We start from the raw sequence: 144,179 nt of genomic DNA, 5'->3' as shown, positions 1-144,179 counted from the left end.
TACAACCCCACCTGGCATTTCCTGCTTTATTTTTTTATTTTTTTTTTTTTTATAATTTTTTTAACCTTTTAATTTTTTAGCATTTTTATTTTTTAATTTTTAATATTTAAAATATTTTATATTTTTTTTTTTATTTTTTTTTTTTTTTTTTTTTTTTTTTTTTCTTTATTGTATTTATTTTATTCATTTATTTCTATTTTATTTTTTTATTTTTCATTTATTATTTTTTTTTTTTTTTTTACATTCTGTACCTTAGCTGCTTATCGACAATTCATTCACCTCTACATAAGGGGCATAATTTCCTTATCGCTTCGGGAACAATTCTAAAAATTAATAGGCTATTTATTTATGCGGCATTTCCTTATATCGTTTTTGTTATTACACATCAATAAAGTTATTAGTTGACACATCCATTGGCTCATTCGTCGATTGAATGGGTACACCGTTTGAATGGGTACATCGTTTGAATGATATAACAACTTACTGATTCATCCATTAAATGATTTCACTTTTTTTTTCCCTTTTCTACGACCACATAAGAGAAAGACCGTTCCTCAAGAAAGAATAGGCAATTTTTTATTGAAAATTTACTCCCAATTTTCATTCTATCATTTTTTAACCCTTTAAACCAATCTATCATTAAAAATGCAATAACTGACAATTCCCCTTACCTCCTTGTCTTCATGGTTTCGTGTTTTTGTTAATTTTACAAAAGCATATTATACCAGCTCTGTATGCAAAGGAAAAAAAATAAAATAATAAACAAAAGTTACACAAAATGGATGAAGAGGACAAAATTAAAAATATTTATTTGAGCCTGAAAAATAAAAACAGGAGAGAGTGGGCTGAAATGATGCAACAATTGACAAAGGACCAGAAAAGAAGATTAATCTTTTACATAAAGAAGAAAAATAAAAATTCTCGTAAGTTGCAAACCAGGCGACATGTATGCATATACACATTTGTCTTTTATTTTATACCATTCGTTTTGTGTTATATATCCTTTGTTTTCTATTATATATCATTTGTTTTTTATTCTTTTGTCTAACTGTAACTCAGATGATACATCTCCATCCTGGAGCAAGCACAGCTCCCGTCTGTTGTTATTACATTATTATTAAATTCCTCACCCCATGCTACTTCTTTTTTTTTTTTTTTTTTTTTTTTTTTTTTCCTTCATCACAGTCAACAAGATCAATAATATTAAAGCTGAAAAAAATATCGAAAAGACCAAAACCAAAAATAGTATCCAACATCGCCAACAAATTCTAATTGATTACTCGAACGTAAGAAAAATTTCTCATGTGCTATATTGCAAATATGAGGAAATTAAAAAAAAAAAAAATAAAATAATAATAATAATAATAATAATAATAATAATAATAATAATAATAATAAAACTTCTATGTGTGGGACCCCAAAAGATATATTTCACAAAATTTCACACGAAAATTACATTGTTAGATACGAACTCATAAATCTGATAAACGCTAGCTAGACATGACGCTCCCTTTTCTCTCAACCTCATAACCAATTCAGGTAAATTACGACTTAAATTTAAAAAATTATATAGCCAGAATTTTGCGTATTTATAAATTGAAAGATAATTTCGATTTTGTGAAGGGACTCCATTTATACATGAACATCCTGTGCCATGTTATATTTAAAAAATTTTCATTCGAATATAAAAAGAAAGAGGCGATAAATAAAAACCTTCTAATATTTCTAAAGAATCTCTTCCCCTTTGAATTTCAAAAATTTCAAGAAATATATAATATGAGATGGAACAAAGACTTTAGCACATGTAAAAATGTTCCTCATCAAAATGAGATTACCACAAATGCGACCCCTATGAATGTTACCATGGATGAAGAGGAACCACAAAAGGGGAAACAAATACAACCTCATTCAATGAGTAATTCCCAATATAGGACCAACAAAAAGGATGAACAGCATCTGCAGGATCAACCGCATCTACATGATCAACCGCATCTACAGGATCAACATCCAGCTAACAGCAACCCTTTGGATATAGCGAACCACAGTTATGCCAGTATGGATGAAGATACACACAATAATTGTACATCTTCCCCAGGTTTTCCAACAATTTCCTCAACGATTAAGGATGGAGTGTCGGTACAGAGTATTACGAAAGAAAACACAACTAATGATAAAAGAATCATGTCAAGCAATAATCTGAACGTATTAGTAAAAAAGGAGCTGGAGGATCCAGATTATAACAAATGCAATACGAAGAAAGAAGAAAAGACAGGAGGAGGAAATATAGAAGAGTACATTAATAAAAATGTTAAGAAAGAATTTTCATTTTATGAACTTTGCAAAAATAGAGACATGAACAAAATTTTAAAAAATTTATACGATGAAAAAAGATTTGATTATAGAATACGATTTAGAAGTATTTTATCAACAAGTTTAAATAATCTTGAATATAAAAAATATTGTGATCAAAGAGAAAAATTATTTAAATATAAAAAAAAAAATTTTATTAAATGGCTAGCTCAGTTTACTAATATCAATTCATTAGATCTTTACATTGTCAATTTTTTTATTTTTTTATTTCTAGATAGATTATATTTAATTGTTGAGACATACATACGACTTAACTATTACAACGTGGTTAAATCTCCTATATCGTCCAACGAATATTTGTTCGATACCGTTGATGATTTTCAGAATTTTACACACTTGTTAAATTGTCTTACCAGCATATCCTCATGCAAGAGTGAGAATGGTGGAGGAACAGTTTCTTATGACTCTAATAAAGCAATCGGAACAGCTGCAATTACCAGGACATGTACTGATAACGAGAAGAAGACGACACCCCCAGTGGGAAAACAAGAATCAGAAATATTCAATGAGGAATACGATAACATTGTGAAGGAAAATTTACAGAATTTTTTCCTTTCCTTAGATTTAATATACAGCATAGATATACATAACTTTAAAATAATAAACAAAATAATCTTCGAAAAATTAATAAAAGTAGATCTTTCCTCACATGTAAACGAAACGAACATTTATAGCCTCATTCAGTTTGATGAAAAGAAAAACATTAGCCCATGGAAGACCTTCACTCATTTCACCTTGATGCAGAACAGGTACCCCACAGCACGAGAAAGAGGAAATGTCGAAAAAGTGTGCGTATGTATGTAGTGCATATGTATGTAGTGCGTATGTATGTAGAGCGTATGTATGTAGAGCGTATGTATGTAGTTCATATCTATGTAATGCATGTGTATGCATGTATATATACTCCCTCCTGGATAATGAAAACGTAAAATGCATTTCGTACGACGAGGGGTAACTTTTGAGAACAGACCATGCATACTAATTTTTCAATGAAACACACTCCTTTTTCTTTTTTACACAATGTAGGAATTTAAAACTGCCAAAATTTGATTGCTTTTCCATTTTTTTAATTGTTCGTTTCAAATATTATTTGGACGAGTTCAAACAATATGCCAATATTGACTATATTTACAAAACGGTAGAAGAGGAATACTATCAAATTGAAAAATATTTGAAATCTAAAAATAGTAATGAAGAAGGACAGTATATCGAAATGACTAACGAAAATTTTGCGAATGATGAAAACAATGCAACTGCTACTGAACATGGTCATAACAACGAAAACGAATTTGAATATAATCATTTAATTCCACTTTATCAGGGACTTCACAAAGAACTGAAAAAGGTACGTATTCATCATTTTGAATGTAGAGGGTCTTATTCGCTGTTTTAAGAAGTGTATACATGCAGTGCGTGTTCTTATACTATAATCGTGATGTCTATTTTGTTTCGTTGGATGTTGTTAAACCAAGGTGATGTCTCTTTTGCTTCGCCTAAGTTTGAGTTATATAAGCATGTTCCTCTCGGCAAGCACGCATCATCTGAATGGATTTAAAAAAGCATCACAAATTATACAAAAATTTTAAATAATTTCACAACAGTTTTGTAATAACATTATATATATATATATATATATATATGTATGTATGTATGTATGTATGTATGTATGTATGTATGTATGTATGTATGTATGTATGTATGTATGTATGTATGTATGTATGTTTTTTCCCCTGTTTCAGGTAAATGAGTACATACGATTCTACGGGAACCTACTATCATTTGTAAGCTTCATTGAGAAGTATTCCAATAGTAGCCCATCCAAAAATATTGTGAAGTTAGAACAAGAGGAAGAGAAGGTAGATTATTTTGATCACTCCTTTTTTGTAGCTTCGGATTTAAAGGATAATGTAAAGAAGGAGTAGTGAGTAGAATATTTTTCCTCTCTTCGATATCATTCCCTCGTTGTATTTAGCTTTTTACGAATTTCTATTTCTTGTTCTATTTTTTTCCACATCCCTATCCGATATGTGCCCCAACTGAATGTATTTTATTACTTCATATTTATAAAAAATATTACTTAATTTAAATTCGTTATGCGTATCTAACCAGAAAAATCTATTTTTCTATTTCCCCCAATTTTTTTTAGTTTTCCAATTGCTTACTCAGACATATTTTTTTTTTTTTTTACGTTTTTCTCACGTCTATTCTTCTTTGCATTTCGCATATTTTGCTCCCCAGTATTTTCAATTATGCGTGCCGAATTTTTCTGATGCATTTTTCATCTCCTTTTATTTATTTATTTTATTTTATTTTTTTTTTTTTGTGTGTGGAAAACTGGGGTATGCAAATCAGGTGTATGATTAGTGAACCAAGAACGAGCAACGCTACTTGCAATATTATGCACGGGTCACTCGGATTTTATATTCATACATATACATGCATATACATATATATACATATATATATATATATATACATGCATATACATATATATATACATACGAAAGAGCATTTGTAAAGGTGAAAATATATGCAAACCTTCAATCATTTCAATCATATCAATTAAAAACGAGTTTGCTAGAAAGAGCTTTAAAAAAGAGTTTAAAAAAAAAAAAAAAAAAAAAGTTTCAAAAGATTCACTTCCCTCTTTGGAAGCATTGTTTAAAAAAAGTGCCATTTGCATAAGAAGATTACAAACACACAATTACAAAAAAAAAATGAGGATCCATATTAACCACTTCTACAAAACTAGACAGAAAAAATAGCAGAATCAAGTATACCTCTAATCAGTATTATACACTTCATATGCTACCATATGGCATGATATCTCTTTATCCATATCTGTGTGCCGACTTTATTTTTCGTTCAAGTTATCTCCTAAAAGTGAGGAAAGAAATTTTTAAATTTCAAACAAGACAGGTAGAAAACAAAACAAAATACAAACGTGATGCAGGTATATGGAGAAGCGAATAAACAAAGGAATGCTAAAGGTAGCATCTTACTATGAACTTTGAAATACTTCTCTCGGTAATAATGAATTTTTCTCTTTTTTATTTTGGATTTTTTCAGTAAGGACCAGAATTTATCCTCCTGCAAGTAAAAACAAAAAAAAAAAAAAAAAAAATTAAATCATTTAAATCATTTATATTACGGGGAATAAATACTGTAATGCAGGGTTGCGCCTTTTTTTTTTTTTCTATCATTATTGTTCTTTTCTTTTCAATTATGTTATGTTATGTTATGTTATGTTCTTTTTTTTTTTTTTTTTTTTTTTTTTTTTTTTTTTTTTTTTTTTTTTTTTTTTTTTTTTTTTTTTTTTTTTTTGTGTGTGTGTGTGTGCATGTCCTGCACCATGTTCATCACCTGGATGTGCGTGTTAAATGAAAACGCAGATAAATTCTTTATGACAATGTCTACATTTTCCACGTGATGGAATTTGTTAAAATATGAGAAGATGCATAAAATGGTCTGCGAGAAACAAATGAGGGAAATGGAAATTGGGTACACATCAAAATGGGGTAAGAGGCACAGGGGTAATGAGCCAAATGAGGAAAAAGTGAGGCAAAGACTTTCACACGGATAATTAAACCACATAACATAAAATAAAGTAAAAACTTTGTTATGTGACAAAATCGAATAATCAACAAACTGTCCCAACAAGCCTTGAATCTCCAAAAGGGAAAAACACCCATTCAACTATTCAAGGGATGTGCAAAATGTTGGGAATGCAAGAAATGCACTTCATATGCATAAGAACATAAAGATGAAATTACCTCGTAGATTATTTTTTCATTAAAAAGGTAAATGTCAAATAAGCGAATGAAAATGTGGAAGGGGAGGCACCTGTGAGAGGGAAAGATGGCATGATTGCAAACTCATTTTAAAAAATGGACATCAGTTAATGACTAAGTGGTGAAATGTGGGAACTAGCTCGAGGGGCTTTCAATAGAGATGCCTCGATAAATGTTCTCATGAAAGATGTATATTATATATACATACACGTACTCAGCATATGTGCACAGCGTAATATACATTTTTCTTACGTTAGGAAAATGGTGTAGATCCATTGAATGAAGATATTATCTATGTTGTATTGCTTAACAATCTCTTTGTATATTTCAATGTTCTGTTTTGTTAATATTTCCTTGATAATATACGTGTAAACTTTTATTTCGCTGTTGTTGAAGCTGTACAAATTATAAATGTCTTTTCGCTCCTATGAAAAAAGATAAAAAAAAGGGAGGGGAAGGAACAAAACAGTGTCAAATATTATTACATAAAAAATAAAACAGAAGAAAACCATGTCAAATATTATTACACAAAAAATAAAACAGAAGAAAACCGTGTCAAATATTATTACACAATAAATAAAAGAGCAAAAATAACATTAAGCATAGATGTAATGTGGATGACGTCCCATTTACCATAAAATTTGCAAAATGCACAAAAGCCTTTTCCAGGTTGCAGTACAGAAGAAACACAAGGGCAATGTAGGACATTCCTTGCACATAACTGAAATGGGGGAAAGGAAGATGAAGAAGGTGTGTTGTTGTGAGTGTATCTACATTTGTATGCATCAATATTCGCATCTGTACATATTAATATGCGCACATGCATGTACATATTGTACTTATCTCTACTTTTTAGTGCCCCGGTTTGTATACACGTTCATCTTGTATTTTTTTTTTTTTTTTTTTTTCTTTCTTTTTTGGCCCGTGTCTGAAGGCCCTCCTCCCCTCTGGCATTACCCTAACTCCGGTTTAAATACGACATACATCTGCAGCAATGTGTTCAGCTTTGTCTTCGTCTCTGCCATGTCAAGATTCAGCAGAAAGGTGTCTGTGCTTATGTTGTATTTTTTAAAATACTCTTGATTCTTTTTTATTATATACAAGGTTCTGTCTAAATCTATCAATATCTGATAAAAAAATTTCTGAAAAGAGAATCGTTGAAATAGGTTCAGTCCAGCATTGGAACTATCCTCATCATTACGTTGTATGTTATTCTGTACCTCTCTCTGCGTATTTTTTTCTTCCTCTTTTATGTTCTCTTTTATGTCCTCTTTTATGTCCCCTTCTTCTTCATCCTTATTTTCGTTTTTTCCCTTCAACTGTTCCATCATATACTTCTCCTTCTGCTGTTTGTCCTCTTTCCCCACTTCTTGATTCATCCCAGCAGATTCATTCTTAGTATTACTAAAACTATCATTGTCATGTGTGATAATTTCCTTCTTTTCATTTATTTCATTATTTCCTTTCACTCTAGAACAACTAGGATCACCGTTCTTCATGGTTTCATCATAAGGAGTTGCACGAACTGATTCTATTACACCAAGATTACCATTTCGTAAGGTAATTAAAGACTTAAAATATCTGGAAACATGGTTATGATACTGTTTATTATTAGTATAAACATAGGACTGTATAAAGTTCGTATTTTTAATCAATATTTGAACAAAATAATCTGTTATATTCAATTTATTAATAATGTTCATTTCCCAAAAATAAGTTTTTATCACATATGGCATATAGTTACTAATCATAAGATCGATTAGTGTTTTTTTTTTTTTTTCGTTGTTGATTAGGGGTATTATATCTTCATACCACAATGTGATTGCCGTTATTTCTTCAAAGTTTACTGATTTTTCATTACACTCTTTTTCGTTCTCCACTTTTCCACCTTTTTCATAAATCACATTATCTCCCCTTGACATGTTTGAAAACAAATTCCTCTCGTTACTACCACTGTCTATATCTGAGTTTTCTCTCTTCATATAATGACTTCCCTCCGTGGCACAAACTGCCTCGGTACTATTATTATGATTATTACAATTATGTCTATCATTATGTCTATCATTATGTCTACCATTATGTCTACCATTATGTCTATCATTATGTCTACCATTATGTCTATCATTATGTCTACCATTATGTCTATCATTATGTCTACCATTATGTCTATCATTATGTTTACCGTTATGTCTATCATTATTGCTACTAGCATTACGGCCGCTATTATCCACATTATTGTCAATACTATACGTATTGTCCTCCCTTTCGGACAAATCTGAGTCCTCATTATCACTTAGAGGCAGTTTCACATATTCATTTTTACTTTCATACATACGCTCATTATTGCAGATAGTGTTCATTTCCACCTCTGAATGTCCAACACCATCGCTGTTGTTCATCACCTCCCATTTGAGGTATGGATTTTTTTTATTTTTATATGTGTAATTACTGTTCTTCGTACAGATATATCCTTCCATGCCTTTTGTACTACTTACAACTCTTTTCTCGTTGTTTTCTATTTCTTCATCCTTCGTAACAGTAGCATAGGACGAAGTTTCTGTAGATGCTCTCCCTATTCTTTCCCCAGTTGGTATATCCAGAAAATCCTCCTGGCTTTTTTTTTTTTTTTTTTTATTGAAAAAATTTAAAAAATAATTATTGTTAACAAACTTTTTACCACTAATTTTGTTTTTGTCATTCATGTGACTACTGCCAAATAAATCTTCTCTACTTTTTATTAAAAGTTTTTGCATCTCAATTATCTTTTTCAAATTTTTAATTTCATTCTGCAAACCTTTATTCACTTGTAGCAATTCGACATACAATTCATGGTATATCACATTATGGCTATATTCATATGCATTTTCTGGAATTTTCTTTTCATTTTCCCTCCAATTTGTTTTGTTCACCTTAATTGAAAAGGGAAATATTTCTTTTTCATTTCTCTCTCCAGTTATGTTAGTACATTTTGATAATTCCTTTTCACCATCCACTCTTTCTTCATCCAAGACTTCACGTTTTCTTCTCGTTGGACTGTGCAATGAAGTTTCTCCTTCGATGGAGTTTTCCATTTTAGGAGAAATTTCCCACTTTCGTAACGCACCCCACTTTGATGGTCTCTTCTCTCCCCATGTGGCTAGTTCGGGGTGCCATGTTTCATGGTTCTCCTTAGTACTATGAGACATTATTTCTTTCCTAGATTCAGCTAATCCATTGTCACTGCCGAATTCATCCCCAGACGACACGACTTTTTTCCCTTGTACATTAACAGAAGAAGAATCACTACGAATTCGTCCACTTGTAGTATGAAAATCTATCTTCTTTATATCCTGGATTTCTTCATGTGATGTACACAGTCCTTCTCTTAACTGCGAATCTGTAAAAATATTCTTATGATCAAATATATTGTCATTTAAATTTGCCATTATACTTTCTGAAAAATTTATATTTTTTTCAATTGTGTCATCATATACACTACTACTACTACTACTACTTGGACTACGACTATGACTACTACTACCTAAGTCATCCTTACTTTTAACCATTACTTCATTTTTGGGACTCAAGGATATCTCTTTCTTCTGTTTTATAGTTTCTTCTCTTTTGACAACAACATATGCTTTGCTTCCTCCTTCTTCCTTTAAATGCATGATTTTATATGGGATATAATTTATGTCACATGCATGTTTCCTCTTAGAGCTCCTATTCGTACTCGCTCTTCTTCTTAACTGTATTCTCTTTCGTATTTTATTTCGTTTTTCTCGTTACCTTTTTTTTTTTTTTTTTTTTTTACTTTTTTTATTTTTTTTTTTTTTTTTTTTTTTTTTTTTTTGGCACATTTTTTCAAAATAACATATCATTCGCAAGGTAACAATTAACCCGTGGCAAGAGAGAAAAAAAATAAAAAAAAAAAAAAAAAAAAAAAAGCATTCAAGTTTAGCAAAAAAAAAAAAAAAAACTAGTCACATTTTTAAACCTACATAAAGGGTGCTGGGGTGATATCCTCAGACATATTGTTGTAAAATGGGATAAATGTCGTAGCACTTATACTGCTGGCTTATTCGTCATATTGTTTGATGTCGGTAATTGTGTCCATATCCAGCCTGTGCACAATCTGTTAATCTCGTTTTGTATGTAACAAACAATCAAATTCTAGTTCCTCCTCATATCCCCGCGTTCATTTTTACTTATTTGTTTCATCTTACCTTAAAGACCATCCATCTTTTCACTACATACAATCATAGAAGTGTAAATATAAATATATATATTTCTTTTCTATCTCCTTGTGTGCTATTCTTATGCAAATATATGCATCACAAGTGTGTTCACACATTATTGATTCACTTCAAAATATAACAGTTACCTAACCATTTAACAGTTCTTTTCATTGAACTGTGTTTTTTTTTTTTTTTTTTTTTTTTTTTGCAAATTTCTAAAAAAAAAAATAAAGTTGAAACACTGTTAATTGCATACACTTGGACGTTAAAATAAATTAGGCTCTTTTCCCTAATCAAATAGGAAAAGTGTGTAAAAAAAAAAAGAAAAAAATTCTTATTGGGGTATAGCACAAAATGCTACATATGCAAAATATATTTTTTTTTTTCATCTGACTCCTTGTCAGGAAATAGATAATTAAAAATTCCGTGAGATAAATTTATTCGAATAAGAATCCTCACGAATGCAAGCAGAAAAGAGAAATCAGAAAAAAAAAAAAAAAAAAATTAACAGACTTATGAGAACAAATCCAATCATTTCAACTCGGTACAAGGGGAAAAACAAAAACACAAATAATCTGAACGCAAGGAACAGCAAATCGGAAGGTTATACAACTGAAGGATAAAAAAACACCAGGCCACAAACCATGTCGCATAATAAAAGCACGGAAAACCTTGGAGCTTCATGTGAATATTACTACTTTTATATATTCTTCAAAAACCAATGCATTTATAGCATCGACCTGAAAAATGATGAAAGAGAAAAAACCAATTCAACAAGCAAAAGTGAAAAGGAAAAACTTTTGTTGGGATCTATATATGCCCTTAATTATCTTTGCTTTAATATACAGCCAAACAAAAAATTTAAAAATTTGTACAAATCTCATCATGATGTTAATAAAAATATGAATCAAAATTTTAAAACACACAATCATAACATTATCAACACACAGAATAATCTCCATGTTGGGAATTTTAATTCATTCAACACTCCATTCTACAAATTGCATTACTTCGAAACCCTAACTGGTTATACTTAACGGAGTGTGAGCTACCAGTCTTCAGTACTAAGTTCTTAGTGCCAGACGTCAGCTAAAACATTTACCCAGAGACTTTACCGACGATCCTGTCGCATATGTCTCCACTCCTATCCTAATTTACATCCCTCATAACAGTTCATTTCTTTCCATATCTCCCCCCCCCATTTTGTAGCCTACAAGTTCATTATAATTACGCATAAGAATACGCCCAATTTGTCCAGTCTTTTAAGAGATATTTACAAGACAATTTTCCTCGATTTAATTATACTGAACCCGGTTTACAATGTATGTAAGACGTACACACATGCACAGGCACATACACATGCACAGGCACATACACATGCACAGGCACATACACACGCACAGGCACATACACACGCACAGGCACATACACACGCACAGGCACATACACACGCACAGGCACATACACACGCACATATACAATCATATGTACTCATTCACACACACACACACGTACATGTTTTTATTTGTTCGCATGAATACACTTGCCCATTTACTGAATAATTTTATTATTTTTTTTTTTTTTTTATCCAGATCGGAGATGAAATACAGGACAAATTATTTGACGAGAAAATAATTAACCGAATTAGGAGCCTCACATCAACATAGGTATGTTTCCCCTCCTCTACACCCATTTGGTGACAGCAAACTGGTGGTATATTTGTTTTGTTTGCCTTCGACGCACATGCATATATATATATATATATATATATTCTTGTACACATATACACGTGTACTCATGTACGCATGCACGAATAACCCAGCAAGGAATTTATCTCCACCTGACACATCAACATGCTTGATAAACCCAGGCTGGAAAAAAAAAAAAAAAAAAAAAAAAAATGTATACAATGTCTCCTCTGAATCGAGAGTCCCCACGTGTACATTTGTCCAATTCGACACCACTATACTTATATACGCCTCTCCATCTTTACTATGATACAATTGCAAGGGAACTGAACCATGGTAGTGGATACAGATACATTTTATGGGAAAAGAAAAGAAAACACGAAATCTATACTTGAAATAAATGTAGAAAAATACAACATATTAAAAAGGTTAAAAAAATTCGAGAAATTTAATTCTCTGGGGGTAAGAAAAAGATTCTTTTATAAGCAACATGAGGCACTTTCATATTACACGGATTTGATGGAAGCAGAAGTGGGAAAAGGTAAAAATGAATGCACACAAATTGAAAAAAAGGAAGAGATAGAAACGTATCGAAGTCAAGGAGCACATTCTCATCATAGAAATGGAATAATTATTTATACTGAAGAGATGGAAAACGGCAAGAGGTGCTTCATCTTGGACACCTTTTACAACTTTATGAAATTTTATTCCTTTTATGCCTTGTCATTGCAAGATATATACTTTTATAATGGTGAGAAAATTAGCAAAAAGGGAAATTTTAAAGGAGAAGAAGGAGAAGAAGGAGAAGAAGAAGAAACATACAAATCTCATACAAATGAACAAGAAATGCATCTTTACGAACTCATAATGACAAATGAAAAACGATGGCTCTTTTTTGATTTAGAATATGATGTATTAAAGAATGACGAAAATAAGGATTGCATACTGTTCATATTTCTTATCGAATTATGCTTATTTGTATACTCCAATTTTGACATAAAAATTTGCCTGAACGATGTCATAATTTTAGATAGTTCCACATGTGAAAAAATATCATTTCATGTAATTGTAAAAAATATCCATTCACTTGATTATAATTATGATTATTATGAATATTTAGTAGACTATTGTCATTTTTTTTTAAATTGTAAAAACACGTCAGATTATTATTTTTATGAAAAGTACAAACAAAAACAAATTAGACTCAATTCGAAAACATATAAAAAAATTCTACTACTTTTTGATAATGAAAATTGCATAAAATATTTTGTTGATATGTTCATAAATCACATAGTGCAAGCTGTACAAGAAACGGAAAATGCATACCTAATCAATTTGACAACTGTTTATATAGAATGTGAAAAAGGTCAAAATTTTCATAATAATGATATTTCCAATTCGTGTTCTTCTTATCATACAGAAATGGGAAACCGGACATGTGTAAGCAATTATAACAAGCACATTGGATCCCTAATTTTGTCTCCCACAAACAGGAATCAACAAATAAATACTTTTCTCGATCCCATGAAACAGAATAAACAAAATGAATGTTCTCTCGAGAGAAATAATCTTCTAGACATGATAAACGATTTCACTGAGATAGAAGATTTTGTAAAAGCCATTGGAGGAGGAGAAGAAGAAGTTGGAGGTGGAGGACATACATTTACCAATGAAGAAAACAAACGTTTTAACAACCAAGATACATCTTATGTAGAAGAAAGAAAAAAATCAAGAGGTTTAAAAAGAGAGAGAAAAAAAGAAAGTGCATATTTTACCCTTTACAATAAAACCCTGAAAGATGTAGTATCCAATTATATTAACATGTTGAAGAACAAAAAAGAAGGCGACAATTGTGAGATCACAAAATATGATAATTATCTTATTCTGCTATATGCAAAGAAAAGAGATGCAAATGGAGAACATTCAACCCAGTTGTGTAACCTTCACATGGACATGCAGAACAACGAAGTAAATTCAAAATATAACATTCCACTTGCGGATGATATAAGGGATTGCACACCTTTACGCAATGAAGACAATGTTTCTAATATTTTCCGAAATTATGATGAGTTTTTTCTAATGAATAAAGAAAAAAATTCTCATGAAGAAAAAAATCCTTACGAAGAAAAAACTCATGAAAAAGAAATGGTTTTGTTAAAATGCATTGTTGACAATTCTGTATATAGCAGAAATAGGAATTTTCGAATGATATTTTCAAGCAAAAAAAAAAAAAATAATAAGTTATTACTTAGCAAGTATAATGTGAAGAAACATTACAAAAGTGATGTAGACAATTTGATATTAAAAAGTTTAGTTACCTTTTATCTAAATGAAGATACAAATTGTCAAATAGAAGAAGATTTAATTTTTAAAAATGAAAAAATTAAAAAAAAATATGGAGAAAATTTTTCTATTTCCCATGCTGCACTTTCACACACACGAAATGTTATTTCAAAAAGGCAGCGTAATGGAGCAACTACAACTATTATACAACAACATGCACATACAAATATTAATCTAGATAATATAAATTATGATCATATTCATAATATTTTGAAAATTATTATTTTTTGGAATTTTGAATTATACAAAAATTTTAAAAAAAATAAAATATACGTAACCAAATTTCAAAATGAAATAAGCAAAGAATATTTTTATAGAATTGTTTCTATCCATAATAAGCTCCATTACCACCACCTCTACACTCATAGGAATAATGAATATAAAAGTATCATTTCAGATGAAAGCCCTGAATTTAAAAATTCTAACACCACGCAGAAGGAAAAATTTGTAACAGTAAATGAAAAAAATAATACAAACACTGATCAGAATAATAATGACATCCAAAAAATAAGTCCACAGAATGGTATAATCTCGTTTCAGACATATGATAATTTAGACATTTATGATAATTTGTTTTTAAAAAATGAGGAATTTTACTTATACGTCTTGGATGAATATAAAAAGCACATAAAAATAAAAAAAGAAGAAAATCATCTCCTTTTTCTAATAAAATATTTTATATATTCCATAACACAGAATTCTGAGGAATATATAATTTATTTCAGAGATAATAAATACTGTAAAAATAAAAACCTATCACACAAATCGAATCATATATATATAGTTTTTAATTATCAAAAAAATTTGTTCGTTCAAAAATGTCATGACAATGAATGTTCTCACTTTGTATCCGAAATTTATTACCTTTAGTGTAACATTCTACATTGGGGATGGAGGAAATTCCGACTTGGTTTTTTTTTTTTTTTTTTTCCCCTCCATATGTATGTACAACTGTATCTTAAGTTGTAATACATCATCCATACATACATTTCAACATTGCTCTTAACTATATTCTCAGTAGAATTTCCATTTATCTAATCATGGTGTGTGGACTTATATAAACGTTAATATAACATCAAAATGAGAAAGCATAATGATATTATCTTAGCAAAAAAAAAAAAAAAAAAAAAAAAAAAAAATTTTGCACAGTTTTGAAGGACTACTTGGACAATATGTCATAAGAAGTTTTCATAAAATCCGATAACTCCCGCTCATATTTGGATGCAAGCAATTTGTTTTCTACAGGAAATAAAAGTGTGTAAAAAGCATTCATATCAAATTTATAATTTAGTATATTGTTCTTCTTTTCCTTTTTTAAAAGATTTTTATTGTTTAGTAAATTCCTTGTGTGACATTTTATTCTTTCGGATATGTTATCACTTATACCTATGTAAAAATATGGCTTTTCTCTTTTTTTTGCAAATATGCAAAGAATATAAACTACACTTTTATTTTTAAAAAAAATGGGGACATCTTCATTCATCCCAATTTTAAACAATTTTTTTTTAACTACATCTTCGATTTGTTCTATTGTTCTATTTAACTCTTTTTCATAAATTTCAAAAATCTTTTTGGCCTCCAAAATTTCATTTCCCAAGTTTTGCATATCATTACAATTAGGTATGCTTTCCTCATATGTCCTTTCATATATCTGATTCAATTTTTCACTACTTTTAACCATCACATCATCAGGATCATCTCTTCCCTCTAAAAATGTAAAGTAATTATTCTTACTCTTTAAATTTTCCAACTCTAGTATATCGTCCAACATTTTCGCATCAATGGAATGGTCACGTCTGTGTGCCTCCTCTCCATATCCCGCCTCATTCTTCTCCACATTGTTACTTATAAATTGTTCAAAAAAATCGTTCGTGCTTTTTTTACCATTTTTATCACGTTTACTTTTTATATAATCCAAAAAATTGTAATATAGACTGTTACTTAAATTATGAATTACTTTATACTTTTTTTCATAAAAAAATAAAAGTTCCATCACCTTGTCATCTACTTTTGTATGTTTGTAAGTGTCTAATGCTTCACTGTTCTTACAAATTCCGTTTTCTAATTTAGCCCTTTGTTCACATTTTGGAATCCTCAAATAGTTGATGTTTTCATTTATCTTCTTAAAAATTATATTTTCATTTAAGCAACTTTTCTTCAGCAAATCGTAATTGTGTGTAATTATTATTCCACAGTAATTCTTCAGATAATCCGAAAGGGCACTTATTATTACTGCAAAATGGGGAAAATTCAGGTGGAAAAAAGAAAATATTCACACATGTTTATGCAGCATCCCGATGATTCAATCTAAGAAGGAATTTTACATGCGTTCTGTTCTCCCTGTCTTATGAGTACAAAATAGGAATAATCTCAAACGAAAAAAAAAAAAAAAAAAAAAAAAATATTATCCCTGATAAGTAAACTCATTCAATTATGCGATTACACAATTATGCAATTAAACAATTATGCAATTACACAATTAAGCAACCATGCAATCACGCAAAACCATTCGGTTGAGAAAAGCACTCCTTCGTATTACTCGCATTGTCAACGGGCGTGGTGGCTATGCAGGGCTCATCGAAGAGAATGAAAATCTCCCCATCCCTTGCAGATTTCTTGGAGAAGGGATAATTTTCTCTTATCTCCTCAATTATCGAATTTATATAATATGTTTGTTCCCTGAATAGAGACATATTTTCTATCTGTTCTTGATAATTTACATTTTTTAAACTGTAAAATTCGCGAAATTTCGAAATGATACTTTTTTCCTCACAGGGAGCGAACATGCCTGCAAAGTTCATGATGAGCAATAGTTGTAACAGTATAGGTGTGCATATTTCTATGTTTTTTTCCCCTCTTCTTACATGGAACATTGTCCACAAGAAACAATTCAAACGTATTGCACACCTAATGAATACGACAAATGTAATATGCACAGGACACATGTAATGCATGTGACGCAAGATGGATGGACTTACCAAGATTAGCTAAAAAAAGGATACACAGCAGAGTAAAGGACAATGTCGTCTTGCCGCTCATATTTTTTCCTGTTAATAAAATAAACTTTTTTTTTTTTAAAAAAATATCATATTTTACCAAATTGTCTTTATTCATATTATACGGTTTTGCCCCTATAATGTACGTAAGAGAATCGTTCATGTAATTTTTGTTTTTATAAATTTTCTTTATTTCTCCTACAGAATCTTGATCTACATTTTCTGAAATTCTGTTCTCTTCTTCTTCACTCAAATAAACAAAATTTTCATGGCCCTTATTATCACCAGATTGATTACACTCTCTTTTATCTTTTTCAACTTGGGTTTCTATTCTCAAATCTGATTTATTATTTCCTCCTGTACTTTCTTCATCTTTGTATAGACATTTCTGAATCCACTGTAATTTCTCATCCATGTTTCTGAATGTCTCTTTTTCGTACGTCACCATTAGGTGCTTACAAATTGGTAAACTCCATCTCCGTTTTATGCTGTTTATCGTGTGGTTGTAAAGGGCCTGCAATGGATGGGAGGTGCCATATACCATGTCTGAGTGTGTTCAGGATGTGCGTATGTGAGTACAGAATATGTTAGGGGTTCATATGTTAGCCGCTCAAACATTAGAAGCTCACCTGAACGATCTGGAGAAAGTTAGACACAAAGGAAAGGATGTGCACACAGGAAGACAACTGCACATTTACCCTTCGAATGATGTCGTTAATTCGACGCTTCTTCCTGTCAATGGCAGAGAGGTAGGCTTTGATTTTTTTCTGAACATGTTCAGTTACATAGATATTTTTCATAGTTTCAGATTTCTTATTTAAAGGGTGAAACAGATGTACCGATTTGGAATTTATTATTTTTTTTTTAATTCCTATAATGTCGTTTGTATTGTCCACTTTTATGAGCTTGTTAAGAAAATCATGGTCGTATTTTTGACCCCCCTCCTTATTATCAAATTCGGCATAATCTAACAAAATACGTTCAAGTAACTCTTTTCTAGCATATTCAACTTCCTTATTTTGTTCATTCAGTAATTTATGATTAATTAAATTATGCACCTCATTTTCGTGATAAAAAACGAATTCGTTAAATGCTGGAATTTGAGATTGATAAGAAAAATTACTTGGAGATAATTCCAAATTGGATGCTAGTATATTTTGTATATTTATTAACAGTTGATAAAATTTCACAATATTTAATTTAAAACAGTTCTGATGATTTAGTACATGAAAAATGGATGTCAAAAAGGAGTAATCAAATCGGTTCATACATTTCTGTACAGATTCTACATTTGTAAATATCTTCTTCAAAATATGATGATCAGCTTTTAGATTTGATAAAAGAGTTATAATAATATTATTTCTAAACGGTCTTACATTAGGTATGATTAAATTCTGTTGGTTCTTGTATATATACTCATTTATGTACCTTATATGTTTCGTAACTTCAAAGGGCGGGTAAAATAAAAAAATATTTTTAAAAAATTCCATAGATTCATTAATGTTAATACTGTTAGAATCGCTGTTGTTCACATCTATTATGTTATAAAATAGATAGTTATTCCTGTTATCGTAGTAATTGTTCTGTTTGTATATTCCCATGTTATAGCTTGTGAATATGTTTAATGGGGTGCAGTATGAATAGTAAGAGTACTCATTATTCTCGATTTGCAACTCAGGTGGAGTGCTATTCATCATTTTATTTCTTTCTTCTATATCGTGTACTTCCTCTTGGGAATTTTTTCTTAGCTTTTCGTGTCTTCCTTTATAATTTTCGTTTTGAGATTCTTCCAAAGTGTTGAATTTTCCATCTACCATGTCTTTATCATCTATTTTTATTACACCGCTTTTATTATGAACATTGAAAACGTTTTTGTTCTTTATGAGCCTGAACAAGCCTCCCACATTTATCTGCTGTTTGAGCTTGTCCAAAATGAACAAATGAAAATGTAAACTAGAATTGAAGTTACTAAAGAGATAGTAATTCTCCACCTTGAATAACTGTGTAATTTTGTTAGTGAAGGATGAGTTGTGATGCTGATGTATGTAAACTTTTAAAAAATTTGTGTTTTTCAAATAAACATTCAAGACATCAAATGTGATGTTGTCAAAAACGGAAATAATTTTTAAGCTTAAATTAATTTTACTTAATGAGAAAATATTCTTGCTTTCAATATATATACACACAATTTCCTTTGCAACAAAATAATCCTCTAAATCGTAGGAATTGTAAAATGAATTTATTAATCTACCACTTGAATCATTCATATTATTACTACTGCTTGAATCCTCTTCTGTGTGGCAATATTGTATGTTGTTTAAATAGATTGGGAATTCAGGGGTTACAATTTGAGAAAGGTACCTTTTCTTCATTTTTAACGATTTTTCATTCATTTCTTCATATACACATATATTTAAATTATTACTTGTTAGTATATGCAACGCTTTGTTAATACTAGTTTTAATAAATCCACATGATAATTTATTATTCATCTTTTTTATATTTAAAAATTCAATTAAAAATATGGAATCTAATCCATATGTCTCGTAAAAATCCCCTACTCGTAATAATATTATACAATTACTATATTTTTTTTTTTCATCATTTAAAAATTTTAACAAACCTTTATTTTTATAATTATCAAAATATAATAAATTATCATCTCGTAAATATTCTATACAATTTATTGCATTCATATTTTTTAATTTCTCTAATTTCTTTATCCAATAAACTGGAATTTTCCATTTGTTCTTGTACAGCCTCAGTTCATAGTCAGACGGTTCGAATTTTTTCCTTATCTTCTCCTTACTCTTCAGCAATTTTTCCTCTATCCCTTCTACACCTTCCAACACTGTATTTTTCCTTTCTCGGTAATTTAACAGTTTATCTTTATCTCCTCCATTTGGTTTATTTTCCCCTCTCTCTTGTTCATAATTCATAGAAAACCTAGAAGAAAACTCTTCATTGTCCAAATTACTATTCGATATTATGTTATTACCACGCCCCTCAGCTGACCTTTGTCCCTCCTGTCCGAATGTCTCAACTGTCTCGACCGTCTCTTTTCCCGTTTGTTTAACAGCAGCTCCAACATAAGAATTCTCAAGATTAGTTATTCTATATATATCATCTTCTTTTGTGTACACCAAATTGCTCAAGTAACTCTTCTTCAAATGTATTACACTTTTTTTTTTTATATTCAATAGAACTAACACTTTCTTACTTCCGAAGTAGTTAAATAAAAGTTTCTTTTTTATACTCATTATATTCTTTGCTGCAATTGTGTAAACGATAACAAAAAGGCAGATCCACTTTGCAGTGCTCTTTCTCATTTACACAAATAGCTTCTCCTTTGTTTCCATTCAGTTTCACCTTCATTCTTCAGCAGATTCCCTAGCTTTTTCACACAGTTATAGAGAACTTAACCGAGAACATAAACTCTAAACAATTTTGAAATGCAAAATGCTCGTCGTGATGGGCGAAACTATCCTACCATTTCTTCAAACTATCGTATTCACATAAAAATTCTCTTTTCTCCTGATCGATACTCGAAAAGTTTGAATAAAAGAAAATTCCCTTCCACATTTTGAACCGTAAAAGGTGGAACTGTTGGCTATCTTTCTAGATTTATAAAAGCAGCTACAAAGAGCGGAGTAATGTCGTTTCTTATTGTCATTTCAATGAGCACAAAAAAAAAAAAAAAAAAATAAATAAATAAATAAAAATTAAAGCAAATATAAAGGCAAAAATGAAAGCAAGTATAAGGGCATAATGAAAGCAAAGGAAAAAATAAATAATCCCTCCACTTTGCCCAGTGAATAAATGACAAAATGAAGAACATTATCTTCACTCGTCACACTTCACAATATGCCACATGCCAAATCGCTGATTAAGACGGAAAAACTGGGGAAAGGATGCAACACGAAAATGAGCGAACATTTACAACGAATACGCAATACATACACACACACATAGAAACATTAACAAAATGGACTTGGTAGAACATGGGGAAAAGCTCTGCCAAAATGATGATATAAAAAAAAGATGAGAATGTACATATGAAGGCGATAAAGTAAAAGCGAACACTTTTTTCGCCCGTTTTTCTTTTTTATCTGTTTTTTTTTTTTTCTTACCTTTTTGTTCTCTTTTTTTTTTTTCTTCTTCTTCTTTGTTGACTCGTGCGCCATCCCTTTCGTCAAAAAATGATCGGGATTACCATCATCACGGGTTTCCTCGGTTCGGGGAAAACTACGCTGCTGAAAAACCTGCTAAAGGAAAGTCTGAAGAAAGAAAAAAAAATCGCAATAATCCACAATGAATTTACAGAAAATAACAACAACATTGATAAAATAGTGTTCAAAGATATAAATGATATTTACAATTTTCCCAAAGCTAACAAAGCAGAAAGGGGCAGTAAGGATGAAGCAAAAAGAGACTCTACAAATGTCCAAAAAGTTGATGACACAACAGAAGAAAATGACTTAACCATTGTGAACCGAATCGAAAATGATGAAGGATACATCTACGAACTGAACAATGGATGCTTGTGCTGTTCCAATAAGAGCAACTTTGTCAAATTAATTGAAAATATTTTAAGCATGAAAAGTTCTTATGATTATATCTTTGTAGAAGTTGCGGGGGTCTACGACAATATTCAACTTAACAATTTGTTATGGCTAGACGAATTGAACAAGTCCAAAATTTACCTTGATAGCATTGTATACGTTTTAGATGCATACAATTTTTTAAAGTCATTCCAAAGGGATGACTTTTTTCCATACCAATATGGTACATTAGCAAGAGATAAAGCTGAATTCAATTTCACAGAGGTAAAACAAAACTTACACTGTGAAGAATCAGAAAGTAGAATAGAGAAAGAAAGAAGTGAAATTAATTCAAAAGACAAGCATAATGAAGATATCCAAAGGGTAGGAGAAAACCCCACAAATGAACAATTAATTGTTTGCGATATTGTAATTATAAACAAAATAGACAAAATAACCGATCAGGATAAAGAAAAGTTAAAATGTTTTGTTAAAAATATGAATCCATTAAGTTATATATATCCGACTAGTTATGCTAAAATTCCAATTGAAAATTTAACCAATCTAAAGTGCTATGAAAAAAAAAATATAAAAAATATGCTCACAAAACAAATGAATTATCAAAATGAGAGTCACAAAAATGTTTTCCATTATAGCGATTTTGTTAATTTTTCACTTCATTTCAATCACAGCATTCCAGACTTAATCAATTTAAGTAAACAATTGAACAAAATGAAGAAGGAGTTTATCCAATCAAAAAACAAAGATGTCATAAAAAATATTTTCTCTTTCAAAAAAAAAAATATCTTTTCTTTTAAAAAAATTAACAATACTTTAGTTACACTTCTATGGAGTAAAAATTTAGAAATATATAGAGGCAAAGGTGTTTTTGTTGCCTTCAATGATGACATTTATAGTTATAAAAACAAATTAAAATTAAATATATATTACTACCAAAGTGTTGGAGATCTATACGAAATTAACTTAGTTAAGAGTGACATTCATGAATTTTTTCAAACCGATACAAATTATCAGAAACCAAAAGTCCATAATTATGAATGTTCAGATCTTGAAAAGGATACACATATTATACAAGATGCCCAAAGAACAGATCATAAAGATTGGGAAGATGAAATATCAGATGTTGAGTATTACCTTTCCGATTCTTCCTCCTGTAGCGACAAATCTAGTAGCAGCGGTGGTAGTGACGATTACAACTTAAACAACATTTTGAACGGATCTGATGTCTTTACATCCCGTTTTTTATTCATAGGAAAACATATAGACGTGGAGAATATCAGGAGTAAATTGAATGATTGCTTATGTGACTAAAGTAGTCTTAATGTCTGTCTGTCTCTCTAGCGTGTTTTCACAAGGAGAGGCACCTGTGATGTTCACACCTCGAGGGGAATGCTCCATCACAGGGACGGAAAATACGAAGCGTGTACATATATACATGCAAATATATATATATATATATATTTGCATGTATATATATATTTTTCTGTTTTTTTGGCTGCAAACAAAAAAAAAAAAAAGAGCGACTTGATGGAGAATCGGCAAAAGAAATCGCCATCCCCGCATGTGCACAATTTTGTGTAGCGCATGTTTACAATAATAAAAGAATGATTTTCGAATTTGTGTATAGGGATGAGGATGCGAATATTTCAGAATGTCATATGAATATATGTATGCACATATGTACACATAATTTGCTCATACTTTGTGTATACTTTATCCACACACTTCTTTTCACACTTTCCACTTCTTCCCATGCATGGAGGAAGAAACGCTCGGCTATGCACTTCCCTCTTAGAAGTCACTGTTGAGGCAGAAGACCTGATCCTTTCTCTGTGCCATGACTCCCGATTTCTGATAATCTGCAACTCGCTTTTCAAAAAAATTTGTTTTTCCTTGTAGGGATATGAGATCCATCCAGTTGAATGGATTCTTTGAATGGAAAATTTTGGAAGACCCCAAACATTCCAGTAATCGATCAGCGACAAATTCGATATACTGAGACATTAATCTAGAATTCATCCCAATTAAATCACAAGGCAAAGATTCGCATATAAATGATCTTTCTACTTCTACTGCCTCTTTAACGATATTCTGCACAACTTCTTCTGGTAATTTATTTTCTAATAAACTATAAATTAAACAGTTAAAATCTGTGTGTAGTCCTTCATCTCGACTAATCAATTCATTACTGAATGTCAATCCATGTAACTTATTTTGCTTTTTAAACCAAAATATTGCACAGAAACTTCCACTAAATAAAATTCCTTCTACGCATGCATTTGCCACTATCCTTTCTGCAAAGGAATTAGTATCATTTATCCATTTGGCTGCCCATAATGCTTTATTTTTTACAGCTGGTATATTTTCTATAGCATGAAATAAATTCAATCTTTCTTTTTCATCCTTTATGTAATTATCAATTAATAAACTGTATGTTTCGGAATGTATATTTTCAACAGCTATTTGAAAAGAATAAAATTTTTTTGCCTCTGTAATTTGAACTTGTCGTAAAAACTTACTAGCTAAATTTTCCAAAACAATTCCATCACTTGCTGCAAAAAATGCTAAAACATGTTTTATAAAATGCTTTTCATTATCATTTAATTTTTCGAAATCTTTTAAATCACTCGATAAATCTATTTCCTCCGCTGTCCAAAATGATGCTTCTGCTTTTTTATAAAAATCCCACACATCTGGATACAAAATGGGGTAGAGTGTAAATCTGTCCGTTTCTCTGCTTAAAATCTTTTCATTTTCTTCTTTACTTTTTTGTAAATCACTAAATTCTTTTTCCTTTTTTGAAAAAATGGGGATTTTCGAAATGTTCAGTACTTCCGCCATTCGCTTTAGTTATTTGTTTCAAAAATGGGGGAATATAATTTGTTGAAATGATGCGAGAGAGCAAAAAAGCACAAAAAAAAAAAAAAGAAAAAGAGAAGCAATGAATCAGTGAAGAAAAGATAACGAAGAGAACAGAAAAAAAGTAATCTTAGGAAATGAAATGATCTTCCATGGGGTGAAATCGAATGGAAATAGAAACACACCAATATGTGTAACTACAAGAAGAGAATAAATCATCAAATTGCGAAGCGTGAAAAAGAGGCTGTATAATATTGCATAAACAAGGGCAAGCAGTGGGGTGAAAAGGGGGTACAAAAAAAAAAAAAAAAAAAAAAAAAAAAGCGTAAGAAAAAAGTAGAAAAACATAAAAGCGTAAAAGAAAAAAACAGAAAAGGGAGTAAAAAAAAAAAAGCAGAAAAAGTGTAAGAAAAAAAAGTGTATGAAAAAAAAGTGATATACACTCACTAATGTGCCTACAATTCGAAAAAAAAAATTTGGATGCTTTTTTTCACAAAATTTTGTGGCACGTATTCCATACTGAGAAGTGGAAAGGTAGTTTTTTATAATAACAAAATGTTCATGCTGTGCACATGAGGTGAAACGTGAAAATGTGAAAATGTGAAAATATGAAAATAAGGCGGAAAAAAAATAAAAATATAAATCGTAAAATAGTGCTTATCTTGCAAGGGTGCAAAAAAAATAAAATAAAATAAAATAAAATAACACGAATGAACGCCTGAACAAATTAATGAAATGCCTATGAACGATTAAACAAACAAAAGAATGTATTCGAAGTAGAGAACTGTGAGGTATATATATACATATATATACATATGTATATGTACTTATGCTAACATATAGCACAGCTGAGTACTAAAACGAAATAAATGAGGACATGCACGAATTTATTTTTTCTGCACAATGCGCTCCTTGTAAAAAAATAAAAAATAAATGTGCTTGTAGAGATTCTCCTATATGTTTCATCTGCACATTTTAAAGAACATCCCACGTATATATTTTTATCACATGGAATAAAGCGCATGTTCGTTGATTAACATAACATCAGAATGTGTGAAATAATAATTTAGTACGTTTTTATATCTATACTTATTTTCAATTTTGAAAAAAAAAAAAAAAATGCCTTCATTAAATATTTAAATATATATATCACTCTTCTTTCAAAAAAGGAGAGCATACGTCCTCACTTGTCTCACAATATGAGCAGAGGGTCTTTTTTTTTTTTTTTTTTTTTTTTTTTTTTTTTTTTGTAATTTTAAAAAAAAAAAAAAATTTCTTTATTAAAATTTTTAAATTTATTATATCCCTTTTTTTTCAAAAAATGAAAGACATACTTCTCTCCTTTTTCACCAAATATGAGCAGAGGTTTTTTTTTTTTTTTTTTTTTTTTTTTTTTTTTGTTTTGTGATATGATACAGAACGCTAAATCGATAATGAAAATACAATATTCATGCAGGATGTGATTTAAAAACACAATTAGACAGTGCACTTTTCTCAGGTTTCATAAATCATTGTTGCGTAACAAAATTTTTTTTTTTTTTTATATGATATATAGAAGGTGAATATATATTCCTTAGTAAACCTACTTGTCACGAATGCAATTCCTGTTATTTTTTCTTAAAAAATATATATAATGTGTTCCTCGTCTCTACTATGTTTCGTACATGTGTAAGTGTTTCACTTCACCATAACTTCATAACAATAAATTCAACTTTCATATATTATCTTCATTTGGTTTGTTAAATTCTTCCTGATCCCAATTTAAATAAAAAGGTGTTATACCCACAGAGAATATTTTTATGTCCACACTTTATCAAATTTTCTCTAAATTTTTTTTTTTTAACATTGTTTAAGATCCTCTTACCTAAAAGTTCTCAACCAGTGTAAGATAACAAAAAAAAAAAAAAAAAAAAAAAAAAAAAAAAATACAGAAAAGGAAATGAATTCTCCTTAGCAACAAAACTTACCACGTGTTATAAAAACAAGTGTGTACATCTTCACAGTGAAAAAAATTGTTACAAGGGATATATTTATGATACATGGGTTATGCACAAAAATGGAAGGTTTTTTCTTTGGCATTTAGTACTCAATTTCCTTTTCTAATTAAGCCAATTAGGTACAGGGGTAGAGGGGGGACAGGGCAATAGGGGTAAGAAAAAAAAAAAAAATATATATTCACACACAAGCGAAAAAACACACACCTACATGCATGAATAGCAATGTGGTTTTTATTGTAAGGTTTTACTTTCCTATGCAATAATTTCATTTTTAACGTCAACCTAAGTATATATATATATATATATATATATATATATATATATAGCTTGTAATCATCCCCTCCTCTCCTTTTCGCCCTATCTCTATTTTTACTTTATTTTTCCTTTATGTTCATGCAAAAAGAAAATTTATGTTGCCGGAGATTTGGCAGAATAAATAAATGTAATATGAAATCTACAGCTAAACTGTGAAAAAAATTATGGATTAATTGTCATATAACAGTAGTTTTTACCATTGACCTGCGAATCATTTATGCGTGGCTTTATTGTGATATAATGGTGATTTAACCCAAATTGTAATTGAAATAAAATAAAACCGAACTGAAGCGAACTCAATGGAGCAAACTTAAATTAAAAAACATAAAATTTTCATGGCTCTACACTTTGCTAAAAAAAAATGAGCAACATGCACATTATGTAAATGGTAATGCTAACTAAAAAAAAAAATAATAAAATAAAAAATACTAGGATGTGTATGCATAAGCATAAACAAAAACATTCCCATAGGCGTGCCCACGAGTATTAACACACACATATATACATACACATATATACATATACATATATATGTGCATGTATATGTACGTATATGCACATGTATATATGCATACACTCCTGGGACACTACGGCACTATGGGGCTGCAATTTTATTGAATGTAACAAATCAAATGAGCACTATTACTTGTAGGACAAGTGTATCTTTGGTGCTAGTAACAAACTGATCCATGAAATATTCACACGAGTGCTGTGTCTAAACTGTGCATGTGTATATAGGTGTATCTCAGGTCGAGAATTTGGCAAATTACGATTTATTAACAAAATGAAAAACGATATTAAACGAATGAAGCGAAATGAAAAGAAATGGAACGAAATGAAGCGAAATGAAGCAAAATGAAGCAAAATGAAGCAAAATGAACCAAAATGAAGCAAAATGAAGCAAAATGAACCAAATTGTGCAAATGAAATGTTTTTGTAAATTTAAGAATTCGACAAAAAAAAGAAAAAGAAAAAAGGGAATTCGAATGTAGTGCAGTGTGCAACGGAACTCATTTGAGTATGATGCATATCACTAGGGGGAGTAAATAAGCGACGAGTGCAATATTCCGAAAGTGAGTAAAAACCAAATAGTGCTTACTGTCCTGTAGCTAAGTGTCACGCATACGTACACATATGCAATATATACGTATACATATCTTATCTGTCCTTCCTTTTTTTCCCTGTCCTCTCACCCATTTCACATCTTCCCAATGCACTTCCTACACAAGGGGCAGTCGTTGTTTCTCTTCAACCATGTAAATATACACTCTTTGTGGAAATAGTGAAGATAATTGCAAGGTAATATACAAATATCATCATCTTCTAAGTATTCCGTACAACAAATTGAACATGCATAATCTGAACTCTCGATATTAATATGAAACGAATTTTCTTCAATTTTATTTTCAGGCACTTCAATTTTATCATTCTCAAGTGAACCTTTTTTTTTTTTTAAAACTTTCTGAAAATACTCAAATAAACCTGATTCTTTCCCATCCTTATTTAATTCATTAGTACATTCTCTAATATTTGAAACGGCCTTATCATTTTCACAGCTGTGAACATTGTTTATCTCCCTTACATTGGAACTTCTGCTTGTTCGGTCATCGTTTTTCCTATCGTTCGCTTGTGTACCGGGATTATTTGTAGTTTCTCTTCCCCCATTTACTCCTATAGCATTCCTATAGAAAGAATGTCGTTCTATATTATTCCTCGTTTTATTGTTACCATTGAGACTTAGAGTAACATTGGTCTTGGTCCTGTATTCATCATGACCTTCTCTTTTTTCATCTATGTTGCTATTTCCGTGCTGAACACAGGAAGCCACTGTCGAGATCGTGTTCCCATCCACGTTATAATTTGGTGCAGTAATCTCAATTGAGATTCTATCACTTCCCTTGTTATCACCAATAGGTATTGAGGTGCTCATAGGGATATCCAAATGAGTTGTCATCGTCGTCGTCGTCGTATCTTGTCTTGTTGTAGCGGCCACCTCTACAGGCATCGTGTTCATGATTTCAGAAACCTCTGCTGCAGGAATTTCGTTCAATGGATCCTTTTCCCCATTGAGTTCCCTCCAATTTTTAAAATAATCACTGTGCATGCAATCTTCATCTTCGCAATATTTCCTATATTCTGCATACTTCATTATTTTTAATTTTTTTAAAATTTTCTTAGGGGTTGGACTTTTTCTTTTCACAAAAAGTAAAATAAAAATAACAATAACAAAAAGTATTCTTAATACTATATATAAAAATATGGGCATAAAATAGTATATGATTACTAAAATTAAGCTAAAGTAAAAAGTAGAATTAATTGGGTAATTTTTCCATTCAAAAAAATAAGTATATGCACATATAAAAAAATACACTAAAATAATTACGTGCATCTTTGATTCAACAGATTTCAAAAATTTTGAAATTTCTGCTTGCCTTAATAATCTTATAGACATGTATAAATTTAAAAATATATGTAAACCTAATAAAGTCAGTAATAACCCACAGAAATATATCATTATTTTCTCTTTATTTGAAACAGATGGTACTTTTATAAAATCATAGCACAGAATTCCCATCAATAATAATACCATTAATAACAATGTCCCATGTATAAAAATTGAACATATATAAAAATTTCTGAATACTCTTCTTGATAAATTCAAATCTTCTTCTAACACAAAACTTCCTGCACTTTCTGCGTTCTCATCGGCTCTTTCGTCCATTGATATACTGCCTTCATCCAGAGGGGAGTCATCCCCATTTTCCCTGGGCTCACCATTTTCCGTAACCTCAACATTCGGAATAATTACACTATTTTGCATGGCATCCATATTACCATTACTTTTATCCTCCTTATTTTCATTAATATTATAATCTTTTTGTTCACATTTGTCATTGCTTATTCCCGCTGTATTTGTGATTTTTTGCACCCTTATTTCACTTCTATCATTTTTCATCTCATTCGAGCTGTTTACATCTTGAACCATTATATCATTATCTTTCACTTGGTTCAAATTTTCTTCATGTAGATTACTGGATGCTCCTTCTACACAATCATATGTCTGTCGTATATCTTCACTAATAATGATGCAACCTTCTGGGTCATTATCATTATTACAATTGAATGCAACTTTATCTCTTATCATCTTTCCCTCCACTAATGTGTGCTTTTCTTCTACCTCCACATATACATCATTTTCCACATCCTTCCCTTTCATTATTCGATCGATTCTATTTTGGTAAACTGTAGTTAATGCATTTTTGTCATTTTGGATAACAGCACTGATTTCTTCATTTTTTTCTCTTTCTACTATACTTACCTCATTTCCTGTGTGTTTGCTAATGCTCATTATATGTATAATGTATTTTATATTCTCTGGCAAAAGAAGCAAAAATGCTATTTTCAATTTTGACCTTTCTTTATGCCTTTTAAAAATTTGTTTCCTCTCCTCCCCCACAGTTCTTGTTCTTCAATAATATGTATATATGTATATATGCATATAATGTATTTTTGTTTAGCCGACTGATGGATTTAATCTTTAAATAGGGTAATGGGGAATTATTCATAGAAAATAAAAGGCACTTTCGAATTACCCAAATTTCTGAAGATTCTGAAAATTTTAAATATTCTTAAAAAATAACAAAAAATAAAATAAAATAAAAAATAATAATAATAATAAATTACAATTATCGCAGATTCATTGTACTTTTGTAAAGAAGTATGCAAAAAAAAAAAATGTATCATTCAAAAGGACTTGTTTATTTTGGGGAAATAAATGTTGACGTATTTTTTCATTAACTAGATGGATCCCTTTTTTTTTTTTTTTCTTTTTTATTTCCCTCTACTTAAGCTTCTGCTAATGCTTTTGTATTACTGTTTCTTTTGTCATTTTTACATTTACAACATTATGTTCGCGTTATTACCACGTTGAAATATTATGCCGAATCTGTTGGGATTGTTATTACTACTTCAACTGTGTTATGCTAATTTTGTTAATTTTGTCATCCTATTTTTTTCTTGCAACTACTGTGTATCCTAAAATCGTTTTGGCTATCTCCCTTTATTATATTTCTTCTCAATCCTAATAGCACTATTTGTAATAAGCTAAAGAGGAACTAGTCGATTTTGAGCTAACGAAAAAATAATACTTGTCGTGTTTGCGTCATGTGTTATATTATATAAAAATAAAATATACAAAAACCGGGGAGGGGGAAATAATATGCTGGATATGTGTATGAAATTTTTTTAATTTTTTTGTTATATTGTCATTGATAAAAAGTGAAATTTAAAAAAAGGAAAAAGTAATACATATATATATATACATACATAGTGGTAATCTTTTTTTTTAAAAAAAATATCTAGTCATCATCAACTTCTTCCTGCGAATTTTTGGACGAATTGAAAAATGATTTAAGAAGCCAATGAGCAAAAAATATTTTACTGTTATGTCGAAGGTGAAAGTAATAAAGAAAAAAAAGAAATATGAAAAAAAAAATAAAGGGAAATATAAATAATGGAAAAGTATAATGAAAGAAAAAAAAAATAAGGCAAAAAAATGAAAATGGAATTATTTCACATGTGTAGCATTCGCACATCGCAAATCAAAACTTTTGCGTACCCATGTGATGATAATTTTTTCATGACACATGTGAGAAAAAAATATACAAAAGGGACTTTAAAAAAGGGCCTTTGATAAAAAAAGGCGAAAATGTGATGTTATCATTTCTCAATTTTACAAACTTAAAAAAAGGTGTGTACTCCTTTTATAGCTTTAAAAATGTGCATACATATTATAATACAATGACAAATTAGTAAGACTCATATATAAAAAAAAAAAAAAGTATTTTTAGACCAGTACCCTAATGCTATGTTCTCCTTCATTTGTGAAAGACTTTATTTTGTCTGCACATCGTTTGTTTGTTTTTTTTTTTTTTTTTTTTTCTGTTATGTATGTCCTTATTTATTTCCTCATTTGGTCTCCCTTTTATGTATTCTTTTTTTGTTGTTTTTTTTTTTTTTTTTTTCATTTTGGACGTCTTTGTAAAACACTCCGTATTGACATTATTCTTAAGAAGAACTATGATGAAAATTGTGTACGCACAGTGAAAAGGACACAGGAATTGTCCAAAAGAGTAAAGTAAAAAAATAAATTGAAAAGCAACGGTTGGGTTTCTTTTACCTATATTTAAAATATCACCAGAGTAGACGTTACTACCCACACGTTTCCATTTGTACATTTGTACATTTTGCAAAATTTGCAGGTTTTATTATTTTCTCAATCTTCATAACATTTAAATGGGAAGAAAAGTGGTAGTTGAATAAGTCCTCTACCCTACTTTGGAGATGAGGAAGGGGAAATTTAATTTTTGATTTTAAAAATAATGATCGTGGTGGAGAGAAATAAAATTCATCAAAATTTTGTACGTACAACATTATGTTTAGACATATAAAAATATTTTCTACATTCCAAATTTAAGAAAGTTTAAAATATTTACCAGACAAAGACAGGTAAAAAAGCTTAGTTTTTTTTTTTTTTTTTTTTTTTTTAAATAATGCTCAGGTAAAAAAAAAAAATAAAAATAAATGATAATACATTTAAATAAATATCATTTCTACATTGGAACATTAAGCACTTTAGGGAATATTCGTAGTAATACTCCTTTCAAATATCATTAATTTGCTATGAAAAGTAGCGATTTTTGCATTTATGTTGCTTATAAATCCATTTTCGAGTTATAAGTTTTCTTCCCTTTTCACACATATTTATACTGTTTCCCAGTTATATTTAACAATAGGATTAAATTCGAAAATTAGATAACCAATGGAACAATTTCTCCTCTCGTTACGCATACACATTTACATTCACTTAACATTGTGCAAAAATGTTTTTTCATATAATAGTTGTAAAAGCTTCCAAGTTTTTGGTAATTATAAAAAAAAAAAAAAAATTCAAATGTACACGTAAGAAAAATTAAAAAAATAGCTATACAAAATATGCATTTTGTTTACAAACAAATACATTATGTGTATAAAACAGAGAAATTTCCTTCCGTGTGTGCAAAAAGCCATGGATTTTTACCTGACCATGTAACATCACTAATCTTTGACCCATTCGATAATTGCTTAATTGGTAACAAAACAGGATTGGTTACATAGTCTTGAAAAAATTTGGAATAAAATAAATTCACTGCTCCATTTGAACTTAACGTGTAAAACAAATTGTACTTTTTATGAAATTCCACCTTCTTCATAGAACACGACTGGAGATGAAATTTCTTGTACGGGTTACAAGAAAGGTCTAAATCAAAAATGAACACATTCCCCTTCTCGTCCGAGACTAATATGTAGCTTTCGTTTATATGTACATCTACACATGTTATATTTTGTACTCCTCTCAGTTTTTTTACAATTCTCCCTTTTTTGGATTTGGCTTTTAAATTGTATATTCTGCGAAGGGAATGGAGTTGACAAAACAAATGTGAAGTTCACAAGTCCCAATTCGGGGAAAAATAAGAAAAATGTAAATCGAATGTAGGGATATAAGCAAAGTGGATAAAATTCACATGGGATAGTATACACATATGGGATAGAAGACTCATGTAAAAACTCTCGACATTCATTCTTTTCTACTCTTTTCTTACGTTATGCTATTCTGATAAGCAACCATGAAATACGGGCTAGAAGGAAAAAACAAGGACTGAACAATATCCCCTCTCTTCTGCTTGTACTTTTTTATCAGTTTTATCGACTTCATTGATTTTAAATGGTGCAAATAGCAGTAGTGGTATTGTCCAACTTTTCTTAAGCATGTTACTGACAGGTAATTTCCTAAAGATGGGAAGAGATGTAATTATATGAAAATGTTTCAATGCGCACATTAGGGATGTAATACTCTTTTGAAGAAGTACTCTTTTGAAGCAGCACTCTTTTGAAGTAGTACTCTTTTGAAGTAGTACTCTTTTGAAGCAGTACTCTTTTTTTTTTTTTTTTTTTTAATTTTTTTTATTCATATATATCTTATCATTGTCTTTGTTAATATTCATCCCTCAAAAAGTACCATTTTTATTCCACGAGAAATATTTTATTTTTCCTTCATGCTGAATTGCGACGCAGTACTTTATCTTCTACAGTTAGGTAAAGAAGAAAAATCATAAAAAAATGGAGTAGCAATACATATGGATATATATTTAGAAAACCATAGCAACTTTTCGACACACTTCCACTGCACGTTGAAAAAATAAGAAAAATGAAATGACTGTGATTCTACTTACCCGATCATTCGATTTGATGTGTTTCCATTTCACTTCCACTCCTTGGGCGTATACATATTCATCAGAATTTTTAAAATTTTTGTGAAATGCACCAATTAGTCCTTTAGTTTTATAATAAACCATATTTCTGCTTAAAAATTCGCCTTTCTTTCTTGACAGCATCTCTTCTGTATCTTTTTCATTTTTTCCTAATTCGTCCTTATGGTTTTCGTGATCACTGTCCTCATCGATGCTTTCATCATCTTCACTGAATTCGTTCTCCTGGATTCCGTCGAAATCTTCATCATCCGATAAATCCTCCATTCCTTCATCACTGTCAGGTTCTTCTGATAGAGATTCGTGGCTTTTGTTGTCCTTTTTGTCCTCTTTTTTATAGTTTTCCTCAAAAGAATTTTTACTCCTTTTCGAATCCTTTCGGTATATTTCTTCGATATTATCTGTACTTGATGATTTGATTGGTGGCACAAAGCTTTCATAATGAAAGAGGAAAATAATATTTGCACAAGATACAGCCACAATGTCATAGGCCTTATTTACCTTTATTCGAATATTATCAAAAAAATGTTCCAAATTTTTTTTCTTTGGAATTGCTGCATTGTAGTAGTGCACAAGGTCAATCGTTGCAATATTGTAGGATGTTAATATGTCAAAAATGTACAACTTGTTGTATTGAATTGTATACACAATATGGTTATCTTCACTTATATCTATCTGACTGAGGTATTTGTTTTTATCAGAATTGTGTGAACTCAAATCATCATTCATGATATACTTTACAATTGGATGCTCAGGATATGGTCTTAGAGATTTAGTTGATGGTAATTTTGGTAATAGGTCTTCTTTTTTTATATGTAACACATTTTTTAATGATCTCGAACATAAGTATATATCTAAACATCTCTGATATAATTCGAAATATGTTTTTTTGTAAAATTCTATATTTCTTATTTTTTCAAAATTGTGAGGAATAAATGTATTATTATTATGTTTCATAATTTTCTTTTTTTCTGCCTCGCTATACATTAATTCTGGTGGGGGGTTATAGCTATATTTATGACCTGGTAATATGTTTGGTAAATTAATTTCATTCACATTATTAAATTCATCAAAAATTTTATTATTCCATAAATCGTATAATAATTTGCTTTTATCTTCTTCATTTTTATATTTTTCTGGATATTTTTCTTTATTAATTAGATAATTCATTATTTTCTGAATTCTTTTTTTCTCTTCTTTTGATTGTTTATACTTTAAATTAGGTGTTTCCTTCGTACCTAATTTGTACTCATCCTTTTCATTTTCATACACATAATTTGTTTCCTTCAAACGGGTTGCCACTCTGTTTTCTCTAATGCTTCTTATAATTTCCAGGTCTTGATCTGTCAGTTCTATAATTCGATTGTTTTTTTTATCTTTAATTTTCCTCCAAGCGTTCTTGTCCGTTTGTGATTCTATAAAGTCGTCAATGGTGTTCTCATCCTTCTTATGAATTTTGTTTCCCATGATGTCATATCCTGAAATAGCACATGGACAGGTGTATGTGTAGATATGAAAGCTCATGCACTTACGTATGCGTATTCTCATGACAGAGAAAGTAGCTCAATAAACATATTTAAAAATAAGGACGGAACAAAAGTAGGGAGCAAAAAGTAGGGAGCAAAAAGTAGGGAGCAAAAGGAGGGAGTAAAAGGAAGGAACAAAAGGAGGGAACAAACGGACGGGGGAAAGGTCAATCATAAAATCGCATAAACCCAATGGGGGAGAGGTAGATAAGGGTATGATCTACCGGCATTCACATGTGACGTTTATTCACATCTTACCTATAATATCCAAGTCATCGTAATACTTTAGGTCGAAATTCCCAAGCGTGTTTAGATTGTATTCATCATCACTCTCTTCAATTTCTTCGTTGGCAAAAATGTTACTACCCCTTTTGGTGTTGACACTGGTAATGTTGGAACCGTTAATTTCACTTCCCGTGCTGTCCTCATATTCTGTTTCCTTTCTGGTCATTTTTTCCCCTCTTCGTTTTATTCCGTTAAATTTTAGGACTTCCACATCCTTTTTTAGATCACCTTTATTTGATCTTCTCGTTACTGCAGCTTGTAGTTCCGACATTTCGGACCCCTGCTGTCGCATCTTCTTCTTTTCCAATTTTCTTTGCTGTTTTTTCTTCTTTTTCCCTTGACTTATTTGAGCTCTCACGTTTTCATTATCATGCTCTTTCATTTGCAATTTTTTCTTCTTTTTCCTTTTCATCGTTACTTTTTCTTTTTCTCTCTCCTCCTTCTCTTTTTCTATTTTCTTTCTCTCTCTCTTTTTTTTTTTTTTTTTTTTTTTTTTTTTTTCTTCCTCCTCCTCCTCTCCGAAGTCTGCTTCTTTCTCTTTCTTTTTCGTTTCCTTTTTTTTTTTTTCCTTCGCCCATTTTTCTATTCTCCTTTTTGCATTATCTTCATTTCCGCTGGTAGAACGGGAACCCTGCAATGTTTCTTCAATCTCTTCTTCTATAAATTCTTCGCTCTTGGTTACATCATTGCCTATTTCTGTATCTTCTTTTTCTGCATTTTTCTCCATATCTCCACCTTTTCGGTCGTCCTCACACAATCCTTCATGTTTGTTATCAATCTTGATATTACAACTACTGTTTGGACTCCTACATGTGCTACTGTTCGGGTTTCTAATTGTTTCACTTTGTTGATTTACCCCTTCATCATTATGACTCTCTGTGCAAGTACTGCTCGTAATGTTATCCTTCTCTTGATTCATTTTCTTCGCTGAGGGTTTTAATAATGAAACTTTTTCCGATGTATCAATAAACATATACAATGTCTTTATGGGGTTTAAAATGGGGGGTTAGGAAAAGCTAGGACATGAAAACAGCAATATGACAAAAAGGAGTATCTATAGTTTTTTTTTTTTTTTTTTTTTTTTTTTTTTCTGCTCGCTTTTGATAATCCCACCCCCCCCGGAAATCCTAATTTCCCCAAATTGCAATGAGAAGATGATAATATTGGTTAAAAAAAATTTATTAAATAGGATTTGAACAAATATTTCCAACAAAGCAACATCTTTCGTACAACTTGGATCAACGGGATAAAAGAAATTTAACTGAAAGATTGCAAAACGTGCCTCTCTAAATTTGGAAAAAGGAAAACTTGCAAAGTAGAAATATATTTTCAAAAAAAAGATATTAACACGGAGAATAAAAAAAAAAAAAAAAAAAAAAAAAAAAACGAACTCGTATTCATATGCACAAATATACAATCCCAAAATTATGCCTTACAAATCTGCATAAAAAACAGTTTGGATATTTTTTTTTTTTTTTCAAGAAAAAATTGGCAGCTTTTTTTGTACAAAATAAAAGTTGTGGCACCCAGTATCTCCTGCAAAAGTGAAACAATGTAACAATATGGAAACGTAGTAACAGAATTGAAAAGAAGCAACAACGTGACTTTTTTTTATTTTTTTATTCCACTTTTACGAGCTGGAGCTAATAAGAAAAAAAAAAAAAAAAAAAAAAAATCGGAATTTTTTCTTTTTTTTTTTTTTTTTCATTTTGCTTGCAATATTTCTTCAATTTTTCGTTTTCTATTGGCATGTGGAAAATTCTTAAAAAAAATTCTCAATTATAGGAATTCTACGAGCAACAAAATTGTACATCTCCCAATGTATTATTTATGTATCCACATATATGAATATGCGCATATACAATTTGCACAAGTGAGAATAACGTTTGTATAATGTGCTAGGAGAACAAAAAACAAGTCCACAGTTATGCTAAACAACAAAAAAAGTGGGGACATATATCTTTCTGTCACCTTGTGTAGGCAAGGGTTTACTTCTAAATTTTTTGTACGTATTTATCACATCCCTTTCGTTTCAACTTGACGTATATCTCTATTTTTGTGTTAATTTATTTTTATTTTATTTTCCCCCCACCTAAGAGTTCAGTTATTCCTTATCCGTTATGCATAATTTTATGTTTATGCAGATTCGTAGATTTACAGTTTCGTAGTTTTCCAGTAGTGCAGATTTTCAGTTTTGTAATTGTCCATATTTTCAGTTTTTCTGTTTTTCTGCCCACATTGAAAGTGAAAAAAAAGGAAAAAGTTGAAGCAAAGGCAGGATTAAAACGAAAGGAAGGTTTAAAGGAGACAAAAAAATGCAGTGACAGAACATGGCGAAGAGAGGCAAAAATGAGAACAGTGCAGTTGACAAACACAAAGTATTCGTTCGAAACATCAGAGAAAATGATGTGGGCACACTGGATGAAGAATTTAAGAAACTTTGTATAAAATATTTCTTTTTTAAAAATAAAAACAACTCAACAAAAAGTGCAATCTGCTGCTTTAGAAGTGATCAAGAAGCAGAAAACTTTATTGAAAAGTACAATGATAAGAAAATACATAGCAGTAATATAAAATGTGAATTTGCCTTCAAAAAAAAGTATAATGAAAAGAAGTTAATGTCCATTATCTACCGACGACATAAAATCAACCATTTAAACGCAATAAAAATTTACACAAATTATGACATCGACAACATTGTTGTACTTAGCTTTTTGAAAAATATCTTCCTCTTGAATAGACAACATTTGGTTAATATTTTAGATGAGCATGTTAAAGAAGAAAAAAAATTGTCCAAAAGAAAAGTAGCAGAATCAGGTAATAAAGATGGAAAAAACGTTCTTGAAAACATTCAAAATATCGAAAATATAAATAATGGTATTGAGAGTGTCCAAAACGAGGACTATAACATTAAGAGTGCGAAAAATAGTGACTACAGTAATGCCGGTTACATTAAACATAACAACCAAAATGAAGAGGATGGTATCGAAATTGTTGTAGAAAAGAAACACAAAGAATTCGAAGAAATCGTTGTAAATATTGAGAAAGGATATAAAAGGATCGATAATAAAATAAAAGAAAAATTAATTACAGAAATGAATAGCATGTCTAATAGGTATAAACTAGAAAATGAAAAATTCTTTATCTACACTGTGGAATTTCTAAATTTAAATTTGGCAGCCCGTTTCTATTCGTACATTAACAAGAACAATTTCGAAAATTATTTGAAAGAAAATATTCAAAATGTTAAAAAGGACATTCAGTTCCATCATCAGTTATGCTACCTAAATAAAGATAATAGAAGAGTTATTATAAAAAATATAAAGAGAACATGTCATATAGAAAATATTCAAAAATTATTTAAACATATAGAAACAAATCCATTAATTTATATACCCAAGAAAAATAATAAAAAAATGGGATATGCATTAGTTACCTTTTCAACTTACGAAAATCTTAAGAAAGCACTCCTACTTAACAAGTCGAAATTATGTGGTAGTATAATTACCATTGATGAAGACAGAAATATAAGGTTAATGAACAAATTGGGTATACAAGTAGAAGAAGCTGAGGAAGCACGGTGGGCAGAGGAAACAGGGGAAATGAGGGATGCACACATGGGAAACCTCGACAATGATGATGATGATGAAGAGACGCACGCAGGAACAGACAGCGAACGAGAGAACAAACGAGAGAACAAACGAGAGAACGAACGAGATAACGTAAGAGACCTCGAATCGGAGGGAGAAGCAGATGAGGATCACGAGAAAGGATCCGATTGCAATGAAACTGCGCTTACGAAAAAGAGAAACCACAACGATCATCCAAATGATATTGATGAAGGAAAAACACTGTTCATTACAAATGTACCTTTGGGAAGTACCGAGGAAGAAATAGAAAATTATGTGGTAACAAATATAAGCAAAAATTTTATCTACATAAAAACATGCCAAAATAACAGCAAAAAAATTTCAGTATTTGTGAAACTAAAGGTTAAAAAAGATGCAGACAATTTTTTAAAAAAAATTGGAGAATATGATGGTGGAGAGGAGGAAGAGGACGAAAATGGCGAAGAAGAAAATGTAATTGATAAATTTTACAATTTGAAGAAGAAAAAAAAGAGAGAAAGAATGAAACAAATCTTACTTAAAGATCATAATAAGGGACAGAATTCAGAACTTTTATTTTTCAAAAATAATTATTTAATGATTAAAAGGGCAGTTAGTAAGGAGACCATAAAAAATAAAAAAAAATTCCTTATAGAAGAAGAAAAAAAAAAAATAAAATCGAAAAATAAAATGCACAATAATATTCATTTGATACAAGATAATGATATTAATAATGACCACTTAAGTGAAAATATAATTAAAAGAAACAATAATTTAATGGAAAAAAAAAAAAAACTTTTAAAAAATAAAAATTTCTTAATAAACCCTTGTAGAATATACGTTCGAAATTATCCAGCCGCGTTAGAACAGAATACATTTCGTCAACTTATAACGAAACATTTCACTCCTATATTTATGAAAAAAGAAAATTTAAAAAAAAAAGAAGCTTTCAAAAAAGCCAATGAAATTATTAAAAAAATGAAAATAATGAAAGATCACACAGATCAAAAAGAACCAACACAAAATGAGGCAAAAAATAAAAAAGAAAAAGACAAGAAAAATAACAATACAAATGGAAAAAATATTATATGCTTTATTGACATTAACAAACATGAACATGCCAAACAAATAATTTGCTTGTTGCAAAATAGAAATATCTACGAACTAATTAATGAAATCATTTACAAAAAAAAATTTCAAACCATTCGAAAAAATAAAAATATAATGTATGTCGATTATTGTATTGAAGACATACGAATGATACATATCAAAAAATTAAAAGAAGAAAAATTTTTAAATCACATAAAAGAAAAAAATATAGCAACAACGACTATTACGAAGAAAACTATTAAAAAAAAAAAAAAAGAAAGTAGAGGAAAAAGACAACGTGAAAAAAGGAGACTCCTAAAAATGCAAAATGAAAATACAAACATCGCACATGTAATTAAAACTATATCGGCAAGCCATTCGACATGTACAAATATATCAGTTGGGAATAACAAAGGCTCCAATGCAAATGGGACATATGAACCGGATAAAAACATCAGAACAAAGGAAAAATCAAAATTGATAAAAAAGAATGGAAAGCAAAATGCCAATTCTAAAAAAAAATCGCGCAACAAACAGAAGGAAATGGCAGAAACAGAGGAAAAAAGGAAAAATATAAAAAACACAACTAGCAAGAAGTTAATCAAAAAGGCAGAAAAGAAATGCGGATCCAAAAAGAAAACCGAAATTGTAATAGAATAACAAAAAAAAGAAAGAAAAAAAAATATATACATGCATACATACGTACATATACAAATATACATACGCATATATACATATATACGTATATACATACACACACACATGTAATTCCGCTCGCGTGGAGACAGAGAGGCACATTGCAGTACAATTTCCCCGTACGATAGCATGGCTGCTAACATTAAGTTTCAATATATTCTTACTTTTTTCTTCCCTGCAGGAATCTATACAAAAGGATGTTTTGAATTTTCTCAAAAAAAACAACAATATTTGACTAGAATTCTAACCCCTGTTTTTCTATAGCAGGTATAGTCTATTCGATGAAAGTTTGTTTCCCCCCTTTTTAGGAAATTCATTAATTTTTTTACGTAATTAAATTTCTCCTTACCTGTCAATATTGATCAGGAAATTAACATGTTCCAAGCGCACATTTAGAAATATTTCTTTTTTTTTTTCTTTTTTTTTTTTTTTTTTTTTGCAATTTGTTTTATTACATTTTTAAAAACATTATTTTTTTTATTTCATCAGAATTTTATTTAAATTCGTCTTTTTTTTTCTTTTTTAATTTTTTTCTCACTTTCGCCTTAAACTGATTTATGTACAACTTTAAAATCTGAATTGCACATAAATAAAAAAAAAAAAAAAAAAAAAACTTGGATGTGCATTATTTTTGAATAGGTTCTACACAAATGTGAGCATCAATATACAATCGAAATGAAACATTACCTTTTCTTAAAACAGGAAAAGATGTCTTACACTTAATGAGAAACTAGCTCCAATATTCCCTCATTTTCAACGAAGGGTAATCAAGCAAGAAATACCCAGAAAAGAGAGTGGGGATGGGAGTGTTCCTTATTTATTTATTTATTTTTTTTTTCTGTTCCTTGATATATATTTTCATTATATAAATAAGAAAAGTGTAACCTTCACTTAAAATATTCTCAAATTTTCTACAAGAGTGGATACGCTGAATATTTCCCATTTTTTACAATCCCCTTTTGATGATATACACTTTTCGAAAAAAAAAAAAAAAAAAAACATATAATTCGTCCAAATAATTTTAATGCAAATAAGAGCATACAGAAATTAATAACAACATCCATAGCAAATATTCGCATCAAGCTAGTTTTGATAGACCAAGAATTCCCTCTCCCTCTGGCACAATGATATAATGCTGCACACAATGGTTGGAAAAAATGACGAAATAGCCACATTTTTTTCTATTTTTTATTTATATATACACATGTGATAAATGCCCTTCGATGAATACACTAAAAAATTCGTATTTCTTCCCTATCTATCATATCGCTAACTCATACCTTTCCTCTTATTATCATATTTGAACATTTCACTTGATGAATCCCTCCTTTTTTTATTCCTTCACCCCCTATACTTTTGTTAATTTTCATTATGGTCTCATTTACGTCAATGTTTTTGTAGGTGACCATTCAATCTGGTATTTTTTTTTTTTTTTTTTTTTCATAAAAAGGTAAAACTTTCCAATATGAACACCTATTATTCTAAACAAATAGAAAAATGTAAGATACTATTTCCTGTTAAGTACAACCATAACATGTGTTTATTATATATTTTCACTTTTGAAACTCCTGAAAAAAAATAAAGTATAAAGGCCTTTTTTTTTTTTTTTTTTTTTTTTTTTTTCTTCTGCCAATTCGTTATTTTAATAATGAAAAGAAAAAAAAAATCCAAAATTTAACTGATTGATTGTACCATTTTGTAATAATAAGTTTTAGTCATATAAATGTACTTTTAGGGCATTTATATATATATATATATATATATAGAAATATTTCACTAATAGAGCAACATTTCCTGGTATATTATTAAATTAAGAAAAGAATTAACGGCACCTCACCCAAAGGAATGTTCTTCCAATGAAAAAGGATCTCATGCATAAGGAATACTTACTATATTAGTTTAGAGTTTAAAAAAAAAAAAAAAAAAAAAAACACAATTACAATTGATAAAAAAATTACGATATACCTGGTGTATAAACCTGCAAAAAGGTAACAGCAATAATACTACATAAATGAAACTATAAATTACGAATGCTGTGCACTTGTTTGTCCTTCTCATTTTATCATCAAGCAAAAGTGTGAACGTAACAATTTACAAAGCCCCTTCTACAAGTTTGTGGCTTTTATGGATAGGACGTTCCTTGTATGAGTTCATGTGTCTAACTTTTGCTTGCCTTTTAACTATTCCAAACTTCCCAATAATATTATTCATATCCTCTTAAGCACACACACTGAGCTTACAATTTACTTTACTTCCACAAATGTAAACACCTTTTCCACTTGACTCTTTATAATTAGCAGATTAAATTGATAAAACGTTCAATCAAAAGGCACTTCACATTAGAAAGAAATAGAAATACATAACTGAATGATTCATTCCTATTTTTCTTTTACCTAACTTTTTTTTTTTTTTTTTTTTTTTTTTTCAGAACATTTTCAATTAATAGAAAAGCACATGAACAGGGCAGGAAAAAAAAAATGGAAGAAAGCGATTTAAATGTTTTTAAAAAGGACGAAATTCCTGCAAAGTGTAAGAAAGAGGAAACAGCCACATAAACGTTTATAAATTCCTAAACCAATGTCAAATTCATATGAGTTCAAAAATTTTGAATGAGTGTATTATTTAGAATTTTTTGTGCCCATATGATGGGAAAATTAAGACTACATTTAATACAGAACATGAAATGAGAGTATTAATTTTTTTTTTTTTTTTTTTTTCTTTTCAAGCCATTGAAGGGTGGATTATTATAATTACAAACATTCACGGAGAAGCAAGGGATGACTACATAAAGGACGTTTTTGAAAAATATGGACAAGTAAAAAATTTACATTTAAATTTAGACAGACGAACAGGTTTTTTAAAAGGATATGCATTTCTTGAATTTGAAAATTTTGTTGATGCAAAAAGGGCCATTGATGGTAAGAAGTGTGTTTTCTTTATTCATCTTTTTTCACGTTCATAAGGAGCATTGTCATTCATGTGGATATATACATACACACATATATAACAATGTAACAAAGGAATTTATTTTTCATGTTGAACGGAACTAACTATATCTTATTTCCTAATTTTTCATGAACGTTTTTCTTCCACAATTGATATTCTCCAATTCGCTCTGGAGTCTGGTTAGAGAATAAAAAATTACTTCTTTTTTTTTTTTTTTTTTTTTTTCAAGAAATGGACGGAGCAACATTACTAAATCAGGAAATTCACGTAGATTGGGCATTTGTTCAAGAAAAAAATAAAAATTGATTTTTCCTCTTCAATCATCCTTCAAGGATCTTAATCTGCCAAGTGATTTACTCTACATTTGCATTTCATACACATGCACACATATTTGCAAACCATCACTTTCGTCTTTTCAATTTGTGTATAATTCGAATGATGAGTTTTTTAAAATTTTCAAATTGGCAAAACGTTGTTAATCAGATCTCTACTTCCCATAAAATATACTCTCATCTAAAAATTGGCCTCTTCACAATTTTTCTTTTTCTGAATTGCTTTGCCATTTTAATTTTTTCCATTCGCAAAAATGGTGTGACGGTAGTGCTGTGGGGCATGGGAACAAAACGAGCATCAGCCAGTGCAGTAACAGGAGACTGTGTTTGTCATGATACTACGGAAATCGTATCATTACAAGCGAGACAGCTTAATTAATTCTTGTGTAAAATTCAAATACTTACATGCCTTAAGATATGTGTATTCGTCAGCATGTATATATTAAGGGAGCGGGGAAAAAACAAAAAAAAAAAAAAAAAAAAAAAACAGGGAGCACAAATTGATGTATATATTGTAATGCATAATGTGAAATACAAAGTAATATACAACCACCTGCATAAAGAGAAAAACACTGTGGGAGACACACAAATCAAACAGAATCACCCGTTTGCACAAAAAAAAAAAAAAAAAAAAAAAAAAAAGGAACAAAATTCAAGCACGGACCAAATTGGAATGATATGGAGTTTGAATCTATGAAACGGCCTTCTTTTTCAGAAGAGACGAAATGGCTATAGAAAAAGCCTCGAAGGAGGATAAGGGGTGACGGAAGTCGAGCGTAAAGTAATCTTTTGAGTTTTTCCCAAAAATTAAAAATATTTCTTCTTCATCATTGTTCACAATTTCGAATTTTCCTTCTTTTTTTTTTTTAAAATTATTTGTAATAATATCAAATGGAAAATTTTTTTTAATCACCTTTTTTTTAGGTCTTTCTTCATCGCTGCAGTTATCTTCATAGGTGGAAGCATGTGGGTGAAGATCCCATGAATGATTATCTGTGGCACACTCTGCATACGCATTACAAGATAGGGAATTTAGTTTACAATGGTCATTACTGACATACTCAATTACATCATTTATGCTTTTACCTATAAAGGAAGCCTTTTTCAATTCAGCAATTACACATTTTTTTAAAATTAATTGCAGATTTTTTGCGCTTGCCAGCTTAACTCTTCCATAAAATGGTAACTCATATATTTCCTTTTCATCATTCCAAACAGGACATTTATTTTCATAAATAATTTTTATGTTTTTATTTTCCTTATATATATTACATATAAAATGTCTGGGTAACTCACTTATTATATTTGATTCAAATCTAATAGATATTACATTTTTTCTTTCAAAAGCTGGAAAAAAATGAGCATATTTTTCTGATATCCCATTGTCATATATTTTAATTTTCATGCCTGTGAAATTACATATTAAGACACCTAAAAAACCGGATATATTATTAAAAAAAGATTTTATTTTTTTTTTTGGACCTGTTTTGTAAATTTTTTTAACATTTTTATTGTATTTATACACAAATACTTTATTTTCTCCTCTTTTTTTAAAACCCATCAATATTTTTTCTTTCTTATTATTTTTTAAAATATAACAACAAGAATAATCGTCATTAAAATTCCGTAACCTCTGTATTTCATTTATTATATATCCTTTGGGAACATCATTATAATGATGAAATTCCTTTTTTGTTTTTTCAATCAATGGTAAAAATATCCTTTTGTCAATTAAATTTTTATTAAAATATAAATTTCCTTTATTCATATCTACCTCTGTTATGTTGTTAATTATACTATTATAATTACTTGGTTGAAAAATATTTAATGCTTCATAAAATATTCCATCCTTATAGCAGCAATAGTAATAATAATAATGTTCTTGTGAATTCTTTTGTTTTTTTTTATTCTTTTCCATCTCTATTTCTTCCTTCTTTTGTTTCATATCTCTTAAATTATTTTTCATTTCATTATATTTTTTTCTTAGTTGATTATCTGATTTATTATCTAATATCACCCAACAGTCTGGCAAATCTTCATTCTCAAAAACACTTATTAACTTCCAAAAACAATGATCGATTATTTCTTTGTTCTCAATTTTATATCCACAGTATGTTAGCATCACAAGGAATTCATTTTCTATTTCTTTTCCTAATATCAACTTTTTTAACACATTAAACATATAACTTAGTTCAAAGGCGTGCAGCGTGAACAACAGCTCTATATTCAAATAAGTATCACATTCATTCATAATGAAAGAAAACATGTAATTTATGTAATCGATAATCTCTTCTACTTCCTTTTCTTCAATATAACTAGGCTCCTCCTTTAACTCCGATACAGGGATGGAGTCACACACAACTTTCTTATCAGTACGGTTGACATGACGAATATCAGACAGTTTATTATAATCTGAATCCTGATAAGTGTAACTCTTACATTTGCCAACTGAATCAGCAATAAGACTACCACAATCGCTTATCCGATTTGTGTAATCTGCATCACGACCTGCACCATGTGCATCACTTATAAAAACATTGTTGTCCAGATCTGTGTACTTACTTCTCCACTGTGTAGGTTCAGCCTGATGTGTATATTCCTTATCCTGCTGTGTGCGATCGATGATACGCTTGGTGTAAACATTATCCCCGTCAGAGAAAAATCTAATTGGAGCTCTTTTTTCAATTGGAGCACACTCCGCACCATTTGAATCTTCCTCGTTATCGTAATCAAAACTTGTGGTATTGTCAGAGGTGGACGACTTCTTACCATAGTTACGACAATTTTGAGGCCCATTTGAATATATCTGTTTGCATTTCTGAGAATCGTTTTTTTCTTCTTCTTCTTCATCTTCTTCATCTTCTTCATCTTCTTCTTCTTCAGCTTCTTCTTTTTCTTCTTCTGTTTTTTTTTTATCTTTTACTTTTCCCAAAATTATATCATAAAAGAGGAGGTAACCCGATTCGTCACAAGACAAATCTTCCTCCTTCTTTCTAAACTCATCAAGTTGCACAAAATTAATTTTTTCATTTTTTCTCTTTTCCATCATGTATTTCATGAGGTATGTATGAAACAAACTAACCATTTCAATCAGCAGAAGAATACTCCTTAGGCTTATTAAGTTTCTATTCGTTGTTATTGTTATTTCGTAAAATTTCATTGGAACCTCTTTTCTTAATCGGGCTGAATTGCCTCCACAAATTATATTTGTACATTCTGGTAACTCTGGGGACCTTTTCATTATGGTTCTTGTTTCCGCGAAAGGATTATCCTTGTGCATTTCATGACGATCATCGATGGAAAAAATGGGAATCTTGTTACAAAAGCTGTCTCGGATGTCATCATTATTGTAACTTCCTCTATGGATGAGGTGTTCGAACTGATTGATCTCGTCGGATTCATGGTAAATGATTCCTTCTCCATGTTTGTAATCGGGAGTGAGATCGTACATTCTCATCGATGTCTCATCCATGTGAATGTTCTCATAAACTTGTGTTTTATTCGTTCTCTCCCTTCTCACATTGTTCGTTTCATACTTATGATCTTTTTTTCTACCTACGATATAGTTATAAATTTTATTTTTTATCTGTTCTATTATTCCTATTCTGCTACTCACATAATAATCATTATGCTCATCCTGAGACAAATTTTTTAAGGCTTCTTTTAACATAGGAAGGGAATTCAATATTTTTGTCCTTATGGTTAATATAACTGATATGGTATATGTCTCCATCTCGATGTCTTTACAATCTCCTGTTGTGAATTTTTTATTTAAATGTTTTAAATGACTCATATCATTTTTTAATAAAAAATACTTATTAGCAATATAGTCAATGTCCGATTTGTTCCTAATTTTATGAATATACAAATCTATATTTTCATACAACTTTTTATAGGCCATTACATATCGATCTAAGACACATTCCTTTTTCATATACTCTGTTATTACGAGTATGATATATTCACAATTACAACATTTGCATGGTTCTACCATGTTATATTTTTTTCTCGATATAAATCCTCCTGTTTTACTTTTTTCACATTTTTTTATATCATTTTGTTTATAATAGAATTCCTTTTTTATTATTTTTTCCAAACGGAATTGTCTATCTTCCCAATCGCTTTTATGTAAATCCATTCGTCCTCTTCTCTTCTTCCCCTTGTAAGTTGCACGCTTAACTTTTTTTTTTTTTTTTTTTTTTTTCTTTTCTGATGGGTACTTATACCAAAAGATAAAATTCAAAGTATGCACATATATGTATATATATCTACTGCTCAAATCACCAATTTTGTGGCAATCCCTTTGATGACAAATTCCGTATCACTTGTCAAGAAATGACGGTACCAGGTAGGAGAGGTGAAGGAAGAGGGAAATTTTGTCAAAAATTTATAACATATATGTACATTCATAACACCTAATCAGATGGTATATAAAAAAACGACTTTAATATGGGAAGGAACTAAAAAGAGAAAGACAAATAACAGGGCTATTACCATCTTAACATTATATCGATAAAAAGAAGATACATACAGGGTGGGTATATACCTTATCGCTTTAACTGTTCATTTTTTGTTAACGATTTTTTATAACTTGCCTATGGCTTTGGATGTAGGGGTTAAAATAAAAAAAAAAAAAAAAAAAAACACACACACACACACAAACATACATACATACATACACACATATATAAGTTTGTATACATATTTACACACAAACAAATAGGACGTTCATCAAAAATAGGCCCAAAATTGTTTAGTACGCACACAAATGTGAATACATTCAAACTCGGTAAGAATAATACTGGTGATCCATGTTTTTTAAAACAATACCACTTAATATAATATTTTCAAAAACACTAGTTGTGTTATGTGGTTCACGTGCTGATTATGCCTTCCTATTCTTTGTGTTTATCTTACTCTGTATATATGCAAAAAAGGAAAAAAAAAAAAAAAAAAAAAAAAAAAAAAGCGAAAAGTGGACATTTTTACAGCATTTTCATCTTATAAAAATTTGTACTTCTCTAAAATGCCACTTCCTACAATTTTTTTTTTTTTGTTCTTTTTGCAACTGTGTCTCTAAACTACTTGGGAACATGTTCATATGGGCATTTTCTTTTGAAAAAAAAAAAAAAAAAACAAACAAGTAAATACTTTTTATAACAAAAAAAATAAAAAAATAACAAGTTAAAATGTGGGTAATGACATATTACACGGCAAAAAAAAAGAGAGTACATACATATATATATAAAAATATAGCCTATTTTCGGGCTCAGTTAAGTGTCGATCATGTGCTCTAAGGTTGTGGGAATTCCTTCAGCATATTTTCAAGGAAGAAAATTGTCGTATTTTTCCATATATAAAACATGTGCATTTTCTTTTTTCTTTTTATGCTGTTATGTATTATTCCATGTGTCCAAGCACTCGCCACTTGGTAAACATCGCCCCAGTAGCAAAACAGAAAAAAAAAAAAAAAAAAAAAAAAAAAAAAAAAAGATTATGATTAGCCGAAAAATATATCTGAAAAATGTGAAAACTATGAAAATTATGAAGATTGTGAAAATTATGAAGATTGTGAAAATTATGAAGATTGTGAAAATTATGAAGACTGTGAAAATTATGAAGACTGTGAAAATTATGAAAATTATGAAAATTGTGAAAATTATAAAAATAGCTGAAAATTTGCTGAAACAATAATGTGGAAAAAAAATAAAAAAATTCAGCAAACAAAACTCTTTTGCGTCAACCCATTTCAAAACTTGGAAATACAATATTAATGTGTTTGAAATCATTCTTTTTTTGGAGTTTTAACAATAAGATCTCTTAATGGCAAAACATGTGTGGGGAGGGAAGAATATGGCCAGTGCTAGTGAATTACATATAATATGTTAAATATATATATACACATGCATTATATATACAGTTATGCATCACATTCATTTTCTCAAGCACATATATGGCACTTAGCTTATGCTAGTGCTGAAAGGCCACAGTGCTTAATCTAAGTTTTCTCCCCCTTCACCCACAACTACTTGTACATAGCACACTTTTCTGAAAATGAATAATTATATATCTTCTAAAATATCGCATAAACGAGTTTTCTTTTTTTTCCATTTTTCGTAATTTCACATTTTTGCCTTCTGCTTATTAAGGCAAAATTGTGCCATTTCTCCTTGTTTGCTGTTTAAATAAAGCACTCACTTTAAAAACTATGTGAATGTTATTACTGTTCTAAAATGTATATATATATATATATGTATATGTATATACCAGTTGTAGAGGCAGTAATAAGTGCACAATTAACTTATTATTTTGATAACACAAATCTTATATATATATAAGATTATTTTCTTCCTACACGTAAAAGCGTTTGAAGAAAAGGTGATTCGTTCATTTGTTTGTTTTTATTTTTTTTTAGGTGATTACTTCTTTTTTTTTTTTTTTTCTGATGCGTCCTGCCTTATGCATTGTGATGGCCTCCACGAAAATAATTAATTTTTTGACCTCATGTATAAGAAATCCAGATGTTTATATATCAGCTGAAGGATCTCTTAGCAGATGCAAACATGTATTTCAAGTACACTACATATATATATCAACACAAATAAATAACTAAAAAAGTAAAACAAAACGAAATAGAAGGGAGAGAGAGAGAGAGAAAAAAAAAAAAAAAAAAAAAAAAAGGAACTATGGATACAGAAGAAGCATCAATAAATAAAAAGGATCATGCACAAACCGACGGTGTAGATTCATCAAACTTAAAGAGGAAAAGTGATAGGTTCCTTGTAAGGAGTTTTAAGAGACTTAAACAAAAGTTACAAAGGAAGGAAGATGAGGAGGAAGAGAAGGAAACACAAAATGGAGAACACGAAAACGAACAGCCTGACATGCAAACCAATCTATACGACCATGTTCATATTTCGAACAATTTCAAACATAACAAAAAGAGTAAAAAAATTATAGACGAAGATTATGAAAGTGATGAGGAGAAAGTTGACAAAAAAGAATCCAGAAAAAAAAGTGATAAAGAAGAATCAGAAGCAGTGGGAATAAAAATGAATGATGAAGAGCCTGATAATAACATCTGGAAGAAATCCAAAATTGAAAATGATCAACATAACAAAAGTGCATTGAAAAAGTCATCCACCAAATATGATAATGCAATAAATAAACCAGACTTGAAAAGTTCAAGTGATAATTCAAATGTTATAGAAAAAGGAAAGAATAAGGAAAAGGAGGCGAATAATATTACAAAAGGGAAAGAAATTAAAAGATCCAAAAAGGGTGATAAGCAGAAAGCAGATGATGATGTTGGTGATGACGAGCAAGATGATGAAGAAGATGACATTGTAAATAAGGACAAAAATGAGGACAAAAACGAGGACAAAAACGAGGACAAAAACGAGGACAAAAACGAGGACAAAAACGAGGACAAAAATGAGGACGAAAATGATGAGGAAGATGACGGGGAAGATGACGAAGAAGATGATGGGGAAGATGAAGAGGAAGATGAAGAGGAAGATGAGGAGGAAGATGAAGAAGAAGATGAAATGAAAGGATTTATCGTAGATAGCGAAGAAGAAGAGGAAGAAAATGACGAAGAAGGGAAAAAAAAAAAAAAAAAAAAAAAAAAAAAAAAAAATTATGACTATTTTGAAAATAAAAGTTTAGATGAAGAAGATTTAGAATTAATAGCAGAAAATACAGGAATGCAAGTAATAAGAAATGAAAAAGATACAAAACATCGAAGATTAAAAAAAATTAAAGATACACTAGATGATGACGATTTTTATGAGAGCACTTCAAAAAATGAAGACAAAGATGAAAATAAGATGGATCGATTAAAAGACAAGGATTACTTTATTGATGATAGTGAAACGACACTAAAAAGACAGAAGGGAGAACAGAAAAGCAATTTGTTCAATTATGAAGAAAACCAATCAAATGATAAAGAAAATGAAAATGGTGAAGAAGAGGAAGAAGAAGAGGGATATCCTGTCACATCTGATAATATATACAAAACAGATTCATATATCCACGAAATTATTAGCCAAACGTTTGGAGATGTAAACGCTGTTTTAGATATTATTAACGTCTCTCCAATTAAAAAAAAAAAAAAAGAATATGATTACGAAAATGATGAAGATGAGGAATACTATGATGATGACCACGAAGATGATAATGAGGAGGATGATCCAGAAGATGATGATCAAGAACAACGAGATCGAGAAAGGAATCGTGATGGTCATCTGTTCTCAAGGGATATCTTACTAGATGATGAGGACGAAGAACACAGTAGAATTAAGAAAAAGAAGAAAAAGAAATCTGTCAGTTTTTTCGATCAAATTAATGAGGCAATGAAAAAGAAGGGAATGGAAGAAGATTCTGATTATGAGATAGATATAGATGAGGAAGAAAACGATAGGTATGCCCATGCGGATGAAGACGAAGATGGAGAAGACGGAGAAGATGAAGACGATGATGATGAGGAGGAGGAAGATGGAGAAGATGAAGACGAAGACGAAGATGAAGACGAAGATGAAGATGAGGACGAAGAGGAGGACGAAGAGGAGGACGGAGATGATGACGACGATGAAATTTATGAAAAAGAGTTTAAGCAAATATGCGATGAAGAATATGATAAATTTGAAGAATACGAAGAGTATGACGATTTTGACGAATTCGATGAACTTCCATACTATGAAGATGCTATAAGCAAAAGTGATAAACACACTGAAGGGAAAAATGAAAAGACGAAAAAGAAAAAGAAAATTTTAAGTATAATGGATGAAGATATAGAAGGGAAGGAAGAAGAAGAAGAAGAAGAAAATGGAAAAAATGAAGAAAATGAAGAAAATGAAGGAGAATCAATAAACTTATTTGGAGAAGAAGAAACAAAAAAGATTGAAAAGAGTAGAAAAAAATTGAAGAAGAAAAAAAAAAAAAAAAAAAAAAAAGGAAGAAGAAAAAAAAGACTAGATATAATATCCAATAAATGGAAAAAATTTGCAGAACCTGATGAAACATTAAACCAACTCTTAACAAGAAAAGATGAACAAATTAGATATTCAGATATCCCAGAAAGATTTTATTTTACATATAAAAAGAGAAAATCTAAATTGACAAAAAAATTACTACTAATAGAATCCAAATGGATAATACACAAATTGAAAGAAAAATACACAAATTATTTTACCCCAAGAAATATGGAAAAAATGATGGAAGAAAATTATGATAATACATATAATCATATCAAAGTAAATGATTTCTTAAGTGAAAATTTCTTATTAAAAAAATGTATACTAACATTGTGTTTGTTAATAAAATATAAAAATGAAATTCCATTTATTTTCTTTCATAAATTTTACTTAATATGTCCTCCATTTAATTTAAACATTTTATGGGATATATATGAATTGGACAAAATATGGTATAAAAATTTTATCAAAATAAATAAATTAAAAAATAAACTCAAAATATTAAGTGCCTCCTATAAAATCCACTCAAGCGTTTTTGACATTCTCGATAAATACAATGATATTTATTATGAAGATGTTAATATTTACTACTATTATGTTAAAAATGATCTAGTTAGTGGCACAAAAGGGGTAGAAGAAGTTACAGGAAATAGCAACCTCCAAGTTCTTTGCATTAAAGATGATCAGGGAGATGACCAAGAACAAATTGAAGATGTTGACACAGGAAAAATAATTCAAAACCGATTTTTAGGTACCAATTGTTCTAATAGAATAGATGTGACAAATTCAAATAACGAAAATAAATATAAAAATACTGTTAATGATAACGAAGATGCTGTAGATGTAGACGAGAAGGATGATCTCTTTGGAGATAAAATGCTTGATGAGAACAACAAAAAGAAAAAATTTGTAAAAAAAAATAAAATGGAAAAGAAAAACATTGAATCTAAAGGTTATTATAATGAAAATAGCATACCAGGAGTACAATTCCTAGAATATGTAAAAAAAAACAAGTTCAACATATGGGATGAATATCTACTCACAACAGAAGAATTTTATGAAAATATTGCTTATGTATATGATCTCATAAAGGATGAAAATGTTTGGACTGTAGATGACATAGAGGAGGAAGATAACAAAAATAATCATCACCATTTTCAGGATGATTATAACAAACATGGGGATAGCAGAAGTAAGAGATATTCAAAACATGACCAAAATGTTCTTGATAACAAATTGAAGGATAAAAAAGAAAAGTTAACTTGCTTTAAATATAAGTGCACAGAAATTAAACACATGGTTACAAATGTACCCGAAATTTATGGAAATGATGTAAATGTCCAAAATCAGGTAGAAGATTGGTGTAAATCATTCTTTCCCAGAGAAATATCAAATAATAAAGAAATTTTTAAAACTCTCATTTGTTATTACGCCAAATTGTTAGCTTCTCACCCATGTATAAAATATATTTTTAGATTTTTCTTCTTCAAATATGCATCTCTCACAACTGTAAGTACTAGTCAAGGTGAACTTCAAATAGATATGAGTAACCCTGATTACTTCACATATCGCTTGTTCAGATTTCCTGTGTATCATTTGTTAACTATTGAAGATAGAAAGGGGTTTCTTCAAGGAAAAAGTGGTGGTGGAAATATGAAAGGAGGGGAAATTACAAAAGGAAAATCGATTCAGGTAACGCACGATCCATGCTACGTACACAATTATAACGTTGACTTTTTTAACAATCAAATGGATGAAAGTGATGTAAGCATTGAAATGAAAAAAAGAGAGCTAGAGAACTATTATGCTAAACATAAGTACAAACATATATATTTGGAAATATTAAAAAATAGGGATAACAAATTATTACATATGATTATCCATCCCATTTTGCCACATGAAAATATACCCTGGAAAAATGAAGATTTTATTGAAAGAGAAAAATGTAAAAAAAAAAAAAAAAAAAAAAATGATAGAGAATTAAAAACTTTTTTTGAAAAAGAAAAAAATAAATTATCCAAAACTGAAGAGTTAGATAATGAATGGATAAACAATATATTGCAACAATTGTCATATGCTTATTGTTACAATGACTTAGAAGATAGTAATCTTTTTGTATATGTACAGAAAAAAATTCTAAATAATTTCCTATGTGTCGAATTATTACCTCTCTTTAAAAAAAATCTAGAAAATATGCTTCTAGCATCTGCACAAAATTGGCTCATGGTGTACATACATCAGTCCTTTTACTTAACATTGAATGTTAGGCCAATTCAAATTTATAAACATTCAGAGGAAGAAGAAGAAGAAGAAGGGGCAGCAGGATCAGCAGCAGGAGGAGGAGGAAAGACAAAGGACAAGGCAAAATTGAAAAACAGAAAGAGGAGCCGAGATATAGCCATCTACGATCTCAATAACAAGGATGAAGACAACTACTCTTCTGACAATAAGAGCAAAGATGATTCCTATTCGAAATATGGTGATAATAGAGATAAGCATCTTCGGTATGGTGGGAAAAAGAAATACTACAGTGATGAGTCGTACAGCAGTAGTGATCCTGGAAAGAAGGTTAATCAGATGAAAAAAGATCAGAAGGAAAAAAAAGAAGAGAAAAAAAGTAAAAAGAAAGAAAACAAATGGTCTGAAACGGACAACCAAATGAGTATAGAAACAAAAGAAGATCAAAAGGAGAATCTAAAAGGAGATAAAAAAGGAAACACAAATTGGGATATAATGGAAGACCAAAATGGGAAACATAAATTGATGAAACGATCGAATAAATCAGATCTGTTTGATTCCTCTCATTCAACTGATAGCAATGAAGCATACAAATTGGAAGAAGAATTGAAAGAAAAAGAAAGTGGTTATATGAAAAATTTAACTTATGATGATAATTTTTCCGATAAATCTGGAAAGAGTTACATTTCGAACAAACAAGATGAAGAAAAAAAAAAACAACAAATTTTAAAAAATATTAAAAAAAATCATAACGTATATGAAGTGGCATCTATAGTTTGTGAACCCATAAACTATGGAATCAGACTGCACATAATGGCATGTGATATCTATGGTGATATAATTGAATACATCTACCTAGATAACATCTATTTAGATATTGCAAAAAAAGAAAAAATACCTGTGGAACAGGAAAAAATAACAAAAGATCTTAACATATTTGCCACTTTTTTAAATAAAATTAAACCTGACGTTATAGTTATAGGTCTTAGAGATGTTTATTCTTACATGGTCTACACATACATATTGAATTTCATAAACAATAACATGCAAGCAGGAAATAATTCAATTGTTAATCCTCATCATTTTAGTATTGATAATAAGAACAATGCAAACGAAATTAATCCTAGAAACATCAGCAGCTGTAGCGGTAAGTTCATTGTCATTCTTGAAAATCTATACATTCCTAGTATAGTAACAAACAGTCTGAAGTATAGTTCTGATTTAACCAGTAAATATTCAAGGGAGGCTCTCCTATGTTTATCCTTGTGCCGTTTTGTACAGAACCCGTTATGCGTTGTTATATCACTATTTGAAGAAGAAAACAAAAACATGTTCAATATTTGCCTGCACGATTTGCAAAAATATATATGTAGCTATAAATTAGAATCTCTTTTCCATAGAATCATAATAGATGTAGTAAATAAAACAGGATGTGACATCAATTTTTTAAAAAAAAAAAAAAAACATTTGGGAGTTATGCTAAGTTATGTGGCAGGATTGGGATTAAGAAAAAGAGAAGAATTAATGAAACTTTTACATAATAAAAACTTAAATACAAGAGAAGATTTATTGACTCTATCTTCGAATAAAAATTTTATAGGAAAATGTGTTTATCGAAATTGTTCTTCATTTATTAGAATTATAAGCAATGGAGATGAATATGTAGAAGCGTTAGATAATACCAGGATACACCCCTTAAATTGTTATGATATTATTCACGAGTTGTTTAAAAACTCTGTTGATAAAAAGAATAACTTTTTAAAAAATACAAATACTTACGATATTGTGAATTATATTATTAACAAGAAGAAATTAATTAGAAATATAGAAATAAAAGAATATTCTAGAAGATTTTATGAAGAAAAGAAAATTTATATATATCCTTATCTCAAATTTATCAAAAAAGAATTACTGTACCCGTATAAGGATTATCGATACAGTTATGAAAAAAAAAAGGAAGAAGAATTGTTTTACCTAATAATTAATGAAAAAAAAGAAAATTTAACTATAGGATCAGAAGTGGTGTGTAAAATGGATTACATAAACAAGAATAATAACTACATAAAAATAACCATATTGCCATACAACATTAGAGGTATCATAAGTGACTCGAAAGAGTTTTTAAGACAGTTAAGGAAATATTACAACGAAAGGATGAATCTGATTAATGCAAATTTGGAAAATATAAATGCATTAAACAAAAATCATCATTACAATCATAACAGTAATTTAAAAGATGCAGAATATATTAACAATTCTGTATTGGGAGAACTTATCAAAGGTCGAATCACATCCATTAGTTACAATTTACACCACAAATTTGAAACAAATTTTCACGTAGTCGTAACAGATGATAACATTAAAAAAATAAAAAAACAAATATTTTTAGATAACTTAAAACCGCCACTTAATTATGATAATCTTTCACCACTTGTAGAGTTAGATATGTATTATCACGATACTAACAATTTCATTAAAAACCATTTTAAAAAACTGAATGATAATGAAGATTTTGAAGATTTCGATGAAGACGATGGTGAGGAGGAAGAAGAAGAAGAGCAACAGGAGCAAGGACATTTGGGAAGCACCAACAATAGCAATCGTCAACAAAAAATGAAAATGAAAATTAAGAATAAAAATAAATATTATCAAAGTAAAAAATTTATAAATCATCCCCATTTCAAATTATGGAATTATCATGAAGTACATGCATATCTGAAACAAACGAATGTTGCTATTGGAGAGTCTATTATATACCCATCAAATGAAATTAACAAATTATATTTACACATAAAAACATCCGATGATCCATTTATTGTTGCAAAATTTACCATCTTTGAAAAAAATATTCAACATAGTAGTAGTAGTGCAACCACCATCTTAAATAAACATATGCAACAAATTCAACAAATATACCTAATAAATAATGAACAGTTCAAATCCATGGATCATATTATATCCATTTTTTGTGATAATTTAAAAAAAAATCTAGTAGAATTGTATAACCATCCTAAATGTAAAAGAAGAAAAACTGTTGAAGAAGTAAGGAAAGAATTGTCACAAGAAAGTTTATTAAAGCCAGAACATATTGTATGGGCACTTATACCACCAATTCCCTTGCCTCAGAACAAAAATAAAAATGAAAATGAAAAAAATTTACTTGCAGATTTTAACCCTCTAAGATTTACCCTTATGGTTATACCTCCACATAATCATCATCAACAGTTATATTCAAATCACAAAAATGACTATAGACCCAAGGATCTAATCGTGCTTCAGGATTCTATTTACGTGGATCATAAATCTTTTAAGCTATGGACGAGAGTAGAACGTAATTTTAAAAATCTTATTAACTGGTGGAAGGAAAAAGGATATTGGAATCGTCAAAATGAACGCCAGGAATATATGAATGAGAAGAAGAGGAAAATGGAGGAATACAGACGCCTCAGAGGAACAAGAGTTTAAGAAAAGGTGGAAAATCCAAAATTTTTACAACTAAAACGGAGCGAAAAATATACATATAGTGGATACAGTGAGATATTTGAAAAATAAACAGACACATTATTTAACATAAACATATGGAATATTAGGAAAAGGGGTAACCAATCCGTATGATAAAAAAAAAAAAAAAAAAAAAAAAATAGCTCAAAGAGTATGATGAAAGGTATATATAATTGCAACCATTTGGACCAGATTTATGAGGAATTAAAAAAATTTGAAGCTAAAATCAAATTGAAAAAGAAACACAAAAGTGTAATTCACACGCCTTGTCCTATAACCGTATAAATGTACATACATTGTGAACTTTTCAGAGGGATATATACATCCTTCGTGTATCATAATTTTGTTGATTCACATTGTTTAATAATACACCTTCATTTGCGTAAGTAAAAATATATAGCTGCCTTTTTTTTTTTTTTTTTTATATCAACGTAATTTTATTTTTTTATTTTTTTTTTTTTATACATGAACCCGGAAGAAAATATGTATCACGAAAGAATTAGCACAACCATTACGATTGTCCTTCATCCCTAGAAAATCATATTACATTACACATGCACGCAAGGAAGAGATAAATGAGGAGTACACCAAGAAAAGAATATATCTTATGAATCAATTCGAAAAACTATTTTTTATCCTGTGCACTACGTTTCATGAACGAACATGAGAAAAAAAAAAAAAAAAAAATTCATCTGATTTATTTAAATAGTGATTAAATAGAGATTAAATAATTATGCTATGTTTCGAATGTGGAATATTAACATTGGCATTGGCCTTAATATGGCATTAATATGAAATAATTATAAAAAACATTACCTAGCTCAAATTGCGTAAATTTATACATAAGCATTTTTGTTTACGTATTTCTAGAAGAGACTAAAATAGATTTTCCTTTTTTTTTTTTTTTTTTTATCATTTCCTGTTATGCGAGAATTTATATCTCACGGTAGGACACACGAAAACCTCTCCATTAGATGATATAAAGAGACATAATATTTCTCCCTATCATTTGGGGTGAACATTCTTGAAGGATTAGATATACACTGTTAATTCGAGCAGTCTTCATCCATTTAAAAGAAAAAAAAAAAAAAAGAAAAATGATTATGTTAAATAAAAAAGAAAAGCACACATGTACTTTATTCTGTATAAGAACACATACCTTAATTACATATGTGCTTATATGTATTGGTTGCCTAAGCATATATTTATGTGCATTAATTGATATCCTGTTTTATATGCGTGTTGTTTATTTTATTTCCATAAAAAAAACGTTATAATACTGAACAGTTATATCCATTGGTGCTTTTAAAATGGTGCCTTTTTTTTTTTTTTTTTTCTCAGTGCAGAGAAATATGTGAATTCGTCAAATTGTGAGAAACAGCATGTTCATCGAACATGTATATACGTAGTTATATAATTTTATGTACGTAGTTATAAATTTGTATGTATTAGTTATATATTTTTTTATATACATAGTTATAAATTTGTATGTAGTTATATATTTGTATATATGTGGATATATTATTGCTAGAATAAGGATTTTCCCAAGCGGGTAACAAACACCAGATAGAGAAGACAAAAGGTGGGATATAACGTAACTATAATTACTTTTTAATATTTTTATCGTTCAATCGATGTGCCTTTATCATAGGCACATAATATATATATATATATATATATATACATATATGTGTGTATATATACACACATCTTTCCGTAACTATCATAGCGAGCAGGATGAAGTGAAAAAAAAGGAAATTATATTTAATGATTTTTCTTTCTCTCTCTTGCTCATTAAATTTTCCTCAATTAAGTGTGGTTAAATGTTCATGTTGAAATTACATCGTTGTATATATTCAGATATATTTTCTTTATCTTTACTTATACTACGACACGTTTTTGTTCTGTATGTCAGCTTTCCCAATTCTTAACTTGTTACATATCTAATGATCTAATTAATTCATACATGTTTTCCAACACAATTTTTAACCACGAATTTACTTTCCGAATTACACACACAAATATGCAATTCTGTTTAAACGAAAGGTACTTAGAAGTATATAATCATAAATTCTTTTTTACACTTTTTTTTTTTTTTTTTTTTTTTTTTTTTTAATGAACTAAAATAAAAAACCCATACGTACGAATAAAATAGAAACCATAATATAACTGCGGTAGAGCAGAAAATACTCCTTTTCTTCATCATATATAAAAAATAAAAATTCTGAAAACTCTAACCAGCATCTATCAAGCAAACATTTTTGATTCTGCATGCAGAAAAGTATAAGTAATATGTTGTCACTGTTTCCGTTTTGTTGTACTATCTCTCCTCCCCTCATCCTATTTTTTTTTTTTTTTTTTTTTTTTAGAATCTTCTTATCCCCTCAATAAATTTTTCATAATCTGACTAACGTTTTCCCCTTTTTTCGTTGCCACGAAACATATATGTATATATATGTGCCTCGTACCCACCTTTATATACATAGATAGAACAATGTCATTTTTTTCTCCTTCCCTCAAGGAATTGCTTTTTTTTTGCATTTTGAGAACTATTTTTTTTTTTTTTTTTTTTTTTTTTTACTCCCCATTTCGCCTTCGTTGTTTGTTGCCTCGTCAGAAATTTACTAACTCCTTCGTTTGATTCGTTTTAGTGTTTTTGTTTTCTTTTCTGCTGCTTTCTTTTGAAGAATTGCTTTTTTACACAATTTTGTTTTTCTTTTATTCTTCCGTAGTTTAACTTAGCTTAGTTTAGATTAGCTTAGTTTAGATTAGCTTAGTTTAGATTAGTTTTGTTTAGTTTAGCATAGGTTTTTTTTTTTTTTTTTTTTTTTTTTTTCTAACCAGTTTGGTCTATTTCGACCCAGTTTTTGACTCACCATTCCATTTATTCAGCAACGCCCACATGTATGCAGTCGCAAATACGCGGATACATTACGTGCATTTTTGCGCATGCGTGTGTAAGCCTGCATTTTTAAGATTCTAACTTTACGAAAAATTCTACAAAATAAAAAAGTTTAATGACCATAAGTAACACTAAATTTTATTATTATTTTTTTTCTTCCTTTTTCTCCTTCACGTTTTTGCACCTTGGATACTGTGCTAGCCAAATGACTACCATAGTTGGCCATAGAGGGTGTGGAACGAGTGAAGCCGGGGGAAGTTCCCAATACCCGGAAAATTCTCTTTACTCATTTAAAAAAGCTATAGATTATGGAATTGATGGAATTGAATTAGATGTATGGTTAACAAAGGACAATGAAGTTATAGTGATACATGGAACGGAGGATGGGTTACTTGGTCATACTTTACTCTATGATGAAAATTTGAAAGAGAAACACATTGAAGAATTAACTGCTAAAGAAATTAAGCGTTATCACTTTAAGGAGCCCTGGATTTTAACAAAAGGGAAAAGTTTTTATGACCAAGAGTGGGGGGCCACTTCCATAAACCCAGATGTAGTGCAAACCTCAAGCAGAACTAGTAATAATAATGAAAATACACATAATTGTAATATCTATATCCAGGGTCATACGAATCAATTGGCTGATTCCATCCAGATGGATCATACTCATGAGAACCATCATATGAGAAAAAACTGCTTGATCACAAAAGATGGAGTTGTTAAATTTAGTGATCTCAGCAAAACAGAAAAGCTCGAAAAAGCAAACGAATACGCAGAATATAATAGGCCATACATAAATATGGAGGAAAATGAGGAGTTAGAAAAAATGCTTATTCAAAGTGGATGGCGACATGATATGTTTTTTCCTGAAATAGTAGAAAATGTTGAACATATTCAAGAAGTAACAAATGTAGAAGAACCAATAGATGAACCGAATGGACAACATCATATGTGCAAAAAGAACGGAATGCCATCAAAAGATGAAAACATGAATGAGGAAGAATTCGTAAAGAACATTGAATGCAAAATTTGCAAAGAGATTTATACTAACTATGTAAGCAAAAAAAATTATGATTTAAAAAAAAAAAAAATTTTGTTTAAATTTATTTCTATGTTCTATCATGTACCTTTATTAAAAGATATACTAAATGTGTATGAAAACAAATTAACATATGATATTGAACTAAAAGGAACAAAAGAAAATTTAGGACTGTACTTATTAGACATATTAAAGAATTATAAAAATTATAAATTTAAATTTAGTTCATTCAGTTGGGTGTTACAAGATAAGGATAGCAAACAAAAAAATGATGAAAATAAAAATAGGAATCAGTTTACGTATGATTCCTATCCAGTGGATAATTATCAACAAACTGATTTATTGAAAGTGCTTCGAAATAATAACTTAAATATACCTGTGGCTTTATTATTTTCAGATGATGAAATTATGCCAAATTTTAATTCCATACCTTACACAATGGACTATTACAATGCCGAATGGGCACATTTTTCTTATCGAACATTTAAAAAACCAATTGTTATGAAATGTAATAAAGATAATAAAACTATTCCTGCAATTGATTTTATCAAAATGCTACGTGAAAATAATAAAAAAATTATGATTTACTGGGGTACTGAAGATAAAGATAAATATGAGGATATTTTACACTACATAAAACTTAATGTCGATTCCATATGTCCAAATAATATAGACATTGCCAAAGAAGCAATGCTGGAAATGTCCTGATCCATCATTTCTGTTCTCTCCATCCAACATGACTACCCCTGCAAGAATCTGCGTCTGATGCTGCGTCTGATGCTGCGTCTGATGCTGCGTTTGATGCTGCGTTTGATGCTGTGTTTGATGCTGTGTTTGATGCTGCTCTTTTGCCTCCCATTTTGCCTCCCATTTTGCCTTCCATTTTGCGTGTCACCTGTTCTTTGCATATATATTACACGCTCGGGGTCCCCGGGAAAGCCTCACACAGTTATAGAAAATATTCATAGATAAAAGAGGCCTACGTGCAGAGATTGCATTAATTTTTCATAACTCCCGTAAAAAATGTACACATTTAAGTTTCAATTTTTTTTTATGCTATTTTTTTTTTTTTTTTCAATCCCGAAAATTTTGTGAAGAAATAAATGGAGGAATTATAAATTTAAAGTTGTACTCCATCGTTTTGCATTTCATTTAAAAAAATAGATATATAAAAATAATATAAAATAAAATTGAATAAAATAAAGATAAAATAATAGCAAAACAAAGTAAAGCAAAATAAAAAAACTTCACCACAAGTTCACGTCCTTTTGACAAAACAGTTGATATTATTATATGAACAAGTAAGATTGATATAAGCCCACTCAAATTTGGTACACTCTTTTTAATTTTTTTTTTTTTTTTTTTTTTTTTTTTCTCCCATCCCAATTATTTACAAAACGCTGATAATGTTTGTCCCCCAAATCGGTAACTCTATGCTTACATCACTCAATCTTTTTTTTCACATAAAGATGAGAAGGCACATTTATTATGACAAATGTAAATATTAAATCTTTTAAATACACGTGAAAAAGAGAAAATATACACTTCGCGTTAAAAAAAACACAGTCCTAGGCTTCATCCACAAGGTTTAAAATTCGCAGAGAAAGGTAATGTGTAGTTATATACACATATAAAAAGAAAAGAAATGAATTATTTCGTTTATATAGATATATACCCATGTATAAAATAAAACATTTCGTTGTCATCTCATCACTATTAATTGCCACGTTACGATATCATTACTACTGACAACTGTGCTTGGAGCTCCACCTCAAAATGAATTAAAAAAAAAAAAAAAAAAAAAAAAGCACAAATCATAAGGTATAAGTTATGATGCATAAGGTATAAGTTATGATGCATAAGGTATAAGGTATGCTGCATAAGGTATAAGTTATGATGCATAAGGTATAAGGTATGCTGCATAAACCATAAAATGTAAACCATAAATCACAAAGAGCAAAAGGACATCCCCCATTTGATAAACCTGGTGGAAGAATAAATAACTATTGCTTCTTGTGGACTTATCCATATGAACATACAAAATACACACAACATCATACAAATTCACCGCCCCCTCCCTAGCACCTCTCCTTGCTTACTCTTCTCACACGTGACCAACTAAATGAAATTGAAATACTGCTATTATGCAGGCTACATAATCTCAAATGTGTTATGCATCAAAGTGAAAAATAACATTAATCACATTTCTTTTGTGAATCATGCTGATAACCACTTAGTTGTGACAAGGGGATGGGAGAAGAAAAGGAAATGTATCTCACAGGGGTCATATGAAAATAATAAAAAAAAAAAAAGCAAAGCAACAATTTTAACTAATGCTTGCAGAAAAACACTAAACCAATTATACAACAAGATGCAGGATGGGGAAGCAGAGAAGCAGGAGGAGCAAGATAGAAAGGATGATATTAACACAAGTGAAGATATTTTGAAAAAAAAGAGAAAAGAGAAAGAAGTAGAACAAAGTATTGTTCCTCTAAATATGGATTGGGTAAAAGTAATGAATTTAATATATTCTACCAAAGATGTTGATCCAACAACCCTATCGTTTAATGCTGCTATATCAGCAGTAGAAAAAAAAGGATGTTTAATAAGTATGCTAGAATTATTTGAAATTATGAAAAAAAAAAACATAAAACCAGATGTCGTATCATATAAACTAATTCTAAGTTTGTGTGACAAGTACCATCTAAGCGAACATGCCGAAGTTCTATTTGACGAAATGGTCGAGACAGATAAATTGACTCCGACATATGAAATATATTCCCTTATGATAAGCTGTTTTGCAAAAGTTGGGAATGGATATAAGGCCATCGAGTTTTTAGAGAAGTTGAGAAATGATCCCTTCGTTGTCGAAATGAAAAGTATGGACACAGTTAATGATGATTGTAATGATTATGACAAACAAGGAACCCCCCATAGGCAGGGCAAAAAGAACAAATGGGAGGATGATTTTTTAGAAAATGACGTGGCAAAAAAGGTAGCAGCAGGAGGGGAAGCAGCAGGAGGGGAAGCGGCAGATAAGGAAGCGGCAGAAAATTCAAATGAGGAAAAAACCAAGTACAGCAACCAATTTAAAGAAATAACAGAGAAAATAAAAAATGTTGAAAAAGGTAGTAGCAAAATACAGTACGGCGAATATGCTAATGTTATTTTTGCTTGTAATATGTCAAATTTACCTGAACATGGAATAAAATATTTTGAAGAATTATTAAATACTGGAAAGTACATGCCATCTACTTTCGTTCTAGAAAATATATTTGATTTGTTAGGGAAAAATGGAAATTATGAAAAATGTCTTGAATATTATAGCAAACTGAAGGACGACCCAAATTTTAAAAAATATATCAATGTGAATATTTTAAATAATATTTTAAAGGCTCTAAGTATATATAATAAAATTAACATCATCGAAGATATATGGAAAAATGAATTTGATGAATTGTCCTTAACTCCAAATGTTATCTCCTATCAGTACATGTTAAAAGTCTACAGTATTGTCGATGATTATGAAAATGCATTCAAATTATTTAAAGAGATGCAAATGAAAAAGTTATTAAACAAAAAAAATATCTTCCCATTTTTATATACCATTAATGCTTTCAAAAATTGTGGAATATATAACTATGCCATTTATGTCTTGAGAATAGCAAAAATTTTGGCCATCTCATCAGACGATTTACTAATGCTCTATAATAACACTATGATAACATGCATAAATTCAAAAAAATATGATGTTATAATTTCACTTTATGCTGAACTTATAACCATGCAAGAAAAGGCTTCTTCGTCTCTCGAAATTAGCATCAACACTCTCGGTTTTGTCCTCCTAGCTTTTAAAGAATTGAAAATGCACGAAGACTTTACAAATTTGAAGAATTTAATAATTCAAAAAAATTACAAGCTAACTCCCCTCTGTTCCAAATTGGTTAGTGACACACTCGAATAACAAAACATCACTCTCACGTGCGGTAGGTGATTGCCATAGTTAGACGATTGCATTGGTTAGACAATAGCCTTAATTAGACAATTGCATTGGTTAGACGATTGCGCTTTTCTCTCTATATTTATGTCCCCTCATGACCCGTTTTCGCTCCCTGCACCTTCTTCCCCTTGTTGTACTTGCTCAAAAACTGAGCTTTTCTGTTGAGCAGTTGAGCGTCGTGACATTCTGCCTTCAAAAAATTCAAGTCCACCTTCAAGTCGTTTATTTCCTTGAGGAGGAGGGAATTTTCATTCATCATTTTTATTTTTTCAGTGCGGAATGCTTCCGATTCTTTTTCCAATTTGTCCTTTAACACTTCTATCATATTTTCGAGATGTTCCTTTTGTCTGATATATTCAGAAAAAACATTTTTGGTGTCGTAATTCTTTACGTCGTTGACTTTATGGAATTTGTTGTATAAATTCAAAAAAGAAGAATTGAAGATTTTCTTATCATGCAGATGCAAATAGCACTCCCTAATGTGTTCTTGTATATTTTTCAGTATCTTTTCATAATTCCCAATCGTTTTATTATTATTTAGTAAATCGTCGTGCAATGCTTTTATTTTCATTTTATATTCATTAATTTCAATGTGCAAACTAACAGTTTTCTTATGATTATTTTCAAAACATTTTGACATTTCATTAATCTTTTCTCTCATGATTTTTATTTCCGAATCTTTCGGGGATAAATTGGATTCCAAATCTTTTATCTTTTGAGTTAATACAATTTTCAATTTTTCTAATTCTTCATTTTTTTTATTTAATTTATTAATATCATTGTTTTTTAATTCTATTTCTTTTTCCATCTCTGAAATGTTGTCTTTTAGATTCGTTACTTCTCCCTTTAAATGGTCAATATTCTGCACAGATATATAAAAAATGAACGCTTGTATTTTCAAGGGTAAGTTACATTTATAATGAACACTTTTTTTTTTATGGTGGCTTATGTCCTCCACCTTTGTAGGAACTTAAATAAGCAACACAATAGACAGACACACTAGTCAAATATCCCAACTCTTTGGATATGAAAAATAGAATCATCTCAATATTCTCACATCTTACCTCCTGTAGCCTCTTGGCAGTGATATTATTTTTGACAAATTTTTCCTTCTGAACCTGAATATTTTCCTTCAGTTCCCCTTCTATATGTTCATACAATTTAAATTTACCCATTAAATCGTATTTATCCTGTTTCAACTCCTCAATTTGTTGTTCATATCTTTTGGTTATTATTAAAATTTCTTCATCGACATCTTCTTCCATTTGTTTTATGTACTCTTCCTTTTCTTTTTGCAAGTTTTCATATAGATGCTTAAAATTTTCTATAACATCATTTTTTTTTTTTATTTCCTTATTTTTATCCATAATCAGTTGTGTTATATTCATTTCATGTTCATTTTTTAAGTCTAAAATTTCTTTTGTCGCATTTTTTTTGTACAAATTAAACTCTTCTTCTATTTTTAGAAACTTCTCTTCACATATTTTATTAGTTAAATAAAATTGTGAATTTAACTGATTTACAAAATAGGTATGTTTTTCCTCCAACTCGTATAGAGCCTCTTTACATGTTTTCTCTACTTTGTCTTTTTCTTTTATTATGTTTTTATTTATTTTTATCAATTTTTTTATTTCTACATTTTTTTCCTTATCCAATTTGTTCATTTCGGATTTATGAATCGATTCTTTATTTTTCATTTCTAGTTGCATTTGGTTTTTCAAATTTGTAATTTTTTTCTGTAATTCTAAATATTCATTATTCTTTTTCTGTACATAATAAAAGTCGATTAAAATATCATCGCTTTCTTTTTCATCTTCATGTAGAATGTAATTCGTTTTGTTGTCTAAATCATACAGTAGAAAGTTATTTTTCATTTTCTTATTTGTATTCAACCCTAATAAACTCTTATTATTATTTTTCTTTTCTGGCTTTTCTAAACTCAAATCGGACAAGCTTAATTTTTTTTCTCCTTTTTTTTGTTCATCTGAAAAATACACATTCTGTGAATTTTTTTCTTTTCTGCTTAAACCAGCATTACCACACAGTAACGCCCCTTTCTCCATCAAATTTTCTCTGTATACATTAGTCGTGTCATTTTCACTGCTTCTAATTGATCCTTTTTCTAAATTCACTCCATTGTGATCTTCCTCACTTTTCCTTGTGTGTACCGTTGTTCCTCCTGTAACATATTCATTACCACTCTGAGAAGAACATTCAGTTGCATTCAAGGTTACACAATTATTGGACGAAAAAAAACTAGTATCCATTTTTTCTATCGAGAAAATGTATATAGAACCATCTCTAGAACAACTAAACAGCAACTCCCTATTTATATCCAATTTCAAATTAACACAATTCATTATATGACAAGGGATTTCTAAGTATAACCCAGAGAGAGGTAACATATAAAATCGAATTCTACAAAAATAACCATTGTAAAATGTAGCAATTAAGAATTTATTTTTATATAGTAATATTTTATCAATATTATATTCTGATTCTAAAATACATTCAATCTTAGAATTACAAAATTGTTTCACAGTTTTATCATCACAAGAAACGTACACATTTTTCATTTCATTTGTTTGGAAATTATTGAAACTTTTATATTCATTTCCATATTTTCCTTGAGTGGAAAGACTAGCATTATTTTCTTTATCACTTTCATTTTTTCTATTTTTCTCATTTAAAAATTCTAAATCGATACTTAAAAATTTCTTTTCTTTTTGCATAATCTCCATACTTTTATTTCCATTATTGTATAGAGAGTACTCAAATAAATACCCATCTTTCCCAATTGATAATATAGAAAAGTCGTTACAACTCCATACTAAATCGGTGATATAATTCACATGAGATTTCAACACATAGAAAAGTTCGTATGTATACGTTTTGTATATATATAAAGTTGAAATTTTAGACACAGCCATGAAACTTCCACCATTTGAAAATTTACAACATGAACAATTTTTTAAAAAAAATTCTTTTCTTATTTTTAATTTGTTATACAATATGTGAAATAATCTCAACTTATCTGTAAAGGCTACCAGAAGTAAGTGACCTGAACAATGAACTGATAAGTGCAAAGGTTCATTATTAAATGAATTCCTCATTACTACTTCCTTCTTCTTATAATTAATAATTTTTATCATATTATCATCATAACATATTATTATTAAAGGGTGTTTTAAGCACACATCAAAGTCGTTTATCTTGGCAGGACTCATATCCTCTAGCACCATTTCGGCATGCTTCTCATTATTTTTAAAAACGTTTGGATTATCAACTTCCAATAAGGCACTTTTTCCTTCTTCCAATAAGGCACTTTTTCCTTCTTCCAATAAGGCACTTTTTCCTTCTTCCAATAAGGCACTTTTTCCATCTTCCAATTCGACACCTTTTTCATCTTCCAATTCGACACCTTTTCCATCTTCCAATTGCGCCTCCATAAGTTCTTCATTGGAATCACCTGTATTGCTGCATCTCCCTTTAGACATATCGAGCTTTTTCAAATTTCCATCTTGAGACAAAAAATACAAAAATCTTTCACAAGAAGAAACCAAACAATAACTATTCAACAAAGTACAATAGTTAAATCGTATGGAATATTTTACTGAATAACATAAATTATTGCTCAAGTCGGATGATTTCTCATAAATATATATAAACTCGTTGTCGAATAGGAGAAATCCCCTTGTCAGAGAAATAATCTTCATAATGTTTTTGTTACTTACATGCTTGTTAAATATCTTCAGTTTTTCTTTCTTAATATCATAAAAAATTAAGTTATTATTTTTATTCGTTAGCAATAAAACACCATCTCGTAACCAACAACAATTAGTAAAATTTTGGTCAATTTTTTCTAGTTTTTTATTTTTTATTTTTATTTCTACTAAGTTTCTCTCGACATTATGATACAGAAATACATGTCTCTCTTTGGATAATCCACTTTGGAATGTTTCTCTCTTCTTCTTTTCTTCCATTCTCTTATCCTCATTAGGAGTTTTATTGCCCTCTTGATTTCTTATGGTAGATTCTTCCCCCATGTCTAGTTGCAACCCATTATAATGAGTTGTACCCGTGTTCACATCTGGGTCCTTGTTCACATATGGGTTCTTGTTCACATCTGGGTTCTTGTTCACATCTGGGTTCTTGTTCACATCTGGGTTCTTGTTCACATCTGGGTCCTTGTTCACATCTGGGTCCTTGTTCACATCTGGGTTCTTGTTCACATCTGGGTCCTTATTGACATTTGCTTCAAACATTGCAATTGCGCTTTCATTCGACTCACAGCCCCCATTTTGATCTTTCGTATTTTTGACGTTACATATTGACAGCAAAGCAATGTATGATGAATTCTGGACATTCAAAAAAATTTCACAAATATCACAAAAAATAGTTGGAGGAAAAATTTTACTAAAAATTAACTTTTCCTGGAACCAATCATAACACAAAAATAAGCTTTTGGTACTTCCATTAGTTATACAATATAGGTATTTATTTTTTGAAGAAAATGATATGTTCACAATTTTACTTTCATTATCTACAATTTCTAATGTTAATCTTTTAATAAGCTTACAATTATTTGTATATATTGAAACGAAAGGTTTTCCTATCGATTTTTCTCCTAATGCTAGTAACTTCTTATCATTGCTTATGCCCAGACAGATAATACCATAACTCTTTTCATCACTAAGTAAAAATCTTTGCTTTTTTTCTCTAACAGAATGTATAACTCCATTAGATCCTATACAGTAAAAAATGCAATTTTCATCTACTAAATGAAACGGGTTGTATATGTTCTTACATATTCCATACGCATAAATAGCTTTTGTGAAGTATGTTTCTCTTTTTTTTTCGAACGTATACATTTTGCCAAGTAATTTTTCCTCTCCTTTAAAATTGCTTAGCCTGTTCCAAGTGTGGGAACAAGCCCATAAACAGAAAAAAAAAAAAAAATAAAAAAATACACACAGCTATGCATATGTATGTTCCTATGTACCTAGGTATGCGTATTTATTTTATTACTTTATTATTGTTTATTATTATTCTTATGATTATTCTTCTTATTATATTTTATCATTATATTTTATTATTATTTTTTATTATTATTTCCTCCGTCCTATACCCCTTCCCCCTGCTCTGCTCTTTTTTTTTTTTTTTTTTTTTTTTTTTTTTCTCCCTCCCTTTTGTCTACCGTCAAGAAAGAAGTTTTCTTCCTTTTCCACTTCCACAAACGACAGCAATTGGAACGCACTAAAAATAATCAAATAGTAGCTCTGACAAGTGTAAATATAAACTACTCCATTCTAACATTTTCATTTTTATTTCTTTAAATTTGTCCATTATTCCTTCACTATGAATATTTTGTATCGATATCGAGGAGTACAAACTAAAAAGTCTACTTAATGCTTAGATAGGAAAATTTGAGATCCATGCACACGATCACGATCACGCACACGCGTATACATTTGTTAGCTATACATTTTTTTTTTTTTTTTTTTTTTTATACTCTGATTGTGAGGTTCAATTCGGTTCATCACTTTTATTTTCATATAAAACTGCATTTTCATTTAGATTCCAATTCAGATTCATATATCTATCTCCACTTCTACCTGTGCTCCTCCTCATTTACAGATCCCCAATTTTTTTTTCTTCTATTCAACAGTTTGGACAAACTTGTAGCGCTTAAGAGTTCATCCTTCATGGGGACAGTTTTGGCATGATTATCAGTTTTAATATGTGTCATACCTGTACATTACTACTTCCACATTTTTCTCACCCACACCTTTAGAGGGAGTGGAAAAAATGAAGATTCTCATACTAACAGACGAATAATAGAATTTCCACCTACACATTATAACTTTCTCCCCCTTGAATTTTCTACATTTCGATTTTTATGGCCAGTACTAGGGGTCCTACTTCTATGCATGTATGTATGTATGTGTTTTTTTTTTTTTTTTTTTTTTTTTTTTTTTTTTTTCTCTTTTTCTTCACCCGCGTCAATAATTTCCCACTTGTGCAAAAAAAAAAAAAATTGATTTCATCAAGTTAACCATTATGCAAAAATGTTGAGTACACCCCAATGGATACGAATATTTAGATGAGTTTCTCCTGCACTCACAGGAACACTACCAAATATATAATGTAGGAACAAATTTTTTTTTTTTTTTTTTTTTTTTTTTTTTTTGTTTATGGGCTTGTTTTAACCTTGGCTTTTGAAACGTAGGACCTTTTCTTTGTGACGTAATATCATGGAAACAAAACATAAGAAAAAAGTTTAAGAGAGAAGAGCAAAGAGAAGTTTTTATTAACGAAAATGAAACGATAAAATAAAGTAAAAAAAAAAAAAAAAAAAAATGCAATGGTAATAACATAGAGCAGTGTATAAAAAATAACCCATGACAACATAAAGTAATACGGAACAATGCAAAATAAGATAATGCCTTTGTCAGAGTAACGTAACACAAAAACAATCTAAGGCTTCACATTTGTAAAATATGCATATCTTTACAAATTCTTGAGCTTCTTACAATTCCAAACACTTGCACGACAACTTTATGAACCAAACAGTACAAGCTCCCATCTAATAGAGAGATTGTTGCGTACAACTGAAATGTTATAATCTATTTGTGGAAAAAAAAAAAAAAAAAACAATCATTCAGAATTTCCAAGCAAGCACAAAACCGGATGAATAAGAATACATGCAAAAGTGCATATGGCTAATCGCAGGAAACTCAAAGTGGGTGGCACATTTGCATAAAGAAAAGCCAAACCACTGACAGAAAGGACCAAACCACTAATAGATAGTAGGAAACCTGACAGGAAATGAACGCAGTATATCTCCTAATCTCCATACTGACGATCAAACTTGTTGAAAATATACACACGAGAGTAGTAAGAAACTTTTTAAACTGTCCCATCCAGATAAACAAACACAAAACCATAAAAGTGCAAAGATATTGTAGAAGAATAAAGCAAAGGAGTAACAAACTCTTCTTGTCTTTGTTTGATGAGTACGATGAAAAGTGCATAAAGGCACTAATTATGGCCAGGGAAGTTGCAAAAAATGATCATGAGAAAGAGATTTTATTGAAACATTTGCTAATCTCTATTATCAGAATAGACTGTAATTTAATAGAACACATTTTAAAATTTTTTAATGTCTCGCTAACGACATTTTTAGATAAATTTAATATGGAAATAAATAAAACAGAAGAAGATAATGCTGGAAGTAGTGGCAATGATGATGATGAAAATACCTCGGAGAATCAAGACAACAAAAATAGTTTAACAAGAAAAACATCTCATCAATGTAGTGGACATGATCAAGTGATATCAAAAAATCTTTTTCTTCCTTCTAACGATACGAATGAAGCAAACTTGAGAAAAGGAGAAACAGGACATTTAGCTTATGATCAAGATGATGATCAGAAAGTAGTGGAAAATTTTATCGATAAACATATACAAGATATAGAGGATAAAATTAATCAATTGAAAAATTTGGAGAATGAAAGTAGTGACATTTCAACAACTGATGATGTTAAAACTGATAAGTCTCTTGATCAATTTAACGAAAGTGATAACACAACAACTGATAACATCATTCTTCAAGCAGCAAATCGAGTTATAGGTAGCCATGGGAATGATCAAGATTCCATCGATGAAAAAATAATCAAGTTGGAAAAGACAGATTCAGATGAATTATCTAGCGAAAATTCAGAAATAAGGTTTTCGCAGAACTGCAAACGGGTTCTTCAAAATGCAGTGCTAGAAGCAAGGAGGAAAAAAAAAATGTTCGTTAATGTTACGGATATACTTATCGCTCTTATAAACATGGCTGAAGAAAATAATAATTGTGCATTTTTAAAATACCTAAATGAGCTAAACATAAGTGTAAATAACTTGAAAAGCCAGATAATGAGCTACGATGAGAGGAATTCTTCCATATCATCTATAAATATGAAAAGAGATACCACAGATTGTAGCAATGCACATCTCAATGTTCATGATACTTACAACGAAAGAAACAATTACCAAAGTGAACAAAATCACAACATGATGGAGAAAAACGGAGAAGATCAAAGAATGAGGAATTCAGGCAATGAACATTCAAATCGACACCTCATGAATAATCTCAGTAATGATTACCTGAATCAAACAAGAGAATTCAAAAATTATGAAGAAAATAATATTGTTCCAAACAGCAAAATAATAAACTCTTCTTTTATCAAAGATTGTCTCATTGATATGGTACAAGCAGCATATGAAAAAGGGGATGAGCATTTTTTTGGGAGAAAAAAAGAAATAAAAAGAATAATTGAAATATTAGGGAGAAAAAAAAAATCGAATCCATTGTTAATTGGAGAAAGTGGGGTCGGAAAAACAGCCATTATTGAACATTTGTCATATTTAATTTTAAAAGATAAAGTACCATACCATTTACGAAATTGTAGAATCTATCAACTTAATGTTGGTAATATTGTAGCTGGAACCAAATATAGAGGAGAATTTGAAGAAAAAATGAAATATTTATTAAACAACATGAACAAAAAAAAAAAAAATATTCTCTTTATAGACGAAATTCATGTAATTGTTGGTGCAGGAAGTGGAGAGGGATCATTAGATGCATCCAACCTATTGAAACCTTTTCTTTCTTCAGACAATTTACAGTGTATAGGGACAACAACATTTCAAGAATATTCGAAATATATCGAATCGGATAAAGCTCTTAGAAGAAGATTTAATTGTGTTCCTGTACAACCATTCACATCTAAAGAAACTCTCTTATTATTAAAAAAAATTAAATATAACTATGAAAAGTATCACAACATTTATTACACGAATGATTCCCTAAAGTCAATTGTTCTCCTAACGGAAGATTACCTTCCCACTGCAAATTTTCCAGACAAAGCTATTGATATATTGGATGAAGCTGGTGCTTATCAAAAAATTAGATATGAAATATTTATGCGTCAAAAGTTGAGAAATGAGAGTCTTCGTAAGGCGGGAAAAGTCGGAGCTGATATGGATGAAACTAAAGCTGGGAACGTAAAACCTGATAGTGATAAGTTAAGTAAAAATGAACTGGATAGAGGAATGCCGAATGATGAACCTACTTCCAGTGAAATATTAAACAAAGAATCCAACGAAAATTTCGAGGCCGAAAATTATATCGAAAATATGCACATGAAGTATGTGACATCAGATGTTATTGAAGACATTGTGAGTAAGAAGTCATCTATTTCTTACATCAAAAAAAACAAAAAAGAAGAGGAAAAAATAATGAAATTGAAGGAGAAATTAAACAAAGTAATAATAGGACAAGAAAAAGTAATCGATGTATTATCCAAGTATTTATTTAAAGCCATTACAAATATAAAGGATCCGAATAAACCCATTGGTACACTACTACTATGTGGGTCATCCGGTGTTGGAAAAACATTATGTGCTCAAGTCATATCAAAATATTTATTTAATGAAGACAATTTAATTGTAATAAATATGAATGAATATATAGATAAGCATTCAGTAAGTAAGTTATTTGGCAGCTACCCAGGTTATGTAGGTTACAAAGAAGGTGGAGAATTAACAGAAAGTGTAAAGAAAAAGCCATTTTCTATCATCCTTTTTGATGAAATTGAAAAGGCACACAGTGAAGTTTTACATGTTCTTCTCCAAATATTGGATAATGGAATTTTAACAGATTCCAAAGGAAATAAAGTTTCATTTAAAAATACCTTTATCTTTATGACAACGAATATAGGATCAGATATAATTACTGACTATTTCAAGTTGTATAATAAAAATTATTCAAATTTAGGTTTCAGATATTACCTCAAAAAAAGGAAAAAAGGGGAAGAAGCAAATCTCGCCCCTTCCTCCATAGGGGAAAATCAACAAAACTTTGAAAAAATTACAAATGATAAAATGAACGAAAGTAATGTTGATTTAAGTTCTACCAATTCTACCACTAAGGCGAAAGATTACAAAACTTACCAGGTAGAGAACCCCGTGAATCTACCATATAACCGATCGAGTGATAGTTACGAAATTTTTGAAGAAAAACTACGAACTAATAAGTGGTATGATGAATTACAACCAGAAATAGAAGAAGAACTGAAAAAGAAATTTTTACCAGAATTTTTGAACAGAATAGATGAAAAAATAATTTTCCGACAATTTCTCAAAAGAGATGTTATTAACATTTTCGAAAATATGACTGGAGATTTGAAAAAAAGAATTAAAAAAAGGAAAAATCTCAATCTAGTTATTGATAAAGAAGTAATTAACTATATTTGTAGTGATGATAATAATATATACGATATGAATTTTGGTGCTAGATCAATTAGAAGAGCTTTATATAAATACCTAGAAGATCCAATTGCTTCATTCTTAATTTCGAATTTATACGAACCAAATGACACCATTCACATAACACTATCAAATGATAATCAAATAAATGTACATTTGCTGAAGACTTCCATTCAGCAACTTGTTTCCTAACATGCTCACGCTTTTCCTTTCTTTCGTCTACTTCTCCTACAGCACAAATTTGTGTCTGTATAGGATTTGTATGTAAAGAAATCATTATGCATCATAAGTACCCACGCTGTGTTCCTTTGTTTGCACGCAGTGAGCAGCGGAACGATTTTACACGTATCTGTATGTGTATATGTTTGCATGTGTGTATGTATATATATATATATATATATATATATATATATTCATACCACATACATATACACTTGCAGACACACTTATAGAACAGTTTCGCCAAGTAGTGAACTTATAAGTGCGCGTGCAAACCCTTTTATCTTTAAATGTTAAACGGCTTTAAGTGTTTTTAAAAGTTTTCAAAGGAATGTTTGTGCTATAGTTCTTCACATAGCCTAATCTTCATAGCATTATCTACATCACCTTTTTTTTTTTTTTTTTTTTTTTTGTTTCACCTGATGGACAATTTTCGTCGTATTTTTTTTTCTTTTTTTTTTTAAATTTTGATCATTCAATATACCATTTTTACTGAATATATATAAAGTTATGAATTCTTTTTATTCTAAGCAAAGCATGCTAAAACGAATCTAACTTGTATGTGTGTGTCGTAGGATTTTTATCGAATTAAGCATGCCATTAAAATGTCAAAAAACATTTTCCCTTTTTTGTAAATTTTTTTCCAGGATAATGACAAATAGATAATGATTGCAACTTTGTTTTTACGCAGGTGTAAAGCAGTACTTTCACTTTCAACGTTTAAAGCGTTACATTACATTACTTAATTTTTTTTTTTTTTTTTTTTTTTTGGATGGTGAGGGAGATATACACACATATTATACACATACGCGGGCATGTAAATTCTTTTTTTTTTTCTTTTTTTTTTATTTCATTTTTGCTACCTCCTTTTATAGAACCTGTACAATTGCCTTGCAGTCATACTATATTGAACGTTTCTAACGGCACGTGTATACTAATTGGCTTACCAACTGTTTAAAAGCAAAAAAAAAAGATACATTTCGAATAAATTTCAAATTTTGAAGACCAAAATGAGCACATGAAAAGTGGATCATAAGTAAGGTTCAAAATTTCTGGGAGTTCCTTCAAAAACGTGATGCATTTATCATACCATTTCCAATTTCTCATACCAGTAAAAGGATATAACCTCACACTCCCAGCTGTACATAATTAACTCCTCAGGAATTGTAAACATTTACGGTTACCCCTTCCACACGCACACAAAAGCGAATATCAACACACTACAAAACCAACATGAGTGGAAAACTGGAAGATATAGGTGAACTAGTTTTGCTTATCGGTGATTTCCATTCGCCCATGAGAAATTTGGGACTTCCTGACTGCTTTAAGGATCTGCTAAAAACAGACAAAATCAAACATGTTCTATGCACAGGGAATGTTGGAAGCCGTGAAAATTTGGAGCTGCTAAAAAATATTGCTGACTCTGTTCATATAACCAAAGGAGATATGGATGATGAGTATGATTTTCCTGAAGACATTTTTCTCACGATTGGAGATTTTAAAATATCATTAACTCATGGTCATCAAATTATTCCTTGGGGTGATACAAACGCACTTTTACAATGGCAGAAAAAATATGATAGTGACATAATTATTACTGGTCATACTCATAAAAATTCAATTGTCCGATATGGAGGAAAATATTTTATTAACCCAGGTTCAGCAACTGGTGCTTTTCAACCATGGCTTTCTCAACCGACTCCAAGTTTTATACTAATGGCAATTGCGAAAAATTCCATTGTTGTTTATGTATATGAGGAGAAAAATGGAAAAACCAATGTTGAAATGAGTGAGTTGCAAAAGTGAATAATGCAGTAACAGGATTAACACAAAATTGATGATTATATGTTAGGAAGAAGGACAATCAATGAAGAATTCATTACTAGATCTATTTTATCACCTTTTTTTACATATCTTCAATTCTCCATTGAGTCATTTCTTTTTCGATAATTTTGAAAATTCGTTAACACAATTTTAATGATGAAGCAGCAGTTATACTTTATACACCACATAAATCTATATCAGTTTTTAAAAAATCATACTTAAGAGAGTAATATTTTTTTTTTTTTTTTTTTGTAATCATTTAAGCAATAGTATGTTATCAAGTGAATGCACTGATCAGTTGAATATTTAAATTTAGTATGTAGTAATTGAAACGAACATAGTTTTGTCCAAAAAAAATGGGGGTATTTTCCCACCTGTTTTTTTTTTTTTTTTTTTTTTTAACTTTTAAATGTGCATAGCATATGTGTATATACATGTGTATGCACATGTTAACAAATAAAAGAGTTATGAATGAAAAAATAGATTAAATGATAACATTTTGTCTTTGCGACATTATTACTGTGTAACGTTTTTACATGTCGTTTATGTTCTTTCATTGTTTTCATTTGGATTTTAATACATTTTTCGCTTAGACGCATTGACATTTAACATATCGGAAGATTAGCATTTAACTTGCTAACATGAAGATGCAAATATTTAACATTCTTGCTTTCCTCACTTCTTACGAACACACATTTAAAAAAAACAAAACAAAACAAAATTAAAACAATTCACGCACACGTAGACAGAAAATTATGCAGGGTAATATGCATTTTGGTTCTGATCTTGAGGATAAGGAGTATATCGTGAGAATTTCTCCACTTGTTGTTCAACGTCATTTGTTAATTCCGTTTCGTGTAAGGCCGGGGATACGTGATTAACTTCTGGCTCAAAATAATATGACCATAGGGAAACTGCACCCAGAGTCATCCATAACAAGAAGTTTGAATAGCAACCAGAGTTGCAAAATATTACAAATATTTCTGCAAATGTAAGGTGAGAATTATGTAAAATGAGTAGCATATATGTTGGGTATACTCGAAAAAATGCAAGCAAATAAATTTCTTTTTCGCTAGCACATATGTATTTATGTGTGTATGTGCATCCGCGTGTGCAAATGAACAATCCATTCGTTAACCCTATTGAATATTACCTGTTAATCCAGCAAACGCAAACATCACACCGTTTATATATGCATGCAAATCTCCAGCTCCTTCATCGTGGTATACTTCCAATAAATAAGCAGCGAGACCATATAATAAACAAGAAAAGGCATGAACTAATCTAACAAAAATAAAAAATACCCATTCACTGCCTCCTTCATTGAAATGGACATACCATTTTCTTGTGTAAAATTTTGATATATATAAATAAAATATAAACTGTAGCGTTGCACTTATGGTGTCTAAAAAGGAGGCCAATCTCAAAATTTTCGACCCAGCTCGATATCCTCTTGCCCAGCTGAAAAAAAGTGACGAAAAAATAAAGGAAAAATAAAAATAAGACACGGTAGAACAGGATTATAGCCACCACATGGAAAGCAAATGAAAATAAAAAAATGAAAAAATGAAATTCATTATGATGAATATGGAATAGATGAGGAGCAAAATATGTATTGAAAATTGCTGTCTGCTTTTGGGTGTGTGCATATTGCGGTGTGTGTGTGTGTGTGACTATTCACTTTATTGTTGTTATATTAGCATCCAGATAAGCACTTTATTATATTTTGTTTTTTTCTGTTCTGTTTAGTTTAGTTTTATTCTGTTATATATATTTTTTTCAAGAGTTTTCATTTTGCTAGCATTTATACGCTCAACATAAGCAGCTAAATGGGGGGAGGTGATAATTTGTGCATTTTTTTTTTTTTTTTTTTTTTCATCAGTTCACACAATTATATACGCACTTGTGTAACCTAGATAGTACACCCACTGGTATACCCCCACCCTCTATGCTCACTCTTGTCTTACCAAGTATCATCTGCGAGAAGGACTTGAAAGGACATGATAAATATAGCCCCTATCAAATACACACCACTCCATAGCGCTATGGAATTTCTAAATGTTTGATCCATACGATATTCATCTTTCATATTTTTTAAATCATAACTGAATAATCCCTTTCCTCCACTTGACCAATATGCCATAAATAAAAAGGTCAATGCAATGAATTCTAAAAAAAATCCAATTCGCAAAGTAGTTCCGAAAAGTCCATTTATTTGAAAACATGGTCCTCTATTGGTGTGACAGTTGTCATCAAGACCGTCTTGTCTCGTTGTGAACCACATCTTAAATTAATTATTTGGGGAATTTATTGTTGTTAGAAAATAAAATGGTCTATACCAATGTGTGTATTTACGTATGCTTATTCTTATACATGCATGTGCATTCAAATGATAAAACTTCTATAGCCTCCCTATTTCCCTTATTTTGTTTTATTCCCCTTTTTTTATTTTATTTTTTTTTTTTTCTCCCTTCTTAACCTACTGGCTCCTTTTTCACCGCAGGGGTAATTCTATTTGTCAATTCTTTCAAATTTGTCACAAAATAAAATAAAATATAAAAAAAAAATATATATATATATATATATATATATATAATAAATAAAATAACTAATAAATAACATGAAATGTGGAAAATAAAAAAAAATTCGCACTTATAAACCTGATGTTGTGTACATCTTTTATTTACACAAATAATAGGCATTTATTATTTATGTAAATTCAATGTGTAGGCACAGATATAACCGCTGTGGACTGCGAAACATTGGGGTGGGGGGATGGGAGGAAAAAAAAAAAAAAAAAAAAAAAAGGAAATGAAATAAAACGGGAAAGAAGCGGAAATGGCGCAAAAACGTGCGTGAGAAAAAAAAAAAAAAAAAAAAGAAAAAAAAAGTAAATATAAAATAACGTCACAGAGCAGCGGTGATAATTTTGAAAATTTAAAAAGTGCAAAATTTGTTTTTACTAACAATGATAACAAAAGAAGTACGTACTTAGTATTCACATTTGTTTACGCATGTGTATGTGTGTACATTTATATGGACATGTTCGTAAGGATGCATTTTATACAAATGTGTTCTTACTCACATGTTCACATGCACATGCTTGCGCAAATTAAAACTATAACTGCGCTTTTATATGTGTTTTTAGTTATGAATACACTCCTCTTTAGAATCATTTAACGTGATTTAAAAATAAGTGTGCTATGAGTGGAGTGACGTAACCAGAGCAAATGGACACAGTGAGAAGAAAAAGTGTTAGGAAAGACTAAAAAAAAAAAATGGGGAAACCCATGTTAACATAACTAAAACTTACTCTTTTAATTATGTACCAAACAACAAGGTCATTTTATAACTTCAAGTGACATAAACATATAATGGTGGTAATTGATATAACGTAAATTTATGAAACGGGCACCTATTTTCCAAAAACACTATCCAAAAAAAAAAAAAAAAAAAAAAAAAAAAAAAAAAAAAAAGCGGAAGTTTTACAATACTATCACGTGTAAATATATGCTGATGTATAAATACCTACTACTGTGATATAAAGACAGAAAACTGTCAGTAATCATATACACTGATTTATTTTGTTCAAAAGGCGAAAATGGTTTTTATTCAAATACATGTATATACATATATACATGTTTATATGTGTAATACTTATTTTGTGTTCTCTTTCCCATATTACACATATACACATAAGTGCACGTACTTATGCACATTTACAAAACGTAAAAAACAGGCATAGAAATAATTTTCCATTAAACCAAACATTGTTGAGTGAACTTGGTAATTTGTATGTTTGAACAATTGTAAATTTTTCTTAATATCACCAACAAATCCAAGTTACAGATTCTTATGTTTTTGCACTTTGTTTTCTTTATATATTAATTTTTTTTTTTTTTTTTTTTTATAGTATTTCCACTTCCTCTTTTTTTTTTTTTTTTTTTTTTTTTTTCTTTTGTGTGTGTGTGTGTTGAAATGTTGAATATATTTTTATATGTGTGCGTAACTGATTGCACACATTAATGTTTAAACATTTGTGCATATGTACTTTTCTTTTTTGTTCCTCACGTTTCCACATATTAATTTTTTTTTTTTTTTTTCATCCTTTTTTGTTCTTTTTTGCCTTTCCCACCACTTTTTTCAAATGTTAGCCATTAAAATGACATTTAAAAGGACCAAGTTGTAAATACCTATGTTTGTAATACCTTGATGTAATTTTTTTTTTTTTTTTTTTTTTTTTTTCTTTTTCGCGTATTTAATTACACTACATTGAGACAGTTACCATGTTGGATCGCTGGAATGTGTTAAGGGTATAGGTGCAGGGTTCATCCTTTTTTTTCCCGTACACATGCGCATTTATCTATGCGCTTTTGTTAATTATGTACACAACTATGTATATAAATATGTATAAATATAAATATATATTTATATATATATATATATATATGTACATGGGAACACACAATATTCCCACGTCACCACAAAAACTGTTTTGGGGGCTTTCAATCGTTCATTTCTTGTATATAGAAATATTTATGCAAAAATTTAGAACTATTTTTTGCAGAAACATAGCAACATGCTGCTACATAACTAGGAACATTCACCATAATTACACCCTCCTTGTTATCATACCTCGTAAAGGGTAATAAGCACCTACAAGCACTATGCACACAAATACACCCCAAGGACGTGAGTTCACTAATGGGTATATACAAAGGGGTGCACGAATTACATGTACAACATTTTGTTTTTCCTCACTGATGTTATATTTTTTTTACTCCCCGGTAATTTACACAATGTAGCTATTCAGTTACCAATAGAACTTTTTTTCACATAACACGTTTCACAAAAATTGGGACAAAATTATCATTAAACTTGTATCAGGATATTCCCTAACCTTTTTTTTTTCTTTTTTTTTAATTCGCATATATGTACTATACAAACACACACACACATACATACACCATCCTTGAATAGAGGTCCCTTATTGGGAACCTTGCCATCGTTGTAATTTCGATTTGGCAAAATTCATGCAGTGATTTACATTTTACCAAATATATAAACTCAAGTACGTACATATGATATGGTAACCATATTATATATGTTATAAAAATACAATAAACAACATAACCATATTTTATCGCAGAGCAGGGGAATTCCCCCTCAAAGATTACAATTCTTGGGGAGGAAGCACATTACTACTAAAACGAAAAGAGACATAACATGTGCACATGTGTATGTGTTATGATTATGTGCATGCATTTTTATAATCATAAAACCATCTATCCTACTTTGTTTCCTTTCCAGATAACATTTTTTTTTTTTTTTTTTTTTTTTTTTTATAGTTACCTTGAAAATAACATCATCCGAAGGAAATTACGTATTCATATCATTTGTATGTTCTCTTTATGGTGGTCAAACAAAAATCCTTATATGAAAAAAAAAAAAAAAAAAAATCATGTTGCACGTTTTAATTAAACAAGAATAAACATTTTCAATCATTTTTTTTTTTGTTCCTAAGTCTAACATTTGAGTAAACGCAGGTGTATAAATATATATGCAAGAAAAAAAAAATTCTCTTTTTATGTTTCTTTTTTTTTTTTTTCAATTTTAATATTCAAATATATTTATAATTATAACTTCCTAAATATTCAAAAACAAAATTTTCACTGTGAAAAAAAAAAAAAGAAGACTGTATTTAAACAGTGGTTGAGGCCATGTTAAGTATCAAGATGCATGCTCTTCTTAAAGTTTCTTTACTTTTATTTTTTATTATCTTTTCACCACTTTTTCAAAACGGATAGAGAGTAGCTACACCTCGTATCTCTCAACTTTTTTTTGTTTTTTTAAATCAATGCGACACTATATACCCATTTTCTGTAATATAAATGTTATACTCGGGACTTCTCTTCCCTCAGTTTAGTCTAAAAGTATCATGTCACTTCAAATTTATATAATTAACAATTTTGTTAAAAATAGGGTGCAAATATTTCCATGTATGTTGAAGAGGTATTCTTTTGCAGAGGTGCGAAAGCGTTTTTTTTTTTTTTTTTTTTTTTTTTTTTTTTTTCCCTACTTGGTAGATGTGTATACGTGTTCATGTGTTTACTTACATAACGCTATGTTGAAAACAATTCCCCTCTCCAAGTGTAGAAATTATGTTAAATCATGAACTGTGTACATATATATAGATATTCGCAGATAGGAATATATTCGTATATCCTCTACTCTAGTTAGAAAATAGGATGGACACAAGGAAATTTATAGGATTATAATGAAATTTGTTCTGAATTAAGACCATCCTCTGGGGAAACATCACTTCGCAATACACACGCACATATATATATATATATATATACCTACTGGAGGAACAAAAAAACAATAGGTAAATTCTGGGCACTAAGCTCGTTTCATCATATTAAATTCTTCAGCAGGAACAAAAGTGCGTTGCTATGTATAAGTATCTTTGTCCAAGGTCCCTTGTACAATTTCTCTCTCAAGTGAACAAAGAGGGAGAAAAAAAAAAAAAAAAAAAAAGATAAAATAAATAGTGCATTACACATCACATAAAGCAATCACAAACGCACCAAATAAATAAGACAAAACATCCACGAATAACACAAAAGCAAACATGCAAGAGCGAATAAAATTTTGCACAACTCATGTGCACAGACATACACATACAGAGGTGTAAACACCGCCATCTACCTTCCCCCCGGCCTCCATCGACATATCCCAAAAGAGCAACATGGAAAAATCCAAAAGATACATGAGTTTGATCAAAATGATTGAACGGAATGGATTCGAAAAATATCGACTTCAACAGATATTAGATAATATATACAAAGCAAAAATTACTAATGTAAATAAAATGAAAAATCTTCCATCTCATATAAGAAAAGAAATGATAAAAACCTTGAGTGGAAATATTTTAAGTATAAAACCATTGAAAGAATATAAATATGATAGAGCATATAAAGTCTTATTTCAATGTAAAGATAAGGAAAAAATAGAAGCAACTTCCTTAGATTTTGGATCACATAAATCTTTATGCATATCAAGTCAAATAGGATGTTCTTTTGCATGTAAATTTTGTGCAACTGGACAAATAGGAATAAAAAGACAGTTAGAATTAGATGAAATAACAGATCAACTTTTATATTTTCAATCAAAAAATGTTAATATAAAAAATGTCTCATTTATGGGCATGGGGGAACCTTTAGCTAATCCACATGTTTTTGATTCAATTCGTTTTTTCAATAACATCAATTTGTTTGCATTATCTAGTAGAAGAATAAATGTTTCCACTGTTGGACTCTTACCTGGAATTAAAAAATTAAACGACTTCTTTCCTCAAGTTAATTTATCTTTTTCTTTACATTCTCCCTTTACTGAAGAAAGAGACACACTTGTCCCAATCAATAAGTTATTTCCATTTCATGAGGTTCTTGATTTATTAGATAATAGAATAGCCCAGACAGGAAGACGTGTATGGATTAGTTATATACTCATTAAAGATTTAAATGATTCAAAGGATCACGCTGAAGCACTTTGCAATCATATATGTAATCGTCCATCTAATGTGAGATATCTGTATAATGTTTGTTTAATACCATACAACAAAGGTATCTTATGTGATTCCACATTCCATTGGTTCTGAGCATATGCAGAAACCTCATCTCCCCCACTCACACACAAACACACCTTTCCTCTAATATTCTCTGCTTTTGCAACCCAAACATGCAAATATGAAACATTTGAATGGATATATTTTTACACTTCTACCAATGCATTTTTTATTTATAACCTCATGCATGTTTTTATGTGTTTATATTGATTCCAATTATCTATTTTCTATACATTTTCCCATCATCAAACTGTATTGATTTTTCCACCTCTTTGATCCTATTTAGCAAAAAATGTAGATGAGAATTTCCACAGAGTAGACGAAGAAGATAAGATCCTTCAATTTGAGGTAAAACCACATATTAGAGTTTTTTTTTTTTTTACGTTATCACCACAATCATCGTTATTCTCTTTTTTTTATTTTGTTATTTTATTTTATTATTTATTTATTTTTTTTATTTTTATTTCCCTTTTTCATTTTTTCACAATTAACAGAAAGTATTGAAAAAGAATGGAATATCATTTTTCTACAGGTTAAAAATGATTATATCATGGAACACTCAATTTATTTTCATAATTACCTTCCTATTATCTCAGGCTTATACTTAAATTAGCTAAATTTAATAGAGTCATAAACTTTTTTTTTTTTTTTTTTTCCTCTATTTTTAGGAACTCCTTTGGCCTCTCAATTGATGCAGCGTGTGGTCAGTTATACGCAGGTAATGTGAAAACATTTGAAAGTGGGGTTACCTTCTGCAGTGCATAAACTCTCACTTATTATTCTATACCTTTTCTCACAATAATAGTTAAAAAAGACAATTTTTCTTAAATACAAAAAGGTGCCTTATTCTTTTGTTATTTAACCCTTCTGCATATCTATCCAATATTCCGCAGACTATGAGCCAAAAAAGAGGAAAGAAGCAATCGGAGTTCGAAATGTGTCATTGTTGGAACAATAAGCCACTTTATTTTTATTTTTATTTGCTATATTTTTTTTGTGATATTTTTTCATGAGGGAAAGACATAATCAGTTAAGTATCCATCTGAAAATCCAGATCGTTCAAGAATGTGTCTGATTGTTTCTGCTCTATTTTTTGACATCATTTTTTTTTGGCTTCATTTTTTAATTGGCTTATCTTGTTTTTGTGTTACACTCATTTTACTCAATTTTTCACACACGTGGACGAGAGATATGCATTCCTACAACTTTACTTCCACCCATATGTTGATTCTTCACACCGCTGCTTCATCTTGTGTGTATTCTTTTTATTTATTTATTTTTTTTTTTTAATAATTTTTTGTACATTATATATTCACAAGTGTTTTTTTTTTTTTTTTTTTTTTTTTTTTTTTTTTTTTTTTTTTTTTTTTTTTTTTTTTTTTTTTATAATTTTTTTTTTTTTTTTTTTTTTTTTTTTTGTATATGTATTGCCTTTTTAAATTTGTCTAGATTGTAATCACAAAATGATTTGGCAAAAAAAAAAAAAAAAAAAAAAATATGATACATGTATGTACACACCACACATTTTTATTGTATTTGTTATTAGCTACGCAAAAGAGGAATTTCTATGTACCATTTTTGTATTCTACACATTTGTGAAAATCAAGCACTTGCTTATATGTGTACAATTACATGAACTTAAGAAGATTATACACCATTTGAATTCTTGTAATGTTCTTATAAGCCTATGGTTAGCACAAGTCTGAAGAAACTATTTGCAAAAAAAAAAAAAAAAAAAAAAAAAAAAAAATCTTTACCTAATATACAAGTTATTCAAATATACAGTGGTACATACTCTGTTGTTAATAAATAAATAAAACAAATGAACTGAATAAAATAAACAAAAGCCATAATTTCGATTTTACCCAAAGCGGTAGATTTCTCTTTCGTTTATTTGTTTTAGGCAATAATGAATAAATAAAATTTCCATCTTTATTTGTCAGTAATACTTGTCTATAGAGATTTGTGTCATTTTACTTACTTCCACACGGAAATAGCAAATATATCCATTCTTATATTTGTATTTGTATCCTAAAGGAGAACAACTTTAACAGAATGCATACGACTCTTATGTAAGTAATTTTCCAAATAGTATATACAATGAAATATAATGAAATGAATCAAGAAAGTTAAAGAAAAATATGCCTTCAAATCCAATCATCTTTTTTTAAGCTTAATTATTTCCACTTAAATTTCGTTATTTCTCTTTCCTGTTTGTTTCTGCAAGTCTTTTTTTTTTTTTTTTTTTTTTTTTTTTTTTCTAAAAATATATTTTTATAGCTCTGTTTATCGTGAAATATTTACCCCGTTTGTCCAAGTAATATATATTTTTCTCCTTTCACTAATCTGCCTACAAATTCACCCCTGTGTGTGTAAGTAGCTGACGACCGCGAACAAACATATAGGTATGTTCAGAAGGAAATGTAGACTTAAGTCTTTTTAACATAAAAGTGTTGAAATAGGTATATCTAGCATTACCCTTTCATTAACGAGTTGATAAGAAAATAATTCATCAGGATGATAAATCTCAAGTGTGTAGGAATTCTTGTGGTCATACAGTTGTTACTTTTGGCGTTAGAAGGTAAAGAATGGTGCAAAGCCCAATTCGAATTTGGAAAAGCAGATTATGCAGAATGTCAGCATGAGCAGGAAAATATAACAAAATATATGATAGAGACAAGTCCAGTAATTTCCAGTGCTGTGGATTTATACAGTAATGTTTCAATAGTTATGTCCAATGGATATGGGCTTAAAACGAAAGAAATAAGCATAGGAAATGAAGAAGAAGGATTATTGAATAAAATATTTGCAGTGACAACAGATGTAGGAAATCCTGAATATGTTCATGTAAAATTGAATTCATTAAAGAAAAATTGGAAATGTAAAAGAATTACTATATGGAAAGATTTCAAGTATTGGATATTCGATTGTTCAGGTTCATTAAATGAACTAAATCCAGAAGCAACATATTTTCTATCTGGAAATAAAATATATACTGCATATGTCCAAACAGGAAAAGATATCGAAGCAGGGACAACAGGGACTATAGAAATTGTTCTATTAGGAAATAACAAAAGAAGTAATACAAAAGTATTACATGAAGGTTTCATTTCAGGAGGGTTGAAAAAAATTAAATTTCAAGCATCAGATGTAGGAAATATAGAAGATATTATTTTAAACAATAATGTTAATAACGACGATCCATGGTATTGCGATTTTGTAAAAATAAAAAGTGACAATAAAATTTACGTTTTTAATGTTAAGAGTTGGATTGGACACCCATACGAAAAATCAGTAAAAATCAATATAAGGTCAGATAATAATATAGATGGTGGATCAGCAAAAGACATAGATTGTCATATTCGAGGTAGTGATTTAATTAATACAAATAAATTACCCCAATTGTTACAAAACAAGGTGCAAATATTTAAAGTAAGATGTCCACAGAATTGTCAAAATGCAGAATTTGCATCTGTAGAAGGTTCTTCCATACATCCAGCATCTACATCTATTTGTGCATCTGCTATTCACGATGGATCCTTAACGCCAAGTGGAGGCTCTATTGTAGTAACAGTTGGAAATGATTTAAATCAATATTATGCCATAAAAGAAAAGCTAAACCAGATTGAAGCAATAGATTTTACTACAAAAGCAGATGAACCAAATTTCTCTTTCTATTCATATCATTTAGAATCCATTGATGATATCGAAAGTGATATCCGAATTGTAGATGCGTTTGGAAAATTATCATCCTTAGGAAGATTAGAAATCAGAAAAAATAATAACGAATGGGGAACTGTATGTAAAAGAGGACCAAACTTTACATTCACTGATGATACTGCTAAACGGGCCTGCAAAGATTTAGGATTTTCCAATGGTATATATATTAAACAAATATGCTTAAATGTAAATGGACAAAATTATTGTGCTAACTATAAATACCCATTCAGTAGTGCTGGTATTTTATGTACTGGAAGTGAAACAAATCTACTTCAGTGTAATGCAGATGATTCTTCTCATTGTGTAGATCACCATGATGATGTTATTATTCAATGTCTAAATGAAGGAAGTAATAACGAATTCCCTACTGATGGAATGATTAGATTAGTTGATGCTACAGGTGCTCCTACTACTAACGGAATTGGACGATTAGAAATCTATTATAATGGAACATTCGGTTCTGTATGCTCAGAGGGGTGGGTAAAAGAGGCAGAAAAAATAGCTTGTCAAGAATTAGGTTACATTGGTCTAAAGGGTAATGGATTTTCTCATCATGCATGTACACAAATAGCAGGTGAAAATTTATGTGGACATGATGCAGATAAGATAAATGCAGTAAATGTTAAATGCAAAGGGGATGAGAAATCTCTAAAAATCTGTGCTCAAGAAAGACATGAAGATATCTATTGTTCTCATGATGAAGATGTTGTAATTGGTTGTTCAAATGGGGTAGAAGAATATGGAGATGAACAAAATTCACACTATTTAACCACAAGATTAGGACTTAAAAAAAATATTTTAAATTTGGAAAAAAAAAAATTCCCTCCTAAAATCGAATTAACATGTTTTGACAAAATATTATCCATAGCAGATCTGAGCAATGCACAAGTGGGTGACATTTTTTTAGCTAGCTGCCCTGAAAAATGTGATGAAGAAATAGGGATAATAAAAGGAACTCTTCTATACACTTTCGATTCCCACATATGTAAAGCAGCAATTCATGCAGGAGTGTTGTCAAACAACGTTGCAGATGAACTTATTATAATCATATCACATAAGCACCAGAATTTTGTTGGGACAAAGAGAAACAATGTTGAATCTCATGGATTCAATGGAATTGCCAAAAGTTTCAGTGTCAGCATACCAATGAGATCCATCATTCAGGAAGAACGAAAAAGTAACCCAAAATATGGAGAAGAAAATTCAGAAATAGATACATTACATGATGATAGGGTAGATAATCCAAATAAAAACCATTCCCTTTATGAACTCCCATTAGATCAAAAAAGAAACGACACCCTAAGTACAAGGGGTACAGGAACTCAACCTACATTCCAGTGGATTGCTCCAAACAATTTTTCTGGATTTAATGGAAAAGAAAATGATTTTGTAAATTGTAGTAATTTACCTAACGAAAAATATATAAAAAGTTTATCCAATTTTACCTTCATTATATATTTCACATTAAGTGGGGGAGAAGGGAAATGGAGAACATTATTATCTCATAGCTTGTGTGAGGGTATTTCCATTTCAGTAAATGAAGAAAATGAATTGATAATTGAACAAAATTGCAATCCTTATTTGTTAAAAAGTAAATTCAAGCCATTAATCGGACATACATATCACCTTGCAGTGGTGTTTAATAAAAACAACAAAAGTATAGACTTATATATCAACGGAAAAAAATATATTCTAGATAAAGCAAAATATGATTTTACACTTAATGGTGATTTAATTATAGGTAGATCAAACCAAGCCACTACAGATTATTTCATAGGAAATATTCACCTTGTTGAGGTGTATAAGTATATTTTGTCTGATGATGAAATTAAGCAATCGGTGAATTCTACACTCTCTTTAGATTATATTAATGCAAAAAATAACCAATATAACAGTACAGATATGATTATAAAAAAGAAAAAAAAACGTACTAGTACCAGAAAAACCGTAGATGGAAGAGATTGTATAACCCAATGTAAACCTATAAGTATTATAAACAAAGAACTTCAAATAAATAGAGAACAACTAAATTTAACATGTAAAGATGATTTGTTATCGAACCATTTTAATGGAAAAATAGGGTCTCAATTTTTGGTTCATTGTTTAGATAATTGTATTAAATCTAAATTTATTATAAAAGGAAGCAATAATTATTATACTCCTGATTCTTCCATATGTAAAGCAGCCATACATGCTGGGATATATATACCTAATAAAAACAACGGTGATGAAAACACTTCTTTTATTCTTCGAATTGTTAATGGGTTGTTAGAATATAAATCAGCTAGAGGGCATTTTGGTATTGTCAGCAAATCGGAAAGACAATCACAATTACGGTCTTTTTCTATTTTTGCAGAAAATGATGATGATGATATTCTTACCTGTTCTACCAATGGTCAATCGTTTTTAAATCTGCTAATTGGAGAAAAACGAACAATCATGTGTCCATCAAATTGTGATAAAATTAATGACAAAATTTTTGGCACAAATATATATACTCCCACATCTGCTCTGTGCAAAGCTGCCATTCATTCTGGTGCCTTATCAATCCAAGGGGGACCTGTCGATTTGGCTCTTGCATCAGATGTGGATGAATTCACGGGATCCATACAAAACGGAATTCAATCCTACCAATCTACGAAGCACAAATTTGCTTTAACTTTTTCCATCCACTCATAGTATACAGACATATGCAAATTTTAGTGAAATGAGAATTTTTTTTTTTTTTTTTTTTTTTTTTTTTTTGTATCACTTAGCCGACATATTCCATGCAATTGGGAGAAGATATGGTAGTGTAGAACTACAAACTGTCCTGTGATTACGATAATGTGCATTTACATCCTCATGTTGGAATGAAATGATGTTACTTAACCTTTAAGCTATTCATATTTATGCACTTTGTCATTTCAGTATCCATTTTGAATTTATAAAAATTTTTTTTTTTTGTGCAAAAATGGAAAAAAAAAAAAAAAAGAAATGCTTAAAGAAGTCTTTGCGAATGCTCTTCTTTCGGTTAGCAGATAAATTACTGGGTTACGTTTGTATATGGTACTAAAATATTTAAGTGATGCGATGAGACAGTAAAATAACAAATAGAATGGTGCTTTTTGCAAATAAATATTTTTCGAAATAGGCCCTTATTTCTAAAGAGACCACACACACACAAGAAAAAAAAAAAAAAAAGGGATAATATTAAGGAAAAGGAACGAACGCAAAGAAACGACATAGATATTACTATTTTGGGCATGTAGAATAAAACATTCTCATATTTGGGAAAATGTCCTAACGGTGAAACGCGCACATTACATGGAAAATTTCAGCAAAAATGAAAAAAAAAAAAAGAAAAAACGCATTTGGAAACTTAAGAAATTGCTACTTTTATGATGCTTCAAGAATAAGTTGTTTTAAACTTAGTGAACATGTGCTATTTTTTTTTAGCCTGATTTCCCCTTTCTATACCAAATTGCACATTTTTACGAAAAAACGTTTTACCCGTTTGTTCCGTATTCTAATGCTCATTTCCTTTTTTTTTTTTTATTTTTTTTCCCATGATTGATAAAAACATTGACTTGTGAAAAAGTTCACGTTACGTAGCAATTTGGTATTTACTGTTTAACATTTGACGTTTTGCATTTTATTTTTGTGTTTTTTTTTTTTTTTTTTCCTTTTTCCCTCTTCAGTTGTGATTTGTGTCAGGGTCAGGAACGCATTACGCGATGTTGGGAAAATACACACATTTACCAACATCATATATGGTATATATCAATATACATAGGGGGATAATATTTTTTGTTATGCGGATTATTTCCTCCTCTTGATGTTGAAAACGATAAAAGAAATTGTAAAAAATATGTTAATAGCTGTTGAGGTGTAAAGTGCAACAAAATTGTCAACCGGCAACATGTAATTGCCTTATTCTTGAGGAAGGCCAAAAAAAGTTTTATCTGTTTCTTGGGGATGTGTTAGATACATATCACCTGTATGTTCAATTATAAATTTCAAAAATTGAAAAATAAAAAAAAAAAAAAAAAAAAGTCTCAATTGTGGAATTTAAAAGGTTGATTTTAATTTCAAAATGGGCTTATCGTAAAATATTAATTTTTTCTTATATGGCAACAATAAGTCATTCAACATCCGTTTGGGCAGAATATTTATAAATATATAATGTATATGAATAAATACGCTGGCAAAAATATATATATATATATATATATATATATATATATATATTATGTATATATGTAAAATTTTACCACTCTATGGGATCGAAAATAAAAAAAAATTTTTTTTCATCAATTTGTGTTTACCCATTTGTTGCTCCTTTAATTTTGAGCTTTATTATTTATGCACAACATATAATGTAACATTCAACCAGCGGTAGTTGTTACTATAAATAAGAATATATATTTTATATCCACATATTCTAATTAAAAAAAAAAAAAAAAATGGGAAAAAAGTGGATGTTCTGAAAAAAAAAAAAAAAAACTTTAAAAAAAAAAAAAAAAAAAAAAAGAGGGAAATAATAATCCAGGGGAAAAAAAAAAAAAAACTAACTTAAGAAAGAAAAATATATAATAAAAATTATACAAGCTTAATGGGGGGAAACAGCAAAAAATATAGAACATTCATGCAAAGAATCATACAAGTACTTGTGAGCTTAGCTGGAGCGAACTTGCAACTTTTCAACATCAAAAACTAAAAAACATTAGCCAAAATGTATCACCCCCATATTTATAAAAAACAGAAGGAATTTTTTAAGTTTTCGAATTTTTATTGTTACTTCTCTTATTAAAACTACATATTATTTTTAACATTCAATACGCTCGTGGTTTTTATATATATATATATATATAACGAACATATTTATACACGTATTTTTCTCCCTCATTTACGTATTGTCTTTGCTGCTTAAGTTGCCTCTTTTTTTTTTTTTTTTTTTCATAAGAGTGCTGGATGCGCAACAACACTTGGACAGGCCAGACAAAACGGAAAATAAAACGGAGGAAAGAAAACTGTGTGAAGCAACACTCAACACATTTGTTGCGTTTAAAAATTTATTGATCTTTTCTATATATATTTTACTTTGAAAAACAAAATAGCAAAATGACAGGTATGTAGAAAATGAGATAACTGAAAAACAAAAAAAAAAAAAAAAAAAAAAAAAAAAAAAAAAGGAATGAAATAATTGGTGCTTTCTTCCTTCGTTCAAACTTTTTTTTTTCTCACCTTCATCCATAATATATATGCCCCACTTGACTCAAGAATAAAATAAAATAATTTGTTCTTCCAACATGTTATGCATTATATATACACACATATGTATTTATATGTGTAAATTCGCACCACAGGGTACAGTGAAAGAAGTTGTATATTTTTAAGTTCACTGTTTTGATACTCATTTTAACTGTTATCATTTTGATCATATTCTCTACATACTACGTGTATCAACTAACAATATATGTTATGTGTGTGAAGGATACATTGCAACTTAGGTGTATCTGTTTGACCTTTTTTTTTTTTTTTTTTTATTTAATTTATTTCCTTATTAGTCTATATTTTTTTTTCACCCCTTTTTCACCCTTTTTTTTTTTTTTTTTAGACGCATTTAGAGGAGGATCTGGGAACTTTAAAAAAGGAAATAAAGATTTCAAGAAAGGAAATAACAATAATAGCAATTCTGTGCGTAAGGGAGGAATGTGGAAAGGTAACAATGGAGGGAGAGGCGGTGGAGGAGGAAGAGGTGGTGGAGGAGGAAGAGGCGGAGGAGGAGGAAGAGGTGGTGGAGGAGGAGGAAGAGGTGGTGGAGGAGGAGGAAGAGGTGGTGGAGGTGGAGGAAAATTTGGTAGAGGAAATAATGTTAAAAAAAATTTTAAGAAAGATGGAAAATCAGGAAAAGTTATAGTAGTACCACATAGATTTCCAGGAGTTTTTTTATTAAAAGGAAAGTCAGATATTCTTGTTACAAAAAATCTAGTTCCTGGAGAAAGTGTTTATGGAGAAAAAAGATATGAAGTATTTGGTGATAATGAAAAGATAGAATATAGAGTATGGAATCCGTTCCGTTCAAAATTAGGTGCTTGTTTAATGGGAGGAGTAGGAAATATGCCAATAAAACCAGGATGTAAAGTTTTATATCTGGGTGCAGCGAACGGAACGTCTGTATCACATGTTTCAGATATGGTAGGAGATGAAGGAGTTGTTTATGCTGTTGAATTTTCGCACAGATCTGGTAGAGATCTAACAAACATGTCCAAAAAAAGATCTAATGTAGTACCTATCGTGGAAGATGCAAGGCAACCAATTAAATATCGTATGTTAGTTGATATGGTTGATGTCGTCTTTGCAGATGTTGCACAACCAGATCAGGCACGTATTGTTGCTATGAATGCGCATATGTTTTTAAAAACTGGAGGATGGTTTATTATATCAATTAAAGCTAATTGTGTTGATTCCACAGCTAAACCAGAGGTTGTCTTTGCATCTGAAATGGAAAAATTAAAAAAGGAAAGTTGTAAACCTAAGGAAAAACTAACTTTAGAACCCTTTCATCGTAACCACGCTATCGTTTTGGGCATGTACAGGTAAAAAAAAAAAAAAAAAAAAAAAAGAAAACCAAAACCCCCTAACCAAATGCAAGTGTCCTTCTTTCTAGTGAAAGTTAATAACCCCCTCCCCCAAGCCATATACTTCTAAATATCTTGTTTATATTCGGAGAAAATAAAAATACTATATCCATTCATTACGAATAAGTTGAGCTGTATCAAGACACTCCCTCTTTTTAAGCTTCCAACCAAGGCTTAAAGGGACTCAAGAAAGAATGTGAAATTAAGGCCAGAAAGGAGAGAAAAAATTGAAAAAAAATCAAATCAAATAAAGTGAGAATGTTCAATAAGCTACACATACAAAAAAAAAAAAAAAAAAAAAAAGAACGGGATTACACTTGCAAACCATGCCTTCTCATTTTTTTTACATGTAAAATAATGTAAAAATATTTTTAATATCCCCAAAAATACACTATGAAAAATACATTTTTTGGGTGTTTCTGTTTAATTAATATTTATGCTTTTTTACTCATAATAATCCATGCGGATAACATTCACACGTGCGCTGTAAACGCATTTGCACACTCTCCCATTTTCGTTTATTTTAATTTTTATTTTGTATTCGTATGTAAACTATATGGATAACCTCTTGCACATTCAAAAAGAAAAAAAAAAAATAAATAAATTCAATCTATGGTTATCAATCATTTTACGCATGCATATATTCGGATACAATTTTTAGTAAATTCATTTTTTTTTTTTTTTTTCTTTTTTTATTCACCTTTTTGGGATTATTAACTTTAAAGTAACTGATATTCTTCATTTCATCTTAAAAATATACTAGCACTTTGATCGTATCATTAAGAAATGTACCATATGAAACACAAAACACTGGAATATAGTTATTCGCAGGAAAAAAATAAAATAAAAAGCCACACCACAGTTCGAAATAGGTGCAGCAACTATGTCTATAGAATCTCTATATTCTATCCATAACTTATGTATGTATTTATGTATGTATATATATATATATATATATATATATGTTTACATGTGTACACACATGCAAGCGTCATATACACGCTGTACTATTTTTTGAGACAGCTATATTCATGTAGGAATCAAATGGGTTTAAGTAAAATAGACTCTTTTGGTAGATTTCATAAATAAAAATTTATGAATATGAAAAGCACACAAATACACACACACAAAAAAAAAAAAAAAAATAAATTAAATAGTGTCAAAAATAGTGTAGCGAACCGATAATCCTTAACAAAACATACGGAAAAAAAAAAAAAAAAAAAAAAAAAAAGCGGGAAAGATAAAAAAAAAATATATATAAAAATTTAATGGCATATCAAAATTTATTTAACATGTTTTTATAGAACCTCAGAATTTTTTTTTTTTTTTTCGTAAACGGTATTATGAAGTCTTTTTCCGTCTTTGGATAATAAAAAAAAAACATGTACCTTTTTTTTAACTCCATTTTGAGAGCATTTTTTCTCTTGAGTGGTAAATCAGTTCATAGGGATTTCTACATTGATAATTCTCATAACATTTTAAAATTAAGTTCATTCTATTTACGCTCAAGTGGTAATAGCTTCTCATACAGTATGAGTTCTAGGAGGGTTTTGTGGTCATTTTCCGTGCACATTCTCTGCATAATCTATTCATTTTTTATGCATTTTTTTTTATAACAAATTGGAACTCTCATATCTTCATGTAATTCACATGGTAAATTATTAAAGTCCAATGTGATGCATGCAATATAGTTTACTTTCTCTCCTGCCTTGCCCTTTCTTATTTTATTTTATTTCATTTTTTTGAATGAATTACTCTCACTGCATTAACTTCTTCATCATTTTGCCTTGAACGAGCACATTACCCGAAAATTGGCACCTCATTACTGAGCAAAATTGTGCATGAGAATTTTTTTTTTATAAAATTGTCATCAGGATCTTATAAATTTTTTATAAATTTATTGGAAATCACATTTGACGTTAGTAGGACTAACATAACCAAAATAATGACAAGAGATATCCTGCAGCACCATGTGGTTTGAGAATGCTTTTTCATAACTTTCTTAATTTCCACATTAACTTCTTTTACATTATTTTGTGTTTTATCAGTATGATCTTGTAAATCTAAAATTATTTCATTCTGTTCATCGGCTTTCTGTGTTAAAAAAACAGCATTGACTCCTATTCGGTCAACAACTTCTCCAATCTTCAAAATATCTTCATTAAACTTTTTATCTCGTTCTTTCCATTTATTTATTATCACTAAATCGTCCTCATCGCTGTTGTTGTTGCTAGTTCCTTTTCCTTCAAAAAATAAAATAAAATAATTAGTGAAAAAAATGAAAAGGAGAAAAGCTTCCACAGGGTGGTGGTTAAGTTGAATTTCATGGGGGAAAATAAAATGTAAAAAAAAAAAAAAAAAAAAAAAAAAAAATCAGTGGAAGTGCACATGTGCGCAGGTTATCTTAACCCACTTTGTATGGGAATCAAATTTGCCTTACTTTCAATCTGCTGCTTGTTCTTAAACTCTGAGAAATCCATAACACAGGTATCCTTAATGTGTTCATAATTGCTCAGCTTCTTACATTCGTAAATTTGTTTTTTCAGCAAATCGAAAGTTTCATTTTTGTCATATAACTCTTCCTTACTAAACGTATGTATTTGTTTTAACTGTTTCTTCAAAATTTCTTCTAATTTTATAAAATATGTGTCCAAATTTTTCATATTATTATATATGAGATTTCCCCTTTTTATTGCTTCAATATTATTCCCATGAATATTTTGGATATTTTCCTTTTCCCTTATACATTTTCTTGTTTCATCCAACACATTTAAAATATGAATTTTCAGATCGTTAAAAGGGTCTACATTTTTCTTAATGATTTCTAATTTTTGATCTGTCTTCACTTCAGTTTTGTTTTTCAAAATTTCCAATTTATTTTTTATATTTCCTAATTCATTCTTGTCATTTCGTCTGCTTTCATATGCCTTTTCCTTACTCCTCTTATTCATCCTTCGGCACACCACTTCAACGTTCTAGGCGATTTTCAATGCATGGGCACATGTAATGTAAGTCATATACACATCTATAAATGTATATATATATATATATATGCAAATATATATATGTATGTATATATATATTTTTTCATAATTTTTTTCCAGCGCGTCTAAAATATGTAAAGGAAAAATGACAGTTAGAGAATGTCTGTTACTCCATATTTTAAAGTGTGATAAAATTACATTCACAAAAATATCACAAGCGATACAAAAAAAAAAAAAAAAAAAAAAAAAAAAAAAAAAAAAAAAAAAAAAAATTTAAATTTTTCCCTCTTTATGTTTGTAAAAAAAAAAAAAAAAAAAAAAAAAAAAAAAAAAAAAAAAAAAAAAAAAAAAAAAAAAAAAAAAAAAAAAAAAAACAAAAAATAAATAAAAACAAAAAAGTTTGAGTTTTTCCCTCTTTATGTTTGTGAAAATCAAAGTCAAAACCAAAAGCAAAAACAAAAAAAAAAAAAAAAAAATGAGAAAGAAAAGAGGTGGTAAAAACAAAAAAAAAAAAAAAATCGTTACAGAAAATAAAAAATATAGCAATGTTAATATATTTTCAATACGTTAAAAGTAAACATATGTTTTGTGTATACTACAAGTGTTGTATACATGTGTAGATAATGCATAAGTATATATTTATGAATATTGCCAAATCGGGATAAGTTAAATTATATAAACGTCCAGTTCACTTATGTTACAAGCATGTACACATATAAATGCATGTACTACTTTTATGTGTACGTTAAAAAATTGATTTAAGAGAAAAATTAAAAAGGAATGGAAAAAAGGTGGGAAAGATAAAAAAGGCAAAAGAAAAAGCAAACGAAAAGGCAGAAAATGTAAAAGAAAAAGCAAACGAAAAAGCAGAAAATGTAAAAGAAAAAAAACATACGAAAAAGCAGAAAATGTAAAAGAAAAAAAAACATACAAAAAAGCCAAAGGGGGAAAATTCACGGTTAGCAAATTTTAAAAGATCCAAAAAGCACACGAATAAGTGAGTTATAATTTTTGCAAAAAATAATGTTTTTTTGCCATGTTATGACACTCATATAAATAAATGATACAAAAACCCATGCAGGCCTTTTACTGCAGAATAAAAAAAAAAAAAAAAAAAAAAGTTTAGGTCTCACAAAGTAATGCATTATATATACAGCGTACTCAGTTGAGTCAGGCATACCTACATATAAGAATTTGTCACCTTGAAGATTTTGCAAAGCTGACAAATTTGAGTAATATTGTATACACATATATACATACATATATATATATATATATGAATATTTGCCTTAAACACATTTCAACCTCGTAAAGTGTTTTAATTAGCAGTTATAAAAATATACATATTTCTTCATACCATGATATGATAATATATACCTTATAAATAAATATATTTATGTGATGCACATACGTGTACAATGTATGAAAATCAGTGCGTGGTTCCTAGCCCTGCACGAAAGAGTTTTACTTTCTTTTCTTTTCTATTTTATTTTATTATTTTATTTTTTTCATGTTTAGCTAATTCAGGAATAAAAACAAGCCTCTTTTTTTTTTTCACCCACCCACATATTCTTCTCCTAGAATAGCAAACGATCAGATTATTGGGAGGGGAGATATTTTAAGAAATGAAAAAACCCTTTGAATTTTTTTTTTTTTTTTTTGTTTTATGTGAATAACATTCCATTGTAGGAAAAGGAAAAAATAAGAGAAAACACATAACCATAAATATTACTAATGTGGATGAGATCTTTACGAATTTTATCACCTCACATTGCATACCAATTAGCTGAAATTTTTTTTTTTTTTTTTTTTTTTTGCATAAAAACGTTTGCTTGCTCTATGAGAAAAAATAATTTATAGAATTAGCATATTTTTGTTCCTATATTTTGTAATACCATTTTTTAGCAAAATTGTTTATTCCTATAATATATATATAACATACTATTTTCTCACATCAAGGTGAGAATATGATGTCAATATTGGTTTCACAGAAGCGCATAATATCTGTGGAAGACACTTCCTATACTGCATGACAACTTAATGCTGTTGTTGCTGCTGTTGCTACTGTTGCAGTAGTTGCTCTTTTCCTTTTTTTTTACGTTTTAGATGCTTAATACAGCAACAAAGTCTGTGTTTAGATTTTCCCAATTTCAACTCATGCCATCAATTTACGGAGGCACCACATGGGAAAGAAGTCTACATTCAAAAATGCAGTAATTCTAGTGTGAATGTGCATAATACATATTAGCATGAGTTAAAAACATGCTTATGTACATTCTCCGTTATCCACTTTTTTTTTTTTTTTTTTTCCATAATAGGGATAATACCATTATCATCCCTCACTATGCATACCTTTTCTTTCTATGCACAATGTGCAAAAAAAAAAATAAATGAATTATGCATATTTGCATAAAAGCATGCACGGGTGAGGAAAACGACATTGTTGGAAAAAGAAGAAAAAAAAAAAAAAAGAATACTATTATATAGTATATCTGAACTCCTCAAATGAGAATCCTGCTTTTATTTATTATTTTATTTTTTTTTTATGCTAAGGACAGCTATTTAGTTAACATTGTTTCGTATGTACCAGTTGGTTCACGCTATTCTTTTTTTTTTTTTTTTTTTCTTTTTTTTTTTCACAACGTCCATTTCTATAACGCAATTAAACAATGGACAAACATAAAAACAATGAAGAATATCCCATTTCATATCCGACTAATTTCTCCAATCAGCAGAATCAAATAAATCAGCTAGATCAAAATGACATGAATAAACAAATGTACGATTATTATTACTACAATAATAATCCGGACATAGGGATAAACAATGAGAGAGGTTATAATAATATATCTAGTGAAGGTCCTTACAATGGTAATTCCTATATAGATTGCTACTACCACTATGAGAAAAGTAGTAGTTCTTATGTAAATTAAAACAACTATAGCTGAACATATTATACAACATTATCTATAATAATAACAACAGAAACATTTATAATAATGAACATACTTCTCTTTACAACGATTTAGGAAACTATGCAATGAATTACGGATATATGGATCCATCATTTTACCACATGAATAATGCAATGCATTCCCTAGGCAATGTAATGAACCCATATAATAATCACACTTTGAATAGATTCCAAAACAGAATGGAAGATCACCCGAGTAATTACCTTTATAATAATATAGATTATAACGTTAGAGGTGGTATGAAATATAAACTAGGTGCAAATAATTCATCTAATAGTGCCTTTCACTCATCTTTAATTAATTATAACAATGAAGAAAAAAAGAATATACTTGAAATGACAAATACAACAACGTATAATGTGAATATATTATTAAGAAATAATATTTTATCATCTGAATATTTTAGATCCCTAGTTGCACTGAAAACATTCAAAGAAGTAGTAGATGAAATTCATTTATATGCTGACCATGTGGAACCCTATTGTGTTGGAAGTACAAGGGCACCTTCGACTCTTTTTTGTTGCCTCTACAGATTGTTTACTATGCAACTGTCGGAGAAGCAGGTGAGAGTTCTTCACCAATTCCCATGTCAATGGAAATGTCTTCATGAGAGATCACGCCAAGTGATGATGGCCATGATAATACTAGCACATTTAGGATAACTAGAGAAACGACATTGGTCGTACTTTCACAAGCTAGTTATCATATATCGGACTTATGCGATAGAATGTGTCGTCTGTTCATGTGGTGATATACCCATATGGTGATACATTCATATTGTGATATACCCACGTGGTCATATACCCATAGGATGACATGTTGATATACTCCTACTGCAACCGTTTTGCCACTTTCCTATGCCACACAGATGAAGGTATTAATAGAAAGCCGTGATTCCTGTTATGTACGAGCCTGCGGATTCTTATATCTTAGATACGTTCATGCTCCTGCAAATGTAAGTATAGAAAAGACACTCCCTTTTGCTTAAACAGAATGTTCGATAAGAAACAGAACGCTTCCCGTACATGTATGTCGATGTAGCGAGGCAATATAGCGAACATATATATATATATATATATATATATATATTTGTTTTCATGCCTTTTTCCTATTTCTTTCCATGCTCATTCACCCCCTTAACAGCTATGGATGTGGTTCGAACCCTACCTCCTGGATGAAGATATGTTTACCATATCATCTGATAAACGAAAGAAACAAACAATAGGTGAATATATTCAGTGTCTGTTGTCAGATGATAAATATTTTAATACAGGTATGATTAACAACATTGATTATTTTTTGAGTTTACATTTCACTTGAATTTTATTAATTAAAATTTTTTTTTTTTTTTTTTCCCCTTGCATATTCCATGATGTAAAACACATGTCCCGATACAACTTCGAAAATGAAAGTACTATAACATTAACACACTATTACACTTGATTACACTTTTCCACTGTACAGTCCTTCCTAGGATGCCAATAAAAATAAAAAACACTTATGGTGCACGGCTAATGCTTATTGAGGATCATAGAAGAAGATTGAAAAGGAATAAAGAAAAAATGTCACAATTTGTCAAAGGAGAACCTGTTATGGCCTATGTCAAGTAAGCACAGAGCTTCTCATAAATGTAGCAATGGAAATTGACACTATGTCAAATGAATCCATTTTGCTTGTGTATATATTTTATCTGTGTGTGCATATTTTGTTTATGTGGGGTATTCCTTTTCATAGTGTACTCTAATTGGAGAAGCGAACTTCCGAATGGAAATATATACCACGCATGTACCATGGTTATTGTTGTTATATTGTTTCACTTTATTATTTTTTTTTTTTTTTTAACACATAATAAGTACACTATTTTGCTATGTAGTGTTTTATTATACTATATTATATATATAAATATATATTTTTTTTTTTTTTTTTTTTTTTTTTTTTTGCGTCCTATCCAAGTGGTGAATGGGAAAAGGGAGAAATAGGAGGTATCGTTAACCACGGAAAGGAGAAAATTTTTGTCAGAATAAGAAAAATTGATGGAAATGAAAAGTTGGTTAACATGGGATATGTCAAACTTGTGTCGAAGGAATCTGATAAGGAAAAGGATACAGACAGAGGTGATCGAACAGAAAGAAGCAGAAATGATAAAAGCCATAGAAGACGAGGCAGAAGCAGGAGTGGAAGAAGTAGAAGCAAAAGTATAAAAAGAAGGAGGAGAAGGAGTAGAAGCAGTGGGAGACATAATAGGGGCAGACATAGGGATAGAAGTCGAGATCGTGATAGAAGCCACGATCGGGATAAACGAAGAAAGAGAAGAACTAGTGATGAACAAAACGACAAAAATCATTCCTCAGGCAATAAATCGCACACATATTATCGAGACAGATCAGTTAACAAGCACAGCAAAAGATCTCATGAGGGATCTCATAGTAAAAAAGACAAGTCTTTATCTAGATCATACAGGTCGTACAGATCGTCCAAATCTTCTAGATCAAGAAATAATGATGATGATGACAATGATAAAACACAAAGAAAATATAAATATGAAAACAACGAAGATGAATTAATCAATAAATTTAGAAAAATAGAAAGCCAAAAAGCACTTGCAACTGGAAAAGATTATGCTCGAAGACCTACATCATACAAATCGTCGTTAACAATTAAGGTAGAAAATATTTTAACCAGAAAAAAATCAGTTTCAAGATCTCCAAAAAGAATAGATAAAACAGTATATCTTACGCAGAAGGACGAAAAAAACAATGAAAATACAATAACAGAAAATTCCAAATTAATGGCATTAATGCAGAAATATAATAAAGATGAAAATAGTGATTCGAAAGATAACATTAATTCGGGAAATATGGATGAAATGGATGTTATGACATTGGGATAAATTCCAAGAAAAAAATAAAATAAAAAATGCACTTTAAAAATTTTGTTTTATTTACTTTTTTTTAGTGCTTTCTTCTTTTTTCGAATTTTTTATTTTACTTTTTTTTTTTTTTTTTTTTTTTTTGTCATAGGATATTTATGTGCTCCATAAAAGTTTTACAATTTTTCCGATGTTCTTTATATTTTACTTCCATATTACTACTCTTCTTTGACATTTGTAAAAATTTACTACAGCACATTCAATCCCATTTGAGCCATGAATGAGCCATATAAATACGTGAATTTAATTCGATGCTTACAACTTCCACAGAAACCACCAGCACCATGGGGTTAACACATTAGTGCCCTTTAAAATATGAAATTCACTTTATCATTTAATAAATCAGCTCTCCCTCTCTAAGTTTAGAGGGTGAATGTCGATCTATAGATGCATATGTGTGCTTGTGTGTGTGTATACGTATATATGTGCGTGGCTCTTATCCCCATGAACCTCTTAACACCTCACTATCAAAGAAAAATATGAAACGCCTACAAAGAATTTTTTCTTGTCATGTAATTCTTCACAAATAAAACAGTTGCATAAATATTTTGAATTCTAAATGTTTAAAGTCTTTAAAAAAAAATAGAAAATAATTGAATTTTTTTTTTTTTTTTTTAATATGGATCTTATTTTTCCAAATCAGAAGGTGAATAAAATAAATAAATGGAACGTTGGAATAAGTACGTGACAAATTCATTTTAATATTTCAAATTTGAAATGAGCAGAGAAAAGGGGAGTAACAGAAAAAATAAAATAAAAAGGTAAAAAAAAATATAGAATGAAAGAAAGAATGAAGAAAAGAAAATGGAATAAAAGACGTGAAAAAAAGGTGATGAGTAAGTATCATAGAAAGATGCGAAAATGGTGTAGAAGAAGTAAAAAAGAAATTCATAATATTATGAGTAACGAAAAAAGAAAAAAAAAAAAAAAAAAAAGCTGATTCATTATGTCTTCCATTTTTGATGGTTACACATAAGATACGTTTTTATAAGGGATCTTGAATCTTGGATGGAACAGGATTTCTTTTAGCTGATAAGTCTCGTATCCACATTTATTATGGATTTTCCTTCATTTTTCCCCTCCCCATCCGATTGAACCTTTGGTCTGGTTAGTCCTGTTTCATTCACTTCGAACATTTGTGCATCCCACGAAACGCAAATGTTTTATATGCCCCTTTCAGTACGATAGATAAATGGGTATATATATATATATATAAATATATATATATATATATACATGTGTGCCTATTTAAACTTTCATATCACACACTCTGCTTAAGAACAGAAGGTGCACTCTCATACATACACTTTTTGGTGTTGTCATTCCATCTCGCAATTTTGCTAAGGTGTATTTCTTTCAATAAATTGTTAATCTTTTCATAATATTTATTTTTTATTTGATTGTTTTTTTTGTCTTTATAATTGCTTCCTATTTCTACATGGTGAAAATGGGAAAATTCATTTTTTACTATTTTTTCCTCTTGTTTATTTATCCTATTTTTATCATTCATATCGCTTTGATTATATAATGTGGCACTATTATTAGCACTTTTTTCTGGTTCATCAAATGTTAATCCAGAGCATTCGGTTGACCCACTTGGAATCACAGATATCTGATTTTTCAGCGTATCTCTCGAACCTAAGTCGTTGAAGTTATGTAGAAAATTAATTCTTCTTCTTTTTCCATTTTCTTCTACTTGTAATGAATATAATCTACCTAATTTTTTTTTGTGTTTTATATCCTCATCCACTCTTTTGTTAGATATTTTATTAAAATTAAAAAAATCTGGAAATGCCACACGGCCTTTTATCCTTAATTCGTTATCATACTGGTATTCTACTTTAGTCTTTTTCGTGTTCCAACATGTGTTATTATTAAGGATGTATCTTTTCATTTTCGAGAAAAGTGGGGGGCTTGATGCTAAAGAAATTTAACACGAAAAAGTGCAAGGGTTGAAATGGAAAAAAAGGAAGGAAATAGGGGAAAAAAAAAGGAAAGAAAAAAAAAAAAAAAAAAAAGAAGCCTTGTACACACATGCATGCATGCACAATCTCACATACATGTAACTTCACATGAACACTTTAATTTTTAATCAACATGTATTCTTAATCATTTTGTTTAATGCATCCGTTCTTTTAATTACTTTTTGGAATCTTATTCCTATGCAAATATATAACTATTCTCCCTTTAGAAAAGGCTTATTTATGAAATATAAAAAACCTAATGTACATAAAACAAACCAGAGAACAAGTAAGTTTCTTTTCTCCCCTTTATGAATATACACGTTCCCTTTTATATATTCATAATTTTTTAGCAAGCCCCTCCTAACGCTACTGTATATGTGTATATAATATTATTATGTTACGCTTGTTTTTATATTTAATTTGAAAATCTCCCCCTCCCACCCCAAAAAAAAAAAAAGGTCACCCACACTTGTATTTCATAAATTCATAAATTCTTAATTTTAAAAATATGTGCAGCGTGATTGTAACACACACACGGTAAATTAATTTAATGTACCCAAAAAAAAAAAAAAAAAAAAAAAAATAATGGTGCACAAACAATATATTTTTATGCGTGTAATCAAACATGTGGTTAAATGTGAGGACTGTAAGTGCCAAAAAGATTTCCACTGTTATTACGTAACCACGGATATTCCAAACAAATATGAATCTTCATGTCACAATATATGTTTACGAGTTTTTATATTTGTACTTATACGTATGTTTTTTTCTTGTGCCTTTGCGTGTGCTTTTGTGTATGATTTTGTGCATGATTTTGTCCATCTCTTTTGGGAACCTTTTTCCCGTATCTCTTTTTCATATGTATGCTTATAATGACGTACATTTATGCGCCTTCTTATGCCTTATATGTATTCGTACATCTCACGCTCAACGCATATACTAATTCATAAGTGTCGTTGTGCTATGCAAAGTTAATTCAAAATTTTCATATGAAGAAAGCAATGGAAATAAAAAAAATTAATTCGTATTAAGGATAAACGTGAACACTTTTAATTATCATCTCTTGCTTCATTCGCAACTCACACTTCGTGCGTGTATACATAATCGGTTCATACTACAGTTACAGTTTTGTTCGTTTTATGAGAAAATCATTATATTATTTTATTTCCTCCCAAACATAAAAAAAAAAAAAGAAGATATTCTTCATCTGTATAAGGAAAAAATTATAACGAAAAAAAAAAAAAAAAAAAGTAAAAGAAAAAGAAATAACGCTAATTTGTTTTTACTTAACTTATTTTTAAGGAATTCTGAATTTGATAATTTTAAATTATATGAATACAATTGCTACTATTTTATTTATTTATTATTTCTTTTTTCTTTTCATTTATGACGAACGATTGGTAGAAAATATTTATATCTTTTCTTTTTTTTTTCTTTTTTTTTGTCCCCAATTTATTTATCATATACACAAATTTTCTGGTTAAAAAAAAAAAAAAAAAAAATACGAGTGGACAACAAATTTTTTATAAAAAATAGTCTTAAGACATTCATAATCTTTCCGTTCAAATAACTTTTTGAAATACAAATAAACAATGAGACTTCTTACGCATAACTTTTTAAAATGGTAAGTGTACATAGGAACAAGTTCACAAAACAGGAATTATGCGAGAGAAAAAAAAAACAAGTAACCACATGTACATGTTGTATATGGAGGGTGATAGTCTAACATTGTGCACGCGATCGTGTGTATATATGGTATATTTCACATGTATGTCTAGTATGTGCATAGCATTTACATGTATATATATATATATTTTACACTTATATGCTTACACATGTGCTTTTCTCACCACGTGTGAATATACTTATGCGTCAATTTAATCGTTCATTGTGCTTTTAAGTATAGTACTTAATTAGCACATTCAACAAAAAAAGTGCTCGAGCAAACTTGATAAAAATGAGACCCTGAAGATGTTGCTTCATTTACCCCACTTTTGGCTACTGTAAATTCTCTACCACCTGTGTTTGCTCCATTGTTCATGCTTATGTAGATATATGTTTACGCATATATATATATTCACACTTACATAGTCATATAAACGCAAGCGTTAAGAATATATGAACTAACAGAGTCAAGTGAGAAATCACTTCAACACTTGCACATTTTTTCAGCAATGAAATTCAATGCAGTGGAGGGTACCCACTGTCAATGCAATTAAATAATGACGCGGAAGAAAATATAAAAATATTAGAACAAGAATTTAACGTAGAATTTGTAAAAAATGTTTTAACTAAAGTTGATTATGAAGTTTTATGCCAAACGGCTAAACAGGTATAATGTCACTCCATCAAACTCTATATTTTTTTTCTTTTTTTTCTTTTTTCCCACTTTTCTTAAAAAAATATAAAGTAGACTTAAATTTTGTAAAATGTGTTTATTTTATTTTTATTTTATTTTTTTTCTAGCTAGGAATAATTCTTTTACCTAGTTATACTAGTCAACATTTAGAAGATGAAGAATTTTTAAACTCAGTTCACCATGCCCTTTTTAAGGTATTCAAATCGAAAAGAAAAAATGTATTAACACATTGTTCATAAAAGGAAAATAAATTCATAAAAAAATCGTGATAACAAGTAAAAGGCTGCAAAGCAGTAAGAAAGAAAAGGAAAAAAAAGAAAAAAAAAAAAAAAAAATTATTCTCCTTACCATTTTGTAGGTTCACATAATGGAAGCCACCTTGATATGTCCCAAATGTAATGCTTCCTTTCTCATAAAAGATGGTTCGTTTGACTCATTTTTAATATAATTGACGAATTTGCATTACACGTTGCCCTGTTTCTTTGTGCATGCATACGTGTAGACATTTAGAAGAGCAAACAAACAGATATATATATATATATATATATATATATATATCCATGTGCACTTGTTTATTTGCACATTTCTACGCGTCCACAAATACATCGCCACTCGCCCACTTATACCACCCATCCCTCACTTGTATAGGTATCCCAAATATGCTATCGGGAAACGAAAATCAAACAAGCTGACTTTTTATTTGCCTTTGTGCGTATTTGCTATTTGTTTATTTGTTTAATTGTTCAGTTGTTCAATTGTTCAGTTGTTCAATTGTTCAGTTGTTCAATTGTTCAGTTGTTCAATTGTTCAGTTGTTCAATTGTTTATTTGCTCATTTGTTCATCTGTTCATTTGTTTATTTATTTTATTATTTATTTTTTTATTGTTTTTTGTTCTATTTCAAGAACACTTCACATAATATTTGACATTTGGATATTCAACAATTACACATGATTCATCATTTTTAAGAAAAAATATTTTGGGGTCAGGATAACTAGATTGGCTATTCGAATATAGTATATTATTTACATTTTGACTTTTTATTTTTCCAGAATTTTCATATTTATCCGCATTTAAACCTTCACTTTTTCTCATCCGTGTCAAGGTTGTTGTATAAGCGTCATCTTCGCCTTTTAATCTTATTATTTTCACCTTATCTCCATCTCCATTTAATTCAGAATAGCTATTTTTTTTTTTTTTTTTTTTACAATTGTACATGTTGGGCACTCTATCGTCCTCGCTCCATTTCCTACCCATTTCTTCATCTGGTGAGCCAATTTGCTTGCCACTCAGCTTTCCATTTTGCATATCAGTGTCACTACTACTACAACTTGTGCACCTTGAGGCACTATTTCTTTTCCCCCCGTTCATTTTGTCTTTTTTATAATTCATAATTATTTTTTGAATTACATTCTCAGCTGAACTGTTTAATTCTCCGCTTGAATTTACCATATTCACATTAAAATCACCCACAGTTTTTTTATTTAATTTACACACTTTTATATCTTCAGAATGGAGGAGGTCATTTCCTCGCATTTTTTTCTTTTTTTTTTCCCCCCATAAATACATGTCCTCACTAGAGCACGTAGAATAACCATCAATGGTATTTGTTTGAACACTACCCGAAGATGTTATACTTGCATAGTCAATGCATTTATCAGCACTAATGAAATTCTTCTTCTTGTCATGACAAATTTTGTTTTTATTTTCTCCTTCACTGTAGTCTAACGAGTTTTCAGTTTGTTCCTGTGGGTCTTCATCATTTCTTTTTCTTATATCGGTAAATTGTTCCCTTCTTACGGAGCATTTATCATTATTCTCCTTTTTGGCAAGGAAAATTTTGTAAATTTTGTTTGATTTTTCGGATGTGTTATTTTCACATAACTTATTGGTATAGTATGATGAATTATCTACTTTTTTAAAATCAATTTCTATTTTATCTCTTTCTGTATTGTTATAGTCGAAACATTTATTTTCTTTTCTATCTGAGACCCTCTTGTCAATAACTTTCTTTTCCTTCATTATATTATTTCTTTCCTTTGTAGGATATCCACGTATGATCTTGCTGGATGTCATTTCGGTGTCTAATTTAGTTCTTCCCTCTCGTTCATTTGTCTTTCTTTCTCTACTAGTATTTAGCTTACTAAAACGTTTGGAGGAAATGTTTTTTTTTTTTTTTTTTTTTTCATCCTCCTTCGCCTTCGCAATTGTGTACACTGCACCTGTATACGTTGCACCCTTTTTCATACATTCTGATTTTAATTTGACCTTTTCATTAGTGTTGCCAATAATTTCTGTTTCATTATTTGTCATGTGGTGCCCCTTCCCCCTGTGCTTCTCGTTTACCATACATATGTTCTGATTTTTCTCTATTTCAAGCTTTAGTGTATTTGCTAAGCATGGATTTATTTCTCTAGTACCCAAATTTTTAACGTTTTCTACTTCTTGTTTATTTTTAGAATCATCACGTATTGAATGAGACATAGATGTGATGTCATTATAACCTTTTAGCACATACCTACAGTTGCTTTTTATTATTCCCTTTTCTATACCAGTTTTGTTGTTCCATCCCTTTTCAATGTGATTGTCCATAAGATCGCCATTTGAATTGCACATTCTATCATGTGTGTTATTCAATTGGACGTTATTCATTTTATTTGAGTTACTTCTCTCACTACGTCCTGTTGTGCTTATTTTATTATCCCAAAGATTGATCCCATGTTCTGATATTACATCTACACTTTTATTATGATCCCGTTTTACGCTAGCTGGTATTTTACCAGATCCTCCACAGATTTTGTTAAATACGTTCATGTTACTAACACAAGGTTTATTGTTGATATAATTAATTTTCTCAGAACTGTTCAAATTATGATCTACCAAACAAACGGATGACCAAGATCTATTACAACATCGGTTAGAGAAATCTCGATTTTTTACAAAAACGATTGAACTCGTTGATTTATTTCTTCTTAAACAGTTATTATTTTTCTTTTCATTACAAAGACTGTTATTCCTTATGTAAGAAAATAGTTTTGAGAAAATGTTTTCCTTCTTAGGGTTATTATTTTCGTTTTTTGTCTTATTAGAATTTTTTGAAGAAAAAAAGCAATTTTTACTACCATAAGAATTAGTTATAACTTTGTTATTTTTAGATAAACATCTAACACTTATTGTGCTAGATTTAAATCTGTCTCTACTATCCAATTTGTCATTATTATTCTTATTCTTTTTGAATTTTTCTTTAGAGTACCACAAATCAGGTCTCTTATATCCCTTACTGTTCAGCTGTGAATATTTGGGGATTCCCAACTTTTCTTCCATCTCAAACGGTACTTTCAATTCACTTATCGCTGTATTCTGTTCATTACAAATCTTAGTGTATGTCTGAAACTTTGCCTTTCCGTTTATTTTGACTAACTTTTTCTCCCTGATTGCTTTAGACATAGGTATTCTACACTTCTTATGCGTACTGCTGGTAGTGGTACTAGTGTTGGAAATGTTACCCGTGGTGATTGCACACGTTGAGGATCGATTAGGATCCTTTGTCTTATTTCTTCTTGAAGTGTTATTTCTTTTGGGTTGTTTCTCTGATGAAAGATAAACGACATTCTGCTGACTCGATTGTAACTCCTCAGTTTTCTCATCTTCGATCACCAGATTTGTGAAATTGTTATTGGGCACACAACAGGCATAGGAACAAATTCCACCTGTTGAGACTCCATGGAGCTTATGATTTTGTGAATAAACTTTCTGCTCACTTTTAAAATTCGATTCCATATTTGATAATTCGTTTATATTATCATCACACATGGGAATATTTGTACTATCATTTGATAATACATTTTGGTTGAGATCATTTAAATGCAAAGAATTATTTTCATCTACCTTTGGAGTTTTGCACTTACCACATAAATAACCGTTGTAAAATTTCGATGAGTCAATCTCCCCTTGATCATTACGCTCATATGTTTTATTTGATTCTACACCTTTTTTAATATCTTTATTATTTTTTAAAATTATTTCCAAAAATGTAGATGGTTTGGCTTTTTGTAAATTTTTATAAAAAGTTGTATTTTCCCAATTTCTTTCCTTCTCCTTGTTTTTACCCTCATATGATTCTTGTGCTTTTTTTCGAAGTAGATTAATTTCACTCTCTTTCATTATCAAACACATTTTTAATTTCTCATTTTGTTCAATTTTTAAATTTATCAATTCATTTAGAGCTATCATTTCTTCTTTCATTTCTTCTCTCTCCAAGGAGCACTCATTTGGTTTGTCTTTTTTTTTAACCTTTTCACGTTTGCTAACACATGGAGAATGTTTTTTCTTTAACTCCTTTATTATGAATTTCCTGCTAGAAGAACTGTTTGGGCCATGTTGGTAAGTACTTGGAAAATCAAACTCGAAGCTTAATTTTTCTTTATTCTCTTTTGCGTTCGTTCCTGATCTGTGTTTAGTGCTTCGAGCGTCCTCTGATTCAGATCCTATATGGTAAAACTGGTTATACATTTTCATTCTCTTCTCTTTTTCATAACTACTGCCTGCTATATTTACTCTATAATTTTTCGTCACTCTTTTATCCCCATTTTCCAATTTTATCTCATTCAGATGTTTATTAAAATTTTTCTTATTAAACTCATCACAATTTAAATAAAATTCCGTCATTTCCATTTTCTTCTTCTTAATCAATTCTAAAAGATCCTCCAAAATTAAACTACACTTTTTCTTATCATATCCTGACGAATATTCCCCTAACTCACCTGCGAATAAATCTCTACTGAGATCACTACTTCTACACTTATTTGTTATAGTGCTTCCTCTTACGCTATTTTTGCTACTTGCCTCATGTAAATAAGTGCTATGCGTGACATTATCCGAAGTGCCTAAAAAACTTTTTTTTTTTTTTTTCCTCTTGTCTTTTTTCCCTAAAATGGATTCCTTTTCCCATCTTTTTGTGGATCTATCTGTGGACTCCTCCTTGTTATCTATATTATTTTGCTTCTTCTTCGACTTGCTCCTTCCATCCAGAAGTTCTTCCCCTTCATTCACCATTGTGTTACTCTCTCCTTTGCTTTTTGAGCTCTCCTTTTCATTCCCTTTTTGGTTCAACTTTTCTTCCAAGCAACTTCCCCATTTTTCCCCCACCCTGCTATTCTGCATTCCATGTTCACTATTGCGTACCCACACAAAGTGTTTCCTTTCCCTTACACTGCCTTTTCTTTCTTCTACGTTGTCTTTTCTCTCTCTCACCCTGGATTTTCCTTCCCTTACACTACTTTTTCTCTTTCCCACACTGCTTCTCCCTTGTGCAGCCGGCAAGAATTCCATTGCACTTCCCCAATTTCGTTCGATAAGATCCAGCTTCGAAACTTCTGTTTTAACACAATTTCCTACACTTTGAATATTTTCATAATTTTTTTCGCAGCAGTCTACATCATTAGTTGACTCTTTCTTCCTTTTTACTATTTTATGTGTGAACCCTCCTATAGGTTCTGAACCGAATGTGTCTCCAGTGTTGTCGCTCCTCCTTAGTGGAATACGCTTCACACTTGAGATAACATTGTTCTTTTCACTTGTATTTTTAGTTCCCATCATTGTGTTATGTTTAAATCCAGATAAATAAACATATTTCATACAGTTTCTATTCTTTATATCAACTGCTCCTTTCTTTATGAGAACCTTCCCAGGTTCTAAATATTTCTTAAAACCTTTCATACTATTATCACTTCTTGGCGTAGATCTAAAATCATTAGTTAGAGATTTATCATATGTATTATCTGGGCTTGAATTAAAATTTAAATCCATTTCTCCTATGATAGAAATTTCATATATAGAACTTTCTTGTGAAGAATGTCGATAGTACATATCCTTCTGCAGACTTTGTTTTGGGGAATCTTTAGAAAAATATTCTGAGCACTCATGTTCCCTTCTCGTTGGTGTTTTTTTTTTCATTGCTTTACAATTACGAATTTGTTTTCTAGACATTTTTGCATTCCCCATTTCATACTTCTTAATTTTTTGTTTTAATTTACTTGTCTTGCTTCCGTTCCTAATACGGTATATATTACCTCTCAACAAAAGATTATTTGATAATTCTTTAGAACTTTTATTAATCTCTACATTTGGTTCTTTTATAATTTTAGTGTTAATTAAAAAGTCATAGTTTACTTCTTCCTGTGCCTTTCTATTTTTTGGTGACCCCTGATCAATTCTTTCCTTTTCATTCTTCAAATGCATTACTTTCTTTAATACATTCTTTTTTGAAATATTCAGATTTATTTGTCTTATACAAGCTTCATGTTCTTTATCCCTGCATTGTGTGTAACTGTCTTGAGCATTGTGCGATTCAAGATGCATCTCATTATTTTCCTTATTATAGAGACTATTCTTTTTTACGCACACTTGTTTCATATCCATTTCTCTACCACTTTTAAGTATGCACCTTTTGCTATTCAAATTTTTCACTACAAATAAGTTTCTACTTTTGTAATTTTCAACATCTCTTCCCTTTTTCACGCACAATTTAGAGGAACTTTTCTTCTCCCCATCGTGCTGTTGATTTTGAAATTCGTTTGATTCTTTCGAGCTAGACGAGATTCTCATCCTCTCAGTTCCTTCTCCTTGGGTATCTATTTGGATAATATTTCTTATACCACCTTCATTAATGAAATTTCCACAAGTTTTTCTTCCATTTTTAAACAGACCCATTTGATCTATGTTTGAAGCTCCATCTGAGGCCCCATATAATTCCCCATTTACTTCCACATTTACTGCTCTTTTTGCTACCTCATTTGAAGTGTCCTTATTTGCCCCCCCAGTGCAACATGTTCCTACACATATACTCCTACTCCTCCGCCCTTTATGAACACCAATTCCCCCCTTAGCCCCACTAGAAACTTTACTTTTCCTCTGATGAAATGTTTTCAATTTCCCCCGTCTTTTAATTTCAACCGAATTGGTCAAAAGGGGGGTGATTCCTCTAAGGTAATTTCCCCATTTATGACACAATCTGTGGTCCATACTTAGCGCATCATACTGCCTTAAATTGTTAGAATTTCTGTTACTCTTTTTTGTGCTGTTACATTTTAAATTAAGGAAACAATTTTCGTTTGGAAAACAGCAAGCTCTCCTTAATCTGGGAATAACACAATTTACCATTATATAAAAAAAAATATAATTTGATTTTTTTTTTTTTTTTTTTTTCTATTTTTTAATATAATTTCTTTTTATCCATCTCTTACGAATTTTAACTTTTATAGAATTAATCTAATTTCTATCCTATTTTCACTTCTTTTCCGAATATTTGGGACCTTGAATATAGGGAAAAAATTATATCTGTGCTAAGATGAGCACTTGTTATGTAATCTGATGTGTACTTCTTAATGCACAATAAATGATATCATATATATATTTTTTTTCATTTTTCTTCTACATATTCAGAAACGAAAAGTGAACATTTCCTTGTGTAATTCCTGGAACGTTTTTTAAAAATGGAAAGTCGTACTAAACAAATTTGGAAATATTTTTGTTAAGTATTTACTCATATAAGTGCTTAATTTAATAAAAAAATTTTTTTTTTCACATTCAATGAGAAAATCTACTTGTTCACCCAACTGGGAGGCAACCCTACAGGATGTGCAACCACAAAAAAATGTCTACAGAGAGAATTCTAAAAGGATGTTATTTTATTTTATTTTTTAAGATATTAATTGCTGTATAGTGTAAAAGTAACCAATATTTCATTAGCAGAAATTTTAATATGAAGAAATAATGAAATAAAACCTAAACATATTAGAAGAATGTTGTACACTCCTTAAAAAATAAATCCACTTTTATATAAAAGTGTGCAATATTGGAGTAAACTATACGGGAAATGGGAAGACAGAAAAAAAAAAAATTTAAACATAATAGGACCATTTAAATGCTAACATATAGGTATTACTTTATCATGTAAAAAATGTTTCCCTTAATTTTGAAATAATGAACATGTTCATTTTCCTGAAAATTAAATTCGTTGCACTTGTTTTTAAACAATTTGCTTATGTGTATGGGTAGTATATTTCACAAGGAAGAAGTTGTGCCTTTTTTTTTTTTTTTTTTTTTTTTTAGTTCTTTCCAATCATATAAACAATATTCCCTCTTCTTCTTTTTTTTATAATTATAAATGCTTAAAATTAATTCTATTTTTATAAAGGTACCTCATTTATTTTACCCCAATTTTTGCAAAAAACGCAATTGCACATAATGAGCACAGTAGTGCCCCCTCTACATAGGAGTCCTACTCCCTTCATTGAAACACCTCAATCATTTTTTTTTTTTTTTTCCTTAAATTTTCAGATAGAATAACGCGATCATTATTTTGATAAAAATGAAATCGTGTGTCAATAAAAAGTAACGAATTTATTTAATTTAAGCAGTTTCTTTATTTAAAAGCGCTTGTGAGATAATTCATCGTTCGTGTAGGTACTCGAAGGTGCAAGCAAAAGAGTGTTAATGACGTAAATGAGCAGCTGTGCAATTATGAGCAAAGTGCGTGTGAGGGTATAATATGTATACATATATATGCACGCGCATATACAAGGGGTCCTCATTTTTGATTGTTGCTCAGTTGCGCGTTAAAGACATGAAGAAAAAACAAGACAAATTGGTTTGAAGCAAAATATAAAAGAAAAGAAATTATCCTTGTCCTTCTACAAAGAAGAGTCCCAATTGTGCCATATGACTTTAACATTGTAGCTAAAGTTGCATAGAAGGTGAAATTTTTATTTTCTTTTTCTTTAAATATATTTCTGCACAGAAATTTTTCATCTACAAAGTTATTATATTGTGAAAGATGTCTCGTAATTTATAATTATTGAGTTTTTCAGCATTTTTTTATTTTTTTTAAGAATATGGAGAATTTTGTTTTAAGTGCATTTTCTGTTCACTAATGAATAACAATGATTTTCGTCTTTTCGGAAAAAAAAAAAAAAAAAGGCATCAATACGCATTTGTGAATATATATACTTGTGTGTGCATAAAAACGCCGATGTAGACTAATTCCTTGACTATCGAAAATATACTACATTTTATTACTGGTTATATTTAAAGGGAATATTATGTTACAACGTCGTAAATACATTTTTAATATACTAATGCATACCCAAAATAATTTCCACTTATACATAAAACTCGATTTAGCTGACATATGCCAAAAAAAAAAAAAAAAAAAATAATAAATACAATAAATAAAAAAAAAAAATACACAAAGTTCACAACATGGAACAAAATGACCTAAGTCGCGTTGCTAACAAAATGGCACAGAACAAATCTACCAACTTGATATTTGAGCACACAGATCATTAGCAAAAATGGGGACGAAAAATAATTTTCGAATATTTTTTCAAATTAAGCTCAACATTTTTAATGGTGTGAATATAAATTAAAGAGAAAAAGGAAAAAAAGAAATATGCAAATAAATAAGAGTAAATAAATGTTCAAATGAGCAAGAATAAATAAATACGCAAGTATGGATAGATAAGCACGCGGATAAATAAAAAAAAACATAGTCAAAATTTTACAAAGGTAAGAAGAAAGCTCATCTTTATAAAAAAAAAAACTTGAACTGAGCATGCTGAAAATTTTCTTATTGGAGCTTTCTTCAATAGTTAATAAAAAAAAATTATGAAGATCAACCATTTTTTAACTCCCCAAAGTGCATGCACAGACAGGTAAAATATTTAGGATGTGTGATTATACGCCTTACAGCTAGCTTTTTATGAGCAGTTCTTCATGTAAAAAAAAAAAAAAAAAAAAAAAAAAAATTACAAACATATCATAAAAAAAAAGACATTTATTAAAAAAAAAAATAGGGAAAAAAGTGTGTGTCTTAAGCGTTTTTGAAGTAAACACAAATATTCAAGTACTTACTATTTCTCACATTTTTTTATATGTACCCCACCTCTTTTAAAATTGTAGCAACAATTATTTCATTTCCAATTTGCACATAAAAAAGTAGCATAAGAAAATAATAATACGCAAAAAGGAAAAAGTTCCAAAAATTACCCAAACCACAAAGAAAAACGGAAATCGGAAAAACGCGCAAATATGGAACAAGATATAGAGAGAGAAAGAGAAGAGGAAAGGGAAGCAATTTACCCCTTCCAGCCTTCTTTCAGTTTTGAACATTATGAAGAACCAATAAAATACAACCTTGAAAGAATGGCAAAAATATTTTCTTCTTCGTACTTCTTCGATGGGAACTCTTGGACATCACTGCAGAAACCATTAGTCCTTAAAAAAACAGTATTCGATGATGATCGAATTCTTGTACTAAAAAAGATTGACAGCAGAAACGCACCAATTGAATTAGAGGCATCCTTGAGTGGAAAATATGACATCAAAGTGTATAAAAATAAAGATATATTATTGTGTATCGAAGGAGAACAAAAAATTTTAATGAAATTACCTATAACACAAAATATTATTACTTGGAATATTCCGGAACGTCTTCCACTCTTACACAAGAGTTGGACACCCATAATATATATGTTAAACCAAGGAAATGTATTTATTAGAATAACTCCGGAAAAATGTCTAGTTATAAGTAAAGTTAATGATAAAGATTCATTTAAAGTAAGTTGTATTGACTATTCGGAAGGCTTCTGTTGCTGCCATCCTATTAACAACTTAGCATTATTGTATGGCTCCTATGAACAACAACAAGATTGTAACATAATGAAATTACCAAAATTACCTTTAAGCAAAGGGCTATATAACTACTTTATACATTTTTTCTCATGGGGTACTATGATAGTACCGAAAGCTATTGATGTATTTAAAGGCCCTTTGTGTAGTTTTAAAAAAAGTACAATTGCCTTGATAATTATACCACCAAAGATGCATATATATGTTGAATTAAGGAGCACTTCCCCTGTAGCAACCTCCATAAAGTATAAAAAAGATTTTCTCATTACAGCAAGGAAGCCCTATCTCACCGATTTGGAAATTTATTTAATTATTCAAAACAAACTAATTAAATATGATTATTCATATGACCTTCGTTTGAATAAGGACAAGGCACCCATTTCAAATATACATATTCCTTTCAAGTTTAAGATAAGCAAAGAGGAAAAAGAAAAGAAAAAATCGAACCCTTACTATAAATGCAAATGGACTTTTATTGATTCCCTTGATCAGACACTTCTAACAGAATCATGTAATTCACCTTCCACTCATATTATGTCACAAGATTTGGCTTGCATATTTGATGCAGAAACAGGTACGTTGAAAAAAAAATCGGTGCAGTGGACAAGAGCTGATATAGCCCCCTACCTCGCCACACAATGGTCCTACACGAACATTCATATATATATATATACATATATGTACTTGTTTTCACATGTACATAAACATATATTTCCATTTTAACCTTGTCCTTTGGATAAAATTCTTTTTTATATGCTTACGTAAAATGTATGAATACACATGGTCTTTTAACATATATTTGAAAAATAATAAATGAGGTTTGAAAACAATTACATGTAATGTTTGCTATTTAGTTATAATTGATGAGTAATATAGGGGAAACGATTACATTGACATAAAGACAAATTTTATTCCCTTAACATATTTTTTTTTTTTTCACGTCATCTATGATCCCATATATAAAAACATTTTGCATGGGCACAAACAGTGTATAAGTATTTATTCATACGTAAATAAATACATACATTCATAAACAATAGTGAACAAATGGATTTACATGAATACCTTTCCTACATCCTCTTAGGTACATACTATTCTACAGATTATGGAATACAACACTGCAAAGCTTTTAAAAAGTTGCGCGTTTACAAAAAATAACTTCTTTTATTAAGAGGTTATACATACATTAAAGAATGTTTAACATATGCTTCTTTTTTTATTTTTTACTTTTTACAGTTGGGGAGAATAAAAAAATGCAACCCCAACAATCTTTCCCGCATTTCTTCACTATTTTTTTCTTTTATTTTTGCAAATTATACATGTTAAATACTAACCCCGATGCTGAAAAAGGTACTAATTTGTTCCATATACGAATTATGGGGATAAACATATATGTACGTATGAAAATCCTTTTTATTTAACTGCTTATATATAACTCGTGTATTTTCACATTTACCATTTTTCCATTCAATTGTACATTTATATATATTAAAAATTACGAACAAAGCGTGAGCAAAAAAAAAAAAAAAAAAAAAAAAAAAAAAAAAAAAACTCTTAATCGCGTTGTGTTCTGTTTACACCCTTCCCTTGCTGTTAATTTTTCAAGTTAAATAGTTATGATGATTTGGCCTTTTGAAATGTTACACGTGCTGTTTTATATACAAGATAAGATGGCTTGTATAATAATGGGTATACATCTTTTCACCCTTCTTTTCTTTCACATTTTAGCACCTCATATTTTCGGAAAGTGCTTTTGCATTATTCAGCTATCACGTATACATTGTAAGTTCTTATATATATAATATGTAGATTCATGCATTTAACAAGTCTTTCCTGCTTCACTTTTTTTTTTTTTTTTTTAATTAAAAAGCAATTTTATTTTTTTCGTTCATTTTGACAATTGTTTTTCTATGTCCATCCTTCCGGTGATGTGAACCGTTAGTTCACAAAGACCCACAATAATGTAGCATACATGTACATATGACATGTTTCCATATGAAAATAGATACATAATATTACATGTACACAAGGTACATACATATGTACGAATAATCATTAACAAGCGTTTATAAAAATACTTTTTAAACTTCAAAACACTTTTTTGCTAACTAAACTTTGCCGATTTAAAAGGCCTAGGGATAAGAGATACAATTGCATTTTTCTTTTTTTTCTTCTTATTTTTCACGTAACAATAAAGAGCTAATTATAAGATTGAACATACTTTCCGATTTATGCTTGTATTCCTCACTTATATGTTATTTACTTATGTGCACAGTAATAAAGCATTACACAAAATAGGGATAAAATTGTTAGAAAAGTTTCTTTTCACGTGTTTTAAGATATTTTTTTTTTTTTTTTTTTTACATTCCTGTAATGTAACTCAGCATATTTTTTTTTAAAATATATATATGCACACTCTGATACACAGGGAACATCAAACCGATTGTTTTGGTGAGAAAAATACCTATTTTTTATTTTTCGTAAATAACCATTTCCCGATGTGATGAATTTTACAAATATGAAATAACACTCAGCCTCAGCTCCGATAGAAGAGCATTCTTTTGAGAATAGCCTCTTTTTTTTTTCTCATGCCTATTTTGGAAGACGTTTTTTGGGCTTTTTACGTACATTCACATTGATATATATATCACATACTGCATATGCACGTAATATTCACTCTTCATTTTAATTATATTTATTTTTTTTTTATATGCGAACAAAAAAAAAAAAAATTGACCCCCCTTTGTCCTTATTTCTCCCTTTTTCTAACGCTTTTTATTTTTTTTTTTCCTTTTTCATTGAACGTTGCATGAAAAAAATTCGCGAAAATACTCACTTCTTCGCCCCTTCTTCTGTTATTTTTTTTTTTTTACCTAGTTTATTTTTACATATGACCTACTCTATCCACTCCTCATCTTTGGACTTATAGCGCCTATTGCTTAAATTATAATAATAATGCTTTTACTACTACACCACTATTACTGCTTTTATGAAATTTCAAAATATCTTCCTAAATTAAAATTATGCAAAATTAGTTACAAAAAAATATATATACAGTAAAAATTTGCATGCATATGTTTAATATAAGTATACAAAATAAATATTCATGAAATTCGACACAAATTGCCATAAAATTATTTATATATTGTATATAAAGTTAGGTAAAAAAAAAAAAAGAAGAAATGGTTTTTATCCTCTAGTATTTACTCACTCATAAAATAAGTACATGTTATTGAGAAAAAAAAAAAAAATGTATTTATATATATTATAATATTATATATAAATATATTTTTTTTTTTTTTTTTTTTTTTTTTAATCCTCGTTTCCCTATATGATATATATGTTAAATCAGAATTTAACATACTCCTTTATTTATTTATTTTGTTTAAATTGAGAGAGGCACTATTCATTCACCGATAAAGCACATATATTATTTATTGTATACATAATAATATATATATTATGCATATATATATATTATTAGGCTAGTCATAAAAATTTTACTCGGATTTAACGTAAAATCCGAAACAAAAAATAGTAGGTGATGACAATTACTTTTATAACTATGTACATAAAACCGTAAAATATATATAATAAAAATATATAATTATATATTTTAATTATTATTAATACTATCACTCATAATATCAAAACAATAAAATATAGTCAATAAAATATATATATATATTATACATATATATAATATATATAGCTATATGAATTATACATATTTATATACATAAAATATAATTATATATATATAATATATTTTTTTTTAAGTTTCCATTACTAAATGATAATCAGAAAATAAACATATACACAAAGTGTTTCCATTATTTTACTTTTTTAAATATTTTTCTGTAATTTTTATGTAAACAGTTCATAATAGTTTATTTTACCAATCTACAAAAAAGAGCGATAAGATAAATTACTAATATTTTACTGCCTCCTTTTTTTATAATATTTTTCTTTCTTCCATTCCCATATCTTTCCTTTTTTTTTTTTTTTCCTTTTTTTTTTTGTTTTAAAAAAAAAAATTTCTTTAAAAATTTTTTTTGTAAGGAGTAACAAAATTTTTTTTATTCTTTTTGCGCATCATTGCCGTTCGAAATTTCCTTTAGGAAACTATATTTCGTTCAAGTAAGTTTAAATGAAAAAAAAAGTATATAATTATTGCAAAGATGAAGAAATACATAGTATTCATTATTCACAAGATATTTTGTACACTATGTTATGCTTGTCATGCTTGTGAATGTAAGGCTGTATGATCGGGCATGAGTGTACATATATGTACATGTATGTATATGTATTATGTACCCATTGCGCACATTTTATGTACATATGTATGTGCACACATACCGTGCCGAACGCACAAGAAATGTGAATTAACTATTTGTGCGCCATTTTATGCATTCTTTCTCATCAATTGTTTCTTCGTGCGTGTACATTGGATGTATTTGACACAATGGAAATTGTTCCATACTTAATTTTTTTTGAATTATATATATATATATATATATATATATATATATACGTTTATGCTCCCTAAAAACATGCGTATTTTTTTTATGAAAAATCTTGGAGGCTCCAGTAGGAACAACTGATAGGAGCAATCATTTTGTGTCTTCCCAATTTTTAGTATCACGAAATGAATGCGAATTTCTAATATCAAATGTGCCTACTTTTTGTTTCCACATTTCTTTATTTTTCTTCATCTGTATATCCACAGTTTTTGTTTCAATTTTTTTTTTTTTTCGCCCATTTCCACTGTGCCTTTTTCCTTTCTTCTTTTTTCTCTAATCCTTAATCGATCGCTTTTTCTTTTCCATATACGGCACCCCATTTCCCCTTTTTCCATAGAATTCGTTTTATGTGTAAAAACTGATATTAGATATATTCCACACACATACCGGAGAGATACATAAACACACAAACAAGGATAAGCACAAAGAAAATCACTACTTTAATTAAAGATGGATATTGCAGTGAAAGAACAGGACTATTCAAATGGATTTATAAAAAACCAAGCAGCTTTTGAAAACCTGAAATTCAGCCATATAAAAAATTTTAAAGCCCAGAAAAGATTTCAGATTCTTTATTTTATCCTTTTTGTTCTTGTGACAGGGATATTTTTCTTTTTCCTAATTAGCACATATTTCTTCACACCAAATTATAGAATTAATAAAATAGTTCAGAATACAGAACACTTAACTTTAGCTTTTAAAATTGAGAGACCATATGACAAAATTTTAAATAGCGTATCCAAGAAAAATTTAAAAAATTACATAAAAGAAACATTTAACTTTTTTAAATCTGGATATGTAAAACAAAATTATTTAGGAAGTGAAAATGATGTCATCGAATTAGATGATGTAGCAAATATTATGTTTTATGGTGAAGGAGAAATTGGAGATAATCATCAAAAATTTATGCTTATATTTGACACTGGTTCAGCCAATTTGTGGGTACCAAGTAAAAAATGTACTACTAGCGGATGTAGTGTAAAACACCTTTACGATTCTAGTAAATCTAAATCATATGAAAAAGATGGAACTAAAGTTGACATAACATATGGATCAGGTACTGTGAAAGGATTTTTTAGCAAAGATTTAGTATCTCTTGGATATTTATCATTACCATATAAATTTATAGAAGTAACAGATACAGATGGTTTAGAACCCATTTATAGTAGCGTAGAATTTGATGGAATATTAGGTTTAGGATGGAAAGATTTATCTATTGGTTCAATAGATCCTATTGTTGTAGAATTAAAAAATCAGAATAAAATTGACAATGCATTGTTTACCTTCTACTTACCTGTGCACGATGTTCATGCTGGTTATTTAACGATAGGTGGAATTGAAGACAAATTTTACGAAGGTAGTATTACATATGAAAAATTAAATCATGATTTATACTGGCAAATAAATTTAGATGTACACTTTGGAAAACAAGTAATGGAAAAAGCAAACGTTATTGTTGACAGTGGTACAACAACTATTACAGCACCATCCACATTCCTTAATAAATTCTTTGCAAATTTAAACGTTATTAAAGTTCCTTTCCTTCCATTTTATATAACAATTTGTGATAACGACGAAATGCCAACCTTAGAATTTAAATCAGGCAATAATACATACACACTAGAACCAGAATATTATATGAACCCTTTACTTGACATTGATGACACCCTATGTATGATTACCATGTTACCAGTTGACATTGACGCAAATACTTTTATTTTGGGAGATCCCTTCATGAGAAAATACTTCACTGTTTTTGATTATGATAAGGCAAGTGTCGGTTTTGCCATAGCTAAAAATTGATTACATAAGAAGAAGAAGAAGAAGAAACAAAATTGAGAAAACATAGTAGTCTAACAGTGCTGTAGCGATACATTGGTGTGGAAGCAGTTGTTTTATACCAATAAATGGTTTAAACATTAGGATCAAAGGGGGAATGATCAAGAAAAAAAAAGGATTAGGAGGGAGAAGAGGAGAAGAGAAGAAGGAAGAGGGGGTTTGAAGACATGCAACAGAGACACATTTATAAATTCCTATATGATATTTATTGGAATAAAATGTGTCTTCCAGGAGAAAATGGAAATGGAAATAAGAAGGTAAATAAAAATATACATTAAACATTTTTTTTTCTTCTTTTTTTTCCTCCCCTTCCCCCTTCCTTTTTTTTCCCTTCCCTTAATTCATTTAGGTTATATGTAAACCTTCGAATCAATAACAAATATAAACATGTACAATGACATTGTAACAAAACTAATGCAAACAAAATGATCGATCTTTTCGCGCACACTGTCACTGTGTATATAAATGGCTGTTAAATAAGTGTTTTGTGTGTTATATATGTGTATGTATATATACTGTTCATTACTTTTTTTTTTTTTTTTTTTTTTTTTTTTTTTTTTTCTTCCGTATGAAATCATAAGAAGAAAATTAAGATATATGTATACAAGTAAACACACAAATGCTTTTATCTTAAAAAAAAAAAAAAAAAAAAAAAAAAAAATCGTAAAGGTTTTCACAGATTGCAGAATACATTACATATACATACATATATCTACTTGTTTTATGTTTTTTTTTTTTTTTTTAATGAGTCTCACTACATATTTTTAGAGAAATTTGTTTTCCATCTCCGCATATGGATGGGCTTCGAAAATGTGTATTCTTTAAGAGCAATAACCAACAGCTGTATATATATATGAGCTTTTACAATATTATAATTTTTTTTTATCAACCGTTATACAGTCATTGTAAATGTAATTTATTTTTTCCAACTTTTTTTATATTTTTATATCCCATTCATATTTTTTTATATTTTTTTTATATTTTTTTTTTTTTTTTTTTATATTTTTTTTTTTTTTTTTTATTCTTTAAGCACAAATATATTTTCATGTGTGTACCCATATTTATGCATTCTTTTCATGAAGAAGTCTTTACACACGGAGAGATGATAGCAAATATAGAGAGAAAATCATATTCTGACCAGATATATATATATGTATAGTATAATATATATATGCATGCATGTATGCCCAAATGCTTATATATATACACACTGAATCTGTACCATAAGAACATCCGTAATTGAGAAAATAAAGCAACTCCCAAAAAATAATACAATGTTGTATATATGCATAATATGCTTGTATGTATATATATATGTATATACACACGACATGTGATATAAATACTGCAAATTTTAAAACGACATCAATTTTACTGTCATATTATATGCTGGACAAAATAATCATAATATCAGACTACTTGCACGATTTGCTTTTCACATAATAGACCGACCCACTACAAAGTGTACAATTTGTAACATTGTTTTGCTTTAAATTTGTTGAACAAACGGGAGAAAAAAAAAATAAAATAAATAAATAAAAGGAAGAATTTTGGCACTTTTGTGCCTTAAGCATATATAACATTTACCGATTCTCTTTTTTTCTGTCTTTCCATTACGATACTTTTTTTTTTACTTTTTCTACAAAATGGCTTAAATCCATATTTACGTTTTCTGCGCATTGTTGAAATATACTTCTCCAAAGTGATGCATACACAAAAAACATAAAGACATTTTACTACCTGCATATGAAAAATTTTGAATTTGTTGAGCATCACTGAATTGTAAACTTTGGGGTCTTGTTACCCCAAGCTGAAAAAAGTAACACTAGTCAATGAAAGAAAATTCCACATGTAGAAAACATTGAGATAATGCATATTTTTCTAGCTTTTTTTTTTTTTTTTTTTTTTTTTATCCTCAAATTATTATATTAATCCCATATCCCCTGTTTATTCTTAATGAACGAATTGATGAAACAGAATAGTGCCCGGACAGAGCAACATGAAATGTGGGGTAGTGTTAAAAGTATTAATACCAATGTAAGCCTCCTGGGGTGAGTGGATAATAGCACTAAACATGACTGTACAAAATTTGGTGGTGCAAAAAGATCTACTTGGTATCTGCACACTTAGAACGATGAAACGAATAATCATCATATACATGTCGATATCTCGAATTGGCAACAGAAGTTATAATATTATAACGCTGTGAGTCGGGTAATAGACATATAGATATAGTGTGCATAAAATATGCACAAGCCTTTGGCTTCATCTTCATACTATGTACATTCTCGTGTCATGCACTTGTAATGTAAATGCCTTTAATAGATAAGCACATATTGTGTAAATTTAGCACGGAAATGAGTGTGTGCTTGTATGAGGTATGCTATTCATAAAAACAATGCCAATTATTATGTTGGAGTTTAAAAAAAAAAAAGGGGCCACAAAAAGGAATCATAAAAAAGGACCATAAAAAGGGACCATAAAAAGGGACCATAAAAAGGGGCCACAAAAAAGGATCAAAAAAAGGGCCATAAAAAAGGATCAAAAAAAGGGCCATAAAAAAGGATCAAAAAAAGAAATCATAGAGATCATAAAAAAAGATCATAAGAAACATATCATAAAAAAGTATATATATATATTCGTTAAAGATAATATATACACAACATCATTCATTACGTAAAAAAAATAAACACATGTAGGGTGAGTTGTTACTTTTGTCCTGTACTGTTTTGGCTGGATCTAGCAACAGGTCTCCAGGAAGGAATTGGAGGGGAAGTATTAGTTTTGCCTATACATGCATAAGCGTTTTTCACGTGGAATGCAAATACGTCATGTACCATAGCAAAACATTGTCGAAATCTCATCAAAACAGCAAGACAACCAAACACGTTGCCCCCATAAGAACAACGGATATGTGTAAGTTCTGTTCATGATGGGACAACCTAAGGGGAAAACTTCATGAATAACCCACGTATGCTCTTTTCTTCTCTTTCTCCTCTTTTCAAAGCTGCTAGTTATCATAAAAACTCTTCATCTTTCTCTTCCTCTTGTTCTTTTTTAGGGAAACATGCGTAATTGCATTAGTGGTACTGGCACTAGATGGGGTCCTTTTTTTTTCTTCATCTAGGAATTCCTTCATGTATTCTTTTTCCATTTGTTTTCTATAAGCTATGCATTGCTGTTTCACATTTTCAATTTCTTCATAAGTCATATTTTTGGTTACTAAAAATCTTTTCGCTCTTCTCTTCCCACCGCTTACTTTGTATTGAGCTGTCCAACTGCTTCTACTTTTTTCAAAATAAACTCCTGAAACACCTGTGGGTCCAAAAACTTCTCGCAAATTTTCTTGATCAACACTTGTAAACTTTTCTAACTTCTTAACTCTTGGTGATTTTATTTCATAATTTTGTGTCGATGATAACGATATGGCTGTTTTTTTTTTTCTTTTTTCTGTTTGTTGAAGATATTTCCTGAATTTATTTCTTCTCATATTTCGTAATTCTCTACTCGATCCTGCTTTGTTGCTTAAATCTTTACTATTATTATTACTACCCCATATTTTATTTTTATTTCTTCCCATATATCTACCTTTTAGTTCCATTCTTCCAACTCTTCCTCTTCTTCTTCCTGTACCATTTACACCCATACTATTCATAGCTCCACCAATACTTGCTGATCTTCTTCTTGTTCTTGCTACTACTCGGCCCCTTCCTGATGTTCCTATTGTTCCTCCTTCCTCATCATCATCTTCCTCATCATCTTCAGCATCATCTTCTTCTTCATCTTCTTCATAAAGTAACTCATCACCCCCGTTGGTCATACCCATTCCTTGTTGATGATTCATATATATAATTTCATCTATAGTTCTGTTCATTTTTTCAATATCATTTTTTCTTAACATGTGATATTCTTCCTTGTTCATATCATCATCATTAAAACAAAATTTGAATTCATCATTTGGGTTAGCATTTTCATTTTGAAATATATTAATATTATTGCAGTTACAAAAAAAATCACTTTCTTTCATAAATACATCTAGTTTCTTGTAATTCCCATTTTTTTCTTGATTCAAATTATTCTCGTAATTATCATATTGGACTCCACAACACACGGAACAGAAGCTCTTTAAATCTACAGATGATATTTCAACATTGTAAAAATCTCCTTTTCCACTTTCGTGCATGTTGTTACAGTCACTGTTCACGCCATCACTATTTGTGTAATCACCACATGTACCATAACTATGTGTATGATCAACATGTGTGCGATCAACATGTGTGCGATCAACATGTGTACGATCAACATGTATACTTCCTTTATTGAAAACACTACCTCCATTTGAATTCTCAATATTGAATAAATCTGTTACTCCTCCATTACTATCCACATTTAATCTTCTGTTGAAATTGTTTCTTCCAATATTATCTCCATCCTCCCTCCTCCTCACTTTTTCACCTTTCAAAAGGAACAAGTTTTTTTCTTTCTTCATCCCAGAACATTCGCCATTGGGTAAGTAGTATCCTTTTAGATGGTCATGAATGAGGAAATTATTACTCCCATTTCCCTTAGTATCTCTACCCTCTCCTTCCTTTTGCACCTGTCTTCCCCTGCAATTTTCTAAATAATCATGTAGCTCATTTAAATCAGTTATCAATATGTTTAAATTATTTAAAATTATGTTATTCCGCACGAATCCTTTGTTATGTAGTACCCCTTCTTCTTTCACGTTGTGTTGACTATGTGCTCCCTTTGCCTCAATCTCCTCCTCTGCCTCAGCATCTTCTTCTTTTTCATCCCTTTCTGCACGTTCATCACTCCCTTCTGCTTCTTCTTCACTCTCGGTATTCTCTTCATCACTATCACAACTATCATAATTAACATCACTATCTTTGAATCCACGACCACTACTACTACTACTACATCTGCGTAAGAGGATTCCACTTCTTCTAATGTTTACGCTTCCCAAAAATTTTGCAATAACTTCTGCAGTGCAACCTGAATTGCTCCTAACGCCTTTACACCACTGCCCCTGTGGTGAGTGGTGGTTATTATTCTGTTTCCTATCCATATCATCTGAGAGACCATTCTCCTGCTTTCCTTCTGTTGTATCATGTTGCTTCATCTCTGCAAACTTATTGAAGTGATCCCCAATCTGCTTCCGTTGGTGTTGCTCCCACTTCTCTACACTATCTTCACCCACCAATCCGCACGTAACATCATCCTTAAGATTTTTACCCCTCACAGGGTTACTACTACCCGAAGCATCAAACGAATGCTGCACGTAACTGCTATCAAAATGGGTATTGCTTCTCTTTTGAATTATATTTTGAGAGCATTCGTTGTTGTCTCTCCTTTCCTCTTCGACCCCTCTTCTACTGTCAATCATATTTCTGGCAGACTTGTCTGTTTCAGTAACACTTGTCCCGAATTCATTAACTCTGTAATGTGTTTTCCTAGTAGTATAATCTTTCCTTCTTAGTTTTGATATCTGACAGCTTTTATTATTATTATTATTATTATTCTTTGTGAACCGACTGAATGGAGAGATGCTCCTCCTCTTCCATCCCCTCAGATGCATATCCATACGATTTTGACGAAGCATTAACCTGGTTGTGTCATCATGGGATGATTGTTCATTTTGTTCTTCATCCCGTAAGTCACATAAGGTTTCTACAAATTCATTTATAAACTTTTCTGTGCTATTTTTTTTTAAATTATTTACTGATGAATAATTTACATCTTTGTATTTCTCAACAAAAGATGAAATTTTGCTTTTGTTTATGTAAAAGGAATTCCATTTTTTTGTGATATTAATCATAGTAGGTGAATGAGTACTAATAAAAAGCTGTAATTTCTTTTTAATATCTGATGAATGATCCTTATTAAAAAAATGAAAATAATTCGAGCATAAATTCACTTTATTAACATATAAATGTTTACAAGGATCATATAAAAAATTCAAAAACTGTGCTTCTTCATCAATTTTACTCTTTTCGTCGCCCTTCACATTGTATATACTATTTCTACTGTTTTCTTCCCATTTTTCCGATTCATCATTATTCCATTCTTCCTTCTCATTTTTCCACGTGCATGCTAAATGGTTATTGCTCTTATAACTGGTTGTTGTCCCTCTGCTGGAGGAAGGGCTTTTCCTTGTTTCATATTCTACAAGAGTAGGTGACTGCATATGTTGCGATGGTGATCGATCCATATAATCTCTTCTTCCAAAGGCTTCACCCCACTGATTCTGCTGCTGTTGCTTCTGATTTACTGACTCAGATAGTGTTCCCACTCCCAGGTGAGAAGAAGTGTAACTACAAGGAGTTCCAGATGCCCCAGAAGACTCATCTAAGAAAGTATCTTTTCGATTTATTATCTGGGTAAAGTCATAAAGAGTGATATTATCACCCTTGTTTGTAAATGTTGAAAATATTTTTATACTCACTAAATTAAAGTATATATAACAGGAAAATATAAACTTCTTTAATAAAAAGAAATACATATATATGTCTTCTTTACTACATAAAATTTTATATAAATGATAATTAAAATTTGACATTGGTCCATTATTTGTGTAAATATAAATAGAACACCATTTCTTTTTCCCAGTATATAAAAGCTGGTATATAGTAAGACAATTCTCCTTAATCTTTTTGATATCAGAATCGTATGGGTTCGAAGTGTAAATGAAAAATCGGCATGAATTACTTAATTTTTCTTCATAATTATTCAACCTCTCTTTTTTCCCTAAATTATCATCACCCATGCTACATTTTTCTTCATTGCATGGGTTACATCCTAGCAAAGAATCATTATTAACATTCCTCTGTGAATTTGTCCCTTCCTCTATTTTCGCTTCTCCTGAAATATTGTTGTATAAATTGAATTCACTCTGATCCACCCACCAACATGCCTCTTGCTTTCCCCCTTCCCTATGCGTTCCCCTCAAGTCTCTCTTTTCCTCTTTCTCCACTTTTTTATCTTCTTTCCTATTCTTGCTTATATGAACTTTCATTGTATGCACATACTCAGTTTCATTATACATATCTCTCTCGTTAGGTACATCTCTCTCGTTAGGTACATCTCTCTCGTTAGGTACATCTCTCTCGTTAGGTACATCTCTCACGTTAGGTACATCTCTCTCGTTAGGTACATCTCTCTCGTTAGGTACATCTCTCTCGTTAGGTACATCTCTCTCGTTATATACATCTCTCTCGTTACATACATCTTTGTCGCTATACGCATGCACGTGGTTGTACAAATCCGTGTTGTTATATGTTTTCTTGTCGTACGGGTTCATATTCATGTCTTCATATATGCTGAGATTCGGTTCTGCGTTTACATTTTTAACGACGTGATTTTCTTCGTTCTCCTTCTGAATGTTTTTTTCTCTTCCACCATAATTTTCTTCAAACAATCTAGTAGTTAAAAGGGAAATGCTTTCACTGTCGTTTTCCTCATAAGTACTGTATTTCTGATCGTTCAATTTGCCTTCGCATGGCGGAGTTGCAGTTGTGCTGCTACAACTGTCAGCTCCAGCTTTCACATTAAGAACAAACTTTTCCTCATCCAATTGGTAATGTTCATCACTGTCTGCAACACCTGTGATGTTAGCATCCACACAATTATTACTATCCAATTCGTGATATGTTTTCATATTCTTTTCTACACCATTTCCCTTATATGTTGCATTATTGGTGTATTTCCCAACTTCTACTGCTTCTTCCACTTCCGCCACTTCTTCCTCTTGTGCCATTTCTGCCACTTTTTTCACTTCTTCTACTTCTTCCATTTCAATTTCTCCCATAATAATTTTTTCTTCTTCACAATTTTTATTGGAGCTCTTAAAAAAGCTAAAACAAATATTCCTCATGTTATCTGCTGCATTCACCATATTACTCATTCATTCTATTCATCTTTCTTTTTCTTTTTCTTTTTTTTTTTCTTCTTTTCTTTTCTTTTCTTTTCTCTTTTTTTTTTTTTTTTTTTTTTTTTGTATTTACGAATGAATAACCAAATGGGTGCACACGTCGCCCTTTATATGTATACTGGGGGGGGGGGGTACGTATACAGGTGTACACCTTCAGATCACATATGTTTCTTTGCGCTACTTAAATATAGATATATATACATATGCATGTATATATGTACATATATTATTACTAATGAATGGAAAAAAATTGATATTTATTGTGCAATCATTTATTGTGGTTCATCCTCAGTGACGTTCTTTCCCCTTTTTTCACAACCAGAGAAAAAGGTTCTAGAAATTCGGGTTCTTTGAATTTAATTAATTTTCTTATAATTCTCTTGGTTCCCTAAGTAATCAGAATTAAGCTAGTCATTATCTGGTTGCTATGCAATATTCTACTTGTTGTTATTAGTATTACTTTTTTATCTATTTGTTTTATTTTTTACTATTATTGTTGTTATTATTTCGTTATTATTGGTTCTTATTATGGGTTCTTATGATTGTTCTTATTATTATATTATTATTATATTATTATTATTATATTATTATTATATTATTATTATATTATTATTATTATTATTATATTATTATTATTATATTATTATTATATTATTATTAATTTTTTTTTTTCCCTTTTTTTTTTTTTTTTTTTTATGTTGATTCTAACTTTTCCTACTTGTGCTCCTCTAAAGTGGTTAATGGAAATTTTTATTTTTTCGGGTAACACAAAAATAATTTCTACCTCGGTATATAATTATAACCTTCTATTATATTATGTGATACAAATACTATATTAATTTTTTGGTATCAGTGTCAATATATTTTATTATTATTATTTTTTTTTTTTTTTTCCCCCTCCTACTTTTACGCCTCTTTCTCCTCTTTGGTGCACCTAAAAATGGTGCTATTTTTAAAGCATAAAAACATGCAAACTTTAGCTATGCTCCTACTACCAATCCCCACTATATATGTATAAATATATGCATCTATAAGTATATATATATATATATGTATTTATATGTATGTATAAGTATATATATATATATATATGTATGTATATGTATGTATATATATGAATGTATATATACGCATGTACCTATTTATGTATATATGTATATGTAATATATTACGCACGTAAACATGTAACAGTTATACTCTCCTAATATGATTTTGCCCATCAGTAATATATACGGTGTTTTACTCTAACAACGCTTTAATTCTGTTTTTAAAAATACATACATATACGTATATAAATATATATTTTATATATGGGCCTGGAATCAAAACGAGTTGAATAACATAAGTAGTATATAACCGCTAAACTGGACTATATAGAATATATTCAAAACCGTCAAAATTTTTATACCTAATAAGAACTACTATTAGATTTGCTATATATTGGAGGGTATTATTTTATATATATATTTTTTAACTACTTATCTTTACTATCCATAAATAGAATTATTTAAGTATGCATGTGTATGTATATATATATATATGTATATTTTTTTTTTTTTTCTAATGTTCTCATTTTTTTTTTTTTCTTTTTTTTTTTTCAATTACAATGTACTCTCTTAATTTTCTATATTTTGGTTATTTTTTATTCTGTTTCATTTTTTAAATTGTTTGTTCATGTGAAGTTATAAATAATATGTACATGTGCTTAGGATAATAAAATATAAACAACGGGTGAAACAGTTAATCTAAGGCATGCGCTCAAATATATCCATATAGCTAAGTGTATATATATATATATATATACATATGGGTTAAGGTGTGCATCTAGGTTATTATTCCTATATATGTGAACATATACATACATAAAGACGTGACACAGGTGCGGGGGAACATAAAGGTCTTTTCTAATTTACATAAACGGTTATAATTCTTTATATAATCTGAGGACGAGTTATTGCATATGCATTTATCTAATAATAGAAAAAAAAAAAAAAAAAAAAAAGAAAGAAAAAAAAAAAGAATAAAAAAAAAAGAAAAAAAAAAAGAAAAAAAAGAGGAAAAAATATTATTAAAAGTATTCACAATTTGTACCAGTAAACCCTATACACTGAATTAGAAATGGGCGAAAAGGATAGATGCGTGCATTTACATGTAGTTATTCGTGGTCACCCTATATAAATGCAATATATTATGCTGTGCATAGAAGTACATCATATATGCATGTATATATATATATATATATATGTATATGAATATATATTTTTGGTATACTATATGAATTGGGTAAAAAGTTATTAATTCCATTTGGTTGCAATTTGTAGCGGCAACTAACCTTACATCAAAATGTATAATTTTGAAGAGCAGCAGAATTATACAAAAAAAATAACAGAATAATTTTTTAAAAGCGTTTGGTTATACATGCAAATATAGCATACGACGTACCATGTAAATGGATTCATTAAAAATGGAGCAAATGCAATTCTGTTGTTCCGCTTCTTTCTACTCACAATTTGAATTAATTCATCGAACTTTTCGTAAATACAACATATATATATATATTTTTTTTTTAATTAGTTAAACGTGGAAATAAACATAAATTTTATATACAAAAGGGAACAGAAGCTGGGGCAAGTAATAATATTTAGTATGAATTTAAAAAAAAAAAATAATAATAAATAAATAAAATAAATGAAAAAAGTTATAAAAAAAAAAAAAAAGTACCAGATGTATATTCCTTCATATTAAAGGAATATATATAGATGCGCATATATGTACAATATTTTCACGACATTTAAATATTTTTTAATTATTTCCTTTGCTTGTATAACATGTGTATAGGTGAATTTGTATACGTGTTCAAATTATACAAGTAAAAATGTTCATTCCTATTCGTATAAATTGTATACACACATACAAACATACAAACAATAGGGGTATGTATGATAATATTTGTACAGGTACTCCTGGCTCTAAATTTGGTTGCGAGCCTTGCTATATGTACCCATGTATATTTATAGTTATGATATACACCATAACTAATAAATTTAATCAAAAAAAAACAAAAACAAAAGCAGATCATCATCTGTAATTAAATGCTCATAATATATATACACATATATTAATATTTATACAGATGCAATAATGTGTAAATGATAACTAAGGACTGCAAATTTTAACATGTATGTTTTTATGCATGTTTAATGTGGTAAGATCAAAGAAAAAGAAATAATAAAAGAATAAAAAAAAAAAAAAAGAAAAAATTCTCATGCATAGGTGAAACGATAGGCATCATATAATGGAAAAACATACCTACCAAGTTAGATGAAGAATTCTGACGATGGTAGATGTAAAAGTTTCTTCAGTAATTTTCTTTTTGCATTAGTTCAGTTGATTTGAATATAATGTATTTTTATATGTGTTGTACACCTACCATTGTATGCACCTATGCCCTATGTGTATATTATATGTTCATATATGCATAAATATATATATATATATATATATATATATATATATATATATACACATACTTTTAGTTGCAGTGCCTTTCTATATTACGTAATATCGTAAGCACTTATACATGTATTCTCAGGTATGCATATTTATTCAAATTATTCTCGTGTCCCGTTAAGTATAGAACACAGGAGGTAACTGGTTTTCATATTAAATTTTAAAAAAATGAAAAAGCACCTTTTAAGTAATTCTCAAGAGGTGCATATAAAACGGACTAAATACAAAAACCGGGTGGGCATTAGAACACATGAGAAATATATGAAAACAAAGCGAATCATGTAAAAAAATGAAATAAATAAAAACTTGAAAAAAAAAAAAAATAATAATAGTAAAAAAATAAAATAACGATAATAAATAATAAAATAATAATAATAATGATAAATAATTTAATATCACTGCTGAATGATCACTATTTTGGTGACTTCCCCACGCCTATGGCATAAATATGTGCATATGTAAGTATATCTAAAGGCTCAAATAATGTGCAATAGGACACCCTTGATGTCAAATATTTCCCCGGAAGTTCATACGCACATGTTTATGGGTGACAAAACTGCAATAAACAGAAAGTAGTAAAATTGTAACCGTTCTGGGACTATATTTTAATACATTTAAATGGGGTCAACTGTATTTTCATTCACCTTGCACGTGTGCATAAATTTCCGGAATAACATACCGTAGAAAAAAAAAATAAAGTAAAATAAAAAGCCGGAGAAGAAGATGAAAAAAAAAAAAATAATAAAATAATAATAATAATAAAATCAAATAAGCAAATAAAAAACAAATACGTGTGAATATATGTGCACACCTGCATGTATGTACATTTCTTTGCACGCACAAGAATATATGTCATGCATATCTATTAAAGCACCAACTCCTGCACATACATATAAATGTGCTGGTACAGAATGTATACAGTACAGTCTATAACACCACAGAAAGCTATATGCTCGTAGAAAAAAAGAAAATTCTCTTCTACATATATGTAAATATATATGCATGTATGTATGTATGTGTATGTATGTATGTGTATGTATGTATGTATATGTATGTATACATACATGCACACACACCTTGATTTGCAAAAAAAATTTATCAAAAACGGTAAAAAAGTGGCTTCATCGTTTGACCCAATAAACATATATTGCGTAAACAAAAAAGTTCTTAATTATACGAAATTAAGAAAAAAAAATAAAATAAAATAAAAATAAAACGACCATAAAGTTCGTACGCTAACTGTGCATACATATATATATCCATAATAAGGCAAAAAAAAAAAAAAAAAATCCCACGTGACAGTATTCTTAAAATAAAAGTTTAAAGTATTTATAATCATAACATTCGGAAAAACAAGTGTTACAATGTCACAGGTGGCTATTTGGACAAAGGGCTTTCTCCTTTTCAGTAAAGGCATGTTTGAATGTATTCACGACAATTTATATATATATATGTAAACAGCGTGAAATATGAAAATCAACCTTAGGCAATGTAATAATGAATATATAGCATGTATGTGATCGTCACATATATGTAGTTGGGTGTAAAGGATCGTTAAGGTTTATGTATATCGAATACTACGTTAATTATGAATTCATGCAATTTCTAAATTATCATATTCGCCATTTCACAATTTCCCTTAGGGCACATTAAGAATTACGCATTTACACGCATGTACGCTTATGCATATGTGCTATATAAACTTCTCATATATGATGAGCACACTTTTATGTACTTTTGCACATTTATTATACACATAAGCACTGCAAACTTGTAGTGATGTTATGAACAAGCTAGTATAAATTTTTTCTTTATGTACACGAGAGGAGGGTAGGAAAGCATGAACACGTAGAACGTTATTTCTTTTCTACGTGTTCAAGCTAAAGCATTTCAAACATGCAGAGAATAGGGAAAAAGGCAAAAACGAATAAAAAAAAAAAAATTGCAAAAAAGCGGCTAATAATTGGCAAATAAAGAGCGAAATTTTTGTTCATGTATGACTGTAACCATTCCTGAGTCTTCTTCAACTGGATGTGTGACAAGAAGCTCACACGGTGCATACACAAATTGTAAAAAAGAAAAAAGAAGAAACAAGAGAAATGGTGTGTTTTCTCTGCTATTCACATGGAACTATTTTTTACTTATGGAAATACACAAAAAAAAAAAAGGTTTAATTCAGCACTGGGTAAAATGTTCTCACCATTGTTTCAAAAATATATAACACTGCTTCATGTCATTCTTAAATCTTGTGCAATAAAAAAATGTGGACAAAAGTGAATTGATGACATGAGCTATACAATGTATGGAAAAAAAAAAAAAAAAAAAAAAAAAAAACTATCAACTGATTGAATCATAAAATTTTCTTACAACTAATCGGTATATGGGCATAATAGGACAAGTACATTCGACGGAATGAATAATTTTTTTTTTATTTTAAAATAGCCTAAATGGAAGGGTAAAAATGGAATAGCATTAGGGAAATGAATAAAAGTGTATGTTGTAAAGGTTAAGAAAGAATTACTGAAGCGGTTAAAGAATATCTATTTATAAACATAAAATTGGGGATATAAAATAGTTTAAAGACTTGTATGTATTTCTCCCTCTTACAGAAATTCATACATACACACAAACATATGCTCACACTATGTATTTAATGTATATATGAATGTTTGTATGATTCTCTATACACATGTGCCTGTATATATGAGAGGACTATATATTTATGTACTCTCACATGTGGATATGTAATAAAAGTGCAGTAAAAAAACGTAACACTGAAAGGTGTCATATGGTTGGAGATTCTATAGGAATATAGATCTGTGTAAAGAATATAAAAGGGGTAGAAAAAAAAGAAAAAAAAAAAAAAAAAGGACATAATGGGCATAAGCAGGTGGACAGGTAAAGAGATGAATACACGAACAGATGATAAAAAAAAATAAATAATGCAAAGATACATAGTCATATAGAGTTACTTATGTCATAAGTATATATCCACACTTATACATATGATATATGTATTTTTACTTGTGTAATTTTACTCAAGTGTGAATATACATACTAGTGTGTGTTACTTAGGCATGAATATTCATATGAAAATATATGAATTTTTTACTCACATATACATTTATATAATTATGAGAAATGGAAAAAATTAAGACATAGTAAAAAAAAAAAAAAAAAAATCAAAATTATAAATTTAAAAAAATGCAAGGTTTGAAAAAAAAAAAAAAATTAGAAAGCATCTAACCCATATGAATAGAGTGCCTTCTTTTTTGGAATTTATATTTTGAAAGCAGTTCAAAGAAGATATACCTTTTAAAGGAAAAAAAAAAAAAAAAAAACAGAAAGTTGTTATTACATAGTGAATAAAATTCTGAGAGTAGAACTGGAATGGATTCTCATAAGAATTAAAGATTCACAATGTATAAAAGCACGGTTTTCTTATGTGTGTATAGATATGTCCCCTAAGGAGTAGTGAAATACTCTATGACAAAAACTGACATCTATGCATCCGAATTTTTATCTTCTTAAGCTATTATGCAGATCCACAAACATAAGTGTGATAATGCAATGCCTTATGGTAGTATGTGTCCTTTCTCACATGTGCATGCAAATGCATGTCGCACAAAAACCTTCGTAAAATGGAAAAAAAAAAAAAAAAAAAAAAAAATTAGCTGATTATGTTTAATTGTTATACTAGCCATATACAATATAGCTAAAATCAAAAGAGCGTTCATCTAGGATAGATATAAAACGTGAAAAAATTATATCAATGTGGAGGAATTACTCTTGTTTAAAAAAAAATAAAATAATAAAATAACGCACCTTCATTTGCACACTTGTATATACTTGATTTCTAAAAAGAGATCTCGCGTGTTAACCATTTTTCCGTGCTATTATTCCCATCTCTGCGTATTAATAATGTCTGCACCTATAGCTAAAAACAATTTGTAATCTTGCATGCACAGCGTCTATTCTCCAAAAATATATGATAAGCCATGGGTTCGTATACAAAGTTGAGAGCATATATATTTATGTGTTGGTCTATACACACACAATTAGCAAGCATCTGTTTAAGTATTAACATATGTACTTAAAATTACTTATGATAGCTAGGTTCACGTACGCTATGTAACCTTTTTTTTTTTTTTTTTTTTTTTTATGTCCTTTTATTCCTTGCAAAGATGACATAAAGCTATGTTTTTCTTGAATTTTTGAGATGTTCGATACGACGTGGGATAAAAAAAAAAAAGAACGCAAAATATGCAAAATGTGTAAATTTGTTTTTCAAGAGAAAAGGGGTTTACAATATCGTTACAATTTATTACAAAAATATTCGCCCCATTTTTTTTTTCTTTTTTTTTGATATAATAACTAGTTAGTATTAACCATCTCAAAATATAATTTCATACTCACCTAAGTATTGTTACTTTTTTTGTTTGCTTATTTTTATGATACCACATTATATGTTGACGCTCCTTGAAACATTTGTAATTTATAGAATGAGCATATTTCGCTTATCCAGTAGAATATAAAATATATATGCATGCATTTATGTCTGCTCAT

At 29.6% G+C, this 144,179-nt stretch overlaps 30 protein-coding genes across 30 annotated transcripts; 18 read left to right on the top strand and 12 right to left on the bottom strand.

Annotated features, from left to right (window-relative positions):
• Nucleotides 1-778: 778 nt before the first annotated feature.
• Nucleotides 779-4,292, top strand: PGO_134360 (hypothetical protein, conserved; the record flags this gene model as incomplete). Its single annotated transcript, XM_028689952.1, has 5 exons — nt 779-923; nt 1,186-1,286; nt 1,540-3,119; nt 3,397-3,715; nt 4,110-4,292. 5 exons carry the CDS (start codon nt 779-781, stop codon nt 4,290-4,292), a joined length of 2,328 nt encoding a protein of 775 aa, XP_028545753.1.
• A 932-nt stretch (nt 4,293-5,224) lies between these two features.
• PGO_134350 (GTPase-activating protein) lies at nt 5,225-9,811 on the bottom strand (the record flags this gene model as incomplete). The annotated part of the gene is made up of 7 exons (XM_028689951.1): nt 5,225-5,247; nt 5,373-5,460; nt 5,734-5,838; nt 6,144-6,213; nt 6,414-6,586; nt 6,795-6,882; nt 7,119-9,811. The coding sequence occupies 7 exons, from the start codon at nt 9,809-9,811 to the stop codon at nt 5,225-5,227; spliced, it is 3,240 nt and encodes a 1,079-aa protein (XP_028545752.1).
• Nucleotides 9,812-11,022: 1,211 nt separating this feature from the next.
• PGO_134340 (trafficking protein particle complex subunit 1) lies at nt 11,023-12,045 on the top strand (the record flags this gene model as incomplete). The annotated part of the gene is made up of 3 exons (XM_028689950.1): nt 11,023-11,404; nt 11,588-11,700; nt 11,971-12,045. 3 exons carry the CDS (start codon nt 11,023-11,025, stop codon nt 12,043-12,045), a joined length of 570 nt encoding a protein of 189 aa, XP_028545751.1.
• Nucleotides 12,046-12,399: 354 nt separating this feature from the next.
• Nucleotides 12,400-15,279, top strand: PGO_134330 (hypothetical protein, conserved; the record flags this gene model as incomplete). The annotated part of the gene is made up of 1 exon (XM_028689949.1): nt 12,400-15,279. One exon carries the CDS (start codon nt 12,400-12,402, stop codon nt 15,277-15,279), a length of 2,880 nt encoding a protein of 959 aa, XP_028545750.1.
• Nucleotides 15,280-15,568: 289 nt separating this feature from the next.
• PGO_134320 (DNA mismatch repair protein) lies at nt 15,569-20,734 on the bottom strand (the record flags this gene model as incomplete). Its single annotated transcript, XM_028689948.1, has 4 exons — nt 15,569-16,641; nt 16,949-17,197; nt 17,388-17,919; nt 18,035-20,734. 4 exons carry the CDS (start codon nt 20,732-20,734, stop codon nt 15,569-15,571), a joined length of 4,554 nt encoding a protein of 1,517 aa, XP_028545749.1.
• An 870-nt stretch (nt 20,735-21,604) lies between these two features.
• Nucleotides 21,605-23,278, top strand: PGO_134310 (COBW domain-containing protein 1; the record flags this gene model as incomplete). The annotated part of the gene is made up of 1 exon (XM_028689947.1): nt 21,605-23,278. The coding sequence occupies one exon, from the start codon at nt 21,605-21,607 to the stop codon at nt 23,276-23,278; it is 1,674 nt and encodes a 557-aa protein (XP_028545748.1).
• Nucleotides 23,279-23,758: 480 nt separating this feature from the next.
• PGO_134300 (ribonucleoside-diphosphate reductase small chain) lies at nt 23,759-24,808 on the bottom strand (the record flags this gene model as incomplete). The annotated part of the gene is made up of 1 exon (XM_028689946.1): nt 23,759-24,808. The coding sequence occupies one exon, from the start codon at nt 24,806-24,808 to the stop codon at nt 23,759-23,761; it is 1,050 nt and encodes a 349-aa protein (XP_028545747.1).
• A 3,528-nt stretch (nt 24,809-28,336) lies between these two features.
• Nucleotides 28,337-30,487, bottom strand: PGO_134290 (circumsporozoite protein; the record flags this gene model as incomplete). The annotated part of the gene is made up of 1 exon (XM_028689945.1): nt 28,337-30,487. The coding sequence occupies one exon, from the start codon at nt 30,485-30,487 to the stop codon at nt 28,337-28,339; it is 2,151 nt and encodes a 716-aa protein (XP_028545746.1).
• A 2,671-nt stretch (nt 30,488-33,158) lies between these two features.
• PGO_134280 (hypothetical protein, conserved) lies at nt 33,159-37,175 on the bottom strand (the record flags this gene model as incomplete). Its single annotated transcript, XM_028689944.1, has 5 exons — nt 33,159-33,585; nt 33,780-33,966; nt 34,196-34,262; nt 34,410-35,923; nt 36,230-37,175. The coding sequence occupies 5 exons, from the start codon at nt 37,173-37,175 to the stop codon at nt 33,159-33,161; spliced, it is 3,141 nt and encodes a 1,046-aa protein (XP_028545745.1).
• Nucleotides 37,176-38,586: 1,411 nt separating this feature from the next.
• On the top strand, nt 38,587-41,613 carry PGO_134270 (RNA-binding protein; the record flags this gene model as incomplete). Its single annotated transcript, XM_028689943.1, has 1 exon — nt 38,587-41,613. One exon carries the CDS (start codon nt 38,587-38,589, stop codon nt 41,611-41,613), a length of 3,027 nt encoding a protein of 1,008 aa, XP_028545744.1.
• A 2,513-nt stretch (nt 41,614-44,126) lies between these two features.
• On the top strand, nt 44,127-44,901 carry PGO_134260 (RNA-binding protein; the record flags this gene model as incomplete). Its single annotated transcript, XM_028689942.1, has 3 exons — nt 44,127-44,178; nt 44,376-44,567; nt 44,825-44,901. The coding sequence occupies 3 exons, from the start codon at nt 44,127-44,129 to the stop codon at nt 44,899-44,901; spliced, it is 321 nt and encodes a 106-aa protein (XP_028545743.1).
• A 717-nt stretch (nt 44,902-45,618) lies between these two features.
• Nucleotides 45,619-49,065, bottom strand: PGO_134250 (hypothetical protein, conserved; the record flags this gene model as incomplete). Its single annotated transcript, XM_028689941.1, has 1 exon — nt 45,619-49,065. The coding sequence occupies one exon, from the start codon at nt 49,063-49,065 to the stop codon at nt 45,619-45,621; it is 3,447 nt and encodes a 1,148-aa protein (XP_028545742.1).
• Nucleotides 49,066-51,613: 2,548 nt separating this feature from the next.
• PGO_134240 (hypothetical protein, conserved) lies at nt 51,614-59,605 on the top strand (the record flags this gene model as incomplete). Its single annotated transcript, XM_028689940.1, has 1 exon — nt 51,614-59,605. One exon carries the CDS (start codon nt 51,614-51,616, stop codon nt 59,603-59,605), a length of 7,992 nt encoding a protein of 2,663 aa, XP_028545741.1.
• A 3,053-nt stretch (nt 59,606-62,658) lies between these two features.
• On the top strand, nt 62,659-64,290 carry PGO_134230 (glycerophosphodiester phosphodiesterase; the record flags this gene model as incomplete). The annotated part of the gene is made up of 1 exon (XM_028689939.1): nt 62,659-64,290. One exon carries the CDS (start codon nt 62,659-62,661, stop codon nt 64,288-64,290), a length of 1,632 nt encoding a protein of 543 aa, XP_028545740.1.
• Nucleotides 64,291-65,704: 1,414 nt separating this feature from the next.
• PGO_134220 (hypothetical protein, conserved) lies at nt 65,705-67,546 on the top strand (the record flags this gene model as incomplete). The annotated part of the gene is made up of 1 exon (XM_028689938.1): nt 65,705-67,546. One exon carries the CDS (start codon nt 65,705-65,707, stop codon nt 67,544-67,546), a length of 1,842 nt encoding a protein of 613 aa, XP_028545739.1.
• Nucleotides 67,547-67,664: 118 nt separating this feature from the next.
• On the bottom strand, nt 67,665-72,453 carry PGO_134210 (hypothetical protein, conserved; the record flags this gene model as incomplete). Its single annotated transcript, XM_028689937.1, has 2 exons — nt 67,665-68,444; nt 68,647-72,453. The coding sequence occupies 2 exons, from the start codon at nt 72,451-72,453 to the stop codon at nt 67,665-67,667; spliced, it is 4,587 nt and encodes a 1,528-aa protein (XP_028545738.1).
• A 1,957-nt stretch (nt 72,454-74,410) lies between these two features.
• PGO_134200 (ATP-dependent Clp protease) lies at nt 74,411-78,088 on the top strand (the record flags this gene model as incomplete). The annotated part of the gene is made up of 1 exon (XM_028689936.1): nt 74,411-78,088. One exon carries the CDS (start codon nt 74,411-74,413, stop codon nt 78,086-78,088), a length of 3,678 nt encoding a protein of 1,225 aa, XP_028545737.1.
• A 1,260-nt stretch (nt 78,089-79,348) lies between these two features.
• Nucleotides 79,349-79,921, top strand: PGO_134190 (vacuolar protein sorting-associated protein 29; the record flags this gene model as incomplete). The annotated part of the gene is made up of 1 exon (XM_028689935.1): nt 79,349-79,921. One exon carries the CDS (start codon nt 79,349-79,351, stop codon nt 79,919-79,921), a length of 573 nt encoding a protein of 190 aa, XP_028545736.1.
• Nucleotides 79,922-80,692: 771 nt separating this feature from the next.
• On the bottom strand, nt 80,693-82,223 carry PGO_134180 (glideosome associated protein with multiple membrane spans 3; the record flags this gene model as incomplete). Its single annotated transcript, XM_028689934.1, has 3 exons — nt 80,693-80,922; nt 81,093-81,400; nt 81,907-82,223. 3 exons carry the CDS (start codon nt 82,221-82,223, stop codon nt 80,693-80,695), a joined length of 855 nt encoding a protein of 284 aa, XP_028545735.1.
• Nucleotides 82,224-86,690: 4,467 nt separating this feature from the next.
• Nucleotides 86,691-88,527, top strand: PGO_134170 (Fe-S-cluster redox enzyme; the record flags this gene model as incomplete). The annotated part of the gene is made up of 5 exons (XM_028689933.1): nt 86,691-87,567; nt 87,856-87,917; nt 88,064-88,101; nt 88,238-88,287; nt 88,463-88,527. 5 exons carry the CDS (start codon nt 86,691-86,693, stop codon nt 88,525-88,527), a joined length of 1,092 nt encoding a protein of 363 aa, XP_028545734.1.
• Nucleotides 88,528-90,086: 1,559 nt separating this feature from the next.
• PGO_134160 (multidomain scavenger receptor) lies at nt 90,087-93,968 on the top strand (the record flags this gene model as incomplete). The annotated part of the gene is made up of 1 exon (XM_028689932.1): nt 90,087-93,968. The coding sequence occupies one exon, from the start codon at nt 90,087-90,089 to the stop codon at nt 93,966-93,968; it is 3,882 nt and encodes a 1,293-aa protein (XP_028545733.1).
• Nucleotides 93,969-96,392: 2,424 nt separating this feature from the next.
• Nucleotides 96,393-97,874, top strand: PGO_134150 (fibrillarin; the record flags this gene model as incomplete). The annotated part of the gene is made up of 2 exons (XM_028689931.1): nt 96,393-96,399; nt 96,889-97,874. The coding sequence occupies 2 exons, from the start codon at nt 96,393-96,395 to the stop codon at nt 97,872-97,874; spliced, it is 993 nt and encodes a 330-aa protein (XP_028545732.1).
• Nucleotides 97,875-99,790: 1,916 nt separating this feature from the next.
• PGO_134140 (hypothetical protein, conserved) lies at nt 99,791-100,863 on the bottom strand (the record flags this gene model as incomplete). The annotated part of the gene is made up of 2 exons (XM_028689930.1): nt 99,791-100,155; nt 100,353-100,863. The coding sequence occupies 2 exons, from the start codon at nt 100,861-100,863 to the stop codon at nt 99,791-99,793; spliced, it is 876 nt and encodes a 291-aa protein (XP_028545731.1).
• A 2,702-nt stretch (nt 100,864-103,565) lies between these two features.
• Nucleotides 103,566-106,761, top strand: PGO_134130 (pre-mRNA-splicing factor 38B; the record flags this gene model as incomplete). Its single annotated transcript, XM_028689929.1, has 6 exons — nt 103,566-103,767; nt 103,926-104,434; nt 104,740-104,826; nt 105,015-105,144; nt 105,336-105,477; nt 105,825-106,761. 6 exons carry the CDS (start codon nt 103,566-103,568, stop codon nt 106,759-106,761), a joined length of 2,007 nt encoding a protein of 668 aa, XP_028545730.1.
• Nucleotides 106,762-108,061: 1,300 nt separating this feature from the next.
• On the bottom strand, nt 108,062-108,694 carry PGO_134120 (hypothetical protein, conserved; the record flags this gene model as incomplete). The annotated part of the gene is made up of 1 exon (XM_028689928.1): nt 108,062-108,694. The coding sequence occupies one exon, from the start codon at nt 108,692-108,694 to the stop codon at nt 108,062-108,064; it is 633 nt and encodes a 210-aa protein (XP_028545729.1).
• A 1,662-nt stretch (nt 108,695-110,356) lies between these two features.
• Nucleotides 110,357-111,815, top strand: PGO_134110 (hypothetical protein, conserved; the record flags this gene model as incomplete). The annotated part of the gene is made up of 5 exons (XM_028689927.1): nt 110,357-110,388; nt 110,937-111,096; nt 111,231-111,317; nt 111,482-111,545; nt 111,772-111,815. The coding sequence occupies 5 exons, from the start codon at nt 110,357-110,359 to the stop codon at nt 111,813-111,815; spliced, it is 387 nt and encodes a 128-aa protein (XP_028545728.1).
• A 207-nt stretch (nt 111,816-112,022) lies between these two features.
• Nucleotides 112,023-118,283, bottom strand: PGO_134100 (hypothetical protein; the record flags this gene model as incomplete). Its single annotated transcript, XM_028689926.1, has 1 exon — nt 112,023-118,283. The coding sequence occupies one exon, from the start codon at nt 118,281-118,283 to the stop codon at nt 112,023-112,025; it is 6,261 nt and encodes a 2,086-aa protein (XP_028545727.1).
• A 2,928-nt stretch (nt 118,284-121,211) lies between these two features.
• Nucleotides 121,212-122,969, top strand: PGO_134090 (hypothetical protein, conserved; the record flags this gene model as incomplete). Its single annotated transcript, XM_028689925.1, has 2 exons — nt 121,212-122,385; nt 122,896-122,969. The coding sequence occupies 2 exons, from the start codon at nt 121,212-121,214 to the stop codon at nt 122,967-122,969; spliced, it is 1,248 nt and encodes a 415-aa protein (XP_028545726.1).
• Nucleotides 122,970-126,784: 3,815 nt separating this feature from the next.
• On the top strand, nt 126,785-128,137 carry PGO_134080 (plasmepsin IV; the record flags this gene model as incomplete). The annotated part of the gene is made up of 1 exon (XM_028689924.1): nt 126,785-128,137. One exon carries the CDS (start codon nt 126,785-126,787, stop codon nt 128,135-128,137), a length of 1,353 nt encoding a protein of 450 aa, XP_028545725.1.
• Nucleotides 128,138-131,183: 3,046 nt separating this feature from the next.
• On the bottom strand, nt 131,184-136,076 carry PGO_134070 (transcription factor with AP2 domain(s); the record flags this gene model as incomplete). The annotated part of the gene is made up of 1 exon (XM_028689923.1): nt 131,184-136,076. The coding sequence occupies one exon, from the start codon at nt 136,074-136,076 to the stop codon at nt 131,184-131,186; it is 4,893 nt and encodes a 1,630-aa protein (XP_028545724.1).
• Between the last annotated feature and the right edge of the window lie 8,103 nt (nt 136,077-144,179).

Source organism: Plasmodium gonderi (assembly GCF_002157705.1).
Source record: "Plasmodium gonderi DNA, contig: Chr13, whole genome shotgun sequence".
Classification (NCBI taxonomy): Eukaryota; Apicomplexa; class Aconoidasida; order Haemosporida; family Plasmodiidae; genus Plasmodium; species Plasmodium gonderi.
The sequence above is the reverse complement of the archived record's forward strand: the minus strand, read 5'-3'. Positions and strand labels throughout refer to the sequence as shown.